Consider the following 144,179-nt stretch of genomic DNA (forward strand, 5'->3'; position numbering starts at 1 on the left):
GTGCCACTAACAAACAATGACAGAGATAGTACAGTATGTCCTTTTACTGTCATTCTTTATTCTGAAGTCCAACTTTGAGTTGTTAAATGCTTCAGTGCTCTTTGTCAAATACTGTACATACGGAACTTTAACTCACTTTTAGACACTGTGTGAAACGGTGAGAATGTTTGACATAGTGACGCCTACAGTATATGGAGAGGCACATAGCTTGCATGTCAACCTCAAGCAGGAAGTCGTGCCATCAGAAGCTATAGCACCACTAGAACTTGGACGGCGCTCATTGTGGACCTCGGCCAAACCTACTGTGTGTGTGTGTGTGTGTGTGTGTGTGTGTGTGTGTGTGTGTGTGTGTGTGTGTGTGTGTGTGTGTGTGTGTGTGTGTGTGTGTGTGTGTGTGTGTGTGTGTGTGTGTGTGTGTGTGTGTGTGTGTGTGTGTGTGTGTGTGTGGGCGTTCGTGTGCGTGTGCGTGTGTGTGTATGCAGCACACCCTTGATCAGGCCCAAGTGAGAACTTCTAGAACCCTGTGTGGATGACTCATTCTTTATTATTCCCCATTACCATGGCAGCGTGCAAACCGGTGTGTGTACCTTTTGCATTGTGCAATCACCTGAGCGTCAGTGTACCTCCGAGATACATATTACTCAAGCGCCAGATTTTCCAAAATAGTGCGACCGCAGCACAAAACACAAACCGCCGACATGCCAAAGCATTGTCTGTCTGCCCGGGGCCATCACATTACAGACACAGCACTAGGGAAATCCGGAACTATACACTGTATCCATTTCAAAGGATCCAAGCCGACTTTGTATCTGCTTTACATTAGATAAAGTTCAGAGAGATACCTGAGTTGACTGTACTCTGTTGAGTCCAATGGAATGCTTAGAGAATACTACACATCTCTCCAAAGAGATGTGTAGTATCTATCAGTGTACATGTTTGCTCTCTCATGCACAAACATGACAAAATCATAAACCAGGGGGCCTAAAAATATTTTTTATACTCCAGATGCATATCTACACTACACGGTAATCAAAGAAACAATATGAGTGAAGCTATTTCACTCAGGTACATTTGAGCTCTCCCCCTCCTTTCTCAGTACCGCCCTCCCCAGTCTGTCAGGTAGCATGCCTGTGTGTGTGGGAGTCTGATCACAACCTGTGATTCTCTGTCAGTCAGTCAGATACAGCCAGTGTGGCGGCGATACCATAGACATTGGTGCCTTTAACTTCCCCCCTCCCCCTTCCGTTTACCCGTGGCCTACTACCCCCTCCATGTGGGGAAATACTGTCTGCTGACGTCACGCACTGAGCTCCCTCATTCACACGCAAGGGCTTCCCTGCAAGAATGAGGGTTGCTAGGCGACGAGGCGCCAGACCGTAACAAACACAGAGCTTCGGTGGGGTGCAGCGTACCTGTCACTGTGGGGGCGCAGGTCTAATCCGATAGCGGTTTACCTAGCTGCTCCTAATTGGCTCATATCAAAGCCATGCACTTTGGAATGCCAACAGACTTTTATATGACTCAAGTGCACTCATCTTAGACCCATTATAATGTCATCTCTTTTATGATATGTGTGGTTGGTAGGTTGAAGTGAGTTTAAACAGCAAGGTAAATATCGCTGTATTCCTTGAAGAAGGTAAAGAAGTGTTTGAACAGAACAATTTAGCAAGTTCCATAATAGTAACTTCCGTCTTTGAATCCTGTGTGCACAATTGTGAAGGGATTTTTAAAAAGATTACAATCATACTGTAATCAAAAGCATTGAGAAATCGTAGTGAAAGTTAAACAAATGTATTCAATTTGAGACTTTATACAAACTTGATTTTCTCTCAACTGGACACAATTCAGAGGAATGTCACTGATATAAGCCACCTGTTCTTGGAAATGGTTGGAAGTGTGTAGGAGGGATTCAGCCTGTGTGTGTGTGTGTATGTGACTGTACGTGTGTTGTGCTTGTGGCCTCTGTCTGTTTTATGTCTCTCTGTTGTACTCTCAGGGGCTGATAGCGTATGTGTGTGTATTTCGGTGTCAGAAAACCAATACGATCATCATCTAACCGTTGCTTTATCTCCTGAGCCTGTCCACTAAGTAGATGTGTCTTTTCAGAAACAGTCATATTTTTCATTACACTAACAACAGGCGGTAGGGCATAAACCCCATTATCCAACAGGCTTTGCATTGATTGGACTAAAGCTGCATTAATTTCCTCATTAGCACCTGAGCTAGGTAGCAGGGCTTAGCGCCAGTTTGCTCTGCAGTGATTGATTTGGTACTAAATGAAATTCCCTCCTGAGTCTATTGGACAGCTGAGGAGGGATTGATTGTTAATGGCTCAACAAGGAGAAAGGACCATTGTCAGGTTTCACAGGCCATTGACAGAAGAAGTATGATGGAATCGCATGAGAACACAGGTAAACATACCATTAGCCAAGGCCTAGTGGGCGTCTGGTTAGCCTGTGTGTGGGCATTAATGCTGTGTTGCAATCAAGAGCTCTTGCTTAAAAGTCTCTCTATCTCTCATAATACACTTTCTGTGGAAACGGGAAAAAAACGGAATTGTTTTCAAAGGGTATTAACTAGAAAGGGGCTGATATGGACATAAATTCCATATTGCGATAAATTGCCTGAATTGATGCGATAATGATAAATCCGGTGTATGTGACAATAAATAATAATAATAATAACGATACGTTGATACGCACATTTTGTATTAGTATTATCCTTTAAACTACTACTACTAGCTTGATGTTTGTAGACATCAATTGTCCCATTAACAATCACCCATATTGGCAAACTTATTTCATTTCAAACTTCTATTTTCATTTCACATTTCTCTAGTAAAGGCTACTTATCGCATTGAATGATGTTAGCAAAATGCCTGTGATGAGTGACCGGTATTGTCGGTGTCGATAGTAATCGTCCCAGCTCTAGTATTAACTTAAGTCTTCAGAGGGCCAGGTGGATGTGCTGTTTTTAACCACATCACACGTTGTAACCAGCTGACGCAACAAGTCATGTGTAGTTTATGCAGTGTCTATAAAGTGTTGTTCAGTGCAAAATCAGGACAGGATGAGGTCACAACCTGCGATCGACCTCTCACTGAAACTGTAGAGCTCATTTTAGGAATGCTCCCTGTTTCAAGTGGTTGTCCTCAATTTTACCGCAAAACCTCAAACATTCAGCTTGTAATTGAGTGCATTTTATGTATTCCAACAAAGAGCCGTGTACAGTTCAGGACTCATTCATATCAATCCATTAAGAATTGTAAATGACTCAACTAGCTAAATAGTTTTTTATGTGAATGTTTTGTTGTTACGTTGCTTTGTTACAGGAGATCCGAGAAAGGGAGAGAGAGGTGTGATGGAGTGAGTGGATGACAGCGCCGCCAGTCTCTCCTTCAGCAGTACTGCAGTTGTACTAAGCTAAAGATTCTATCCTAGTGTGACCAGAAAAGCCAGACACATGAACAGTGTCCAGTCAGACTTCAGTACCTTCATCTATCTGTCTAAACTGGCCTCAAATCTCTCTCCGACAGATTTTTTTTATCTCCGACGATTTCATTATTCTGAATACAACGAATTCCACAAAAGCATCTGAAAATGTTTTTTAGGCTCAGGAACAGCTATTTCAAATTTCCCGTAAACATGTTTACGTTTATAGAGGGACGTTTTTCCTTTCTATGGCTAACAATAAAGTTAAATTGAAAGACGGACATCATACAATCGTATCACTGTCTAGATAGATCTCAATCTGCTGTCTCTTACCAAGCATAGTAATAATGTGATAATTCATGTGCTATATATTTTGCATTCTCTAGTTCCTAGATCCAGAGGAGTGGTGTCAGTCTTCGCCGTTAGTACCCTTCCCTCTCATCTCTAGCCTCAGCATGGGTACCCACATCCTGATTTCACACATTTGATGTGTTCTATAGTTCCCCTTGTGTGTATAGATGAGCAACGCCCGAATATCACTCAAAATGATACTAACGGTGCAGTTTCAGTCCCCTGCTCCTTCCATATCTTATAACCATCAACGTCACTACAGCATTCTCAGATTAGTGTTCAGGCTGCACCGGTTGTCTGTTTGAACCATTGCTGTGACATGAGTAGTTCAGAAGTTATGTCAGTGGTTGCGTGCCAGGAAGTTATTCTGCATAGATAAGGACATAAAGGCATGATTGAAGCCAGAGGTGAGTGTAGCCAGAGGTCCAGTGAGTGAGTCACAGTGACTGGCTGTATTTGGTAAATTGGTGTGGCCACATCTCTCTTTCTCAATGGACCTGTCTGGCTTTCACAGTCTGATCTGGTACATTAAGCCAGATCCCAGCTACTATTAGGATCCCTGGCAGTTGCACAAGAGCAGCTAGAATGTAAACAGAACCATAGTAAATGGTCAACTATTAAGCTTTTTAAATGGACTATGGCTGATCCCAGTTCAGCTGCTGCACTCTGCTAACTGTGACCCAAGTCAAAGCCACCCACACAGAGCGGAGGCTCAACACCAAGGTTAGGGCCACAGGCTAAGAATACAAAGACGCTTACTCCCGGGGGGTTTTACCTTCAGATAAGACTGTTCAAAACTGTGATGTATTTTGAATGGGACCCAAAACAATCTGCGACATTTGTTTCTAAACCCGATAACCACCTGGAGCTATTTGGAGACATAATGACAAGGTCAAATCCATAAATACATTGAAGGGCATTTTAATAAATCATTATATGAGTCAAAGGGGATGGCTGGCATATTGAAGAAGAAAAAAAATGGCCAGGAAGACCAGGGCACACGTCCCAAAATGGCCACAAAGAGGTATAATGCAACATGGTGCGATTCATTTATGCTCGAGTGTATTTTTTAAAGAGCCCAGCAAGTGAGAACTTGTGCCTGTGCATTCTCCTCCTTGCTCATATATAATTCCACATTTACATGGCACATACAGTGGAATGGAAACCGGATGGATGTCTGAATGTCTTTTATTGACCTTTGTATCGCTCCTTTTTTCATTATATTACAGTTTCTGTAAAGCTCTCTCCCCTAACGTATCAAGGCCTAGTCTTTCATTCCTAGTAAATGGAGCATTTGCCTTGCCTGTTGATCTGAGCATAAACACACTCTTCCATCACTCCGTCTAAAAGACACGTTAATTGGATTAATGTCTTTCTCTCTCTCTCTCTTTCTCTCTCTCTTTCTCTCTCTGTCATTATTTCCGTGTGTACAGTATATCTCCCCCTTTCTCGCTCTCTTTCTGTTCTGTTGCAGCGTAATGTATTTGGATCTACATGGGTTCCAAGCAGTTTACTTACTATCACATCATTCAACAAAGTCTCATGAGGAGCCAACTGTACTGAGCACCCTGGTGAAGGCTTTAACGCAGCACCATGTGCATTACTGTTTAACGATAAAGAAACGCCGTCCATTGAACCTCCGTTTTCAAGTTTCCTTTGCAGATCCAGTAGGCCTACATACCACAGGTACCTGGCATACTGGAGGGTGTTGGAGAGCTGCTGAGATGAGATGATAGCACAGCTGCCTGGCGATGTGTCCGTCTGAGCTACACAGGTGATCCGTCTTCCTTTCTCTCTGTCTGACTGACAGGTTAAAGGCTAGATTCAATCCGTATCGCCGAAGTATAGCGGAAGATCTGTGTTACAGTGCATTTCCACATACAACGATGGGGGCGATGAAACAACGGAGCCCCTTTCAATTTGAATGAAATGGGCGGAGGGACCGTTGGGCGATGAGAATATGGCAAGGGAGCAGACTAAAGTTGGGGAAAGCTGAACTTTATGCAAATACTCCCCGGTATCGCAATGCTATTGAACGATCGGAGCTCACCATAGCTTCCAGACCCTACTGGATTGGCTGTTGATACCTAGCACTACCTAGTCTGCTTGCTAGCACTCACATGAGGGCAAAGCTAGCATGGCTATCCAAATGATTGTGGAAATCCCTCATATAGTTTGATTGAAATTTAAAGGCAAAGTTCCCGTGTTCATAGAGACTGCATTCATGGGAAACGCTGCATATGTTGGCTCAATCGGAAATTACCTTTATATTTTAACGCTGATCTTCCACGATACTTCCGCAATATGGATGGAAAACAGTCTAAACATTTTGAAGGGTTGAGCATTATCTAGCCTGAAACATAGCCTGATACTTTGATAAAAGTCAAAGTAACTTTTTTCTGATACTTAAATGTGTGTTAACGAGTAGCATGTAAAAAGGAGTAGCAATTTCAGCTAATAAAAACATGTTTTACAATTTATGTGTTGTATGTCAAACATATTGTACAATGCAACCATATGGTACTCAATGAGTTGTATTTGTTGATTCAAAATAGTCATAAACCCATAACAAGAACCTATTGTTTGAAATTATGCTGACAATGAGCACTAACCTACAGTACCAGTCAAAAGTTTGAACACACCTACTCATTCCAGGCTTTTTCTTTATTTGTACTATTTTCTACATTGTAGAAAAAAGGGAAGCTCAGCAACGAGCTGCCCAGTGACACGAGCCTACCAGATGAGCTAAATTACTTATTTGCTCTCTTCGAGGCAAGTAACACTGAAACAAACATGCATGAGAGCATCAGCTGTTCCGGACGACTGTGTGATCATGCTCTCCGTAGCCGATGTAAGACCTTTAAACAGATCAACACCAGGATTACCAGGATGTGTATTCCGAGCATGTGCTGATCAACTGGCAAGTGTCTTCACTGACATTTTCAACCTGTCCCTGTCTGAGTCTGTAATACCAACATGTTTCAAGCAGACCACCATGTGCCCAAGAACACTAAGGTAACCTGCCTAAATGACTACCGACGCGTAGCACTCACATCTGTAGCCATGAAGCACTTTGAAAGGCTGGTCATGGCTCACATCAACACCATTATCCCAGAAACCCTAGACCCACTCCAATTTGCATACCGCCCCAACAGATCCACAGATGATGCAATCTCTATTGCACTCCACACTGCTCTTTCCCACCTGGACAAAAGGAACACCTATGTGAGAGTAGTGTTCATTGACTACAGCTCAGCGTTCAACACCATAGTGCCCTCAAAGCTCATCACTAAGCTAAGGACCCTGGGACTAAACACCTCCCTCTGCAACTGGATCCTGGACTTCCTGACGGGCCGCCCCCAGGTGGTAAGGGTAGGTAACAACATATCCGCCACGCTGATCCTCATCACCTCAGGGATGCGTGCTCAGTCCCCTCCTGTACTCCTTATTCATTCATGACTGCATCGCCAGGCACAACTCCAACACCATCATCAAGTTTGATGATGACACAACAGTGGTAGGCCTGATCACCAACAACGATGAGACAGCCTATAGGGAGGAGGTCAGAGACCTGGCTGTGTGGTGCCAGGACAACAACCTTTCCCTCAACGTGATCAAGACAAAGGAGATGATTGTGGACTACAGGAAAAGGAGGACTGAGCACGCCCCAACTCTCATTGACGGGGCTGTAGTGGAGCAGGTTGAGAGCTTCAAGTTCCTTGGTGTCCACATCACCAACAAACTATCATGGTCCAAACACACAAAGACAGTCGTGAAGAGGGCACAACAAAGCCTATTCCCCCTCAAGAGACTGAAAATATTTGTCATTCGTCCTCAGATCCTCAAAAGGTTCTACAGCTGCACCATCAAGAGCTTCCTGACTGGTTGCATCACTGCCTGGTATGGCAACTGCTCAGCCTCCGACCGCAAGGAACTACAGAGGGTAGTGCGTACGCCCCAGTACATCAAGCTTCCTGCCATCCAGGACCTGTATACCAGGCGGTGTCAGAGGAAGACCCTAAAAATTGTCAAAGACTCCAGCCACCCTAGTCATAAACTGTTCTCTCTGCTACCACACGGCAAGCGGTACCGGAGCGCCATGTCAAGGTCCAAAAGGCTTCTTAACAGCTTCTACCCTCAAGCCATAAGACTCCTGAACAGCTAATCAAAGGGCTACCCAGAATATTTGCATTGCCCCAACCCCCCTCTTTTACACTGCTGCTACTCTCTCTGTGTATTATTTATGCATAGTCATTTTAACTCTACCTACAGTTCAAGTCGGAAGTTTACATACACTTAAGTTGGAGTCATAAAAACTTGTTTTTCAACCACTTCACAAATGTATTGTTAACTTCTCTAGGGTAGGGGGCAGCATTCGGAATTTTGGATGAAAAGCATGCCCAAATTCAACTGCCAGCTACTCATCCCCAGAAGATAAGATATGCATATTATTAGTAGATTTGGATAGAAAACACTCTGAAGTTTCTAAAACTGTTTGAATCATGTCTGTGAGTATAACAGAACTTATTTAGCAGGCGAAACCCAGAGGACAAACCATTCAGAATTTTATTTTTGACGTCACTCTCTTTTCAATGGAGTTTCATTGGGAATCCAGATTTCTAAGGGACCTTCTTGCAGTTCCTACCGCTTCCAATGGATGTCAACAGTCTTTAGAAATTGGTTGAGGTTATTCCTTTGGGTAATGAAGAAGTACGGCCATCTTGAACGAGGGTCACTCGAAGTGTCCTGTTTGTTAGAGGCGCGTGACCAGAAAGCTAGCTACAGTTTGTTTTAATCCTGTATTGAACACAGATCATCCCGTCTTCAATTTTATCGATTATTTACGTAAAAAAATACCTAAAGTTGTATTACAAAAGTAGTTTGAAATGTTTTGGCAAAGTTTACAGGTAACCTTTGAGATATTTTGTAGTCACGTTTCACAAGTTGGAACCGGTGTTTTTCTGGATCAAAAGCGCCAAATAAATGGACATTTTGGATATATATCGACGGAATTAATCGAACAAAAGGACCATTTGTGATGTTTATGGGACATATTGGAGTGCCAATAACAGAAGCTCGTCAAAGGTAAGGCATTAATTATATTTTTATTTCTGCGTTTTGTGTCGCGCCTGCAGGGTTGAAATATGCTTCTCTCTCTTTGTTTACTATGGTGTTATCCTCAGATAATAGCATTGTTTGCTTTCGCCGAAAAGCCTATTTGAATTCTGACATGTTGGCTGGATTCACAACCAGTGTAGCTTTAATTTGGTATCTTTCATGTGTGATTTAATGAAAGTTTGATTTTTATAGTAATTTATTTGAATTTGGCGCTCTGCATTTTCTCTGGCTTTTGACCAAGTGAGACAGTAGCGTCCCGCCTAAACTCAGATTTTTGGATATAAATATGAACTTTACCGAACAAAACATACATGTATTGTGTAACATGAAGTCCAATGAGTGTCATCTGATGAAGATCATCAAAGGTTAGTGATTCATTTTATCTCTATTTCTGCTTTTTGTTACTCCTCTCTTTGGCTGGAAAAATGGCTGTCTTTTTCTGTGACTTGGCTCTGACCTAACATAATCGTTTGGTGTGCTTTCGTCGTAAAACCTTTTTGAAATCGGACACTGTGGCTAGATTTACAACAAGTGTATCTTTAAAATCGTGTAAAATACTTGTATGTTTGAGGAATTTAAATTATGGGATTTCTGTTGTTTTGAATTTGGCGCCCTGCAGTTTCACTGGCTGTTGACGCTAGCGTCCCACATACCCTAGAGAAGTTAACAAACTATAGTATTGGCAAGTCGGTTAGGACATCTACTTTGTGCATGATGACACAAGTAATTTTTCCAACAATTGTTTACATACAAATTATTTCACTTATAATTCACTGCATCACAATTCCAGTGGGTCAGAAGTTTACATACACTAAGTTGACTGTGCCTTTAAACAGCTTGGAAAATTCCAGAAAATGGTGTCATGGCTTTCGAAGCTTCTGATAGGCTAATTGACATCATTTGAGTCAATTGGAGGTGTACTTGTGGATGTATTTCAAGGCCTACCTTCAAATTCAGTGCCTATTTGCTTGACATTATGGGAAAATCTTAGGAAATGAGCCAAGACCTCAGAAAAACAATTGTAGACCTCCACAAGTCTGGTTCATCCTTGGGAGCAATTACCAAACGCCTGATGGTACCACGTTAATCTGTACAAACAATAGTACACAAGTATAAACACCGTGGGACCACGCAGCCGTCATACCGCTCAGGAAAGAGACGTGTTCTGTCTCCTAGAGATGAACGTACTTTGGTGCGAAAAGTGCAAATCAATCCCAGAACAACAGCAAAGGACCTTGTGAAGATTCTGGAGGAAACAGGTACAAAAGTATCTAGATGCACAGTAAAACGAGTCCTATATCGACATAACCTGAAAGGCCGCTCAGCAAGGAAGAAGCCACTGCTCCAAAACCGCCATAAAATAGCCAGACTACGGTTTGCAACTGCACATGGGGGCAAAGATCGTACTTTTTGGAGAAATGTCCTCTGGTCTGATGAATCAAAAATTGAACTGTTTTGCTATAATGACCATTGTTATGTTTGGAGGAAAAAAGGGGAGGCTTGCAAGCCGAAGAACACCATCCCAACCGTGAAGCACGGGGGTGGCAGCATCATGTTGTAGGGGTACTTTGCTGCCGGAGGGACTGGTGCACTTCCCAAAATAGATGGCATCAAGAGGTAGGAAAAATATGTGGATATATTGAAGCAACATCTCAAGACATCAGTCAGGAAGTTAAAGCTTGGTTGCAAATGGGTCATCCAATGGACAATGACCCCAAGCATACTTCCAAAGTTGTGGCAAAATGGCTTAAGGGCAACAAAGTCAAGGTATTGGAATGGCCATCACAAAGCCCTGACCTCAATCCTATAGAACATTTGTGGGCAGAACTGAAAAAGATTCAGTTAACCCAGCTCTGTCAGGAGGAATGGGCCAAAATTCACCCAACTTATTGTGGGAAGCATGTGGAAGGCTACCTGGAACGTTTGACCCAGGTTAAACAATTTAAAGGCAATGCTACCAAATTCTAATTGAGTGTATGTAAACTTCTGACCCACTGGGAATGTGATGAAAGAAATAAAAGCTGAAATAAATCATTCTCTCTACTATTATTCTGACATTTCACATTCTTAAAATAAAGTGGTGATCCTAACTGACCTAAGACAGGGCATTTTTACTCGGACTAAATGTCAGGAATTGTGGAAAAACTGAGATGAAATGTATTTGGCTAAGGTGTATGTAAACTTCCGACTTCAACTGTACATGTACATATTACCTCAATCACCTCGACTTACTCTGTACCGGTACCCCCTGTATATAGCCTCACTATTGTTATTTTACTGCTGCTGTTTAATTATTTGTTACCTTTATTTTATATTTTTTACTTATCTATATCTATATCTATACTTATCTATACTTTTCTTAAATACGCATTGTTGGTTAAGGGCTTGTAAGTAGGCATTTCACTGTAAGGTCTACACCTGTTGTATTTGGTGCATGTGATGAATTCATTTTGATTTGATTTGGATTTGATTTTAATAGTGAAGACATCAAAACGATGAAATAACACATATGGAATCATGTAGTAACCAAAAAAGTGTTAAACAAATCAAAATACATTTTATATTTGAGATTCTTAAAAGTAGCCACCTTTTGCCTTGATGACAGCTTTGCACACGCTTGGCATTCTCTCAACCAGCTTCATGAGGTAGTCACCTGGAATTCATTTAAATTAACAGGTGTGCCTTGTTAAAAGTTAATTTGTGGAATTTGTGGAATTTCTTTCCTTCTTAATGCGTTTGAGCCAATCAGTTGTGTTGTGACAAGGTAGGGGTGGTATACAGAAGATAGCCCTATTTGGTAAAATACTTATTATAATAAATCAACTACATTTATTAAGTGCAGCAAAGCACATACAGTTTCAGTGTTATTATAGAAGAATGAGACAGAGTGACATTAACGTTGTCATAAAAATAATATAGGCACCCATTATAGTAGTGGCAAAGGAAAACTTTGAATAAAAACTATTCTTCGTCATCTAAATAGGCAACCGCATGATTCATAAAAATACTTATTATGGCAAGAGCAGCTCAAATAAGCAAAGAGAAACGACAGTCCATCATTAATTTAAGACATGAAGGTCAGTCAATGCGGAAAATTTCAAGAACTTTGAAGGTTTCTTCAAGTGCAGTTGCAAAAACCATCAAGCGCTATGATGAAACTGGCTCTCATGAGGACCGCCACAGGTAAGGAAGACCCAGAGTTACCTCCGCTGCAGAGGATAAGTTCATTAGAGTTACCAGCCTTAGAAATTGCAGCCCAAATAAATGCTTCACAGTACAAGTTCGAGTAACAGGCACATCTCAACATCAACTGTTCAGAGGAGACTGCGTGAATCAGGCCTTTATGGTCCAATTGCTGCAAAGAAACCACTACTAAAGGACACCATTAAAAAAAGACTTGCTTGGGCCAAGACACACTGTCTGTGATTTATTTAGAATTCAAGGCAGACTTAACCAGCATGGCTACCACAGCATTCTGCAGCGATACACCATCCCATCTGGTTTGTGCTTAGTGGGACTATCATTTGTTTTTCAACAGGACAATGACCCAACACACCTCCAAGCTGTGTAAGGGCTATTTGACCAAGAAGGAGAGTGATGGAGTGCTGCATCAGATGACCTGGCCTCCACAATCACCTGACCTCAACCCAATTGAGATGGTTTGGAATGAGTTGGACCACAGAGTGAAGGAAAAGCAGCCAACAAGTACTCAGCATATGTGGGAACTCCTTCAAGACTGTTGGAAAAGCATTCCAGGTGAAGCAGGTTGAGAGAATGCCAATAGTGTGCAAAGCTGTCATCAAGGCAAAGGGTGGTTACTTTTGTTTGACACTTTTTTGGTTACTACATGATTCCATATGTGTTATTTCATAGTGTTGATGTCTTCACTCTTATTCTACAATGTAGAAAATACTAAAAATAAAGAAAAACCCTGGAATGAGTAGGTGGGTCCAAACTTTTGACTGGTACTCTATGTCTAATGCAGACACAGCTGAATGCAGGTCTAGGGTCTGGGAATGCCAGCTCTGAAGGCGACTGTCCCATTGTCCCCATCCACATGTGTGTGAGAGCAAAAAAAGGTGTGTTTTGGAGGAATGAATCTATCTGAGTCAGGCAGCCCCACGCTGCCCAGTGTGATCCCTTGTTCCCCACTTTGAATCACTTCCTCCTCCACATTCCAGGGCTTCTTTCCCAAACGCTGCACTCTGTGACTCAGGACGTGACCTCACACAGGCCCAGGCCGGACCTGCAGCATTCACACAGTCACAGACCTCCCCTCAACAGGTCTAAAATAAGCTTCAAGGGCAGACTGGCTGGCCCTGTCCAGGGAAGCCACCCGGCGGTCATCTTCCTCCTATTCAGCTCTCAACACATATGGACAGCTTCAGACACACTGTGTGTGTATGTGTGTGTGTGTGTGTGTGTGTGTGTGTGTGTGTGTGTGTGTGTGTGTGTGTGTGTGTGTGTGTGTGTGTTTGTGTGTGTGTACACTCACAGAGAAAACAGCCTGTCACTTCCTGGTCCATGTGCACACCAGTCAGACCCCTTGTTTGCAGGCTATTCTTAGTTTCTTCCTTGATACACAGCAATACATCGACTGGCAGCGTTTGGTTTATAGGCCATGTTGCTGTGTTTCGTTGTTACATCGTAATAGTGTAAAGGGGGAGAAGACACACAGACGTATGTTGTGTAAATAGCAGATAGATTTGTTTTAGAGAGAGAGCCTCACAGGTCTGCATGCATGCTATTCTCAACCAGTGGTCTGCAGGGAGATATTCCATTCTGGTCTGGACTAGAGCATGAGGCATGCACCCAACACAGCATCTGGACTGACTTACATCACACCTCTCAGAGGAAAAAAAGTTGAGTAACACAAATTGTCTGTGGTGGAAGATATCTAAGAGCTGTTCAAATAGTTGTATGCTTTTTGAAAATGCATCCTTCCTTGGATAGGTGTAAGCAGGGGTGCCACTACATAGAACATAGAGTAGGTAGCTTTCACAGACAGTCATGTCAAGTGATTACTTCAGCAAAGGGTGGTGGAAGGATGCATTTTCAAAGTATTCAAATGTGGCCTAAACATGCTGCAGTAGTTGTGTGGCCTAAACATAATGCAGTAGTTTATTAAAACAAAGGAAATAACCAAGCTCTTTTTGATAAACTACTTTATTGATGCTTGATTTTAAAGATATGGATAACAATACAGGCAAGTCAATATCTCACTTGAAAGCTTTTCCTAATTATAACTGTTTGAAGGGTACCTTGTGTCATAGAATTCAAAAGTAAGCAATGGCTTGGTTGGATGATGAAGTTCTGACTTTTGTATGTCCAACAAAACTATTTTATTTGATTTCATTTTGAAAGATCATTTGGCTGTGAACTGAAAAAACATACAATTTTTAGATACATTTTCAGCATATATCTGTATCCAAATGCTCTGGCCTCATATAAACTTTGTTGTGATTAAAAAGGAATGGACAATAAACACAGACAAACCTCAAATCCAAACACACAACCACTAGGACTGTTGTCCTTTGATTTGAACATAAACAGTTTACAGCAAACAAGACCAAGATGACAAAACTTTGAGGGGGAAAGTGTATCCGAGTGGGATATTTTTTGGCAAAATTCAAGGTTTACAGCTTTTGGCCTAGCTTCTGAGAACTTATTGAAACATCCATGCAGTCAACTGTTAACACTGATATTAACTCGTACGAGTCATCTAAAAGATCTGCTAGCCCTATACACTCACTGGCCAGTTTATGTTTATTAGGTACACCCATCTAGTACCGGGTTGGACCCCCCTTTGCCTCCAGAACAGCCTGAATTCATTGGGGCATTCTACAAGGTGTCGGAAACCTTCCATAGGGATGTTGGTCCATGCTGATACGATGCGTTCACACTATTGTTGTTGCAGATTGGACGGTGGTACATACAGCCCATTCCATCCTTAAGATGCTCTATTGGGTTGAGATCTGGAGACTGCGCAGGCCAATCAAGTAAACTGAACTCGCTGTCATGTTCCAGGAAATGTTTTTCCACTCCTCAATTGTCCAGTGATGGTGATCTGGTGTTTTGCGGGTACTACTTCAATGAACTCTCCAGTTGAGGACTTGTGAGGCGTCTGTTTCTCAAACTAGACACTCTAATGTACTTGTCCTCTTGCTCAGTTGTGCACTGGGGCCTCCCACTCCTCTTTCTATTTTGGTTAGAGCCAGTTTGCGCTGTTCTGTGAGAGGTGCTTCGGAGCACGCAGCACTCAGGGAGAAAGGAATTACCATTACTATATTCAGCCCAAGAGCCGCAAAAGCCATGGACTTTTTTATGGGCCATTACGTCCACACAAAGGGGATTCCGTCGGGAAATTCGAGGCATTATCAAGTGCTTGTCAAATTGTGAATGAGAGACTGATGAAGTGTATACAGTCTGTGCAAAAAACAAAGCAGAGCTCATTCCTTTCGTCATTTGAGTCACACCATATAGCCTTACAATGTATTAAAAATCGAAACATTTAGCCCAATGTTTGTAGAACTAAAGTTACATTAATAACTCTAAATGTAGCATATAGGTGGACCTATTTCTTTGTTAACCGCTCAACCTGAAATAGCTGCGTTTGCGCACTGACTCAAATCGTTTGGAGAAAATATCCTATTTTATTCAGCATTGTACAATTGCATTCTTCATAATATAAAATAATTACACGGAATTCTAAGCAAATCTTGTCTGCTAAATGAACTAGTGTAGCCCACAGCCATATGGCATAGCCAGATGAGGACCTAACATAAGGACAACTCAGAGTATGCTATTCTGTTCTTCTGAAGTAAGACTACATTTTCTTCATATCATGTTTCTTAAGACCTGTCTAAAAGAAATCATGGATTTATTGTGAAAGAGTAGGCTATATTACATGGATTTAATTAATATGTTTCAAAATGTCTGCATCAGTGGCTTGTAGGCTATGTGTAGAAGCCAGGTGATGCTAAATGTGTTTATGTTAATTAACGGTCAATTACCGTGAGACCGGCAGTTATTTGCTTGACAATCACCGGCCGACGAAATGTTGTGACCGCCACAGTCCTAACCATACCATTTTCAAAGTCGCTTACGTCAGTCATTTTTCAATCGAACAGTTACTGAATGTTTCTCTGCCTGCTTTATATAACAAGCCACAGCCACATGACTGAGCGATACAATTTCATGAATAGGGTGAGTGTACATGTATAACCATTTAATAGCTAGCTTAAGTCGCCAAACCCACTGGCTCCAGGTCACCTACAGTTGAAGTCGGAAGTTTACATACACTTTAGCCAACTGCATTTAAACTCAGTTTTTCACAACTCCTGACATTTAATCCTATTAAAAATTCCCTGTCTTAGGTCAGTTAGGATCACCACTTTATTTTAAGAATGTGAAATGTCAGAATAGTAGTAGAGAGAATGATTTATTTCAGATTGTATTTCTTTCATCACATTCCCAGTGGATCAGAGGTTTACATACACTCAATTAGTATTTGGTAGCATTGCCTTACAATTGCTTAACTTGGCTCAAACGTTTCGGGAAGCCTTCCACAAGCTTCCCACAATAGGTTGGGTGAATTTTGGCCCATTCCTCCTGACAGAGCTGGTGTAACTGAGTCAGGTTTGTAGGCCTCCTTGCTTGCACACGCTTTTTCAGTTCTGTCCACAAATGTTCTATAGGATTGAGGTCAGGGCTTTGTGATGGCCAATCCAATACCTTGCCTTTGTTGTCCTTAAGCTATTTTGCCACAACTTTGGAAGTATGCTTGGGGATCATTGTCCATTTGGAAGACCCATTTGCAACCAAGCTTCCTGACTGATGCCTTGAGATTTTGCTTCAATATATCCACATTATTTTCCTACCTCATGATGGCATCTATTTTGTGAAGTGCACCAGTCCCTCCTGCAGCAAAGCACCCCCACAACATGATGCTGCCACCCCCGTGCTTCACGGTTGGGATGGTGTTCTTCGGCTTGCAAGCCTCCCCCTTTTTCCTCCAAACATAACAATGGGCATTATGGCCAAACAGTTCTATTTTTGATTCATCAGACCAGAGGACATTTCTCCAAAAAGTACGATCTTTGTCCCCATGTGCATTTGCAAACCATAGTCTGGCTTTTCTATGGCAGTTTTGGAGCAGTGGCTTCTTCCTTGCTGAGCGGCCTTTCAGGTTACGTCGATATAGGACTTGTTTTACTGTGGATATAGGTACTTTTGTACCTGTTTCCTCCAGCATCTTCACAAGGTCTCCTTTCGGAAAAGCTGACCACAACTCCATTTTGTTGCTTCCAGCCTACAAACAGAAACTAAAACAACAAGCTCCCTCGCTCAGGTCTGTTCAACGCTGGTCCGACCAATCTGATTCCACGCTTCAAGACTGCTTCGATCACGCGGATTGGAATATGTTCCGCATTGCGTCCAACAACAACATTGACGAATATGCTGATTCGGTGAGCGAGTTCATTAGAAAGTGCATTGACGATGTCGTACCCACAGCAACGATTAAAACATTCCCAAACCAGAAACCGTGGATTGACGGCAGCATTCGCGTGAAACTGAATGCGCGAACCACTGCTTTTAACCAGGGCAAGGTGACCGGAAACATGACCGAATACAAACAGTGTAGCTATTCTCTCCGCAAGGCAATCAAACAAGCTAAGTCCCAGTACAGAGACAAAATAGAGTCGCAATTCAACAGCTCAGACACAAGAGGTATGTGGCAGGGTCTACAGTCAATCACGGATTACAAAAAGAAAACCAGCCCCGTCGCGGACCAGGATGTCTTGCTCCCAGACAGGCTAAATAACTTTTTTGCTCGCTTTGAGCACAATACAGTGCCACTGACACGGCCCGCTACCAAAACCTGCGGGCTCTCCTTCACTGCAGCCGAGGTGAGTAAAACATTTAAACGTGTTAACCCTCGCAAGGCTGCAGGCCCAGACGGCATTCCCAGCCGCGTCCTCAGAGCATGCGCAGACCAGCTGGCTGGTGTGTTTACGGACATATTCAATCAATCCTTATCCCAGTCTGCTGTTCCCACATGCTTCAAGAGGGCCACCATTGTTCCTGTTCCCAAGAAAGCTAAGGTAACTGAGCTAAACGACTACCGCCCCGTAGCACTCACTTCCGTCATCATGAAGTGCTTTGAGAGACTAGTCAAGGACCATATCACCTCCACCCTACCGGACACCCTAGACCCACTCCAATTTGCTTACCGACCCAATAGGTCCACAGACGACGCAATCGCAACCACACTGCACACTGCCCTAACCCATCTGGACAAGAGGAATACCTGTGTGAGAATGCTGTTCATTGACTACAGCTCAGCATTTAACACCATAGTACCCTCCAAACTCGTCATCAAGCTCGAGACCCTGGGTCTCGACCCCGCCCTGTGCAACTGGGTCCTGGACTTCCTGACGGGCCGCCCCCAGGTGGTGAGGGTAGGTAACAACATCTCCACCCCGCTGATCCTCAACACTGGGGCCCCACAAGGGTGCGTTCTGAGCCCTCTCCTGTACTCCCTGTTCACCCACGACTGCGTGGCCATGCACGCCTCCAACTCAATCATCAAGTTTGCGGATGACACTACAGTGGTAGGCTTGATTACCAACAACGACGAGACGGCCTACAGGGAGGAGGTGAGGGCCCTCGGAGTGTGGTGTCAGGAAAATAACCTCACACTCAACGTCAACAAAACAAAGGAGATGATTGTGGACTTCAGGAAACAGCAGAGGGAGCACCCCCCTATCCACATCGACGGGTCAGTAGTGGAGAAGGTGGAAAGTTTTAAGTTCCTTGGTGTACACATCACGGACAAACTGAATTGGTCCACCCACCCACACAGACAGCGTTGTGAAGAAGGCGCAGCAGCGCCTCTTCAACCTCAGGAGGCTGAAGAAATTCGGCTTGTCACCAAAAGCACTCACAAACTTCTACAGATGCACAATCGAGAGCATCCTGTCGGGCTGTATCACCGCCTGGTACGGCAACTGCTCCGCCCACAACCGTAAGGCTCTCCAGAGGGTAGTGAGGTCTGCACAACGCATCACCGGGGGCAAACTACCTGCCCTCCAGGACACCTACACCACCCGATGTCACAGGAAGGCCATAAAGATCATCAAGGACAACAACCACCCAAGCCACTGCCTGTTCACCCCGCTATCATCCAGAAGGCGAGGTCAGTACAGGTGCATCAAAGCAGGGACCGAGAGACTGAAAAACAGCTTCTATCTCAAGGCCATCAGACTGTTAAACAGCCACCACTAACATTTAGCGGCCGCTGCCAACATACTGACTCAACTCCAGCCACTTTAATAATGGGAATTGATGGAAATTATGTAAAAATGTACCACTAGCCACTTTAAACAATGCCACTTAATATAATGTTTACATACCCTACATTACTCATCTCATATGTATATACTGTACTCTATATCATCTACTGCATCTTGCCATCTTTATGTAATACATGTATCACTAGCCACTTTAAACTATGCCACTTTGTTTACATACCCTACATTACTCATCTCATATGTATATACTGTACTCTATACCATCTACTGCATCTTGCCTATGCCGTTCTGTACCATCACTCATTCATATATCTTTATGTACATATTCTTTATCCCTTTACACTTGTGTGTATAAGGTAGTAGTTGTGGAATTGTTAGGTTAGATTACTTGTTGGTTATTACTGCATTGTCGGAACTAGAAGCACAAGCATTTCGCTACACTCGCATTAACATCTGCTAACCATGTGTATGTGACAAATAAAATTTGATTTGATTTGAAGGTCCTTTGCTGTTGTTCTGGGATTGATTTGCACTTTTCGCACCAAAGTACGTTAATCTCTAAGAGACAGAACACGTCTCCTTCCTGAGCAATATGACGGCTGCGTGGTCCCATGGTGTTTATACTTGCGTACTATTGTTTGTACAGATGAACGTGGTACCTTCAGGCGTTTGGAAATTGCTCCCAAGGATGAACCAGACTTGTGGAGGTCTACAATTTTTTTTCTGAGGTCTTCGCTGATTTCTTTTGATTTTTCCATGATGTCAAGCAAAGAGGCACTGAGTTTGAAGGTAGGCCTTGAAATACATCCACAGGTACACCTCCAATTGACTCAAATGATGTCAATTAGCCTATCAGAAGCTTCTAAAGCCATGACATCATTTTCTGGAATTTTCCAAGCTGTTTAAAAGGCACAATCATTACATCATCATCTGCACATCTATCACTCCAATGTTAATGCTAAATTGTAATTATTTCGCCTCCATCACCTATTTATTGCCTTACCTCCCTACTCTTCTACATTTGCACACACTGTACATAGATTTTTCTATTGTGTTATTGACTGTACGTTTATGTGTAACTCTGTGTTGTTGTTAATATGTCGCACTGCTTTGCTTTATCTTGGCCGGGTTGTAAATGAGAACTTGTTCTCAACTTTTTTTTAAAACAGTCATGTTAATTCCACTGACCAATGCGAGGATAAGAAACCCAAAAACAAATTAAAGATCAAATTGTCAAATGAAAAAACTGTTTTAAAAGGAATAAACAAATAATTAGCAAATAATACATCCTTAATAAGCATTCAGGATTTTATTCTTAAGAGGGGTAATGGTGGCATAAAGGACCTGTAACTTTGGAGTGATGACAAACATAAGAACTAGTGGCACATATTTTATTACAATTTGTCTATTTTAAGTGCTCACTTTGATCTGCATGAATGTACCAATGCACCCTATCTCATAACAGCCACACAGACTGATGCGACACAAACAATATATATTGAAGAGCTTTTTCAGCCTTGAGTCAGGCTATCACCAAGTAAATGGAACAGAGAAATTAAGAAAGCTGTTTGTCAATTCACATTAACTTCTTATAACACTGTACTGTTTTGTTGGTCACACAACTTAACACCTGAAATTGACCTATGAAATAAAATCTCAAGCATGTAATTTAGATGGAAAAAGGGTAAGTACCTTTTTTCTTTAAAGGAGTGTCAGTCCCACTCACTTATTTCAGTTTTTAGTGGACAGGATAGATAGAGGAAGGACAGAGGGGAAGGACAGAAGAGAAAATAGCAGTGGTACAGATTCAAAGCCATGCTGCAGCAGTATATGTGATCTGGAGACAGCAGCTTAGAACGCTAGACCACAGGGAAGTAAAGTATCAATAACTGTATTTATTATTTGCAACTGACCTACCTTTGAGTAACTCTAGAAATATTATACATTTCACTGCTTTTGGAATACAACTGAAACCAAGTAAAAGCCTAGATTCAGAATTTTCAGAGGAGTATCATTTTTGTATTATGGCACTAAATTTGAACCAAACTTTAAGATGGAAATGAAAACAAAAATAAAGACAGTTGACAACAACGGTCCATGACATAGGACTATAGGTAAATATACATCCTGGAAATATGGGTCCTTCCTTCCTCTGCTGCAGCTTCTACTGGGTTCGGAGCTGGTAATCTGGAGAAAAAAGTAAAATAATTAAACAATTCGTGAACTCATTAGTAAACATCCATTTCGCTGGCAGTCATATACATGAATATTGACTGATCTAGAAACATCGGTTTGGCCATAAAAGCTAAGCGAACACTTACAGAGAAGTCCTTTCCCTACCCTTCCATCTTGACCTCAAAACACACAATTCATTAACGTTTAAATATTACTCCAAGAGCCAAACTAAATAAAATGTGATTCGTCTAGTGGGAGTTGGCTCCACCCATTATAAAACTAACAGAAGAAAGACAATAAGTAGAGAAAACTCTTGTTAAAACCAGCAGAACCAGCTCAAGGATAAGTTTCCTTATTTTAGTTCCCTCAGACCAAAGACTGTGTGTTTGTACGGAGATGTTAAGTTCCTCTGGTGCTATGCTTGGCAGCATGACTCGTAAATAAACATCTTAAATACACATACATTTACAATGGGAAGCACACAGCTGTGTGGAGTCTGGTTTCTTCGCTCAAGCCAAGTTCTGACTGCTTATCTGTTCAGGAATCTGAGTTTTGAGTAGAGGTGAGCATGACATCCGCACTCCCTCTCACACACACAACAGATTGTGTACTTGTTTATGTGTGTATGTACAGTATGTATGTGTGTGTGGACTGTGCGAATTCACTTTTGCGACGAGGGCATGCACGCAGCATGGGCCGGATTTAACAAGATCAGTACCGTCTGTTTGTGGAAACCTCTCCAAAATCACACTCTTTAGCCTAAAGAACACAGCCTCAATTTCTGTAATGATAACAATAATAAAAATTTAAAAAACAAAGTTTGTTATGGAAACAGTGTGGTGTGTGGAACGTTAGACATGGAGTGATGAAACCGCTTGCCCCATAAGCCCAGCGTATCTGGTTTTCATTTGCCTTAAATCATATCTGCTTTAAGAGCAATTAAGTGCAAAGCCTACGGTGGAGCAGTGTTTTTGTGGTTGCTATGGGGAACCAGAGGCACTTGGAACAATGGTGAACTGAGCCCAATAGTATTGTTACGTGACGTGGGTTTGAAACGCACTACTGACATTTGTAAATCCTTTAACGTGACGGTGGTTCGAGAAATGACGTGTCAAATTTGGTAGTTATGAAGTGTCTACACCCAAATGTGCCTGCCACACACACACACACACTTTAAATATCATAACATGTTTACTTCTAGTAAAACGCAACGGTTCGCTTTCTAAATGTGGCTATTCATATTGTTAGTTTGACAATGTTTTCATGTGAATAAAACTAAAAGACTTTTGACCCCTTCAAAACAACTTTAACAGACCTAATAAACTTCTAAATACTACTTCTCTGCAATATGACATTTCTTACAAAATATGAGACTTAACGGAACTCTTGAATCCAGTCTACACATCAGTCTAAATTACCCCGACTCGCCTGGAGAACTATTTCTAATTGTAGCGTGCACATGCCATGGGCTAGACAATGGGTCTGGTGGCTTATCCCCCCCCCCAAGCCTCCTTGAAAATGACTGTCCTCTTAACCATCAAACACATGCCGGTTTCCTATATGGCTTTTGAGTGAGGAGAACATTAAAGGGGTAGAATAAGACAGCTTAAGTCTTCAGGACTACTTTGGCTGTGGTAATTGATAGGCTGTGTTTACAGACCTTTACTACACGCTCATGGGAGGTCTCTAATTTGGTCCCATGCGCCCCTCTCCCCAGAAATGCTCCCCCGTCTTGCGGAGACGAAGCCAACGCGTGGCCTTGCTGACTCAGGCTCCTGGCCATGGCACAGTCACACACAGGGACACGCAGATGAGGTGCCATTGGCTCGCCGTGGTCCACAACAAAGTGCTTGTCGGTGCAGGGGTAAAGCCACAGGTCCTTGGGGGTGGCATTACCCTGTCACACCACTCCTACACTTTCCACCAGTCTTCAACGACAGCCCAGTCTGTGACCTCACCGCCACCAATATGCCAATCAGGACCTACAGCCACATCAAGGCCCCTAGGGCGCTCTGCAAATAGGACAAGGCTTTTCATTCAGCCTGAAGAAACTGTCAGGCTGCCAAAGGCATCAAGGCCTCTAGTTGGGTTAGGGCCAGTGCTTTATTTCTAGAGCTGTACGGTGTCGTGTATCGCTTCCCCATAAAAGAATACTGGTCCTCTTTAAAAGTGATATGAAACGTGGAATTTGAAGTAATTTGTCTTTCATTGTTTGATAACAGTGAGATGTCACCTAGACATAGAATTATTATTATTGACCTTCCCCTTTGAACATGTAAACGTTAATAGAAGAAGTTAATAAAACCACAAAGGGTACCACGCTTAATATTAAGGATGCCTAATTACATTTCAGCTCTTTTAATGAAATCAATCTCATGAAGATTGAATCGTCAGTTAAGGCTCGGGACATCTTTCCGCTAACGTTGCAGCTCTTTTGATCAACAAAATTACATAGGAGGGGGAAAAAATACACAAAATGGTGGTGTGGTGGAAGTCTGCGGTGGGCCCTGGCAAGGAATCAGTCTGGAAACTGTTGACCAGTTTGGTCACCAGAACCCAGAGCTCATCAGGATGATGCAAGCAGGCAATTCAGGTGGCGTTGGCTATTCAGTTGGGGCCTTGGGGGTGAACGTGGAAGTAAAACTTGGCAGTGGCCAGAGCACATGAGGTAGCATACATGAGATATCTTGTTTTCACACCTAGTTTGTAATTGCACCATTGTGATCCGTGTTGTTTAATTGCCCTGACAGCTTCCATAACATGTCAACTTAAATCTGTTTAATTACAGGGTTGATTTTTTAAATTAAAGTTAGGGGCATTAACTCAAATAAACAAAAAGGTGTAGTATTTGTTTAACCCTAAGCGGAACACACCACACATGAACATAACAAATACAGATGTATGGAAATGGGGATCTACACCTTCCCTTTTGGTGAGATACAACAGCGCAGTATGATGGCACCGTTCTTACATTTTTTATATCTGTGTCAACTAAAGAACTCAGTCTATATACAGTACATCTACTGTAAGTATTCAGCGATCCACCCACGTTAAGGTCTAACCTCCCCAGTATGATATCTATCACCCATACTCAAGACAAGTAATTCAACAGACCCACAGGTCCCTGTTTAATTAGATCCTATCAGAAACATTGTGAGAGGGGCGATGGAAAAAGTATGCTTTCAGTTTCAGCAGCCCTGAATTCCCCTACTCACATGTGCATTCCTAAATCATTCCTTGGCTAAATGCACTGGCAATAACCCCGAGACAAAAAGGTAAGATAAACATTTAAGAGCAAGGGCGTGCACATGGAGTCCCTGTGGGCTGCCTACATTCGTCATCCGCTAACCCCAAACTGGATAGGTCACCATCGTTTGGCAAAAGCCTCTCCCCGGCCCGCCCTCCCCTCTAGCAGGTTCTCTCAGTACTCTGGGACCTCAGAGCTCCCCCCTCCTGTTTTTCCCCCCTTTTTTCACTCTTTTTCAAAAGATAGTATCAATGTCAGAGTTGCAGCATCATTCATAACCGCTTCAGCATGTGTTGGCTTTCGCTCTCCTTGCAGACAATGGAGGTGGAACTCATCTATGTCAGAGGGGATTGAGACAAAATGGAGCCGTAGAATTCCCGGGACTCATATTGTCAAATATCATGATACTTTCTGGTGAGACTGGATCACTGGAGATATTGTTTCTTGTCCGTTGAATCTACTTTTATTGTAGTGAAAATATTGACATGAATTCCATCAGGATCAGCGATTCCGATTTGAGCTAAGCTAGACTTCTACTGTATCTTCAAGCCACACAGGCAGACAACAACAAAACCAGGACCTGTAGTCTGGCCTCGCACGGCGCAGACACCAAAGACTGCTCGGAACAAAAGATTCAACCCCCCGATTGACAAAGTATCAAAACAAACTGTCGGCGGAGACGAATGCCTTCCTCTGGTTGATATCGGAGGTAATGAATATGTTGGTTGGCTCTGCTCTGCGGGGGCCGGTGTATAAGTAAGACAGCCATTAGTTGGGGTGTAGTGCAGTACGACAGCTGGCCAGCGGCCGCCAAGAACAACGCTATTTCCTGGATGCTTCCTTCCTGCCAATTAGAGTCGGGAGGGGAGGGGCCCGTCTCAGACCACCTGCACAGATAACCTGATCAGGAAGAGAGGCCTGGAGAGAGACGGACTGTAGACTGTACTGTAGAGCCTTACAACATGGCACACAGTAGAGGGGAGATAATAGAACCACACAGCACTGCATGAAGCACGGGAAAATCCAGTGAAGGAAGTTACAGACCACTTGGTAGCAGTGTCCCCTAGACTTATTCCTAGGCAGGGCAAAACAGTCCCTGAAGCAACATTCAGTGCTGCAATTACTAAAACTATTGAAACCAGTAAAAGCCCAAACATTTTTGTGAGGGGCAACAGAGCAACGTGGGGGGCCCACCCAGAAGCAGAAGAGCCAGAGTACAGGAGCAGAGACACGTGGCAGTTCAGACATGCATAGCTCAACACATAGGATTGATGGCAGATGACAGTGCGTTTCATATGCAGATGTTTGGTGGCTGGGATAACGAGAGATCATTATTACAGTATGGTGGGTTGAGGATCAGTCTTCATTGGGAGGTTTGGTGAGAAGGGTGTGAATGTCTAGTTTTAGCCTTACCTCCATTCTGTGTGATGTATCGAACCCATGGCAGAGCCTGGTAGCCACTCTTTTCAATGATCTTCAGGTAGCGCACCTAAAAACAAGAGTGAGCAAACATCACGAAACCTGTCCATCGTCACACCTAGCACAAACAGTGACTAAAGGGAGGAAGCAGTCAAATTCTATGGAATACATACACTGAATGGACAAAACATTATGAACACCTGCTCTTTCCATGACAGACTGACCAGGTGAAAGTTATAATCCCTTATTGATGTCACTTGTTAAATCCACTTCAAATCGGTGTGATTGAAGGGAAGGAGACGGGTTAAAGAAGGATGTTTACGCCTTGAGACATGGATTGTGTGTGTGTGTGTGTGTGTGTGTGTGTCATTCAGAGGGTGAATGGGCAAAACAAAATATCTAAGTGTCTTTGAACGGAGTATGGTAGTAGGTGCCAGTCGCACCGGTTTGTGTCAAGAACTGCAACGCTGCTGGGTTTTTCACTCTCAACAGTTTCCTGTGTGTATCAAGGATGGTCCACCACCCAAAGGACATCCTGCCAACTTGACACAACTGTGGGAAGCATTGGAGTCAACATGGGCCAGCATCCCTGTGGAACACTTTCAACGCCTTGTAGAGTCCATACCCTGACATAGCCTGCGGCTATGGAACCCTGACCTGTTCACCGGACGTGCTAAAAAAGCCAACTGACATTTACTCCCGAGGTGCTGACTTGCTGCACCCTCGATAACTACTGTGATTATTATTATTTGACCATGCTGGTCATTTATGAACATTTGAACATCTTGGCCATGTTCTGTTATAATCTCCACCCGGCACAGCCAGAAGAGGACTGGCCACCCCTCATAGCCTGGTTCCTCTCTAGGTTTCTTCCTAGGGTTTGGCCTTTCTAGGGAGTTTTTCCTAGCCACCGTGCTTCTACACCTGCATTGCTTGCTGTTTGGGGTTTTAGGCTGGGTGTCTGTACAGCACTTTGAGATATCAGCTGATGTACGAAGGGCTATATAAATACATTTGATTTGATTTTGATTTGATACAAATTGAGGCTGTTCTGAAGGTAAAAGGGGGTGCAACTCAATATTAGGTAGGTGTTCCTAATGTTTTGTACACTCAGTGCATTTCATGTCATTCTGAGCCTGTTTGGAAAACCAGTCAAGTAAAGTACATTGAATATAACAAAATAGGGTTTAACTATACATGATACTGTGTTGTTTTTACAAGGAAGATTATTTTTATATTCACTTAAAATACTAACTTTAACAATGCCAAGTTCCACCCATAAGGTCATACATGCCCTGCAAACAAAGCCAATGTCTGTAGATGATGGGAACTTCTCTCACATTCAAGAGAGAAACGAGCTGGTAGTTAAGAAACTTGTAGATATTAATACAAAATTAGGGAACTGGCACTTCCCAATCCTATGTGAAATGTCATAAATTCTTCACTTGCCCTTCTTGTGAAACTACAACCTATTGAACAAGACCCAGCAAGGGCACACATATTGCATGATATTACATAACTGAATTTACCAAATTGAGCCATGTCACACGAGAAAACTTTGATAGTAAGCAGAACGCATGACAGGGAGTTAACTACTATTGTCATTAAAATCTCATTATTTACACTGAGGCCTATAAAACAAACAGCATAAATTAACATGCTTATCTCTGTGGTGAGCTTATCAGTGGATTGAGCTTCATATTACCCCATCGTAAAACAGTTCCCTATTGTTTCATGGCTGGGCTTTCGTTGAAACGAGGAGAACCTTAAGGCATTCAGAGATCCTAACAGAACAAGAGAGTGGGGGATTAAGCCTTAAATCTTCTCCAGGATAAAACACTTGCAATAACCGCCCAGAGAATTACACTGACAGACAGATTTGACAATGTGTAAATGGCCACAGCACACCGCACCGCAGCCCAGCTCTCTTCACATAAATACTGAGCTTTTTATCAACACCATATGGGAAAGATGATAGTTTTTGCTTTAGGGAGTGAAACACTTTACAACAAGGGTACCATAAATCACAACTGGGCCGTAATGAAGAAACCCATGCTACAACAGGACACCGGCCCTAACAGGCTCCTCAACAAACACCTCTGGGTGTGGGCCGTCTGTCTGGGGGTCCTGATGAATTTGCAACAGGCATGCAGTCGGCCACCCAAAACGCATCCTTCATCTTCCTCTCAGAAAAGGTGTGAACACTGCCGGTACCAGAACACAACCTGCCTCCAAGACACACAAGGTGGTTCTTCTCATAACAGGAAACAAACAGCTTTACAGAGGGTGCTGTTGCGTTCCTCGACAAAAAAAGGCTACAATCCCGCATTCTGGTGCAAAGGAAACCTAGTTGGATACAAACACATCATTTACTCCACAGAGGTAAATCGGTCTGCTGACCTGACATTATCCATATCAGACTAGCGCTGTATTTGGACTGTGAGCTGTACAAATCGCCTCCCATTTAGGTGCACAACGCCTATTTCAAGTGTGATTTAAAATCTAAAAGGGTGTTCGAGGCAGATCATACGGCCAATACACAATGCAGAAAGAATATGTCTATATGCATATAGGAGGAGGACTGTCTGAACAGTCTCAGAGCTGTGTGTGTGTGTGTGTGTGTCTGCAGTCTAGACATTGTGAGAACAGGAGGATCTCAGTGCTGGCAGGTCAAGGCTAACATCAGTTAGGTCTAGTGACTGTCATTGGCAGAACAGGGGTGCTATCAGGTCAATGCAAGTCAACAAGGACCATCAGAATGGCCTGGTGGTTATGTAGCATGGCCTGGTGGTTATGTTACAACCCTCAACTATGCGATCACCTCATATATATCACTAAAGATTATAAATTATGTTTTTGTCCAACACATCCATTACATCTGGCCTACATTTATACATCCATACTTTTATCAGCCAGAATCATGCTAACCTCCTAAGTCTCCTATCTTGCCTAAAAGTGATATGCTAACTGAGCCAATTCAATATTTCATCGTTTCTATGGTTTTGCCAACAAGACCAAGTCCCAGTGAGAAATAGCCTTGATCAAAAGAGATGCAGGAATAGTAGCCACGGGGTGAAACAAGGACAGGGGATTTTTCTCGTCCCAAAGTCTCCAACATTAGTTGACCCGTCTACAACTCTACACTGCCGGTGGTGAAATTGGTAGCTTCTTATTCCTACACTGCCAGTTAGTCACAGACCGTAACAAGGTTGGCCGACGTGATGCTGTAATGAATGCAGCTAAATCGAGGTGTAGCCTACTACTCTGTGTCTAAGTAGTCTGGTGCCTTACAAATTTAGATGTTTGTTGTTCTAAACTACTGTAAGGCCAAAGCAGGCACAAACATTCGCACACATTCGTTCCAAAGTTTGGGGCACAGTCGGACCAAGCTAAGAATGCCATATTTTAAGGACACTCTCTTGAAATAGAGCAGATTTATCTTGGGGATGAATGTGTCCTCAGTGTTGAGGATTTCTCTGAGATGTTAGAGAATGTGAATACCAGACAGTAGCTGTGTAGAACAAGCGGTTTCTCCAGGCAGTCTGGTCGACAATTGACCTTTTCAACAGCCATTTGATTTGATCAGCCTGAGGTAAGAGCTTCATTGAACGTTCAAGCGGAACCAGGCAATGAATCCGTCAACCATGGTCCAACAAACAACTTGTTTTTGAAGTTCTCTTTTGAAATAACTAGGCCCACGGGACAGTTCTACTAACTACTGATAGACGTCTGATAATTTCTGTTTATAACAGGAAGAACAGTTTATTTACATTAAATGAAGATCAAACGATCATGTGCTTACAAAGATGACAGCAGAGGCACATCCATCAAATCGCATGTGAAATTGATACCACACCGGAATTTCTGTGATGACGCCTGTGCCAAATACAGTTATCATCTTCATACACAGTACCAGTTTTTTTTAAAATTTTATTCAGTACATGATACAGACTATGATATATTTACTGTAAATAATGTAGTACATGAGTATTTTGCAGTTGGCCAAGCGTTCTGTTCTGGTGGTTGACTAGGCCTATATGGAGTACATCTCTCTGAGGGGCTGGTGGGCCACGCCACTGTGTCTGAGGGGAGGGGGAACCTGGCTGTAATTATCCCCTGGAGGGGGACAGATGAGCCCTGATGTGGCTTCCCCCCCTACCATCAGCAGGCTATAAAGAAACCCAGTAGCCTATGCCTCTGGAGCAGCCCAAACCGCTCTGGTGGTAAACTTCCCTTTTCTACCTCAGATGGGATATGGCTGGGGGGCTTAATGCACATCTGCCTGTAGGCCTGGCTGGTTGGCGGTGGGGTAAAACACCACTTTGATATACCACGCTGTCTAATCAAGGAGTTGATGATGTGGTTCCTTTTTTCCCCCCTTGGTGCTGTGTGTCGTGTGCGAGAGACCGGGTAGCGTGGAGAGCGTGAGTGTGCAAACACATGGTCACACATGCAGCCAGGCATATGCAGAGGCACGCACCCACAGACACACACACACTGAGCAGTAAGTGGCGTACTCCCTGTAATAAGCCCAGGCTGCATTAATGTTCCCTCAATGCTAGCAGAGATCCTTGGTGGCGTGCGGTGGGCTCCGTTGGAGTGGCCACAGGGGCTCTGCACAGTTCAAGAGGCCCTGGAACACCAGCGTAGCGACCTTGGGGTCAGCCAGGGCCACAAAATAGCTCCCCATCAAAACCCCTAAATAGTAGCTTCTAGTAGCTAAAAGTAGCATCTCTGATGAAGGCTCCATTGATCTCTGGTTGAGTGAGTTATTTTGAGGGGCTTCGGTTTACAAGCAACCCTTTCCTCAAGGTGCCACCACTAGGGTTAAATAAGTGTGGCTGTTACGAGTGCATCTTGTAGTGATGATGAAACCTTTCGAGAGAACATTCTCTGGTAGAACACTACAACAGGAAGACACTGAATGTCTCTGTCGCGCCATTGGATTATGAAATCCCTCATTTTCCATTATTGCCAGAACATCCTCATTTCCAGAGAATTTCAAGCAAAGTGTAATTTAATCCTCTGCCTTTCAATTCTGTGTGGGACGCCATTGCAAAATATTGATATGGGAATGACACCAAAAACGTAGAAAAGCTCTAATTTAGCAGAGCATGTTTGGCTCTAACATTTGGGTATAGAAATATATTGGGCAGATTGTCTAATTTATTAAAACAGTTTGATAGTGAATTTGCATAGAGGGTAAATTGAGATAGAGACCAGGTAACATATCCTGTGGCTCTACTGGCAAGACAAGAGGCCTTGTGAACACGTCATACACTCGTACAAAAAGAAAGGAAACCAGCCCAACGCACACATAAACCTGCTATGGAAGGTGAGGTAACCACTAGACACCAATGCGGCTTTCCAGCAATGTGACCTGATGTCACCACTGTGAGCTAGCATTGCACATTTACAATACGACACAATGGAGGTGTAGATAACAGGCTTGAGTTTCTCCTGCTTTACTGACTCTTAACTCAACTTTAATAACCAATTCCCTGCACCCCCAGAGTGCCTAATTTGTGTTTAGCCCAAATGCATGGCAGGTTAGCGGAGATGTCCCTAGGCAAACTTGAAAATCTAAGCTAGATTGTTACTAATGCTGAAAATGTTCTGCTGGTACAGCTCAAAAACACAGCGCTGCAGCACAATGGTATTGGGATTAAGATTGTTCAGAAGATAATTCATATTCATCCCGAGAATCCTGGGAAAAACTGCAAAAATCTGAAATGTTTGTTTATTCGTTTTGTAGCTATTCTTTCTGGAGTCCACAAAGTGGCCATTTAAAGCGTTTAAAACCAAGACATGGTGAAAACGCCTGGGTTCTCCCAAAATGAGAGGGACGTTGCGACATCTTGTCAGCGCCACTATGTAAAGATTTCAGAACAAATGAAACTGATATTTAGTAATGATTGAGTAACTATCTTTGATCGCCAATGACATTGCAAAACAGGCCATTATCATGTTCCTCAATTCAGTGCATTTCAGCAGTGGGTCATCTCAACGAATAGTGCACTCAGGACGCACCGAGAGTATAGAGTTGTCGAATCATACAAACAAAAGTCAAATGAACAAAGTTGCTAAGCTTGCTAGATAACATCCAACGAATGACAGAATCTCTCCTACATTTGGCAAAATGGAGTTGATGATTATACAGATAGCAGATCAGCTCATGAATAACGAGGAGATGAAGAGTGGAAATGTTTTAAAAAGATTCTTAACAGGGACAAACTCTGTTTAAAAAAATAACATCCATATATACTCTCACACCGTTTGTTGATCACACATTCTCTACCGAAGCTCTCAGATGGGCAGCAAGTAGGAGAAAAGCGGGGGAAATGTTAGAGCTGTATTTTGACATGCATAGGCACAGGACGTGCTTCGATAATACAACCTATGGATCACAGAATAAAGTTAGGATTTTTCACCCGAGACAGAAGTAAGGATTTGGGGTTTGTGGGATTGAAGAATAGCCGAGGCTCTATGACAGGAGAAGATTTCCCCTAAGGCCTCTGAATTTTTACAAGACTGACAGATGTAGTGTATTGTGCATAGGGGCCTATCAAATGTGTGACTGTCTGAAGTCACAACGACAGCTCAAAGAGGCACACATTTTTTCCTAGGCTGTACTGTAGGGGTTTCCTGTAGGGTTTATTAACAGCATTCGGGTCGCGTGTGCAGTCCGGCAGTGCCAATTATGCGTGTGCTTTGAATTTATGGTGACTTTGTGTGAAGTAAATATCCTAGACTCAAGGCTTCCATGCAACAACCTGTTTGGATAATGTGCCATTTTATTTTTTGCTAATCTGCTGCTACACATGTCATGTATTTTGTGGAATTACATCAATGCCACTTTAAGGAACAATGTAATTTCCCGGGTCTTGTCATTTAATTTTTGGGGGGGGTAATGTGAAGAGTGTTCCGGGACAGTCCCAGGATCCCGTTTACCCATGTTAATCCCTACAATGGTGTAATGGGTTGACTTCATAGCTTTGTATTCCTGTATGGAGACGCAAACGGTTTGTTTTAGTGCTGATGTGAGGGTGTGCGTCTCCATAATAAGTTGGCCATGCTCGTTTTTCACCAGGAAACAAAGACCCGAGGCGAGCAAACCCCACACTGAGCCAACCAAAAGGCTTTCCTTTGATTCTCTGGGCTCTGATGTAATTTCCCTGGTGTCAGATCTGGAAGCAGAGGGCTGACAGGGAGAGCTTGACACTCATCCAGAACACTGCCTGACTTAAATAAGGACCTGCACACTGGTACTCTGCCCCTAATTGTTCTCATCTTAACCAGCCACTCCACTACCTATTGACCATTTGGTCTGAGTATTATGGGTAGAAACAACATTTCAATAAAACAGAGCAAAACAAAGTTAGTCTTAAAAGCAGTGAGTTTTTGGTGCTCCCAAGTGGTGCAGCGGTCTAAGGCACTGCATCTCAGTGCTAGAGGTGTCACTACAGACCCTGGTCCGATCCCGGGCTTTATCACAACCGGCCGTGATCGGGAGTTCCATAGGGCGGCGCACAATTGGCCCAGCGTCGTCCGGGTTAACCGTCATTGTAAAATAAGAATGTGTTCCTAACTGACTTGCCTAGTTAAATTAAATAAAAAGTGTGTGGAGCAGTTCATTTTTCGGCAGTTGTCTGATGCTGGCTATACAGTACCTGTGCAGAACTATTTGAATGTGTGTACATCCTTCTGAGTGTAGCTTGTCAACGACACCTTAACTCTGTAGTGTCGAAATGTTACAGAGAGACCCGCCAAACCAACGCTACAGTGATGTTGTTCTCCCTGTGTTGACTGACAGTCTATTGTACGGTCTGTATTAAAAACGACAGCAGTTCTACCTAGAACAGAACCATGCACACACGACACCAGTCTTTGAAGCAGCAAACCAAGCACGATCTCAAGCACACCTCAGGTTCTCAGCGCGAGCAGCCAGACCTCATCCGTGTTACAACAGCGCCATCCTGTGTTAGAATGATTCCCAGTCTCCCAGTAACAGCAACAAGAGACTCCTGGAGGATAGAAGAGGTACTGCAGTGAGGATGCTCACCTGGATGCCAGAGGTAGTGAAGTAGGGGATCTCAAACTTCACACTGATGGGGGGCTTCCCCTCCTTGTCCTCTGCTTCCACACTTGGCAGACCGAAGTGGGCTCTCATCAGATACTCCTTACCCCCCTGGGACAAGACAAAACAGATCAAGAGTTAGGATAATGTGGATTTGTTTTACATAAATGTATCCAGGTCAGTTAAGTGACACATGATATCTTTGGGGTTATGATGTTCAGACACTCAAAAGAACCGCACTTTGAGAACTATGGTCTACGCTAGCATGCAGTCCAGTGTGTTGTTGTGCTCACCGGGAATGACTTGATGGACCAGACAACCTCACTGTTCTCTGGGATCCACTTGACACTGCCCACCGTGGTCTTGAACTTGGGCGAGTCTGCGTCTGTGGGAACTGGAATGTGGATCTCCACGTTGTTGGCTGTGGAGCGCCTCTTGAACTGACTCTTGGCCTTAGACACAAAAAGAGAGGCTAATACATGGCATTCCTGAAGATCATGCTATTTGCATTTATGACAGCTTTGTGGTCAACTATTGATTTGATACCAGAGCATACTGTTAGCTGCTGGGTAACGTTGCAGGGCTGGTGTTTACCTTGATCATGTACTCGATCCTGCTGTGGGAGTGTTTCTCTATCACAGACTCTATCCAGATCAGGGGCTTCACCTGGGGACAATACATTTCATAGGCTTAAAAAACAACTCATCAATACAACGAAAAGGGTCATTTCTGCATTGACACGTCTTTCTTCTACATGCAAAATGGCATGTCATCATCTCATATGCATAAATAAAATAGCAATTCCTTAAAGCTGAAATCTGCATAAAGTGAAAGAGGGTCACTGTCTGCCACAGCGCATTTGTTACCGGTTTTGTTTAGTTGATGAAACGGAGAGTAAAAAAATTGCAATAAATACTCTGCTATTTTATTGCTCGTGCAATGATGTGCAATGCCCGAGGGAAAAAAACAGTGTTAGTTGTTTAAAGTATCTTCTTTACTGCTTTAATATTGCAAAACGGACGTGGCAGTTTCACCAAGTACGGATTCCAGCTTTAACTTGTACACTTCTAATTGCATGCCCATCCCATAAAGGGGGCGGTTACCTGGACAGAGATTAAACCTAGTCTTGGACTAAGAAGCCCTTTCGATGGAGAAGCTTCATGAACAATGTTTCTTTTTTTGTCAAAGACTTCATATCTTTGTAAAACAGATCCATAATGACAAGCCCATCTAATGAAACTGGCCTCTCTCTCTCATACAGTACCCACGTGTGTGTTGAGGCGGTAGGACATGAGCTCAAACTCTCCATCGGGGGGAATGAAGGAGATGGTACGGTCATTCTCAAAGCGGGACAGACGCACACACTGGTGGAACTTTGTGTCCTCCAGCTCCACTGATTTACTCTTCCCTCCTGTGGTGAGCACAGCAACAGAGAGAGTCAGGGCATGAGAGGATTGTACCTGGTACAAGTACAGTTTTCTGAGAGAAATACAAGCTCTGTTAAGAATTTAAATAGATTAGAGGTAAGAGCTGAATCCTAACTTGAAATATGTGCGCACAGCACACAAATCCAACTTACTTGCAAATCATACAATGATGTCGATGGGAAATTCTAAGCAAAAGGCTAAGTCACGCATTAGTGTCTACAATTTGGGATGAGAATACAGACAGAAACAGCTTTGAAATCTGACATGCATTTGTATTTTAACTGAACTGTAACCAATCCAGTGTCACACAGTGCAGAGGAACTCACGGCCAGTGTTCTCAAACAGAACTTTATCATTGAGGCCCAGACGCAGCTCAGGCATCCCTGACAAGAACACACGCATCTTGATGGAGCCCACGATCTCACTGCGCAGCACGTTACCGTTCGCACTGACCTGCACAGAGGAGAGAAAGGGGGAAAAGTGTCAAACTGTTTACAACAATTGCAGAAATGCGTCTAAGTTCAAAATGGTTGATAGTACTTCCATAAAACACTGAATAATTTTGTCATAGAGAAATAATAAACATTGCAAGCCAAGAATGTATTAGAGGGAGGCGAGTGTTAGACTTAGAACACGACGTGACAAGGCGCCGTACCAGAAGATTAACAGACTCGATGACATCCAGGAAGACTTCATTCTTCCTGTACTTGATGCCCTCTGACCTCCAGGACACAGCGTTGGTGACGGTGGCAGGAGGGCGCGGGCCCCCTGTGTCCAGCTTGTGCCCCTCTTGGGTGATGTACCTACAAACAAACAGAGACAGACCTGGTGAGAGGACAGGACAACAATGACAGGAACTGTCTGTCTGCAGGCACACTGGGTGTTTAGGTGAAATGGAAGATAAACTGTATACACAGTACTGTAGGTCACTACTACATTATTAAATCATGTTTAACTTGGAGGAATTTTAAACTGTTTAATGGAAGCTAAACATAGGTTTGTACAGAGAGTTTTGTAGACAGAATAAGGGCTAGGTAGGATACTCACTCTTGAAGGATCTTGCTGTCAGTAGTCTGAGGATAGCCAAAGTCCATCAGCTCATCCATCAACTCATAGATGATGACAAAGTTATCTCTGATACTCTCCTCTTCCAACTCTTTAAAATACTCGGAGAAAACCTGCAGAGACAATAGGCTGAGTCTAGATACAACACATTTTTTTTTACCAGTTAACCACCAGTAATACCTATGGGTTATTGGAAAATAAGACTACTGCACACCACACACCATTATAGAGACTAATTAACTCACCTGGATAATTTTGTAGAGGAAAGAGAAGACCAAGGAGACACAGGCATTTTTCTTAGACGTTGCTACAACTGATGGAACATTTGTTAAGGTGAAAAGTTGATGTGGGGCTTTCAACATAAGTCGACTTGTATCTACCTTAAAAAAAGAGGCCGGTTTGAGAACGAACTACAAGTGGAATTTTCAAGAAGTGAACCTATCCATTGTTTGAACTCTCAGCGAGAGAAGTAGTACTTTGACCTGAGCAGTCAAACCAACCATCACTCTCCCTTTTACCCAGAGCAAAATATGGAAGCGTTTCCCATTTCTATTGAGAAACATATATTGGAAAGGCAAAGGAATACTGAGGCAGTAGTCACTCTAATCCCCTTTGTGAGAGGTTGAGTAAGTGGCAGTAAGGATACGGTACAGATTGTTGTGTTTGATCCACATGAAGCGGACCCCTCCATGGGCCAGGATAGGGGATAAGTTGCCCTCCTCCTCTCTGTCCATGAGGATGGGCATAAAGTGCTCGATCTCTGACATGTCCACATCTCCTCTGTAGTTACGACAGACCAGAACCTGGAGCGGTGAAACAAAATATACAGGAACTTACTTCTCTAGCTATCGCTCCGTCCTACATGGTATGTGCCTCCTGATGACATCATGAACTGGCATCAGTGGCATCATGTTTTCATATCTTCAAGTGTCTTTGATACGGAACACAAAAATCTACATGGGTCTAACGAGACTATGCATTTGAGGCTTCACATAAAGTGTGTTTTCATTCTCAAACAGGCCTTAGGATGGGGGCAAATGTTGGTGATCATGATGACATCCATGGATGGTATGGGCTCTTGTCAGGCTTGTGATACAGTATACTGTTCACAAGGCCACCACAACCATTATCATTATCATGCAGAATTTGGCCACAATACATTACGTGATTCATTGAACCCAATCTGATCCCAATACCAGTCTAGCTGGGTGGGGTAGATGCTAGCTAAGTAACTAGCTACAATGCATATTATTAATGTCCCGTATCAACATCAAAAGCTAGCCATCTCAAATTCACTATTGTATATTTTTCTTAGAATGTAAAGTAGCTAGCTACATATTGTAAATTGGCCATCAAATTATGTGATGCATTAGTAAACATTTTAACGTGAACCATGTTAGATTAAGCTAGCTAACGTTAGCTCTTTAGCTGGCTGAGCTAATCTCAGTTCCTCTTACCTTGCCCTTAAGATCTAACACATACACCGCACTTGCTGACATTTTGCTTTTAGCTCGTCGTAACTTACGAGTTGGTACCGGTGAAAAATATTTATAATATCTAAAACATGCGGCGGTACGATAGCATCCACCTAGGAGTGCTAGGTGTTGCCGGCTAACATCAGAGAGGAAGAAGCGAAGCGAGAGGGTTTACTCCGCCCAAATTTTGTTCACGAAAACAAGACCGCGAAAATGAGGAACTTTTGAATATGAGTGTCGAATTTGGTCATCAAAATAATATAATTGCTAATTTGCTACGTGAGGCTTATTTGATCAAATATAAGTTTCGAGTTCGATTGTTACGAATAAACTAACGCACGCGGTATTTCAACAACAACAACAAAACTACTTTATATCAGAGTTATGCCTGTTGTTGACACGCGTATCTGACCTTATTAGCTAGAATGGTCAAACCTTTTCGCCCCCTCCCGCCTGCCTTCAAACTTTGAAGACATGTATTTCCATTGTTGGAGCGATTACTCGACTATCTTGTCAATATAATAGAAAACCTTTGCTAATATTTACTATTATATTGCTCTACTTCCGGGAAGCAGTCTGTCTATTCCCAACACAAATATTGCCTTCATACATAATTTGCTACATATTTTTTTAGATTACAAGTTATGCTAATTGTAATTAATATATTGAGTGACTACACTGTACGCATGGGGTGTTATAAGAGACCACAGCTCAGCCCTCTACTTTACAATAGAAGGCTCTGCAATTGGGCCTGGAAAATGCCACCTGTCGTTGACCGTTTCAGTCTTGACAGCAATGAACTACACACAACCAATACTAATGTAAAAAATGTAAGGTGAATAAATTTGTGAAATTCCAGACAAGGAAAAGTAACTCAGTTTAATTCAATACACATCACAGCATGTCTAATCTAGTATAATTCTATGTATGGAACCAAAATATAGTCACACAAATTACCAATCAATCAAGTTTATTTTATATAGCCCTTCGTACATCAGCTAATATCTCGAAGTGCTGTACAGACACCCAGCCTAAAACCCCAAACAGCAAGCAATGCAGGTGTAGAAGCACGGTGGCTAGGAAAAACTCCCTAGAAAGGCCAAAACCTAGGAAGAAACCTAGAGAGGAACCAGGCTATGAGGGGTGGCCAGTCCTCTTCTGGCTGTGCCGTGTGGAGATTATAACAGAACTATGCCAAGATGTTCAAAAAATATAAAATTATAATGACTAATATATGATATAAAATGACTAATATACAACAGAAATGACACAGCATGGGTAACAATGGGCAAACATTTTTTTCTTCTAAAGCATATTCTAAAATGAAAATGGTCCAGGATTCCTCTTCATTTGGTCCAGCTGACTTTAGGAATATCGTAATGTTCTGTCAGGGAGTCCAGGTGACGGTTGAAATCCTGCAATACAACAAAAATACCTTTGTTTATTGTAAATGCCAGGAGTTTGTAGAACTCAAATGTCCAAGTGTATTTTCTGAATTACAGTAAATTCATGCAGATGTTTTCAAATAATAAAGGTCTTACCTCAACTCTCCGCTTGTGAGTTTTTTCTGCTTTGTTCAAAATTCTCTCCATTTGCTGAAAGAAACATAAAAAAATAGTGTGTGAATATTGGTATTTTAAACAGGAAGTAGGTATTTTTATCCCATGACTAACATTGTCTCTATTTCAGTGCTAGAACATCAGTAGGACAATACATTTAGGACAATAATTATTACCCTCTTCTCTTGCATCTTGTCAAAAGCCATTTGAGCTGGTGTTCTTTTGTCAATGTATCCACTCTTGGTTTCCTCCTCTTCATTTTTATTTGTATTAATTTGCTGCTCCAAACGATGCTTCTTCTCCTTGTTCTTCTTCTTCTTTCTAAAAGAGTAAAATAATGCCAACAGATGAAGGGTTGTTAGTGAGGAGTTAGCTAGCCTGCTACATAGCTAGCCTAAACCAGCTAGAGCTTTGAGGTAAATACTAGATTAGGCTTATATGTTTGTTTACTTTTATTTAACTAGGCAAGTCAGTTAAGAACAAATTCTTATTTACAATGACGGCCAACCAAAAGGCCTCCTGCAGGGACTGGGGTTGGGATTAAAAATCTATAAATATAGGACAAAACACATCACAACAAGAGAGAAAACACAACACTACATAAAGAGAGACCTAAGACAACAACATAGCAAGGCAGCAACACATGACAACACAGCATGGTAGCAACACAACATGGTAGCAGCACAAAACATGGTACAAACATTATTGGGCACAGACAACAGCCCATAGGGAAAGAAGGTAGAGACCACAATACTTCAAGCAAAGCAGCCACAACTGTCAGTAAGAGTGTCCACTAATTGAGTCTTTGAATGAAGAGATTGAGATAAAACTGTCCAGTTTGAGTGTTTGTTGCAGCTCATTCCAGTCGCTAGCTGCAGCAAACTGAAAAGAGGAGCGACCCAGGGATGTGTGTGCTTTGGGGACATTTAACAGAATGTGACTGGCAGAACGGGTGTTGTATGTCGAGGATGAGGGCTGCAGTAGATATCTCAGATAGGGCGGAGTGAGTCCTAAGAGGGTTTTATAAATAAGCATCAACCAGTGGGTCTTGCAACGGGTATACAGAGATGACTAGTTTACAGAGGAGTATAGAGTGCAGTGATGTGTCCTATAAGGAGCATTGGTAGCAAATCTGATGGCCTAAGAGGGTTTTATAAATAAGCATCAACCAGTGGGTCTTGCAACGGGTATACAGAGATGACTAGTTTACAGAGGAGTATAGAGTGCAGTGATGTGTCCTATAAGGAGCATTGGTGGCAAATCTGATGGCCGAAAGGTAAAGAACATCTAGCCGCTCGAAAGCACCCTTACCTGCCGACCTATAAATTATGTCTCCGTAATCTAGCGTGTGTAGGATGGTCATCTGAATCAGGGTTAGTTTGGCAGCTGGGGTGAAAGAGGAGCGATTACGATAGAGGAAACCAAGTCTAGATTTAATTTTAGCCTGCAGCTTTGATATGTGTTGAGAGAAGGACAGTGTACCATCAAGCCATACTCCCAAGTACTTGTATGAGGTGACTACCTCAAGCTCTAACCCCTCAGAGGTAGTAATCACACCTGTGGGGAGAGGGGCATTCTTCTTACCAAACCACATGACCTTTGTTTTTGAGGTGTTCAGAACAAGGTTAAGGGTAGAGAAAGCTTGTTGGACACTAAGAAAGCTTTGTTGTAGAACATTTAACACAAAATCCAGGGAGGGGCCAGCTGAGTATAAAACTGTATCATCTGCATATAAATGGCCTTGGGGTACTCCCTTTGTGACAGGCAGTGGCTGAGACAGCACATTTTCTGACTTGGAAAAACACTGCACTCTGAGAGAGGTAGTTGGCAAACCAGCCCAAAGACCCCTCAGAGACACCAATACTCCTTAGCCGGCCCACAAGAATGGAATGGTCTACCGTATCAAAAACTATGGCCAGGTCAATAACAATATCAGCACAACATTGCTTAGAATCAAGGGCAATGGTGACATAATTTAGAACCTTTAAGGTTGCAGTGACACATCCATAACCTGAGCGGAAACCAGATTGGATACCAGAGAGAATACTAGACATCAAGAAAGCCAGTCAGTTGATTATTGACAAGTTTTTCCAACACTTTTGATAAACACGGCAAAATAGAAACAGGCCTATAACAGTTAGGATCAGCTTGATCTCCCCCTTTAAATAAAGGACGAACCGTGGCTGCCTTCCAAACAATGGGAACCTCCCCAGAAAGGAGAGACAGATTAAAAAGGTTGGAGATAGGCTTGGCGATGATAGGGGCAGCAACCTTAAAGAAAGGGTCTAAACCATCTGACCCATGACAAATCAGGACAGACCGTTTCACTGAGCAGCCATTACGAACACAGGCTGTAAAACAGTGATCACTAAGGTCATTACAGAAAACACCAGACTGATACCTATCAGGATAATTTGTGAGGATAACATCAAGGACAGTAGCCTTTTCTGGGTGTTTGGAGTCATACCTTGTGGGATTGGTAATAATCTGGCAAAGATTTAGGGAGCCCCATTGCTTTAGGACTTTGTCAGGTGGTTTAAGCATGTCCCAGTTCAGGTCACCTAGCAGGACAAATTCAGACTTAGTGTAAGGGGCCAGGAGTGAGCTTGAGGCAGGTTGGGTAAAGAACGGTGCTGATGGACTGATGGCCGGTGCACTTAAAAGCTACATACATTTGAGAAGGCTAACACTATGTAACTATTTACAGTGAACAAAATATGAATTAGCTGTTGTTACCATGTTTGATATTTAGCTAGATGGTTAGCTTAGCTGGCAAACTTTTGCAAATTGTAAAGTCTACAAAACGCAGTCCACTCTGTGATATATTCTAGTTTTGGAAACAGAAAACTGTATGGAGATGTTTTATCGATGAGAAAATGTACAGTAATGTCGGCCAAAATTCATCTCACTCCTACTTCCGGCCACTGGGCTTCCTCTCATCACCATATTTGGCTGTGAGTGGAAACGCCAACCGGATGCTTCACATTTATAAATCTGGTGAAATATCTGGCTCATTGTTCTAGCTGTATTAGCTGGTTTATAGGGACAGAGAGGTAACTACTTTGCTCCTTTACTCCATTTTAAACATAGTAAGGTGTGGACAATTTTAAGAACACATTGACTTATAAGTAATAATAACATGAAATACATACTTTTTACCGGCGGAAACGACGCCTATTCCTTTCAATTTCAGGGAACCTTTCTGGACGGTGGCGTATTGATCCGACATTTTTGTTGTTGACGTAGATTTCGTTCTTCCTCTCTCGCTGTTACGCAGATGAGTTTCATGAATGGTAGTCTGTTGCCACCTAGTGCAGAGTACCGTACGTTCATCCCAGTAGGTGGCAGTAACGTGATCAGATATGGGGATTTTGAACGTCAAACACATGCGCAGTGGCCTGTTGTGTTAGCTAATCCCCAACGCTTCACGAAAGGATGGCAGGGTACGGTTTATTCTGCTCTACAATGACAATGAAATGCCTTGTGACCAATACACCCGTGTGGTTTTGTATGAGTAACCTGTTGTATAAAACTCCGACATGTGGATACGCAAAGAAAGTTGGTAAGTAACGTTAAATGGTTTCTATAAAATGTATAATCTAATCTAGCTAACGTTAGTTCCATTAGAAAATATAACTGAGTAATGAACAATACACAGGTACAGATAAATAACAGGCACGGTGAGCAAAAGTTATTTATATGATTACAGTATGAGTAGTTAACATAGATGGTTTAGCTGACAACGTCACGAAAACGATGTGCACGCTTCAATGGGGCAGAAGCCGGTGTGATGTTGTGATTCTGGATGGCCAGGTAGTTCAATAGGGTCCAGCTCCAACGTCATCTCCCAGGGTCTCTATGCTCCCACCTACTGATATGTCATCTCTCATGAAAAGTGGGCGTTTCGAAAGGAACCATGTAAGGAGAAGTGGGGGTTTCTTGGAAAATGTATTCGATAATACCCATGTCTTGTTTTCACTGATTTCATGGCAATGCTAATATGGCAGAAATGTGCTAGCTAGTGTAACAACAAGTGTGCTTGTGCTACAACAAGTGTAACAACGTATTTGAGACAGCAAGTGCTTATTGTGCAAATGTAATAATTTTTTTAAACAAACCTTGGAGACGAAACATAGTTTACATGTTGTCAAAGCCTACTTGGACACTGTGTCACCACATTTCCTGTGATAAATAGCCAGATTTTTGACCTGGTTACATGTACATTGAACAACACAGAAGCTTTTCAGCATGTTTCTGTACCAATTTAGGGAAACCCTGCTATAGAGTACCACATAATGAGTCATAATACCCATAAAACCTAGCAGTCAAACAAGAAAATGGTTCCAATCATTTTTGCCATAAGGATATTAGAAACACTTCAAATAAGGGCTGCGTAGGCTTACCCTGGCATGAGGTTTTGATAACCATGTAAATCTCTCTAGGACAAGATGATTTATCAATATATTTGCCTGTATTTACCCCCTAAACATGAAATGCTATTTAGCTGGTAATATGGCTATCATAAAGAACTTCAAATGCCATGATGATCTGGATGAGACTGCCAAATCGAGGCAAAGGTAGTTAATCCAGAGATTCCTATCTAAATTTAGTCATGAAGAAATTGGCTAAATTTCTTGAAATTTACAATTCTTTAAACTGTCTTGTGCAAGTTTTAAATTTACATAATACCTGTTAGCAAATGTGTCAGCTAGAGATGACGTGCAGGAGCTTGCAGGGATTTGTAGTCTTGCATGATGTCTACTTTGATGCTAATTAGCATTTTAGAATCTGAGAGTAAATAGAGCTGAATATATTGATAAAAGTCACCTTTCCAAGAGAGATTTAAATGGTTATCAAAACGTCACACCAGGGTAAGCCCACATTCTTGCAGTTGACATATGACGCCTCCTGGTGGCCATGTTGGAAGACCACCGCATTCATTCTAATGACAATAGCTGAGTGGCTACCCCAAACTGTATGATAATAGTGCCTAAAACTACAGTGAACAAAAATATAAACGCAGTGTTGGTTTCTTGAGCTGAAATGATCCCAGAAATGTTTCATGCGCACAAAAATCGTATTTCTCTAAAATGTTGTGCAGAAATTTGTTTACTTCCCTGTCAGTGAGCATTTCTCCTTTGCCCAGATAATCCATCCACCTGACAGGTGCTGCATATCAAGAAGCTGATTAAACAGCATGATCATTACACAAGTGCATCTTGTGCTGGGGACAATAAAAGGCCACTCTATAATGTGCAGTTTTGTCACACAACACAATGCCACAGATGTCTCAAGTTTTGAGGGAGCGTGCAATTGGCAAGCTGTCTGCAGGAATGTCCACCAGAGCTGTTGCCAGAGAATTTAATGTTAATTTCTCTACCATAAGCCGCCTCCAACGTCGTTTTAGAGAATTTGGAAGTACGTCCAAACGGCCTCACAACCGCAGACCATGTGTAACCACGCCAGCCCAGGACCTCCACATTCGGTTTCTTCACATGTGGCCAGGTCTGAGACGAGCCACCGGAACAGCTGATGAAACTGTGGGTTTTCACCACCGAAGAATTTCTGCATAACTTGTCAGAAACCGTCTCAGGGAAGCTCATCTGCGTGCTTGTCGTCCTCACCAGGGTCTTGACCTGACTGCAGTTTGGCGTCGTAAGTGACTTAAGTGGGCAAATGCTCACCTTCGATGGCCACTGGCACGCTGGAGTGTGCTCTTCATGGATGAATCCCGGTTTCAACTGTACTGGGGAGATGGGGAAAAAATGTAATAGAATTTTATTGGTCACATACACATGGTTAGCAGATGTTAATGCGAGTGTAGCGAACGTCTTGTGCTTTTAGTTCCGACTGCACTAATATCTAACAAGTAATCTAACAGATTCACATCAACTATCTTACAATGTAAAGGGATGAATAGGAAATGTACATATAAATGTACATATAAATATATAGATGAGCAATGGCGTGCTGCATAGGCAAGATGGTATAGAATACAGTAAATACATATGAGATGAGTAATGTAGGATATGTAAACATTATTAAAGTGGTGTTATTTAAAGTGACTAGTGATATCTTATATTAAGTCCATTTATTAAAGTGGCCAGTGATTTGAGTCTGTATGTTGGCAGCAGCCTCTCTATGTTAGTGATGGCTGTTTTTCAGTCTCTCAATCCCAGCTTTGATGCACCTGTACTGACCTCGCCTTCTAGATGATAGAGGGGTGAACAGACAGTGGCTCGGGTGGTTGTTGTCCTTGATGATCTTTATGGCCTTCCTATGACATCGGGTGCTGTAGGTGTCCTGGAGGGCAGGTAGTTTGCCCCCGGTGATGCGTTGTGCAGACCGCACTACCCTCTGGAGAGCCTTGCGGTGATACAGCCAGACAGGAGGCTCTCGATTGTGCATCTGTAAAAGTTTTAGTGTTTTAGATGACAAGCCAAATTTCTTCAGCCTCCTGAGGTTGAAGAGGCGCTGTTGCGCCTTCTTCACCACGCTGTCTGTGTGGGTGGACCATTTCAGTTTGTCCATGATGTGTACACCGAGGAACTTAAAACTTTCCACCTTCTCCACTACTGTCCTGCCAATGTGGATGTTTTGTTGACGTTGAGTGAGAGGTTATTATCCTGACACCAAACTCGGAGGGCCCTCACCTCCCTGTAGGCCGTCTCGTCATTGTTGGTAATCAGGCCTACCACTGTAGTGTCGTCTGCCAACTTGATGATTGAGTTGGAAGCGTGCATGGCCATGCAGTCATGGGTGAACAGGGAGTACAGGAGAGGGCTGAGAACTCACCCTTGTGGGGCCTCAGTTTTGAGGATCAGCGGGGTGGAGATGTTGTTTCCTACCTTCACCACCTGGGGGCGGCCCGTCAAAGTCCAGGACCCAGTTGCACAGGGCGGGGTCGAGACCCAGGGTCTCGAGCTTACTGACGAGTTGTAGTCAATGAACAGTATTCTTACATAGGTATTCCTCTTTTCCAGATGGGATAGGGCAGTGTGCAGTGTGATGGCGATTGCATCGTCAGTGGACCTATTGGGGCGGCAAGCAAATTGGAGTGGGTCTAGGGTATCAGGTAGGGTGAAGGGGATCTGATCCTTGACTAGTCTCTCAAAGCAGAAGATGTGAGTGCAATGGGGCAATAGTCATTTAGTTCAGTTACTTTAGCTTTCTTGGGAACAGGAACAATGGTGGCAATCTTGAAGCATGTGGGGACAACAGACTGGGATAGGGATTGGTTGAATATGTCCGTAAACACACCAGCCAGCTGGTCTGCGCATGCTCTGAGGACACGGCTAGGGATGCCATCTGGGCCGGCAGCCTTGCGAGGGTTAACACGTTTAACTGTTTTGCTCACGTTGGCCACGGAGAAGGAGAGCTCGCATGCTTTGAGCTGTGTCAGTGGCACTGTATTGTCCTCAAAGCGAGCAAAGAAGTTGTTTAATTTGTCTGGGAGCAAGACATCGATATCCGCGACGGGGTTTTTTTGTTTGTTGTGTAATCCGTGATTGACTGTAGACCCTGCCACATACGTCTTGTGTTTGAGCCGTTGAATTGCGACTCTACTTTGTCTCTATACTGACGCTTGTTTGATTGCCTTGCGAAGGGAATAGCTGCACTGTTTGTATTCGGTCTTGTTTTCGGTTGCCTTGCCATGATTAAAAGTGGTGGTTCGCGCTTTTTTTTCTTTCTTTTTTTTGCGCGAATGCTGCCATTAATTCACGGTTTCTGGTTAGGGAAGGTTTTAATAGTCACAGCGGGTATAACATCGCAGATGAACTTGCTAATAAACTCGCTCACCAATTCAGCGTATACATCAATGTTGTTGTCTGAGGCTATCCAGAACATATCCCAGTCCACGTTATCGAAGCGTGGAATCCGATTGGTCAGACCAGCGCTGTATTGACCTGAGCATGGGTGTTTCCTGTTTTGTTTCTGTCTATAGGCTGGGTGTACACAATGGATTAATGGTCAGCGTTGCCGAAGGCAGGGCGTGGGAGGGCTTTGTATGCATCGCGGAAGTTCGAGTAGCAATGATCCAGAATTATGCCAGCTCGTGTTGGGCATTCAATATGCTGATAGAATTTAGGGAGTAATGATCTTAGGTTAGCGTTGTTAAAATCTACTTGGTGGGGGTTATACATGGCTGTGACTATAATCGAAGAAAATTCTCTTGGAAGATAATGCGGTCTGCATTTGATTGTAAGGAATTCTAGGTCAGGTGAACAAAAGGACTTGAGTTCCTGTATGTTGTTGTGATTACACCATGAGTCGTTAATCATAAGGCATACACCCCCGCCCTTCTTCTTACCAGAGAGATGTTTGTGTCTGTCGGCCCGATGCGTGAAGAAACCGGGTGGCTGTACCGACTCTGCCAACATATCCCGAGTGAGCCATGTTTCCCAGAAACAGAGAATTTTACAATGTCTGTCTTTCTGGAAGGCAACTCATGCCCTAATTTTGTCCACCTTGTTATCTAGAGATTGGACATTGGCGATTAATATGCTAGGAAGCGGTGGATGGTGTGCTCGCCTTCTGAGTCTGACCAGTAGGCCGCTCCGTCTACCTCTCCTGCGGCGACCACTTTTGGGTCGGCCTCTGGGATAAGCAATTTGAATGCACATAGATACTGTGACGTGATCCTGAGGCCCATTGTCGTGCCATTCATCCTCCGCCATCACCTTTCAGCATGATAATACACAGCCCCATGTCGCAAGGATCTGTATACAATTCCTGGAAGCTGAAAACTTCCCAGTTCTTCCATGGCCTGCATACTCACTAGACATGTCACCCATTGAGCATTTTTGGGATGCTCTGGATTGGCGTGTACGACGGCGTGTTCCAGTTCCCGCAAATATCCACCAACTTCGCACAGCTATTCAACATGAGTGGGACAACTTTCCACACGCCACTATCAACAGCCTGATCAACTCTATGCAAAGGAGATGTCGCATTGTGGCGGCTTTTTTTAAGGTATCTGTGACCAACATACGCATATCTGTATTCCCAGTCATGTGAAATCCATAGATTAGGACTTAATGAATTTACAGTTGAAGTTGGAAGTTAGCCAAATACATTTGAACTAAGTTTTTCACAATTCCTTACATTTATTCCTAGTAAAAATCCCCTGTTTTAGGTCAGTTAGGATCACCTCTTTATTGTAAGAATGTGAAATGTCAGAATAATAGTAGAGAGTGATTTATTTCAGCTTTTATTTCTTTCATCACATTCCCAGTCTGTCAGAAGTTCACATACACTCAATTAGTATTTGGTAGCATTGCCTTTAAATTGTTTAACTTGGGTCAAACGTTTCGGGTAGTTTTCCACAAGCTTCCTACAAGTTGGGTGAATTTTGACCCAATCCTCCTGACAGAGCTGGTGTAACTGAGTCAGGTTTGTAGGCCTCCTTGGCACACGCTTTTTCAGTTCTGTCCACAAATGTTCTATTGGATTGAGGTCAGGACTTTGTGATGGCCACTCCAATACCTTGACTTTGTTATCCTTAAGCCATTTTGCTACAACTTTGGAAGTATGCTTGGGGTCATTGTCCATTGGATGACCCATTTGCGACCAAGCTTTAACTTCCTGACTGATGTCTTGAGATGTTGCTTCAATATATCCACATCATTTTTCCATCCTCATGATGGCATCTATTTTGTGAAGTGCATCAGTCCCTCCTGCAGCAAAGCACCACCACAACATGATGCTGCCACCCCCGTGCTTCACAGTTGGGATGGTGTTCTTCGGCTTGCAAGCCTCCCCCTTTTTCCTCCAAACATAACAATGGTCATTATGGCCAAACAGTTCTATTTTTGTTTCATCAGACCAGAGGACATTTCTCCAAAAAGTATGATCTTTGTCCCCATGTGCAGTTGCAAACGGTAGTCTGGCTTTTTTATGGCGGTTTTGGAGCAGGGGCTTCTTCCTTGATGAGCGGCCTTTCAGGTTATGTCGATATAGGACTCGTTTTACTGTGGATATAGATACTTTGTACCAGTTTCCTCCAGCATCTTCACACGGTCCTTTTTTTGTTGTTCTGGCATTGATTTGCACTTTTCGCACCAAAGTACGTTCGTCTCTGAGACAGAGCACGTCTCCTTCCTTCCACAGGTACACCTCCAATTGACTCAAATTATGTCAAAAAGCTTCTAAAGCCATGACATCATTTTCTGGAATTATCCAAGCTGTTCAAAGGCACATTACACTTAGTGTATGTAATCTTCTGGCCCACTGGAATTGTGATACAGTGAATTATAAGTGAAATAATTTATCTGTAAACAATGTAGATGTAGCACAAATGTAGCACAAAGTAGATGTCCTAACCAACTTGCCAAAACTATAGTTTGTTAACAAGAAATTTGTGGAGTGGTTGAAAAACAAGTTTTAATGACTCCAACCTAAGTTTATGTAAACTTCACACTTCATCTGTATTTAAATTGACGCATTTCCTTATAGGAACTGTAACTCAGTAAAGTCTTCAAAATTGTTGCATGTTGCGTTTTATATTTTTGTTCAGTGTAGTTAATTCATCACCATGTCATTTTCTGAACGGTATATGGCTACTCTAACAAGGCAGGAAAGACAACAGAAAAATATATGTTTACAGATTCCCTGCAGTCATGAAACACCTTTGGTGACACCAAGGAGATAAGACTCATAAACTGTAAGAAAAGGGAAGAAACAGTTTTTTGCCCGTCAAGATCTGAACCCAGACAACTGTCAGTACAGGTTCTGCTACGGTTATTTCATCAATGGTAAGTCTGCTCGTTTTCAAATTTTGTTTAGCTGTTATGCTAACCAGGTGTTAACAACAACACTAAGTTAGCCAAAATTAGCTAGCTAGATAGCTTGTAGTCTAGCTAAAAGCATGTGTCGAGTGAGTTTCAAGTTTTGGGGAAGCAATTTCTTCACCATATGCACCTTGATAACAAAGGATTGCATGCATTTATTATCGCATTTGCAGAGTAATGTAAGCCTACTATTCCTAATGTGATGAGTAGATTGGCTATATCAGAGATTTTTTTTTCCTTTGTCTGGGAGAAATGTGGCCTTTGATAAACATTTCCTACATTTCTGCTACACTTTATATAACTGGAGACATTAGCCACATCTTTTTTAATACGATGGTAGGCTAGGCCTACTCTGCTGACACCGACAACAGATCATTCCTCGTCTTGAATGTAATCATGTAATCTATGCCTATGAAAAGTAGTCATGGCTAGAAGGGATGCAGCTTTTGTCAAATTGACATCAAAAGTAAAACAATCATTTTAGCTAACCCTTTTCCTTACCTTAACCTAAATATCCTAACCTGCTACTTGAATACTCCTAATCTGTAACAAATAGTCAAATTACGTTAATTTGACAAAAGATGGATACATTCTACCCTTGTAGAATGTACAATATGAGGTCCATATAACCCCCCCCCCAAAAAAACAATGATCATTTGAGAACTTTATTCATAAGAGAAAATGTATGGACATTACAGCATAGGAAAAATGCCTCAATGGGTTAGGACAACCTGCTGTGTTGACTGGTTGTTCCAGCCCAACAACATATTTAATCTTTATGACACTAAAACAACTGAATTAATTAAACACAACCAGACAATTAAGAGCCCTGGTGGTATAGCTGATCTGAAGAAGTGATATTCTAACATCAGGTGTCCTTTATTTGTTTATGTACTGTATGTCGACTGGATTCCCCCTGTGAAGATGAGCAGTGCTGCAGCAACATCAGTTTCTTCTATAACTTCGTCCTTTTCCAGATATGAAAGGAGACATCCCTCAGTTATACATTTATTTTGGAACAACATGTAAAATGCTTATTTATATACTTATTTATGAAATTATAAACATACTGTACTTTAATAATAGGCTATATTGTTGTTTGGGTGAAATTAAAAGTGTTTTGTCATTTCTGCTTTGCCTTGCTTTATTGAATAAAAAGTATTTCTTATAGCCTAACTAGTAAATATATATATAAACACATTTAGCATAAACAATGTAATTGTTGTGGTAGTCTTAGGAAAACCATTTTCATTATACCAGTGGCACTTCCGAAGTGCCACTCGGATCTTCTGGGAGAAAAGTATCTGGCATTGAACATGGTGGTGGATGTTTTAAGCTAAAGATCCCATCTCCTGCTTCTAGACATTTCACCACCTAGATTACAAGGGTTGGATTTGCACAAAACTATTTCATGTCAGCACAATGCATGTAAAACATCTATTATAATGATTAGCCTCATACATTGTCTACTGGTATCGTTTTAAAAATTGAGAACATGTACTCAACAATATGTAAAAAATGTGTGAGTTAGGCTAATGCCATCATACTGTAGGCCAGTGTTTCCCAACTCGGGTCCTCGAGTACCCCCAATGGTACACAGTTTTATTGTAGCCCCGGACAAGCACCCTGATTCAACTTGTCAACTAATCATAAGGCCCTCTGTGTTGAATCAGGTATGTTTGTCTGGGGCTGCAACAAAACTGTATGCTGTTGGAAGTACTCAAGGACTGGAGTTGGGAACCGCTGCTGTAGGCCTATGGCTGCATTGGTGTTGCATGCCGTTATCAGCTGCAAAATGGGTTCACATGGCTGATATCCTGAAAATAGTGACAGTCAAATAAATCTAATTGGAGAGCTTACAACTAGGTAATGTTCATTTGAGAATACAACACAGACAAGATAGATTCCCTTACCCTCTTTACTGACGGATTGTGAGCTGTGATCAATCAACATTAACAATAGTTTATCTTGAATAATAGTTTGAAGTTAACAAGTTTAAACACTTCAAAGAATCAACACTTTCATATAATTTCAAAGTGTACTAGTAAGCTAACTCATATGTAAAGGTTAGACATCTTAGTAAAACAAGTAGGCTATTATTACTAAAGCATAATTTAATCGGGCGGCAGGTAGCCTTGTGGTTAGAGCGTTGGGCCAGTAACTGAAAGGTTGCTAGATCGAATCCCCGGGCTGACAAGGTAAAAATCTGTTGTTCTGCCCCTGAACAAGGCACTGTTCCTAGGTCGTCATTGTAAATAAGAATTTATTCGTAACTGACTTGTTCAGGTCAAAAAAATGTTTTATTTTAATTCTGGTGAAAAGAATGCATTAAATACCAGGGTTGGCAAACCTCGCTCCACTGATCCCTGGTCTACTGGGTGAGCTGACTTCTGTTCCAGCCCAGCAATAGTACACGTACAGTGCCTTTGGAAAGTATTCAGACCCCTTGACTTTTTCCACATTCCACATATTCTAAAATGGATTAAATTATATTTTTTCCTCCTCAACCCCATAATGACAAAGCGAAAACAGGTTTTTTGAAATGTTTTGCAAATGTGTGTGTGTGTATATATAATTAAAAAATATATATGAAATTACATTTACATAAGTATTCAGACCCTTTTCGAGACTCTTTAAAAAGAAAATTATACCCTTTTTCTCTCCAATTTTCGTGGTATCCAATCGCTAGTAATTACTATCTTGTCTCATCGCTGCAACTCCCGTACGGGCTCGGGAGAGACGAAGGTCGAAAGCCACGCGTCCTCCGAAGCACAACCCAACCAAGCCGCACTGCTTCTTAACACAGCGCGCCTCCAACCCAGAAGCCAGCCGCACCAATGTGTCGGAGGAAACACCGTGCACCTGGCCCCCTTGGTTAGCGCGCACTGCGCCCGGTCCGCCACAGGAGTCGCTGGAGCGCGATGAGACAAGGATATCCCTACCGGCCAAACCCTCTCTAACCCGGACGACGCTAGGCCAATTGTGCGTCGCCCCATGGACCTCCCGGTCGCGGCCGGCTGCGACAGAGCCTGGTCGCGAACCCAAAGACTCTGGTGGCGCAGCTAGCACTGCGATGCAGTGCCCTAGACCACTGCGCCACCCGGGAGGCCCTTGAGACTCCAAATTGAGCTCAGATGCATCCTGTTTCCGTTGATCATCCTTGAGATGTTTCCACAACTTGATTGGAGTCCACATGTGCTAAATTCAATTGATTGGACATGATTTGGAAAGGCACACATAGAAGGCTCTTGGGGGAGAAGGGCCTTGGTAAGGAAACTCTTTGGACTGAATGCCAAGCGTCACATCTGGAGGAAAACTGGCACCATCCCTGCGGTGAAGCATGGTGGTGGCAGCATCTTGCTGTGGGGATGTTTTTCAGTGGCAGGGACTAGTCAGGATTGAGGGAAGATGAACGGAGCAAGGTAGAGAGAGATCCTTGATGAAAACCTGCTCCAGAGCGCTCAGGACCTCAGACTGGGGCAAGGTTCACCTTCCAACAGGACAATGACCCTAAGCACACAGCCAAGACAACGCAGGAGTGGCTTCGGGACAAGTCTCTGAATCTCCTTGAGTGGCCCAGCCAGAGCCCAGACTTGAACCTGATCGAACATCTCTGGAGAGACCTGAAAATAACTGTGCAGCGATGCTTCCCATCCAACCTGACAGAGCTTGAGAGGATCTGCAGAGAAGAATGGGAGAAACTCCCCAAATACAGGTGTGCCTAGCTTGTAGCGTCATACCCAAGAAGACTTGAGACTGTAATGGCTGCCAAAGGTGTTCAACAAAGTACTGAGTAAAGGGTCTGAATACTTATGTAAATGTGATATTTCAGTTTTATTTGTAATACATTTGCTAACATTTCTAAAAAACAGTTTTTGCTTTGTCTTTATGGGGTATTGTGTGTAGGTCGATGGTGGGGGGGAAACTATTTTAATACATTTTAAAATAAGAGTATTCAGGTACAGGTGGATCTGTGAAGACCTCTAGTGTGAGGTAGCTATTTACTTGCTAGTAGGAGTCTATATGCCGCTTTATGGTCAGGATGCCCACAGTGATGCACAGTTCCGATCATAACTTCCTGTGCAATCAAAATAGCTCTTTCACCCACACCCACTGAATAATTGCCTGTATCCTCTGTATGCCTTTGCTTGTCCATATTATCTCTGTAAATGGTGAAGTCTATCTCAAGGCACTGCATCTTTACATTACATCTGAATGTTGCCTTGCCACATAACATTCAGAACATTATCAAGTTTCAAGTTGTATTAGTCGTATGTACAGGATACGCATGGTATACATCGTCCAACGAAATGCTTAGTTGAAGGTTTCTCCTCGACAATGCAACAAAAATAAATTAAGAAAATGGAATATAAAGTAAATGAAAGTAGAATAGAATAATACATTTTATAATACAGGAAGGCACAATTTATAGTCCAATATTTACATGTGTATTGGGGAAGGGGAGATGGAGGCAAGTGTATAAATTGAGCAGTATAATAAGAGTCTGGTAGCAGCAGGTGTGTGTGTGCATGTGTGCTAAGGTCCGGAGAATCAGAGCAGGTGGTCAAGTCCAGTTCAAGTGTTCAGCAGTCTGGTTTGTAGATAGAAACTGTTGTTATCAGACCTCATTCTCCGAAACCGTCTGCACGACGGTAAGGGAGATAACAGCTCATGGCTGGGGAGTGTGGGGTCCTGATGATGCTGCGTGCCTTTCTCAGGCACCGTTTCAAGTAGATATCCTGGATGGGTGGGAGCACGTTCCCAGTGATCTACTTGGCCGTCTTCACCACCCACTGGAGGGCCTTGCAATCGTGGACGGAGCAATTCCCGTAACAGACCGTGATGCAACCGGTCAGAACGCTCTCGATGGTGCAGCGGTAGTATTTGGAGAGGACCCGGGGCGGAATGCCAAATTTCTTCAGGCTTATTAGGAAGTAGAGACGCTGTTGCGCCCTCTTGACAAGAGTGATGGTGTTGTTGGTCCATGTCAAGTCCTCAGTGATGTGGACGCAGAGGATCTTAAAATGTATGACTCTACTGCAGTCCTGTTGATGTGGATCGGGGCATGTTCCCTCTGCTTTCTGAAATCAACAATCAACTATTTTGTTTTGCTCACATTGAGGAAGAGGTATTTGTCATGACACCACAATGCCAGTTCACTTACCTCCTCCCTATAGGCTGACTTATTGTTGTTGGTTATCAGGGCTACATCCATGGTGTCGTCAGAAAACTTGATGATGGAGTTGGTGTCGTGCAAAGCCACACAGTCATGAGTAAACAGGGACTACAGCAGAGGAAAGAGGACACCCCTGGGGGGCCCCTGTGTTAAGAGTCAGTGTGGAGGAGGTGTTGTCAATCCTCACAGCCTTTGGTCTGCCTGTCAGGGTGTCCATGTTCCAGTTGGAGAGGGTGGGGTTGAGCTTGGAGAGAACAATAGTGTTGAATGTTGAACTGTATTCAATGAACAGCATTCTCACATACTGTAGGTGTTCCACTTGTCCAGATGTGTTACGGCCATGTAAATAGCGATGGAAATGGTATCTTCCGTGGATCAGTTGGGTCTTTAGCCAATGTTAAATCTATTGCATTAATTAATTTACCAGATTTTTAAGACTTTATATCTATAAATATGGGATCAATTAGATGTATTTAACATAACACTGGGCAAAAATGCAGAAGAGCACAAATCTTGAGTCCAATCTTGTTCATGTTCTCTAACTCATTGTTTCCATGTTTTGTAGAACAGTGATAGCGATGCTGAAGTGTTGAATGAGTCATAACAGGTTTTTATCCCAACTTGTTTTCTCTCTGCCAGCTGCCAAAGGGAAAGGCAAGGGCATCGTGAAAGATGTGCTGAAGGGGCCAGAGGTGTGTAAGGACCCTGTGAAGCTCACCTCTCATGCTGTCGGAGTCAACATTTTTAAGCAAGGAGACAACCCTGCACTTAAACCACACAAGGAATACCCAGAGTGGTAAGTGCTCAAATGTGGTACTACCTTGACAAAGAGAGCTGGAGATCAGTTATGTTTTTGTGGGATATTTTGAGCTATAGCTTTCACTTGAAAAATATAAATATATCCTGTTAATGCTCTACTTCCTGGTAATGCTCTACTTCATGTCCATGAATATCAGCTTTTGTTATAAACATGTAGCGTTGTGTGTTTTTATTAATGAATAATTACAAAAGCTTTATAAACAATTTAAGTGACACCAAGCTTCTGCCTCCCAGGCTGTTCCAGTTACAGCTGGGTCCCCTTAAGGATATCCATGAGCTGAAGCCAGATAGCCGTGAATACTGAAAGGTCCTGAGGAAGGAGCACGTGGCGCTTTAACAGGTTACACATAGGGAAGAAGCTGTAGGACCCGGGGCAGCGATCAGCTGCTCTACAGAACTGTGTTCTCTGGACACCAGACACTATAGCACAGCTGTAACTTGACTGAGTCAATACTCTCAGCCTGTATGTCATCTTTCTGCTGAAAAGGAATAACCCATCACCTCGAGAACTTGGACTTTGTACTGTAAAATAAGGCAAATAGAAAGACCTGGATTTTGAATCCATCTCAACTTTTGCATTTTGATTTCTAATCTCAAATGTTACCATGTGTAGGCTTCTTTGAAAAAGATGACGCATACAGACATGTTATTTTAGAATTATGTGAGGGTATGAGTTTTGATTCACACCTTGCAGATAGCATCTATAATACTCTGTGAACATACAAAATGATGTATCTTTTGTCTCTCCCTGCTGTCTCAGTATGTGTAGCCCATCTATGATGCTGTCTGTTCAAAAAGTGTATGACATTGTTGGCAGTATACAAAGCGTGTGAAAAGTTAGGATTTGGCTTGACACCAATCACATCAGAAGCAAAACGTCATTGACAGAAACAAACTTGAATTGTTGTGTCGTTGTCCTCCGGTGGCTAGCTAGCTAAAATCGTCCCTTTTCATGGATAGAGACAGGGATTTGGAGTTTTGGTTTTACTTAATTCTCCGTGCTGGCCAATTATTATAAGGGAGATTCTGATCCAACCATAAATTCAAACATTGTGCCCCTGGCCTGAGAGGATGGAAGTTCAACATGTAGCTAGATGTAGTTGGCTAATTTTAATTAACTGGCCTGGTGTATCATTGCCCATGAAAGGAAGTTAGGCTAGCGAGCAAGCATTTAAGTCAGGTAGCCTAGGGCAACAACAACTATAAAAGTGTAGGATGGCATTTGCATTTCCCTACAAGTAGGGTGAGTCAACATGTTTTTTCTACTTACACACACACAGAACTCAGTCCCATGGACAGCCACATCATATTTAGCTTAAGTTGATTGGACTAAATAGTTGTTGGTATCTTTTAGTAGTCAGATGAAATGTAGCACATGGGGATGTGTGAAACTTACTCCTCAGCCTGAAGTGTCCACACTTGCGCCAGCTAATAGCTAGCTTTTCGCGTAGCACCGACTGGTAAGACGTTACAGGAGGGTGGTCATGTGTGCTAGCACGGCAGAGGTCCCAAGTTCGCGTTCAGAAAAATGAAGGCCTTGTTTATTCTCGTCACTTGTCAGAGAGAGAACACCTAAATACCTTTTGAGATCTGCTTATTTCGTGCAAGATTTTGTGTATCAATGGTGAATAGAATGACTGTTTTGATTATTCTGTAAGTGATTATTCTACACAGTGGCGTGTTCATGGATGCCAAGGGAAGCCAGGCTTCCCCAAATATTTGACCAATACCAAAATATTAATACAATTATATTTTGTCTCTGTGTTTTCATAATTTGAGTGTCTGAATCTCACTGGAGAAATGATCGGAGTGAGGGAAACAGCGCCCCTCTGTCTCAGTATGTGTAGCCCATTTATCTGTTGCTATCTGGACCTAAAAAGTATAACATGTTGCCCCCGTAGCATTTGATTGAATGATACCAGCAAGCATTTGGACAAAACTTCAGTGTCGGTTTCTGGTCTGCCTGTGTTGATGTCCTGCAGTAGCTAGCTTGCTAAATCCTCCCATTCCTAAACCATGGATGGAGATGGGGATTTGGACTTGTTGTTTTGACTTAATTCTCTGTACAGGCCAATGATTGTGATGGCGATTCTGATCTAACTATAAATGTATATGTTGTGCCACTGGCCTGAGATGATTGAAGTTGAATATGTAGCCTAGCAGGCTCCCATTAACTAGCTAGCAAGAAAGGAGGTTTGCATTGGCATTCAACTAGTCTACAAGTATGGTGAGTCCCAAATTTTTTTTTTGCTTAAGCACGCACACCCACACACACAGACTGAAATCTGTACCATGGACAGCCACATGACATTTAGCAACATTGATTGGACAGAATTTTTTGGGGTATATTTTAAGTTAGTTTTCAGTGTATTAAACTAAGCATGTATAGCCTTGTTCATTTTATGATGTTTAATTTGAAATTGTACTGGAATAGCAGAGGCAGTGCTCCTGTTGTTTTTATGCTGACTTGTGGTAACTGGTTTTAAATCAGTAGTTATTAAGTAAACTGTTGAAAACAGGAACTTGCTTGACCATGCTGCAGGTGAAATAACTGTTACATGCAATATTTGCTTTGTGGACTTCACCACTCTGGTTTTGTGATTAAACAAAGTTGTTTGTGGTTGAATTTATTCTGCCAGTGTGGCTTCCCAGGTAGCACAAAACGTCTGGCCCACATCTGGCCTGATTCCGGCATGCCAGGTCTAAAACTGCTGGCCCGGGTCTGGCAGCCGGATCCTGCCCGAGTCTGAAATGAATGTCGGTACAGACTAGGCCTGAGTCATTCGGGCCAGATCTGGCAGCCTGAACTGAGCCAAAGCTGCCATGTTAGGGCCAGAATCGTCCCAGGAATGGCCCAAATATACTTGATTTTACCCCCCCCCCCACACACACCACTGCAAAATAATATATGAATATTAAAATATGTGGAGAGGTGTGCAAAAATAATCAATGTGACATTAAGGAGACGTTTTTATCCAAAGCGACAGTATGTTGGCATGCATTCATTTTCCGTTCCTGGACCCAGGAATCGAACCCACAATCATGACGTTTCGGGCGCCATTGTTTTTTCCATTGACAGCTATGGTCTTTGTTTATTTTGGCTAAAGACTAACTTTGTAAGTTTAATAGGCTATTGGAATAATTCAACATGCATGGTTGTAGGCTGCATCACTCCTTCAGCCTAGGTAGCAGATTATCAAATGGAAGATATAGGCCTATGTTTTGGGAAAATACAATTATTCTATGTCTTAGGATACAACACAGTGCAATGAGAAATGTATTATTGTTAGTACACAATTATTGTCTAGGCTGTAAACTGCAGTGATGTAGGCTAATATGAATAACCGCTCAAACGTCCTTTTGTGTTTCATGCGGAAATAAAGCCCTGAATATACAACCATTTGGAACAGTTTTGGCTTTATTCTCGACAGTTTACAAGGTCCAGAAAATTTCATTAGGCCACTCATATGGTGTATTTTGTCAGGATGTATCAACGTTTACAGATAGGCTATAGCCTATTTTTTCTATGGTAGGCCTATGACACTGAGATGTGCTGTCTGTCGTAGACAGTGGTGTAAAGTACTTAAGTAAAAGTACTTTAAAAGTGTTAATTAATTAGTTTTTTGGGGTATCTGTACTTTACTATTTATATTTTTGACTACTTTTACTTCACTACATTGCTCATGAAAATAATGTACTTTTTACTCCGTACATTTTCCCTGACACCCAAAAGTACTCGTTACATTTTGAATGCATAGCAGGACAGGACAATGGTCCATTTGCACACTTATCAAGAGAACATCCCTACTGCCTCTTATCTGGTGGCCTCACTAAACACACGTTTCATTTGTAAATTATATCTGAGTGTTGGAGTGTGCCCCTGGCTATCAGTAAATGTAAATAACAAGAAAATGTTGCTGTCTGGTTCGTTTAATATAAGGAATTTGAAATGATTTAATGCTTAAGTATATTTTAGCAATTACATTTACTTTTGATACTTAAGTATATTTAAAACCAAATACTTTTAGACTTACTCAAGTAGTATTTTACTTGGTGACTTTCACTTTTACTTGAGTCATCATCGGTTCCTCTTTTTGTGTTGTCCGTTGTATGTTTCCTTTTACTCAAGTATGACAATTTGCAACTTTTTCCACCACTGGTCGTGGATCATGTATCCCAAGTCATCCCATAATTAACATTGCCACCAGCATATGCCTAAAAATCGCTAATGCCATTATATTAAACCAGGATTGGCCGAATGACTGAAATTAATAGAATTGTGAGTGGGGTTCGGGAAAAAATCTGTAGTAAAATCTAATAAATTTTTTGTAGAGATTATTTAGGGTCATTCTCCATCTAATAGTACAATAGGCCGAATTTTTGCTTGCAAATTCGAGCTGAAATTATTACATTAATTTGTTTTTTTTTGTATTATTCCATCACCTGCCGAATAGAAAATCTCATATGGCCCCCCTGAAAAAGGTAATTGCGTTGTTTGCTCAGCATATCTATCACAGATTGTGATATGGCATTTTTTTCGTGGCTTGCCGTCGCTTGTGATTTTACACATGCACCGCTGCTGCTAGAGACCTTCTGAAAACAATGGCCTTGTTTATTCTCGTCACCTTTTGAGATCTACTTATTTCGTGCAAGATTTTGTGTGTAAATGGTGAATATACATTTTTTTTGTGGATTTAAACTTGTTCCACCACTGTGTGACTGTTGTCTATTTGTTGTCACGGCCTTATTGTATTTCACGGTGGCGTATGAATGAATGGGTTGTAGAGCAAACAACGCAATTATCATAACAGGTTGTAATAGCTTTTTTTATTGGCTTGGCTTTCTCAGTGATTTTACCCATGAACCGCTAGTGTTTCTGCAACGTGATGGAGTTGTCTCTTTTGCTGATAGTTCCAAACTTCTCTCTGATACATATTTCCACTGACGCTGAGTTTTGGTGTGATTCTATTGGCGTAGGGAAGGTGAAAGTAAACTTGAGGGGAACATGGTTGCTTTCATGCAAATACAAGGGACAACACAAAAAGAGGAACCGATGTCAAATGAGAAACAAGACATTGTTCAACCAATTGTGAGAGTTGATTCACACCGAGACAAGATTGGCAAAACGGACTACTGTAGTTCCCGAAATATATGATTATTGATAAAGATTTCTGAACTAGATGAGAGCGGTCGGTTTGACTCTTCTTCCACTGAAAACTATTGAACGACTTCTGATCTCATCGAAAACATCGTCGGAATCGGTAAAGAGGCAGGCGTTTGTAAGTTTTGAGATAAAGATACAGTAGTCTCGTTTACGTGGACGAAGAAATTCATCTCAGGGTATTCCGGAAGCAGCTGAATAGAACGCAGGTAAATGGGTGCGCTTTCAGTCACTCATTTAAGTGAGCGATACATTCGGATAATAGGCGATAGCAGTTGACCGATATTTAGGCCTATTCGTTATGTTGTAATGTGCTTGTTTAATTGTTATAGCTTTTAACTAGGCGACGTACAGTCCAATCATACAAATATTTTTTCACAGGCTTTGTATACTGCCAGTCACTGTAAACATCACCAAGTGAAAGTTGTAACCATAGCATTAAGAATTAGAATACTAGAATGGACATGAACGTTGTTATGATCATATAAAGGTCAGCCATTTTGGTCAAGTTGGTCAACCATGGTTTGCCAGTGCTGTGATTAGATATTGTGTAAAATAATGTATTTGAACAATTTATCTGCACTGTATGTTTGTTAGCAAGCTATAGCAAGCCGGTTTTAGAGGAATGGTTCCATTAATGGGTCAAATGAACTGCTAATATTCCAACATTCCATTCAAACAATGCAATCAATCCAAAGCCTAACGGACTAAACTCCACTTCCGCTATCCATGGCCATACACCTGCCAAAACTAATTGATGACAGGACTTAGACAAGTTGTAAATGCAACAAGTACTCATATTGTATCATATAATAGCACTCACAGCTTTACAAGAAAACGGAGACATTTCAGATCTGTTTACATATATTTTAGAGGCTATTTATAAAGAAAATAGGTATAAACCCTGTATAAACTGTATGTATATTTAAATGACTATTTTATGTTGACAATAATTATATTACACAATTTCTAAAATATTACATGCATTTTATTTTCATGTATAAGTAAAATCAGGATTATGCCTCTACTGCCATTCATTCCAATTAGACTGTTTGGGATTCTTCCCTGACCAATATGGCTGCCATTTTCATCCCATTCTGGAACTTTGAGGATCTATGAAATCCCTTCTAGTAATTTAACAGGATATCTATGGTTGGAACAATGTGTCTTCTGTAGTGTGTTCTGTCATCACAGCCACTCAAGGCGTGACTGGCACGCTTGACTCTGGATGACCACTGTTACAAGTTTATTCCAAAATGTTTTGAGAACTGTGAACTAAGGTCAATAACCATTAGCTGTTTCTTTTCTTTCCTACAAAAAAACAATATTGTTTGAAGACAGACTAGAGATGGGTGACTGGAATCTCAGCATTGGGACTTTGAGTGAAGGAGCTCAGAGCAGGTTAGCTGACATGCTGGATAATGCCAAATGTGGATGGAGACAACTTGCCAAAGTTGTCACTGAGGAACCTCGATTCCGCTGCAGGTGAGACTTTGAAATGAAACACTCAATGTTAATAGCATTGTCTCATAATCATTAGAGCTATGATGTTGATAACTGAGTCCGTACCCCATATTCTTTACAGAATAATTTGTCATCTATACCGAATGATAACACTCAATCTGTAACTTTTTTTAATGGCGATGTTGTGAAGCTGTGGAGTCTTAATGATGGTATAAAGCCATACAGAGAGAATGTCGATGTTTAGCCTGACCTGTTAGTGGTTTGTCACCATTTATTGACAGTGAGAATGAGATGACCAGCTGTTCGCTCCAGGTGCTCAGCCCGACAGGCAGCCCCAGCCGCTACCTCCTAGAGAGGCTGTCTGAGCGCTCCTGCACCCTGGGCTTCCTGCTGCACTGCCTGAAGAAGATGGAGCACCATGAAGCTGCGCAGTACCTCACTGCTAACGGTCAGTCTTAACCTCTGCCTGCCTGTCTCTCTCTGTGAAATATATGATATCTGCTCTATTTTAGCAACACTACAGGTGTCCTCTGTCACCTTACTTGGTACCTCAGTCACTGTGCGTGTGTATATGTGTGTGTGTAGTGATGGAGCGGTTTCAGATCACAGTGCAGCCCCAGGCCCAGCATGCTACAGAGGGAGGCAGGGTTGTGCTGGTCTGTAAGGCTATTGGTCCTGCTGCTATGGGCTACCAGTGGTTCAAAGGCAAAGAAGAGGTCAGTCCATTGCATATTACAGTGATTATACACTGAGTATACAAAACATTAAGAACACCTTCTCTTTCCCTGACAGATTGACCAGATGAACACAGGTGAAAGCTATGATCCCTTATTTATGTCACTTGTTAAATACACTTCAATCAGTGTAGGTGAAGGGAAGGGGACAGGTTAAAGGAGGATTTTTAAGCCTTAAGACAATTGAGACATGGATTGTGTAGGTGTGCCATTCAGACGGTGAATGGGCAATACAAAAGATTTAAGTGCCTTTGAACGAGGTATGGTAGTAGGTGCCAGGCGCACCCGTTTGTGTCAAGAACTGCAACGCTGCAAAGTTATTCACGCTCAACCGTTTCCAGTCTGTATCAAGAATGGTCCGCCACCCAAAGGACATCCAGCCAACTTGTTTAAGGGGTGGGGGGTGCAACTCAATATTGGGAAAGTGTTCCTAATGTTTGGTATACTCACTGTGTGCCCACATACACTGTAAAGTGTATGAGTGAGATAATATATTCTCTCTTTAGGTGCTGGGTGGAAGTGGTCCAGAGCTGCTCCTTTGCCCTTTAAACCCAACCCACCAGGGACACTACATCTGCCGGGTCAACCATGGAGAGAACTTCGTCTTCTCCCAGTGGGCACATGTCCGCATTGTCAGGTCAGCTGGCTCCAGCACAGGTAACTCAATTCAACTATATTTTCATATATAGTTCAATCAGTAGAACTAATGTAGTCAATGCAACGATGGTATTAGAAGATTGTCTTGGCATTTAGGCTCTGCCCTTCCTGAATTCATCACATTGACTTCACCTTGCATTTTTTTTGTGTCATAACCATTAGGCCCCTTGGTTGTGTTTCAGGTGTCAGTAGCAGCTTCTTCCCTCCCTCAGTGAGTGGAGTGCGTATTGTCCGTCAGCCCCGGCCCCAGGTAGTAGCTGAGGGGGACTCCTTGTGTCTGGACTGCTTTGCTGAGGCCAACCCTCCTCCTCAGTACCAGTGGTACCACAATAAACAACTAATGCCAACAGGCAAGATAAGCACCCTGAGGGTCAGTGCCATTTTGGGTCCCCTGAATATATGATTACTTTTTTTTTTTTTTACTCTATGTTTAAAAAGCCTGTATCATAATTATAGGTCCAATTATGTCAGACATCTTGGGACTTGTATGTGTCTGTTCATTTGCTGTATATGATTGTCATGTTTGGAGTTGTTATGTGTTGTGGTTGTCTGCAGATACTGTGTGTGACCACAGCAGATCGAGGAATGTACAGCTGCAGGGTGTTCAACCTGTACCATGAGGTGTGGAGCGACCAGGTCCATGTCAAAATAGGTGAGAGTGGTGCATCTGCAATGATTGTATTGTCTGTTATTTCTGTTCTGTGGTCAGAATTGTACGACGTATTTTGTATGTTTCCTTTTTAGTGTTGGCTTAGTTGTGAGGATTCGTGCAGAAGTGGTTCTATGAATATGTTTTGATTGTCCCAGAAAGCACATGACACAGTGCTTTGACTGACTTCCTTGTTTGTGGTTTTTGTAGACCCTGGTTCCTCCATTGATGCCTCCTGGGGAGAAATAGACGCTGGTACAGACATGATAGTATTTTAACCAACTTCACTGTTTTTCTACTCCGTGTCGCACCAATGTTTTTGGGTGGTAATGTGATTAATTCATAACAATGTTATAAACAATGTTTTACAGCTGCCACACCTAGCCCTGCCAGGCAGATAAGTAAATTATATGGTAAGTGCAGTAAACAACATAGCCATCTAAAAGAAGATGCAGTGTCGAAAAAAAGCTTTATAAACATAAATGACTGTATATGATTGTCCATTTGAATAACATTAATAACAGAATGTTTGTGATATGTACCCTTTTTCCTCATACCTTAATTTCCTCTTGTTTTTCAAAGCCACGGACAAAGTGGCTCTTCTGATGGGCAACATGAACTACCTGCACCACAGGCCTCTGCGAGCGCCCATGGCTGACGTGCACGAGATGACCAACCTGCTGCGTCAGCTGGACTTCAAGGTGGTTTCTCTGCTGGACCTCAACTGGCAGGAGATGCACAGCGCTGTAACTGAGTTCCTACTGCTGCTCGACCGCGGCGTCTATGGTCAGTTTAGTTACTATAAGAAATCATAGTAGTTAAATAGTAATATTATTTGCATTGTCCAGCTGTGTCTAATAGTGCCGATCCCTTTCCCGTTCCTCCTCTCCCGTCATGTTCCAGGGCTTCTGTACTTTGCGGGTCATGGTTATGAGAACTATGGGAACAGTTTCATGGTGCCCATTGATGCCCCGGCTTCTTATACCTCAGAGAACTGCCTGTGGGTGCAGGATGTGCTACAGCGGATGCAGGAGCGAGAGACGAGCCTCAATGTATTTCTATTGGACATGTGTCGCAAAAGGTACAGTTCTCAGCATCAACTATGTGATTGGGCTCTATGATAATGTAATAATGATTTTGCTGTTATGTTGTAAATTAATTAATATCTGTAGTAAACTTGTACTGTTTTAGAAACTTGAACGACGGCGTCCCTCCACAGCCAGGGCAACTGAAAGTGACCGCAAACATAGTGTTTGGTTATGCCACGTGAGTTGCTTCTCTGCCAACTTAAAGTACCTCTTTCACTCATACACGTATCACAGAATGTGTTATATTAAATTAATCTCTGATTATGTCTAGGTGTGTGGATGCAGAGGCCTTTGAGGTGAATAAAGACGACCTGTCCAATGGAATCTTCATCAATTTCCTCAAACAGAGAGTCATGGACGACGAGAAGGTCACTGTCATGCTGGACAGGGTGGCCGAAGGTATGACTAATGAAGTTGAAAAAAAACTAAAACATATTTTGAAGTATTGTGACACTTGATATTGTGAATATCAATCTTTACAAATGACTGTTAACCTGTCTAGCCCCCGGGTTCCGCTAGCGGAACCCCCCCCCACATTCCACTGAAAAGGCAGCGTGCGAAATTCAATTTTTTTTTTTTTTTTAAATATTTAACTTTCACACATTAACAAGTCCAATACAGCAAATGAAAGATAAACATCTTGTGAATCCAGCCAACATGTCCGATTTTTAAAAATGTTTTACAGCGAAAACACCACGTATATTTATGTTAGCTCACCACCAAATACAAAAAAGCACAGACATTTCTTTCACAGCACAGGTAGCTTGCACAAAACCCCCAAATAGAGATAGAATTAGTCACTAACCAAGAAACAACTTCATCAGATGACAGTCTTATAACATGTTATACAATACATTTTTCAGGTATAAATCATAGTTTTACATTGCAGCTACAATCACAAATATCACCAAAGCAGCTAGAATAACTACAGAGAGCAACGTGAAATACCTAAATACTCATCATAAAACATTTATGAAAAATACATGGTGTACAGCAAATGAAAGACAAACATCTTGTGAATCCAGCCAATATTTCAGATTTTTTAAGTGTTTTACAGTGAAAACACAATATAGCATTATATTAGCTTACTACAATAGCCAACCACACAACCGCATTCATTCACCACAATGGTAGCGATCGCAAAAAAACAGCAAAATATATAAATTTATTCACTAACCTTGACAAACTTCATCAGATGACAGTCCTATAACATCATATTACACAATACATATATGTTTTGTTCGAAAATGTGCATATTTAGCGGTACAAATCGTGGTTTTACAATGTGAATACGTAGCCAAACTGCACAAAATTATCCGGATATATTTCTGACACTCACCTAATCTAATCAAAGAACTCATCATAAACTTTACTAAAAAATACATGTTGTACAGCAAATTAAAGATACACTAGTTCTTAATGCAATCGCCGTTATAGAATTCTAAAAATAACTTTAGTACGACATACAGCTTACGTTATAGCGAGACAGCGCCTGCAATGAGGGCGGAAAATAGTACTAAACATTTTCCACAGAAATAACATCATAAATGGTTCCTACTTTTGCTGAGCTTCCATCAGAATGTTGTACAAGGGGTCCTTTGTCCAGAATAAATCGTTGTTTGGTTTTAGAATGTCCTCTTCGCCTGTCGAATTAGCAACCAAAGCTAGCCAAGTGGCGCGAAGTTGTCCATCTTCACCAAATGCAGAGAACGGAAAACGCCAAAACTCCCGATAAACGTTCAATAATCTGATAAAACTATATTGAAAAAACATACTTTACGATGATATTATCACGTATCAAATAAAATCAAAGCCGGAGATATTAGCCGTCTATAACGAAAGCTTTTCAGAAGGCAATCCAGGGTTCCTTCCCGCGCCTTGCTGGACAAAGGAAATTTGGGGTCACGTCATTCCAAGAGCTCTCGTTTGACCTCAGATCAAGCTATACACCCCATTCCACCTCCCACTGCCTATTGACATCTAGTGGAAGGTGTATGAAGTGCATGTATATCCATAGATTTCAAGCAAATGAATAGGAAGGCCCTGGAACAGAGCCTCGATTTCAGATTTTTCACTTCCTGACAGGACGCTTGCTGCAAAATGAGTTCTGTTTTACTCACAGATATAATTCAAACGGTTTTAGAAACTTGAGAGTGTTTTCTATCCAATAGTAATAATAATATGCATATTGTACGAGCAAGAATAGAGTACGAGGCCATTTAAATTGGGCACTATTTTTTCCCAAAGTGAAAATAGCGCCCTCTATCCCAAACTTAATGTAGTTTCTCTGTTTTGTTCATGTATCTGTACAGACATGGGTCGGTGTGAGATCACACGAGGGCGGCAGGCTCTAGAGTTACGCAGTAATCTTTCTGAGCGACGTGCACTCACTGACCGCATCCAGAGCTCCGGCTGCCCAGAGACTACCTCGGCACGCAACCTGCAGTGGGCCATAGCACATGGTGAGACCTTTGGCTTATTCACCATGCATTTTTCAATCAAGGTACATTAGTGGAGTGAACGACTGGGTTTTGAACCAGGTCATATATGTTACATTATCCGTCAGAGCTAAATCCAATGCATTAGCTCTGGGAGCTGATATGCGTTTTCTGGTAGACCTAAGTAAGCACTGCATGACGGCTTCAATAAGCATTAGCTGTCTCTTTCCAGTTCTTCCAAAGAGCCGTAACCTGCAGTTTGACTGTGGCGTGACGGTGCAGCTGGGCTTCGCAGCAGAATTCTCCAACGTCATGATCATCTACACCCGAATATTGGAGAACCCCAAGGAAATTGCGTCCTGCTCGGCCCATCTCACAGACTTCACTGAGGTTAGCTTCTCCATTGTCACAATGTCTTAATATGTTCAATAGACTTCAACTGCAGCACAGTCAGGGTTGGTGACTCTTTATTAAACATTTCACAGTAATAAACTCATCAAAAAAAGAAACGTCCCTTTTCAGGACCCTGTCTTTCAAAGATAATTCGTAAAAATCCAAATAACTTCACAGATCTTCATTGTAAAGGGTTTTAACACTGTTTCCCATGCTTGTTCAATGAACCATAAACAATTAATGAACATGCACCAGTGGAACGGTCGTTAAGACACTAACAGCTTACAGACGGTAGGCAATTAAGGTCACAGTTATGAAAACTTAGGACACTAAAGAGGCCTTTCTACTGACTCTGGAAAAACACCAAAATAAAGATGCCCAGGGTCCCTGCTCATCTGCGTGAACGTGCCTTAGGCATGCTGCAAGGAGGCATGAGGACTGCAGATATGGCCAGGGCAATAAATTGCAATGTCCGTACTGTGAGATGCCTAAGACAGAGCTACAGGGAGACGGGACGGACAGCTGATTGTCCTCGCAGTGGCAGACCATGTGTAACAACACTTGTACAGGATCGATACATCCGAACATCACACCTGCGGGACAGGTACAGGATGGCAACAACAACTGCCCGAGTAACACCAGGAACGTACAATCCCTCCATCAGTGCTCAGACTGTTCGCAATAGGCTGAGAGAGGCTGGACTGAGGGCTTGTAGGCCTGTTGTAAGGCAGGTCCTCACCAGACATCACCGGCAACAACGTCTCCTATGGGCTCAAACCCACCGTCGCTGGACCAGGCAGGTCTGACAAAAAGTGCTCTTCACTGACGAGTCGCGGTTTTGTCTCACCAGGGGTGATGGTCGGATTTGTGTTTATCGTCGAAGGAATGAGCATTACACCAAGATCTGTACTGTGGAGCGGGATCGATTTGGAGGTGGAGAGTCCGTCATGGTCTGGGGCGGTGTGTCACAGCATCATCGGACTGAGCTTGTTGTCATTGCAGGCAATCTCAACGCTGTGCGTTACAGGGAAGACATCCTCCTCCCTCATGTTGTACCCTTTCTGCAGGCTCATCCTGACATGACCCTCCAGCATGACAATGCCACCAGCCATACTGCTCATTCTGCGCATGATTTCCTGCAAGACAGGAATGTCAGTGTTCTGCCATGGCCAGGGAAGAGCCCGGATTTCAATATCATTGAGAACGTCTGGGACCTGTTGGATCGGAGAGTGAGGGTTAGGGCCATTCCCCCCAGAAATGTCCGGGAACTTGCAGGTGCCTTGGTGGAAGAGTGGGGCAACATCTCACAGCAAGCAGCAAGAACTGGCAAATCTGGTGCAGTCCATGAGGAGGAGATGCACTGCAGTACTTATTAATGCAGCTGGGTGGCCACACCAGATACTGACTGTTACTTTTGATTTTGACCCCCCCTTTGTTCAGGGACACATTATTCCATTTATGCTAGTCACATGTCTGTGGAACTTGTTCAGTTTATGTCTCAGTTGTTGAATCTTATGTTCATACAAATATATACGAATACATGTTAAGTTTGCTGAAAATATACGCAGTTGACAGTGAGAGGACCTTTCTTTTTTTGCTGAGTTGATGTTTCTGTCATGTGGACATGCAATCATACTTGTTCCTGTTTCCAATTGTGTTCTGTATGATGGCAGGGTTTGGATATGGATCTGAAGATGAGTAATCAGGAGAACCTCCTAGATGCAGGGAGTTTACTGCCAATGGAGATTCTCCTGCCTGCAGAGCTTCCAGGCCTCTACACCCGCCTGAAGGGACTGCAGAGACTTAAGGTCAGGGTTCATTTTACACATTGACTCTCATGGATGCTCCAAAACAGTGGGACCAGTGTTGGTATTCGAACTCTAAATCAGATATCATTGTTACCAGTTTTGTTTGGGGATACGGGAGTGCCCAGAAACGCTGTAAGAACCTTGCTCAAGGTGATTGTGAATCCCTTCTCTGTGTAGGCCGTTGAGTTATGTGAATATCACCATTTTCTGAGCTTTGACGCATCTGCCTTTGTTTGTTCTCATTACAGAAGGAGTTGACATTCACTGTGTGCCTTCAGTATAAGTATACAAACTTGGATGAGGAGGTCCATGAGAGGCAAACTGTCACTGTGGGCAAACCACTGGTATCCAAACTCAATCTCCACGAACCTCGGCTTCCCCGCTCCTACTCGGCCTCCTCCTCATTCGACCTTCACTCCTTCAGCCATTCCTCCTCCTTCCCAGAGGGCTTTGGGCCAAGCTTCCCTACCTCAGAGACTTCCTCCATTGGCTCAGCCTCCACCACCTGGTCATATTACTCACAGCCAGGAGTGTCTGCCACCCCATCTTCCCCCGGGAAGTTAAATCTACCTGTGGAGGATGACAGTCCAGAGTTGTTTGATTCTGACACCCCTCAGCCTCTCACCACAAGCAAAAGCCTGCCTCATGGTCAAGTAGAGGACCTCACATATCGGTTCAGTAACATGCACAACTTCCATTCATGTTAGTCATGTCAATTTGCAGTGTTGTAAGCCGTGCAACCCATTGTGTTTTGTCTACAGACGTACACATTAACTTATAGTGCAACTTACTTAACAACAAATTGATCCCATGACCTGCATTGTTTATATGTTAAAGAATATGTAGAGAATAATTGATGTAATCTAATTTTTTTAGCTCATGTAATGGTTGTTTGTCTTAATGTTATGAAAATATAGTGCCTTAAAGCATAACCATTTGGGCATGCTGTTAATACATTTCTTTCACATGGTGGATTTAACTTTTTTTTAAACAGACATAAATAACTTATAAAAATGTGTTTGAACATTTTGATTCTGGCCCCTCAAATATTGTACGCAAAAGACAACTCATTTAGGCTGGGATATGTTTATTATCCTGTCAGAGCCTTTATATCCAGGCCTTTGCAGTGTAAGGGATGTCAAATGTTTGGACATGTAAAAAGTGTCTGCAGACGGAAGGAGCCGAGATGTGGAACGTGTGGGGGGAAATCCGTTTGATAGAGACTATATAGCAGAAGAGAATTGCAAAGGAATAAAGTGTTGTAACTGTGGTGATGAGGCAATATCCTTGGAATGCCCAAATATGGTGAAAGAGGTGGAGGTGGCCAAAATCAGGGCAGTTCAGAACGTCTTTTATGCGGAAGGTGCTATAAAGGGTAGAAATAGCAAAAGGTCCGACACAGCAACAAGCAGCGATGCCTGCATGTCACCTGCAGGATCCAGACATTCTTCAAGTAAAGAAAGTGGAGGTTGTGTCATTTATAGCAATGGTGATAAATGGAACTACAGAAGTAAAAATAAGTCAAGAACGATCGACATTGATCCTGCAGCTGAACTCTTTCAAGGATTAAAGGATTTTACATCTGAGGAGTTGCAGTGCCTTCGGAAAGTATTCAGACCCCTTGACTTTTTCCACATTTTCTTACGTTACAACCTTATTCTAAAATGGATAAAATAGTTTTTTCCCTCCATCAATCTACACACAATACCCCATAATGTCAAAGCAAAAACTGGTTAAGAAATGTTTGCTAATTGATCAAAAATAAAAAACATATCACATTTACATAGGTATTCAGACCTTTTACTCAGTACTTTGTTGAAGCACCTTTGGCAGCGATTACAGCCTCGAGTCTTCTTGGGTATGACGCTACAAGCTTGGCACACCTGTATTTGGGGAGTTTCTCCCATTCTTCTCTGCAGATCCTCTCAAGCTCTGTCAGGTTGGATGGGGAGCGTCGCTGCACAGCTATTTTCAGGTCTCCAGAGATGTTCGATCGGGTTCAAGTCCGGGCTCTGGCTGGTCCACTCAAGGACATTCAGAGACTTGTCCCGAAGGAACTCCTGCGTTATTTTGGCAGTATGTCCAGCCAGCCTCACAACCGCAGACCACGTGTTTGACGTCGTGTGTGCATTTTATCGATGGCAATTTGAATGCACAGAGATACTGTGATGAGATCCTGAGGCCCATTGTTGTGCAATTCATCCACCCCCACCACCTCATGTTTCAGCATGATAATGCATGGCCCCATGTCGCAAGGATCTGTGCACAATCACTGGAAGCTGAAAATGTCCCATTTCTTCCATGGCCTGCATACTCACCAGACATGTCACACATTGAGCATGTTAGGGATGCTCTGGGTAGACATGTATGACAGCGTGTTCCAGTTCCCGCCAATATACGGCAACTTCGCACAGCCATTGAAGAGGGGTGGGACAACATTCCACAGGCCACAATCAACAGCCTGATCAACTCTATGTGAAGGAGACTTGTTGTGCTGCATAAGGCAAATAAATGGTGGTCACACTGGTTTTATGATTCACACCACTACTTTTTTTAAAGGTATCTATTCCCAGTCATGTGAAATCAATAGATTAGGCCTAATTTATTTATTTCCATTGACTGATTTCATTATGTGAACTGTAACTCAGTAAAATCGTAGATATTGTTGCGTTCATATTTTTGTTCAGTGTGTTCAGGGAAAATTAACACGAATCCACACAAACTACTCAATATATAAAAAATATTTAAAAAATGTATTTGTAGTTTGTGTGGAGTCATGTATATTTTCGCTTCCCCGTATGGAATTTACTTTTCTCTTGTATATGTTTTGCACCCCCGTTCAGTTGGTGGCAACAATACACCACCAACTTCTGCGTGTAGCGCGACATAAAACTCAAAGAAGCAGAACAAGAGCACGTTTAGGCGTTCACAATTATAAGAACACTGCCCCTTTTCACAAACTGTTTTCAGATGACATATGCGCAGTGGAGTTCCATGTTCATAGTGCGCCATTTTGTGACAGTAGGCCGCTTGTTTCGTGCAAGAGATTAGTTAACCTGTGCTTGCAAACAAAATAACGTTTTCTCAGTGTAATCATGGCTGAAAACTATTCGACGGGAGAAGCAGGGGGCGTTGAGATTCCTGAGGGAGAAATTCGTAAATTGTCGGAGCTGAGAGTCATCGACTTGAAAGCAGAATTAAAAAGACGAAATCTGGACGCCACTGGCATCAAGAGTACGCTGACAGAGAGGCTGAAAAAGGTAACGTTAGCCATGCTAACTAGTAACTAGTTAGATGTGCTCATGCATCATGATAATTCACAAATGAACTGGAACCAGTGTCACGTCATTAGTTAGTTGCATGATATATATAACCACTAGAATTTGCTAGCTAACTAAGTTTTATATATGTCAAATAAATGAAGCTAACGTCAGCTAGCCATGGCCTTGCGTAGCCGAACGGCAAGGCCTTTGTGAGCGGGCGTGATAGCCACATGGTGCGCTTTCCCAAACCTCTCCTCGGGCACCCCGCTCCGTATTCCAGAACTAACTAGTTTAGCATACACGATTCAACAAATGGAAGCCTTAGTGATTAGTTGACCATTTGAATCCGATGTGTTAGTACTAAAATACATCGAGTAGGTTTAATGCTTGTAGGCACTGGAGGAGAGGTTAGGGAAACACTACTCCAAGGCCTGCAAGCTGGCTTGTCAGATGTTTATGTAAGTGATAATGTTCACCAACTAGCACTGTGTTGTAGCTGACCACATAGCCGTGTGTTTGATAATAGTCGAGTTGGCTAAACTGAAACCAGATATAACGTAGTTAGCTAGCCAGGTAACTATAGTATTTCCTTATGTAATTTCTCCACAGGCGATTGAAGAAGAGGGTGGAAACCCAGATGAGATGGTGGTTGTTCTCGATGCAACTCCTAAGGCGGCACTGGCTAAACGGACCTCCAAAGGTATGTTTAGGGAGTGAGAGCAAGGTCGTAATTAAGCAATAATGTCTTGGAGTAAATTGATATTAGGGACTTAAATATTCGTCTTTAACCCCACTTTTCTCCCCAATTTTGATCTTTAATTGCGATCCAATTACGATCTTGTCTGCAGGGAAAAGACAGGAGAATGATGAATCAGAGGACTGCACCATTGAGGAAGATTCGGGTGATGGCCAGGTGAGCATCTACCATCGTTTTTATCTAATGCAATCACTATGCACTCCCTGGATAACAATCTATTAATAAATTCACCTTCCATAATTCCATTCAAGGATGACAACATGCAGGACATGGACATCCTGGATATGAATGTGCTTGATGAGGCTGAGAATGACAACAGTATGCCGGCAGAGGAGGAGTATGACACAGATGAAGTCCTGAACTCTCCGTCGGATGAAGTCAACCCCGAGATCCTGGCTGACGGAGAGGCCACAAACGAAGATGAACACAATGGAATCTCTGGCTCTCTTGAGCTGATGAGTGAAGCCAAACCTGAAGAGGTGAGACAAACTTGCTGCTGTTGTGGCACAGTCATATCTAATGATAACAAAATTCTCACACTTTTTTTCCTATGGAAGCACAGCCTGAATTAGCAGACATTTAAGAGAAGAAAGAGTTCAAGTTTAAATAAAATGCAAATGCATTTCATTATCATTTGTGTTTAGTTGGAAGGAAAATAGACTAAAATCCCATTTGTGCTAGGAGCCATGTTACACAAGATACATTTTCCTTTTATTCCTTTAGGTTCAAGAGAAGGATCTGAAGCCCAAAGACTCAAAGGAAGAAATAGGTACTGTTGAAAAGGGGTTGGAAGTTGATATGAATGCACACTATCTTTTTGCAGTGTTAAATCCGGTATGCAAGTCGTTTTAGATTAACATTCTTGCCTGTGGTTGGTCAGGAAGAGACTGGAAATCCAAAGAAAATTGCTGACTGTGTATTGATGCTTGTTAACTGGAATTTCTAAACACTGATATATGAATCTGTCTGTTTTGGGCACCCTCCTATTATTAAAACAGAACTGGTTAACAATCTGAAGCACAAAGTCAGTAATTAAAGGTTTAGTTGTTGCAGTTAGCACGCAGTGTTTTTAGCTTGCCACGCAAAGACCAAGAAGAGAAGACTGAGGCCCATCATTTGAAACCAACCATTCAAAAGCCTTTTTAGGACTGACTAATATTCTCACTGGAGATGAGACTAATGGACTTGTTATACAAACCAAAAGAATTCTGAATTCGCTGTCACTTACCAGATTATGGACACTCATGAAGTCAGCAATTGCATGAAGATGGACCTTCATGGAGCCTCTGCTGATCTTTTGGCTTTCTTCAGATCAAATCTTTTTCTGCCTAGGGATCAGGTGAACTGAAATGGTCGACTTGAATGAGGAGTTAGGCTGCTTGGTCAGTCTTTGGTTTTTCCAGTCTCTTGTTACGTGTGTATCTGTGTATACGTAGTTCAATGACAGCGGAGGGCCACGTCCTTTTCCAGCCTTGCCAGTTCCACGTTAACCATTGCTGTGTTTCAGAAGTAATTAAACTCTGTGCCATTCTATTCCTGTTAAATCCGTAGAAACTGATAAAGTAGCCGGGTCTTGTTTATCTGAGCCGCTAAATGAAGAGCGCCAGGAGCCACCGACAGAAGATCAAGCCACCATCGGGGACAAGGTCAATGTTGCCGAGGAAGACAATTTGGAGCCTGAACTGTCGACTAGCGACATGGACGTTGCTAAGCTAACTGCGAGTGAAATGAAAGACACTGGCGACACACAAAATGTCCCCGACGAGGCAGATGACGCTGAAAGCGAGAGCGCTCAGGCTGTTAGCGTAAGCGAGCAGGGCGCGGGTGAAACCGAAAGCGCTGTTGATTCGGAAATGGTCTCTAAGGCTGAGGGTGAGGAGAAGACTGAAGAGAATGCTGCAGAATCAACGACAGTGAAAGAGTCCTCTTCTGTTGAGGGTGATGATCAGAAAAAGAGGTTTGTTGTTTTCTGTCTACTAGAACAATGGCTATCTCTGTTGCATTGGGTCCTTTTTGTAGCAAGTTTTGGTGCTCTTCTGGATGTAAAATGGTCTGCATTTGTGTCAAGTTATCATTTTGTCATTTCCCACCCCTACCTCACCTCTTTACCTTCATAAAGTAATGTATTGGAAGTTTCCTTGGCCATGTAAGGCTGCCTTGTAACATTGACACCCACCCAAATCACTGTAGTGTTGTATATGCTGGGGTAATTACTATGTGCACAGGGTAAGTATGATTAATCTGGATGAGCCCCCTCCCCCAGGTCTTCTCACTTCCAGATATTAATTGTGTGTTCTCTTTGTCTTTAGTTCTGATGAGGATAAAGGTAGCAAGCCTGACTCAAAAGATGAAAAGGGTAAGTGTAAACATTGTTCATTCTGTAATTGTGATGTGCCCATTGTAGGAAATTGCAAAAGACTTGCTCACACCTGAATGAGGTGCTGAATCAGCTCTGATGAATGTCTGTACATTTGGCTCATGTTTGTCTGTTCTGAAAGGCCCTGCAGGTAGTGCTCCAGCTAGTAGTGGCAGAAACCTGTGGGTTAGCGGCCTCTCCTCCAACACCAGAGCAACTGATCTAAAGACTCTGTTCAGCAAGCACGGAAAGGTCAGTATCCTGGGGGGGGAAAATAAGTACTTTTTTGGTATATATATTCATGCTAGAATGTAATTGAACAAGATGTAGGTGTGAAATGGTACTGTACTTTTGGACCTTCCCTGCCCATGAATTAAATGTTCTATCCTTCTCCGTATCAACATCAGGTTGTTGGAGCTAAAGTGGTGACTAACGCCCGGAGCCCTGGGGCTCGCTGCTATGGTTTTGTCACCATGTGTTCCACAGAGGAGGCCACCAAGTGTATCAGCCACCTGAACAGGACCGAGCTCCACGGTAGAATGATCTCTGTGGAGAGGGTGAGGGTCATTATCTACCATCTTCTATATCAGTGGCCTCTGCTCTAAACCTGTAGTTTTGTCAAATGTTGGGATGCCTTCATTCAGAGAAGTGAGGATTGACCATGCCAACCTGCATGCATTTTGCGTGCCATGTACGCCATTTGAGGTCAAAATAAGCTGGTTCGAAAAACTCCCCTTAAATAGGCTTCTATTTGGCATATTGTGGTTTTTCACTTAATAGGGATAGGCGTCCCGCTAGCGGGACACCTGGGAACAACATCCGGTGACATCGGAGGGCGCAATTCAAATAAATAATCATAATATTAAACATTCATGAACATACATTGTATTTTATATCATTTTAAAGCATAAATTCTTGTTAATCTAACTGCGTTGTCCGATTTACAATAGGCTTTACAGCGAAAGCATTGAATAAAGACTGACATCTAGTGGAAGCCATAGGAATTGCAATCTGGGAGCCAGAATTACATAGGACCCATAGCTTTCCATTGTAAAAGCCTGGGACCTCAAAAAAACATTCTGGTTGGTATTTCTTTGGATTTTCGCCTGCCATATCAGTTCTGTTATAGTCTCAGACATTATTTTTTTCTATCCAATGCTACCAATTATATGCATATCCTGGCTTCTGGGCCTGAGTAACAGGCAGTTTACTTTGGGCACGTCAGTCAGGTGGAAATTCAGGAAACTAGACCCTATTCCTAACAAGTTTTAACTGTCTAAAGTTGGAGCTGAGCAAATCAGACGATTTGGGCAAGGATAAAATGATCTCTAGCTCGCCGCTCTGGCCTGCCCTGTAGTCTTAATACTAAACTCAGCAAAAAAAGAAACAGACCTTTTTCAGGACCCTGTCTTTCAAAGATAATTTGTAAAAATCCAATTAACTTCACAGCTCTTCATTGTAAAGGGTTTAAACACTGTTTCCCATACTTGTTCTATGAACCATAAACAATTAATGAACATGCACCTGTGGAACGGTCGTTAAGACACTAACAGCTTACAGACGGTAGGCAATTAAGGTCAGTTATGAAAACTTAGGACTCTAGAGGCCTTTCTACTGACTCTGAAAAACACCAAAATGAAGCTGCCCAAGGTCCCTGCTCATCTGCATGAACGTGCCTTGGGCATGCTGCAAGGAGGCATGAGGACTGCAGATATGGCCAGGGCAATAAATTGCAATGTCCGTACTGTGAGATGCCTAAGACGGCGCTACAGGGAGACAGGACGGACAGCTGATTGTCCTCGCAGTGGCAGACCACGTGTAACACCTGCACAGGATCGGTACATCCGAACATCACACCTGCGGGACAGGTACAGGTTGGCAACAACTGCCCGAGTTACACCAGGAATGCACAATCCCTCCATCAGTGCTCAGACTGTACACAGTAGACTGAGAGAGGCTGGACTGAGGGCTTATAGGCCTGTAAGGCAGGTCCTCACCAGACATCACTGGCAACAACGTCGCCTATGGGCACAAACCCACCGTCGCTGGACCAGACAGGACTGGCAAAAAGTGCTCTTCAATGACGAGTCAGTTTTGTCACACCAGGGGTGATGGTCGGATTCTCGTTTATCGTTGAAGGAATGAGCGTTACACCGACTGATTTGGAGGCGGAGGGTCCGTCATGGTCTGGGGCGTTGTCACACCATCAGACTGCACTTGCAGGCAATCTCAACGCTGTGCGTTACACCGAAGACATCCTCCCTCATGTGGTACACTTCCTTTAGGCTCATCCTGACATAACTCTCCAGCATGACAATGCCACTAGCCATACTGCTCATTCTGTGTGTGATTTCCTACAAGACAGGAATGTCAGTGTTCTGCCATGGCCAGCAAAGAGCCTGGATTTCAATCCCGTTGAGCACTTCTGGGACCTGTTGGATCAGAATGGCTAGGGCCATTCCCCTGAAACCAGCTCATATAGGCCTAGTTTCATATTCCAAATAGCCTACATTAAGCTAGACTACTACATTGCATCCAGTAATTGAATTATTCTGAATTTTCTCCACAAATTAAATTTAAGATGATGCAAGTTTGCATTTTCACTAGACTATACACATACAATGATTTGAATAAATAATACCTCAATTTCATTGACCACCTCAATTTCATGTAGTATCAAACACAAGACTTCTGTGTTGGCTACAATGTTTATCATTTAAAACCCTATTCAGACAGGACTAGCATTATTAGAGAACGTTGGTTATGTATTTATAACCCCAGAATGTCCGTTACGCCAGAGGACGATTCAGACAGGATTCTTTTTTCCCAAAATGCTCCCTATAATAATTTTTCTCAATAAATTGACAGTTATGACGGAAGCCTGGAAGTTCTTTTTCTAGGCTTGTCCAGGCGACAACAGGCTACACTAATAACCCAAGTTTCTTTAACCTCTCTGGGATAGGTGGGACATTAGCATCCCACCTGGCCAAAATCCAGTGACAATGCAGAGCGCCAAATTCAAATAAATTACTATAAAAAATTGAACTTTCATGAAATCACACATGCAATACACCAAATTAAAGCTACACTTGGGAATCCAGCCAATATGTTAGATTTCAAAAAGGCTTTACGGCGAAAGCAAACGATGCTATTATCTGAGGATAGCACCCCAGCAAACAAACGCAGACGATCATATTTCAACCCTCCAGGCGCGACACAAAACGCAGAAATAAAGATATAATTCATGCCTTTTGACGAGCTTCTTCTGTTGGCACTCCAATATGTACCATAAACATCACAAATGGTCCTTTTGTTCGATTAATTTTGTCGATATATATCCAAAATGTCCATTTATTTGGCGCGTTTGATCCAGAAAAATACCGGTTCCAACTCGCGCAACACGACTACAACATTTCTCATAAGCTTTGTCCAAACATTTCAAAGTACAAAGTAATACAACTTTATGTATTTTTTAACGGGACATACTGTGTTCAATATCGGAGGAAAACAAAGTGGAGAGTGCTTTTCAGGTCACGCGCTTCTAACAAAGATTACACTTCCCTCTACCCTCATTCTGAACAGTGCTACTTCATTTCTCAAAGGAAAACCTCAACAAATTTCTAAAGACTGTTGACATTAGTGGAAGCGATAGGAAATGCAAGAAAGTCGCTTAGAAATCTGGATTCCCAATGAAAAACCATTGAAAAGAGTGACCCCCCCCAAAAAACAATTCTGATTGGTTTATCCTATGGGTTTCGCCTGCCAAATAAGTTATGTTATACTCGCAGACATGATTCAAACCGTTTTAGAAAACACTCAGGAGTTTCTATCAATCTATTAATAATATGCATATCTTCGCTTCTGAGCCTGAGTAGCAGGCAGTTTACTTTGGACACGCTTTTCATCCGGACGTCAAATACCGCCCCCTATCCCAAAGAAGTTAAACCATCTTTGCTATAGTGTCGTTATAATATTTGAATTGTGGAAGTGTGATCATTAGGATATTTTAGCGATCCACAGTGTTGTGGAAATTCCTACACAGGGACACTCAAAGTCAATCTTAAATTAATCATTGTTTATTGTCAGTGCACTGGAGAGGTTCTATCAAACTTGATGCACCATAGTGAATGTCTGTCAGGAGCTCTAACGGGACAGTCCCGTTTAGTCCTCTTTTATATATGATAGGCAAGCCATATTTGCATGATTTTAGCTTATTCATAATTTATTCATTTAATGTTTGCTTCATTCATGTGACCGACCAATACTTCACGAGCTTCTGGGTTTACTGCCAAATTGCAGACACTGAACGAATCCTCACTATCAATCAGTCACTAGCATGAACACATATTGGTTTATAGACTAGCACCAACATAACATTTTCCATCACAGCTCACATTTTATCAAATCAGTTAATGATTTCTTGCTCAAACCGTGAGCAACGCCTATCAAACTCGAACATTTCTCTCAACACAGGGATGCCGATTCGCAAAGGACTTTTATTATCAGAGGAGGTTATTATAGTTGGAAATGTTACTCTCCTGCCATGGAAAATTTACTGACATGGCAGATTCGGACGTGACTGAAATTTTACTTTTTGTGCTTGTGCACATAATTACATTACCCGACCTCCCCCAGTAAAAGTAATCCCATCTGAATAGGGCTCAAAGTATACATTTAGATGTATTTAATTGTAAAAATGTGTACATTTTCTAGTTAGCTACTGAAAAGCATCCAATTACCAAGTACCCGAAAGTCTAGCATACCATTCCTGCTTAGGCAGTCTTCTGCCAACATCATTATTAGGCAAAAAAAAAGTGCATTTGATGTTGGGAAGTGTGGGATTTGCACGCGTACCAATTTTGGAGCTGGAGATGCTGCTGCCACCCTGAAGTGGTACTCGTAAAAAATCTTCATGGTTGGCAAGTCTGCCATTTTTATAATCCGACCTCTGTTCCAGGCTAAGAACGAGCCTGCTGGGAAGAAGCCTGCTGACAAGAGCGATGCTAAGTCTGACACCGACAGGAGACACTCCTCAGACTCCAAGTAAGCTCTGAGAACATGTCAATGTCATTACACATTAAGCTATGTACTCATTGTATGTCATCAGATACTAGATTCATGTTTTTAATTATTTTCTCTATCCAGGTCCGATGCCAACAAAGATGAAATGGCTGAAGGTGAAGTCGGAAAAGATGGCAAACGTAATGAGAGGACAGTGGTGATGGACAAGTCCAAGGGAGAGCCTGTCATCAGCGTGAAAGCCAAAAGCAAAGACCGGGTAAGCTACCCAAACGCTGACATCTATGCTCCATCTATTGAACTTTCACCTCAAACTTTTGTGGTAAAAATGGTTACGCTACATGAGCTTTTGTCTTGTTCAAAACAGAGCACCAAGAGTCGCGACCGCAAGTCCACAAGCAAAGAGAAGGACATCCTGTCGTTTGACCAGATCAAGGAGCAGCGTGAGCGGGAGAGACGGAGGCAGCGGGAGAGGGAGGTCAGGGAGGTGGACAGACGCAGGCACTCTGGGTGAGGAGTTGCAATAGCTGCACGACATTTCACCTCAAAGCTAAGAATGAAGCCAGCTTGTACACTGTTAGAAAGCTTTGAAAAGAGACTGGTCATTCAAAGTGATTCCACTAAATATCTCCTATGCTTTCTGTTTGGCCCAGGGAGCGCGGCAGTGGCCCAGACCGTAGCAGCGTGGACAACCGCACAGAGCGTGAGCGTATCCGCCTGTTCCGGGAGAAGGAGGAGCGCGAGCGCCTCCTGCGGAAAAGAAACTGGCTGGAGGTGGAGAAGGAGCGGCTGAACTTTGACCGCATGGAGCGCGAGTTCCTGGAGCGCGAGCGTCAGCGTGTGGAGTACGAGCGCCGGCGTGAGCAGGAGAGGATCCAGCGGGAGAGGGATGAGCTCCGCAGGCAGCAGGAGCAGCTGCGCTTCGAGCAGGACCGCCGCCCCCTCAAGAGGCCCTATGCCGACTTGGACAACAGGTACACACTTCATCCACGTCTGCCACCCTTTCACCCCTCTCCACAGCATCATTACCCCTGTTTGAGTTACCAGGTCTCTTATCATAGAATAGATGGCTGGATATGGCCACATAACAACCTCAGCCTTACTATAGATCTTCAGTGTGCAAGACTCATCTAAAGACATGCATGGTTTGAGAATATTTTATTGCGACTGACAAAGACCTGCTGCTTGTAGGAAAGACGACTGGCAGGAGAAGAGGCTGGCTATGGATGACCGCTATGGGGGGCGCTCAGACTTCGGTCGCCAGGAGCGCTACCAAGACATTGACCACAGGGACCGCGGTCGCTACCAGGACGATGCCGTCATTGACAGGTACAGAGTAGACTACAGTTATTTGCAGTGAGCTGACACCAGTTGTCATGACTGTTTATGACCTCTGTTATGTAGGTCTTATGATGGGAGGGCTTCAAGTATTTTACGCCTGTTTCTGCATCACTTTAATTGATGCTTATATTTATACTTAAGTAAAAAGCCGTTTTAATGGCCAACTGAATGGTGGTGAATTTGTAGTTGTATGCCACACGTTTCGGTCAATAATCAATGTTTGTGTTAAGTAATGTTTAATGTAATCTTTCCTGTAGGAGGGACACTTCACGGGCTGTAGTTGCAGACAGGGATAGCACGGTAAGAGACATGGCCTCATGCAATCTACACACAATGCCCCATAATGACAAAGCGAAAACAGGTTTTTTGATTTGTTTTGCAAATTTAATATTAAAAAAATGTGTATGTGTATCGCGCTCGCTCTCTGCTATGAGACTTGAAATTAAGCTCAGGTGCATCCTGTTTCCATTGATCATCCTTGATGTTTCTACAATTTGATTGGAGTCCACCTGTGGTAAATTAAATTGATTGAATGTGATTTGGAATGGCACACACCTGTCTATACAAGGTCCCACATTTGACAGTGCATGTCAGAGCAAAAACCAAGTCGTGAGGTCGAAGGAATTGTCCGTAGCGCTCCGGGACAGGATTGTGTCGAAGCACAGATCTGGGGAAGGGTACCAAATAATTTCTGCGGTACTCAAGGTCCCCAAGAACACAGTGGCCTCCATCTTCCATTTAAGAATGTTTGGAACCGCCAAGACTCTTCTTAGAGCTGTCCGCCCGGCCAAACCTAGCAATCGGGGGAGAAGGTCCTTGGTCAGGGAGGTGACCAAGAACCCGATGGTCACTGACAGTGCTCTAGAGTTCCTCTATGGAGATGGGAGAATCTTCTGGCAGGACAACCATCTCTGCAGCACGCCACCAATCAGGCCTTTACGCTAGAGTGGCCAGACAGAAGCCACTCCTCAGTAAACTCCGCTTGGAGTTTGCCAAAAGGCACCTAAAGACTCTGACCATGAAGAACAAGATTCTCTGGTGTGATGAAACCAAGATTGAACTCTTTTGCCTGAATGCCAAGCATCACTTCTGGAGGAAACCTGGCACCATCCCTACGGTTAAGCATGGTGGTGGCAGCATCATGCTATGGGGATGTTTTTCAACGGCAGGGACTGGGAAACTAGTCAGGATCGAGGGAAAGATGAATGGAGCAAAGTACAGATCTTTGTTGAAAACCTATTCCAGAGCGCTCAGGACGTTTCACTTTCCAACGACAATGACCCTAAGCACACAGCCAAGACAACACCGGAGTGGCTTTGGGACCAGTCTCTGAATATCCTTGAGTGGGCCAGCCAGAGCCTGGACTTGAACTCTTATCAACCATCTCTTGAGAGACATGAAAGTAGCTGTGTAGCAACGTTCCCCATACAACCTGACAACACTTGATAGGCTCTGCAGAGAAGAATGGGGAAAAACTCCCCAAATACAGGTGTGCCAAGATTGTGGTGTCATACCCAAGAAGACTCGAGGCTGTAATTGCTGCCAAAGGTGCTTCAACAAAGTACTGAATAAAGGGTCTGAATACTTAGGTAAATGTGATATTTATGTTTATTTTTTAAAATAATTATTATAATCAATTAGCAAAAATGTCTAAACTGGTTTTTGCTTTGTCATTATGGGGTATTGTGACGATTGTCTCCCCTCAATTTAATACATTTTAGAATAAGGCTGTAATGTAACAAAATGTGGATGAAGTCGAGGTCTGAATACTTTCACAAAGGCACTGTATGCTATTAGGCACCAATATGAGTTGTTGATCATGTCGCACCACTGTTTTACAGCATTTGGTGCCTTGAAAAAAAAAATGTGATGCGATTTGTTTTTAATTGTGCTTCCCTCACCAGCACTTCTCGGACCGTACCGAGAGGCACGGGAGGGACACCTGGACCGCAGCAGGAAGTTATGACAAGCGTACTATTAATCCAAGGTTAGTTTGATTTTAGATGGTTTTGTCAATTTTAATTTACCTCTCACCAGATGGATGCCAAGGTGTGCTTTGAGCTGCTCATCACTGTCTGATTTCTTTCAGGGAGGGCCGTGACTGGGACAGAACCTGGCAAACCGGTCGAGACGGGGGCATCCCAGGCCAAAGTCACATGGGGGCACGGGGAGGAATGGCAAGGTAAGCTCAAATATATGTATGTGTATGGCAATATTGACTATGTTTTTGAGACATCCGCCAATGTAGGATTTGGAAATGTGTGACCAGTAAGTGCGAAATCCTTTAGCAATTCTGGTCCTTATGGTGTCTTGTTTTCTGACCCCCAGTCGTGGAGGAGGCTACATGACAACAGGGACCTCCCAGTCCCTCTCTGGAGCTCTGAATCGTCAGAATCAGATGATGCAGGGTGGCGGGGCCTTCGGTCGCCGCTACTGAGGTCTGAACACCCTTGTTCTCAGTCACATGTTTAGATGTATTGTGAAACTGTCTGCAGCATGTATATTGCTCACAAAAGCTTTGTGAATTCGATGTTGCTTTTATAGACCCTTTGACTTTTCTTCCTCCTTTTAAAATTTAAGATTGCAATTGAATTTAACTGAACATCTGAGTTTTAAATGTCTGATCAGATCATTCATAGTTTTTTCACTCTGAATCACCTTTTTTTTTTCAAATAGAAAATTGATAAATTCCGTTCAATTTGTGTAATTTGAGTGTTTTCTATGTGGTTGAATCTTGGTAAGAAATGCTCAGGAATGCGTCTGCTTAAACTTGGTTGCGGAAAAGTACGAACACAATGGTTATGATTGCATTTCAGGCTTAATTTCAATTACTGTCAAATGTGGCATTGTCTTAGTGGTAATGTACAAAAATCTTTTAAGAATTCGTATGGATAATAGGAAACGATTAACCGCGTTTGATTCAACTGCAGTTGTACAATACCACCACTGGATGGCACCAGATGGCTATTTTTCTGTGAGATGAAAATGCTGCCTAATAAAGTTATTTTTGCAGGCCAAGGGCAAACATTTTTTATTTACTTTCTCATTATCGTTAAGAGCAATGTTTTGCAATCAACTATTAAAACAGGTTTGGTTTGTGGTAGATATAACTCTCCACAAATCAAATAGAATTAGTCCTAAGAGCTCGGGGCTCTTCATGCAAGCAGAAAAATTATAAGTACATTAATCATCTTGCCCTAGTACCTACATACTTGTAGGCTACATGTTTGGAGTGTTACACTTCACTTTTTTTTTGGACCATCTTTATTCATAATGAGCTTAAGAATGTGTTAAAATAACTTGATTAGTTTGGCATGATTGCTGTCTATCTACTACATAGGGCCTAGGCCACACTGATGTAAACAGTTTAATATTTACATTGTGTTTAATCCACTTGATTTTCTCCTAACCTACCAGCAGTTTTCCCCTCTAGCAGCCTACCATAATTTTTGGTGTCTAACTTGCCCAGCTCAGAGATTAAAGATGAATCTTTGGTCCAGTCATAGAATTAGTATACTACAATAGACATGAACCTTAAGGTCAGCCATCTTGGTCAGGGATTTGGGACAGACATGTTGTAAATGCAACAAGTACTGATATTGTATCATAGCGTTCACAGTTTTACAAGATAAACATTTAGACATTTACTGGCCGTTTGCCTATTTTAGAGGCTATTCATATAGAAATTGTATTTATATTGACAGTATTTTGGGTAGACAATTATTACACGCCTAACTTTTATTTTCCTGCATAAGTAAAATCAGGATTTTGGGATTTTTCCCTGACCAATATGGTTGCCATTTTCACCACATTCTGGAATGTTGGCGGTTAAAATTAGCTAGATAACCAACAACTGTAATGACGTATTTGAGAGACGAGTGCTCATTGTGAAAATGTATTTGTTTTCAATAAACGTTGGAGACAATATAGTTTACATGTCAACAAATCTAAGCCAACTCTGTCTGTTTTGCCCGCGATGGTTTTGTTGCTAAACCACCAACCCATCTATGGGTCCAGTACTATCTTCGTGCCCAATTCGCGCCACACACACACGTCACGGGCGTTGACAGACGAATCCGACTTGCTAGCTAACGGCTCCACTGCAAAGTGATTTCACATGGTTTAAACAGTCAACCTATGATTATTTACCAAGCTAGCATTGTAAAATATAGTGAAATACTAGCTAGCTTTTTATTCTTTCGCTAGCTAGCCAGCTATACTGAACAAAAACGTAAACGTAATATGCAAAAATGTAAAAGAATTTACTCAGTTACAGTTCATTTAAGGAAATCAGTCAATTGAAATGAATTCATTAGGCCCTAATCTATGGATTTCACATGACTGGGCAGGGGCTCAGCCATGGTGGGCCTTGGAGAACATAGGCCTACCCACTTGGCAGCTAGGCCCACCAATTGGGCTGACGTGGTTATACGTTGTCTGCGGTTGGTTTGCCGGTTGGACCTACTGACAAATTCTGTAAATCGACATTGGGAGGCAGTTTATGGTAGAGAATTTAACATTCAATTCTCTGGCAACGGCTCTGGTGGATATTCCTGCAGTCAGCATGCCAATTACACTCTACCTCAAAACTGCACATTTTATAGTGGTCTTTGTCCCCAGCACAAGGTGCACCAGTGTCATGATCATGCTGTTTAATCAGCTTCTTGATATGCCATACCTGTCAGGTAGATGGTTTATCTTGGCAAAGGAGAAATGCTCACTTACAGGGATGTTAACAAATTTGTGCACACAATTTGAGAGAGAAGCTTTTTGTGCATTTAAAAAATTTCTGGGATTTTTCTTTTTCAGTTCATGAAAAATGGGACCACCACTTTACATGTTCCGTTTATATTTTTGTTCAGTGTACTTTTGCTTGTTATCAAGCAAAGATACTGCTCATTACATCTGTGTTACAAGTTAATAATGGCTCTCCAGAGTGGAGAACAAGTTATCCGGATAGCTATGGGTCAAATAAACCTAAACATGTTTTGTAAGTAAAATCACTAATTCATATTTGGTAGCCTATATTATTGTAGCCATTTTCGGGGGTGCTCTTTCTGCGTATCATATTACACCAAGTGGCCCAAACCTCTGACATGGTAGTCCTTGCAGAACTAAGAGTAAGACTGCAACATTTCTTCAAAGAAGGTGTCCCTGCGCTTCACACACATCCATCCTGCCAGCCCAGTTAACGATCAGCCAAAACACGACTCCAACACCATTAAGTTTGCTGACGACACAACAGTGGTAGGCCTGATCACCGAAAATGATGAGACAGCCTATAGGGAGGAGGGCAGAGAACGGGCAGTGTGGTGCCAGGACAACAACCTCTCCCTCAATGTGAGCAAGACAAAGGAGCTACAGGAAAATGCAGGCCAAACAGGCCCCCATTAACATCGACAGGGCTCTAGTGGAGCGGGTCGAGAGTTTTAAGTTCCTTGGTGTCCACATCACCAACGAACTATCATGCTCCAAACACACCAAGACAGTCGTGAAGAGGGCCCAACAAAACCTTTTCCCTCTCAGGAGAATGAAAAGATTTGGCATAGGTCCGCAGATCCTCAAAAAGTTCTACAGCTGCACCATCGAGAGCATCCTGACCGGTTGCATCAGCGCCTGGTATGGCAACTGCTCGGCATCTGACCGTATGGTACTACAGAGGGTAGTGCGTACGGCCCAGTACATCACTGGGGCCAAGCTTCCTGCCACCCAGCACCTATATAATATGCGGTGTCAGAGGAAAGACCATAAAATTGTCAGAGACTCCAGTCACCCAAGTCATAGACTGTTCTTTCTGCTACCGCACGGAAAGCGGTACCGGAGTGCCAAGTCCAGGACCAAAAGGCTCCTTAACAGCTTCTACCCTCAAGCCATAAGACTGCTGAACAATTAATCAAATGGCCACCGGACTATTTACATTGACACCTCGCTCCCCTCCATTTGTTTTGTACACTGCTGCTACTCGCTGTTTATTATCTATGCATAGTCACTTCACCCCTACCTACATGTACAAATTACCTCAACTACCTGTACCCCCGCACACTGACTCGGTACCGGTACACCTTTTATATAGCCACGTTAACGTTATTGTTATTTTATTGTGTTACTTTTTATAATTTTTTTACTTTCGTTTATTTGGTAAATATTTTCTGAACTCTTTTTGAACTGCACTGTTGGATAAAGGATCGGGCCCTTTTTAAAATGTTTGCCTAAAATGACATACCCAAATCTAACTACCTGTATCTCAGGCCCTGAAGCAAGTACCATTTGAAAGGAAACACTTTGAAGTTTGTGGAAATGTGAAAGGAATGTAGGAGAATATAACACATTAGATCTGGTAAAAGATAATACAAAGGAAGAACCGTCATATTTGAAATACAAGAGAAAGGCCATAATGTATTATTGCAGCCCAGGTGCAATTTAGGCATTGGCCACTAGATGGCAGCAGTGTGTGCGCAACGTTTTAGACGGATCCAATGAACCATTGCATTTCTGTTCAACATTTGTATCAAGACTGCCGAAATATGCCTAATTTGTTTATTAATAACTTTTTATGTTCAAAACTGTGTACTCCCCTCAAACAATAGCATGGTATTATTTCACTGTAATAGCTACAGTAAATTGGACAGTGCAGTTAGATTAACAAGAATTTAAGCTTTCTGCCAATATTAGATATGTCTATGTCCTGGGAAATGTTCTTGTTACTTACAGCCTCATGCTAATTGCATTAGCCTACATTAGCTCAACCGTCCCGCAGGGGACCCACCAATCCTGAAGAAGTTTTAAGGGCTTGTAAGTAAGCATTTCAGTATTAGGCTCATGTGACAAATAAAGTTTGATTCGATTTACTAAGGTTGTTACTGTTGCTTGCTGGTGGTGTCTACCAGAATCAAATAATCTTGATGCAACACATTGATTCCAAATTGTGTTGTGTTAAATTAATGATCATTCATTAGAAAAATAAAAGCAGTAGGTGACCTCAAATACCTATCATCTGAGTCTTGAAAGTATTTTTTCATGTCCTTACAGTGACAATACCATGCCAGCACCTACATTTTTTTTTTATTTCAAGTACCGAGGATGGCCTTATCCTGTCTGCTGAGTGGAAAGGTAGTCAATGGCTGCAGGAGTTGGCCTAAGAAGCTTATCAGAGGACAATGAGAGATTGGTGAAGGCATGTAAAAAGGGCATGTCAGTCAGGAAGGCAGTTGTGATATTTCAAGTACCGAGGATGACCTTAGCAGTGGCGGTCATGAAAGATGATTGTTAAGCAAATAATTGCTGGACTCACAGTTAATTAATTAACATTAATTGACCGTTAATTAACATAAAAACGTTTATCTCCTGGCTTACACGCATAGCCTGCAAGCCACTGATGCAGACTTTTGGAACATCTACATTTTTTTTTTAAAGTCTAAGAAATCCATTTAATATAGCCTACACCGTCACAAATACATTATTTATTTTAGACAGGTCTAAAGAAACATGATATGTAGGAAATGTAGTCTATTTCAGAAGAACAGAATAGCATACTCTGAGTTGTCCTTATGTTAGGCCCTGATATGGCTATGCCAAATGGCTTTAGGCTACACTAGTTCATTTAGCAGATAAGATCTGTTTAGATTTCTGTGGCATTATTTTGTATTCATTTATAGTATGAAGAATACAATTGAACATAGCTGAATAAAATAGAAAGGATATTTTCTCCAAACGCTTTCCAAGGAAGTGCGCCCACGCGGCTATTCTGTGTTGAGCAGTTAACAAAGATACAGATCCTCCCTATATGCTTAATTTAGAGTTGTTGAAAAAAGTCCTGTAGCATCGGCGTCATCTGAACACTTCTGTACTGAGCGAGTCACTGCTACTTCCTGCTTTAGTTTTTGCTCATAAGCAGGAATCTGGAGGATATAATTAATTGTTTTCCAAATGGAGGACGAGGGAGAGCTTTCTATGCGTCTCTGTTTGTGGAGTAAAGGTGGTCTAGAGTTTTTTTTCTCCTCTGGTTGCACATGTGACATGCTGGTAGAAATGAGGTAAAATGGATTTAAGTTTACCTGCATTAAAGTCCCCGGCCACTAGGAGCGCCGCTTCTGGATGAGCATTTTCTTGTTTGCTTATGGCCTTATACAGCTCATTGAGTGCTGTCTTAGTGCCAGCATCGGTTTGTGGTGGTAAATAGACGGCTACGAATAATATACAGTTGAAGTCGGAAGTTTACATACTCTTAGGTTGGAGTCATTAAAACTTGTTTTTCAACCATTCCGCAAATTTCTTGTTAACAAACTATAGTTTTGGCAAGTCGGTTAGGACATCTACTCTGTGCATGACACAAGTCATTTTTTCAACAATTGTTTACAGACAGATTATTTCACTTATCATTCACTGTATCCAAATTCCAGTGGGTCAGAAGTAGAGGTCGACCGATTAATCGGAATGGCCGATTTCAAGTTTTCATAACAATCGGAAATCTGTATTTTTGGGCGCCGATTTGCCTTTTTTTTTACACCTTTATTTAACTAGGCAAGTCAGTTAAGAACACATTCTTATTTTCAATGACGGCCTAGGGGCAGAACGACAGATTTTTAACCTTGTCAGCTCGGGGGATCCAATCTTGCATTGATTACATTGCACTCCACGAGGAGCCTGCCTGTTAGCGAATGCAGTAAGCTAAGGTAAGTTGCTAGCTAGCATTAAACTTATCTTATAAAAAACAATCAATCAATGACTGTCATTGCTCCAATGTGTATTTAACCATAAACATCGATGCCTTTCTTAAAATCAATACACAGAAGTATATATTTTTAAACCTGCATATTTAGCTAAAAGAAATCCAGGTTAGCAGGCAATATTAACCAGGTGAAATTGTGTCATTTCTCTTGCGTTCATTGCACGCAGAGTCAGGGTATATGCAACAGTTTGGGCCGCCTGGCTCTTTGCGAACTAATTTGCCAGAACTTTACGTAATTATGACAACATTGAAGGTTGTGCAATGTAACAGGAATATTTAGACTCATGGATGCCACCCGTTAGATAAAATACGGAACGGAATAAACGTTTTGTTTTCGAGGTGATAGTTTCCGGATTAGTCAAAGGTATATGGTTTAGAGAGAAATAGTCGACGCGTTATAATTCCTGTAATAACTTGCGGCTGAATTTGAAAGGGGTTCCTTCGTTATTTTACCGTTCATGTCTTCCATAGAGAATTTCTTGATCTACTTCAAATAAGGTCTGTGTTTCGTGCAGGCTTAAACCGCCTCGACGTTTTGATACCCGTGTAAATCTCACTAGGATAAGGTAACGTTTGTCAACATATTTTCATAAATCCACTCTACAATTTTTTTTAATCTTTGATCAATATTGGCTAAATATAAGCAGCAGATATATAAGCAGCAGATATCCTTGTCCTATGGATATCTACACAGTTATAAAATTGGCGCGGTGATGTAAGCCTACACGAAACACAGACTTTATTTTAAGTGAATCTAAAAATATCCTATGGAATAAATGAAGGAACCGCTTTTCAGATTTTGCTAGGTGTCATGGGAATTATGACTCGCACTTTGGTTGTCAATTCTTACCATGCCCATTATTAAAATAGGATTTCCTGCATATAGAAATTAAAGTTTTTGTTTTCAACATTCATCACAGGTAACTTAAACTCTATTTTTATTCAAACAGTTGAGAGTATTTGTCTCCTAAGCAGACTTCAGTATCATTGTCACTTCAGAGCTGTGTGCGTGTGTATTTATGTATTATATTAAGTTAAAATAAAAGTGTTCATTGTTCATTCAATATTGTTGCAATTGTCATTATTACAAAAATGTGTGTGTGTGTATGATAAATATATATATATTTTTTTTAATAAATCGGCCGATTAATCGGTATCGGCTTTTTTTGTCCTCCAATAATCGGTATCGGCATTGAAAAATCATAATCGGTCGACCTCTAGTCAGAAGTTTACATACACTGAGTTGACTGTGCCTTTAAACAGCTTGTAAATTCCAGAAAATGATGTCATGGCTTTAGAAGCTTCTGATAGGCTAATTGACATCATTTGAGACAATTGGAGGTGTACCTGTGGATGTATTTCAAGGCCTACCTTCAAACTAAGCAAGTATAAACACCATGGGACCACACAGCCGTCATACCACTCAGGAAGGACACGCGTTCTGTCTCCTAGAGATGAACGTACTTTGGTGCGAAAAGTGCAAATCAATCCCAGAACAGCAAAGGACCTTGTGAAGATGCTGGAGGAAACAGATACAAAAGTATCTAGATCCATAGTAAAACGAGTCCTATATCGACATAACCTGAAAGGCCGCTCAGCAAGGAAGGAGCCACTGCTACAAAACCGCTATAAAAAGCCAGACTACGGTTTGCAACTGCACATGGGGACAAATATCGTACTTTTTGGAGAAATGTCCTCTGGTCTGATGACACAAAAATATAACTGTTTGGCCATAATGACCATCGTTATGTTTGCAGGAAAAAGGGGAGGCTTGCAAGCCGAAGAACACCATCCCAACTGTGAAGCACGGGGGTGGCAGCATCATGTTGTGGGGGTGCTTTGCTGCAGGAGGGTCTGCTGCACTTCACAAAATAGATGGCATCATGAGGATGGAAATATTATGTGGATATATTGAAGCAACATCTCAAGACATCAGTCAGGAAGTTAAAGCTTGGTTGCAAATGGGTCTTCCAAATGGACAATGACCCAAAGCATACTTCCAAAGTTGTGGCAAAATGGCTTAAGGACAACAAAGTCAAGGTATTGGAGTGGACATCACAAAGCCCTGAATTTGTGGGTAGAACTGAAAAAGCGTGTGCGAGCAAGGAGGTCTACAAACCTGACTCAGTTACACCAGCTCTGTCAGAAGGAATGGGCCAAAATTCACCCTATTTATTGTGGGAAGCTTGTGTAAGGCTACTCGAAACGTTTGACCCAATTTAAACAATTTAAAGGCAATGCTACCAAATACTAATTGAGTGTATGTAAACTTCTGACCCACTGGGAATGTGATGAAAGAAATAAAAGCTGACAGCTGCACCATCGAGAGCATCCTGACCGGTTGCATCACCGCCTGGTATGGCAACTGTTCGGCATCTGACCGTAAGTCGCTACAGAGGGTAGTGCGTACGGCCCAGTACATCACTGAGGCCAAGTTTCCTGCCATCCAGGACCTCTATACTAGGCGGTGTCAGAGGAAGGACCCCAAAAATTGTTAAAGACTCCATCCACTCAAGTCATATACTGTTCTCGCTACCACCGCACGGCAAGCGATACCGGAGCGCCATGTCTAGGTCCAAAAGGCTCCTTAACAGCTTCTACCCCAAGCCATAAGACTGCTGAAGAAATGGCTACCCGGACTATTTGCTGAGGCTGAGTTAGCTACCAAAGCCAGGGAGGCGGGCACTTCACCGGCCGATGGAGAATCAAAGAAATCCCAAATAGATAGATTCCAGATGTCCGTCAGCTAGCCTGCCAATGTGTAAAAAGTTACAAAACTCCCGTAGCCTACTTCACAGAGAACATGCCGAAAAGTTGATAAAGCAAAAAGGAGAACAGACGAGGTACTACAAAATTAGAGCAAGCAGGTATGATTTTCACTTTGTGCCCAGGTGAAGAAAGCACCTGAGCCGGCCGTGCTAATGGTTTCCCACTAGATAACACAGCCACAAACTTAAATACCTCATACCTCAGTACATTGATCTGGTACCCTGTATATAGCTCCATTCTTGTGTATTTTATTTTATTCCTTGTGTTACTATTACATTTTTTTTTTTTAAACCTGCATTGTTGGGAAGGGCTCGTAAGCAAGCATTTCATGGTAAAATCCACACCAGTTGTATTCGGTGCATGTGACAAATAAAATTTGATTTGATTGGTGGATTGTAGCTCACCACCACCAACACTTGGTCTGGAATGTAATTATATACATGCTAGCATGGCTAACCTTAGCCAGCTTGAGCTACACTAGATGACCATAAGTATGAGTTCACCAGTGGCGGTTGGTGCCGTTTAAGATGAGGGAGGATGATCTTTAAAAAAACAAAAAAATGTTTTAAACATGGCCTTATTTCTATTACAGCATATTCGATGACTGTCATTCAGATTACATTCACTCAGCTCAGTGTAACATAGATAGGTTTAGGCTACTACATGATACTCAAATTTTCCCTGTACACATGAGGTTGCTACAACCTAGCCTATGAATTAAAGTTTACAATGTAGGTGTACAGGTCAAGAGAATATTGAGTAATCGAGGTGACAGACACATTCAATACCGCCTTGCACACTCTTGCCTGCATCTAGCTGATATAGGGTGTAATCATTACTCCAACAGTTGCAAATGAGAGTTTCTATTGGATAAATTCAGGTATGTTTACCGCTGTTTCTTTCAATTTGCTTCCGTTTAAGAAACGTTTTTCAACAGAATCGGAGCAATGATTACACCCCTGATCACACGCAAACACAGTTCACGTTCATACCAGACACATACAAACAGCTCGTTGTATATATAATTCCTTCTCTCATTTATCTATGCACTCTCCTCCTCTCACCTTTTCCCTTCACTTGTGGACTTCAGTACAGAACACATCAGCTGTCTGTGACCAGGCGAATAAACCTTTCCAAGCCAAACCTTCATATCATTACTGCTAACTGCTACACACAGCTTACTTCGTTGTCACGTCATAGTCAACATAGGCATAGCTACTAGAACTAAGCCGTTAGTAAACCCGCTACAATCATGCAGAACAGTGTAATCAGACGCAATCAGTTTAGCAGTTGCACCAGCAGGCCCCGGTGGCAATAAATTAATAAAGCCAAAAGCTTCCCTTGACTTGGAAGAGTTCCACTGTTGGATAGCCATAGTCAGCTAGCTAACATAGCATCCCTCTCTGTTGGAGCCGGGTGTTTGAGTAGGCTAAACTAGCTAGCTGAATTTGACAATAGCTAAGCAAGTGAAAGTGAAAAAAGATATACTACGAAATATAGCTAGCGCTCTCTTTCTCCCTCTCTCTCTTGCTTCTCCTTAATTTTGGAAGAAATTTATTTATTCAAAACTTTCAAATTATTGTCTTTCTCTTTTGAGTAACATTTTATGCACTGCAGTGCTAGCTAGCTGTAGCTTATGCTTTCAGTACTAAATTCATCCTCTGATCCATTGATTGGGTGGACAACATGTCAGTTCATGCTGCAAGAGCTCTTCGTAGTATATAATTTGGAGAATGTCCTCCGGAAGTTGTGATAATTACTGTGTAAGTCTATGGAAGGGGGTGACCACCATGAACCTTCTAAGTTTTGTATTGAAGTCAATGTGCCCAGAGGAGAACAGAAGCTAGCTGTCCTCCGGCTACACCATGGTGCTACCCTACAGAGTGCTGCTGAGGCTACTGTAGACCTTCATTGCAAAACAGTGCGTTTTAATTTATTATTTGGTGATGTGAATATATTTAGTATAGTTTTATCTAAAAAGGATACACTTTTTAATGTTTCACTATTTTTATGAAATTCAATGAGGAGGATGGTCCTCAACTTCCTCCTCTTGGGAGCCTCCACTGGTGGACACCTGGTCATCGAACATCTCATTCCAAAATCATGGGCATTAATATGGAGTTGGTCCCACCTTTGCTGCTATAACAGCCTCCACTCTTCTGGGAAGGCTTTCCACTAGATGTTGGAACATTGCTGCGGGGATTTGCTTCCATTCAGCCACAAGAGCATTAGTGAGGTCGGGCACTGATGTTGGACGATTAGGCCTGGCTCGCAGTCGGTGTTCCAATTCATCCCAAAGGGGTTTGATGGGGTTGAGGTCAGGACTCTGTGCAAGCCAGTCAAGTTTTTCCACACTGATCTTGACAAAACATTTCTGTATGGACCTCGCTTTGTGAACAGGGGCATTGTCATGCTGAAACCAGAAAGGCCTTCCCAAACTGTTGCCACAAAGTTGAAAGAACACAATCATCTAGAATGTCTTTGTACGCTGTAGCGTTAAGAGTTCTCTTCACTGGAACTAAGGGACCTGAACTATGAAAAACAGCCCCAGAACATTATTCCTCCTCCACCAAACTTTTCTCCTGGCATCCGCCAAATCCAGATTAATCTGTTGGACTGCCAGATGGTGAAGCGTGATTAATCACTCCAGAGAACGCGCTTCCTCCAGAGTCCAATACACCACTCCAGCCGATGCTTGGTATGGTGCATGGTGATCTTAGGCTTGTGTGCGGCTGCTTGGCCATGGAAACCCATTTCATGAAGCTCCCGACGAACAGTTCTTGTGCTGACGTTGCTTCCAAAGGCAGTTTGGAACTCGGTAGTGAGTGTTGCAACTGAGGACAGACGATTTGTACGCGCTGTGCGTTTCAGCACTCAACGTTCCCATTCTGTGAGCTTGTGTCGCGTATCACTTCGTGGCTGAGCCGTTCTTGGTCCTAGACGTTTCCAATTCACAATAACAGCCCTTACAGTTCGGCGAAGCTCTAGCAGGGCAGAAATTTGACGAACTGATTTGTTGGAAAGGTGGGATCCTATGACAATGCCACGTTAAAAGTGACTGAGCTCTTCAGTAAGGCCATTCTACTGCCAATGTTTGTTTATGGAGATTGCATGGCGGCGTGCTCGATTTTATCAGCAACGGGTGTGGCTGAAAAAGCCAAATCCATTCATTTGAAGGGGTGTCCACATACATTTGTATATATAGAGCATTTTCTGAGCTAACATTCAACTCGGTAGCACAGATTAGATCATCCATGTGACATTGAGAAATAGTGCATTGTGTGTAGTTTAAAAGATATCCAGAAATAAGTTAATAAATATGTAATAGGTAACCAGATAGTGACTACAACTAAGTTACCAAGTCTTTGACCACACTGTCTTGTTATATTGGTGAGTAAAAACACATGCTTCGTACCCTATAATATAGATAGTAATATGAGCGCCTCAAGATGTGAAGACCCTAGTAGATAATTGAGGTGGGTGGAAGCAAAGGGGATTGTAACTGTGACCCACCTTGAAGCCAAAGCCAGGCCAGAGTGTAGCTCTTAATTCACCTGTCTTGACAAAGAGGATTTATGTGGCGGGGTCCAGCTATGAAAGAGATGGGAGACCACGTGGCACCTAGGGTGGAGACAGGGGGAGGTTAATGGGAGGGAAAGGTTGAGGGGGGGATCTGGGAGTAGACTGCTGTCAATATAAGGTCAAGTCAAATGTGAGTGTGTGTGTCTCTGCCTGACTGCCTGTCAGTCAGTTCGTTGCTACTCAAAGCATAGGCTACCTCGGTCAGTATTGCATAGCGATGAACTTATCTCCTACTTCGACTGGAGGACTATTCCTGGCCTCGGCGAAGGGATGCCCGCAGGACCAACAGAGATCATCGCGGCGCGGCCAGCATTTTTCATGTTGCGGGTGGGAGCAGGCGGTCAGACAAATGACTTTGGGATGAAATTATTTTTGTTGTCTCGCAGATAATTTGGAAACGGTCGTCTTTGTTGCATTATTCACACACACTCAGAATTCGCTGCTTCAACTTCAGTATCCTACCCAGGGGCGCAACATTGGTTTTAGAAGTGTGGGGGGGGGGACATAACCTGGTGTGGGGTCTGGGTCTCCTCCAGAAATCTTTTGGGCATCTAAAGCTCATTTCCTCCATTTCTACACAGTCCAAATGACCCATTGGCCCTTCTAGCACTCTCTATTTAGAACAAATAAAATAAGAAAAAATGCACAAGGTCGTCAAGCTAGGCAAGATATCATTATTAAATATGTTTAAATGATTGATAAGACTGAACGAGATCAAAAGTAATTCAGTAATCATTGTGTTGCACCTTTAACCAACAGAGCTCTTTTTACATGCACACAATATAGTTGGGTCGCCCCGTTCTGTCCCTAGGGGTCCACTACTCTGAAGCGCGCCAATCCAACACACTCCACTCAGCTTTAAGATCTCAGTGAAATATTCATGATTGGTTTTGGGTGTGTTAGGCCAAGGCCAAAGTGACAACCCACAGGACAGCAGAGTCCCAGGACTCGGACTGAGCAGCCCAGCAACTAGGGATTGCCTAAATAGGTATTTCCCCTGACGTGGGTATGTTTTCAATACAGACTCCTTTTGTTGTACTGTATTCCATTTAAGGCATCCAGACCTTATGAAAGTTGCAAAGTATACCGTTAATCTTGTAATAAATCAAATCTAGTGATACATAATTTTACATTTCTGCCGTCCATTGTGACAATGTGGAAGGATCATCAACCTTACAATTAATGTCAATGCATTTCTTAGCCGATATAAATGCTTGGTTACACAGTTTCTTCTTATAATAGTCTCCACTATCAACATTTCCAAGCAAACAAAAACAGGGAGAAGGGATAATATGTAGACATGCTGAGGTAAAAGAACATACTCTTTGCCAGAATTCAGCCAGCCTTCACAACACCATAACATATGCAAATATGTCCCCTTTTGTGTTTTACATATCCAGCAGAGGAAATACATTTCTGAGTGCATGTTATTCAGTTTCACTCGCATATAGTACGATCTAAGGATGGTCTTAAAACTGCAGTAGTTTATGTCTGAGATTAAATTAACATGACTTGGCATTCAAACATATCTGTATACATTCATCATCATCAGTAGCTTCTAGTTTTCCTCACATTTTAGTTTCACATGTTTTGTGTCATCGGGAAAAGCCTCCATCAACCCTTGATACAGTTTGGAAATCAACTTTGGAGGTTTGTCAGACTGCCTGCAAATAGTTTCAATCTCTGAAGCATCTTGCTTGTCTAGTGTTTGCACAGAGAGAATAAAGTGTTTTATCTGCAAAAATTCACCTCAGCTTCATCATAGACTGGTTTTCCCTGGCTACCTGACCCTGCTGAGACCCCTTTCACATTCTGATCCTCCTAAAATGAGGCAAAGAATTACCTTGGTGTACATGTATACTTTATATTATCCAAGAATAGAATCAATGGTTCAATAAATTGACCATAATTCCCAGATCCCAGACTGTACCTTTCAGCTTAAACCGCTGTCCTGTACTGTAGGTCTACCCATCACCTCAACATGGAACTTTGTATCATTCACTGATATTGTTATAATATACTGCAAAATTCACCTGAGCTCCATAGACTGGTATTCCCTGGCTGTCTGACCCTGCCTTGATACCTGTCACCATCTGAACCTAATGAGCAGTGTTGTGTACTGACTATGCACCATGACAATTTTGCCTGTAGAGCTGTTTATTAGTGTGAGTGTGAAAAGCAGCTAGGGAATTAGCTCGGGAAACTGACATATTAATAATGTTACATTGCTATACTGACTCTAATAAAAACTCACATGAGACTGGCTGCATCACTTTATATTTTTTTTACTAGGAACAGTGGGTTACAAGCCTTGTTCAAGGGCAGAACGACAGATTATTACCTTGTCAGCTCGGGGATTCGATCTTGCAACCTTTCGGTTACTAGTCCAACACTCTAACGCTTCAAACACACCGACTGTCATTGCGTTTTGATACGCCAGAAGCACATTAATTTACAATGGAACGCTGCGTTTGCCTTGCAGCATTGCGTTATAGTTTTTTAACTTTCGCCCATGCGCACAGTTTAGTTACGTAGAGCTTGGCGCCTTTTATGCTTTGACGTATTATTTTTTTATAGCTAGCTACGGAGTCAGTTTCATTAGCAGTTGACATGATGCAAGCAGATTTCAACAATTAGCTAATTTGCATACCCTTGTAAGAAATGCCTCCAGTCCGAGTGATAAGGGAACCATATAAAAATGGATGCGTGATGAAAACTTCCCTTTTCCTCGACAGACCAGGTCAAGCAGGAATATTAAGGTATTGTTGTTATTATATTGCCTTAGCTAGGTGTGAGCTCTTGAAAACTAACATTAGGTTTATTTTTTAATGTAGCTACAACCATATTAACGTTACTGCTTGGGGTGTTCAATTGCTTATGCTATGCTGTTACTGGTATGTATACACTAGCTGTATATCTGCTAGCTGGATACAGTAAATCAAATCAAATGTATTTATATAGCCCTTCGTACATCAGCTGATATCTCAAAGTGCTGTACAGAAACCCAGCCTAAAACCCCAAACAGCAAGAAATGCAGGTGTAGAAGCATAGCGGCTAGGAAAAACTCCCTAGAAAGGCCAAAACCTAGGAAGAAACCTGGAGAGGAACCAGGCTATGAGGGGTGGCCAGTCCTCTTCTGGCTGTGCCGGGTGGAGATTATAACAGAACATGGCCAAGATGTTCAAATGTTCATAAATGATCAGCATGGTCAAATAATAATAATCACAGTAGTTGTCGAGGGTGCAACAAGTCAGCACCTCAGAAGTAAATGTCAGTTGGCTTTTCATAGCCGATCATTAAGAGTATCTCTACCGCTCCTGCTGTCTCTAGAGAGTTGAAAACAGCAGGTTTTGGACAGTTGGTCCTAGGGCTCAGGTCCTCCGAGAGAGAGAAAGAAAGAAAGAGAGAATTAGAGAGAGCATACTTAAATTCACACAGGACACCGGATAAGACAGGAGAAATTCTCCAGATATAACAGACTGACCCTAGCCCCCCGACACATAAACTACTGCAGCATAAATACTGGAGGCTGAGACAGGAGGGGTCAGGAGACACTGTGGCCCCATCCGATGATACGGACAGGGCCAAACAGGCAGGATATAACCTCACCCAATTTGCCAAAGCACAGCACAACACTAGAGGGATACCTTCAACCACCAACTTACCATCCTGAGACAAGGCCGTGTATAGCCCACAAAGATCTCCGCCACGGCACAACCCAAGGGGGGGCGCCAACCCAGACAGGAAGATCAAGTCAGTGAATCAATCCACTCAAGTGACGCACCCCTCCTAGGGACGGCATGGAAGAGCACCAGTAAGCCAGTGACTCAGCCCCTGTAAGGGTTAGAGGCAGAGAATCCCAATGGAGAGAGGGGAACCGGCCAGGCAGAGACAGCAAGGGCGGTTCGTTGCTCCAGAGCCTTTCTGTTCACCTTCACACTCCTGGGCCAGACTACACTCAATCATATGACCCACTGAAGAGATGAGTCTTCAGTAAAGACTTGAAGGTTGAGACCGAGTCTGCGTCTCTCACATGGGTAGGCAGACCATTCCATAAAAATTGAGCTCTATAGGAGAAAGCCCTGCCTCCAGCTGTTTGCTTAGAAATTCTAGGGACAATTAGGAGGCCTGCGTCTTGTGACCGTAGTGTACGTGTAGGTATGTACGGCAGGACCAAATCGGAAAGATAGGTAGGAGCAAGCCCATGTAATGCTTTGTAGGTTAGCAGTAAAACCTTGAAATCAACCCTTGCCTTAACAGGAAGCCAGTGTAGGGAATCCCTAAACTATGGGCAAATGAACGGTCAATAAAATTCCCAGCTGCGCCTGAATCTACGAACGCCTTATGCTGGGAATGCGGGGGAAACTCAGGATATTTGATAAACACATACATGTGGGCAACAGGGGGCTCTGGGTGAGCCTGATGCCGACTCACCTGGGGTGACACGATAGTGCCCTGCCTGCTGCCTCGACTCCCTGAGTAACCTCCCCAGCACCGACCAGCAATGTGCCCTCTGCGGCCACAGATGAAGCAGGGAATGGCCCCTCCTCCGGTCGCCCTAAGCGCAGCACTTCCCAGCTCCATGGGCGTCGGAGCGGAGGTGCTGGGGGATGGAAATGACAGGCCCCGATCCGGACATCCGCGGGTAGCCAGCAGGTTGTCCAGCCGGATGGACAGGTCCACCAGCTGGTCCAACGTGAGGGTGGTGTCTCGACAGGCCAACTCCCGACGGACGTCCTCGCGCAGACTGCACCGGTAGTGATCGATCAGGGCCCTGTCGTTCCATCCCGCGCTGGCGGCCAGGGTCGGGAAGTCCAAAGCGAAATCCTGCGCGCTCCTTGTCCCCTGCCTCAAGTGGAACAGACGTTCACCCGCTGCTCGACCCTCAGGCAGGTGGTCAAAAACTGCCCGAAAGAGGCGGGTGAACTCTGCTTAATGGTCCAACGCCACGTTTCCTTCACTCCATACGGCGTTGGCCCACTCCAGGGCTTTGCCTGAGAGGTAGGAGACGAGGGTGGACACACTCTCACGTCCCGAAGGAGCCGGGTGGACGGTCGCCAAGTAGAGCTCCAGCTGGAGTAGGAACCCCTGGCATCCGGCAGCCGTCCCATCATACTCCCTCGGGAGCACGAGCCGAATCCCGCTGGGACCGTGTGAAGGAGGGGTGGACAGTGGGGCCTGCTGTAGTGGGGCTGGTGGAGGCGCTGGACGACCTCCTCCTCTCTCCCAACGATCCATCGTTTGCAGTACGCGATCCATGGCGGTGCCCAGACGTTGCAACATGGTCGCGTGCTGCTGGACGCGCACCTCTACGTTCACGCGTGCTCCTGCTGACTCAATTCTTGGTGAGTAATTCTGTAATGAGGTCTGTGTGTAGCTGGTGTAGAGGAGTCAGGCGCAGGACAGCAGATATGAGTAAATAAACGTACTTTACTCAACATATACAAATGCAATACGAAAAAAGAGAGCCCACATAAACGGACCGTACTACATACAAACAATTACTCACAAACAAACATGGGGGAACAGAGGGTTAAATAATGAACAAGTAATTGGGGAATTGAAACCAGGTGTGTAAGACAAAGACAAAACAAATGGAAAATGAAAAGTGGATCGGCGATGGCTAGAAGGCCGGTGACGTCGACCGCCGAACGCCGCCCGAACAAGGCTGGGACCGACTTCGGCGGAAGTCGTGACACTATTCCCATTGTTGTGGTTCAACCATATGTAATTAAAACTAGGCCGCAATCTATCTCATCAAAAAAAGTGTGTGAAAGTCGAGACAAAAAAAAGCTTTTTCTTTGGAAGATATCAAGTGTAAATGTATTTATGGATGGCTGGCTTGTCCCTATGCCAAACACTTATGAGAGAGATTAGTTATGGCTGTTTTTTAGAGAGCTGGTTGATGTTATTGAGCTGATTGATAATGAGAGCTGATTCTCATTTGCAATGGTGACCTGGCCAAGAAAAGCATCAACATACTTTATGTCCGTCCAGTGTGAGGATATGTTAAGGACGTGCAGCTTCCAGTTAAAACACATGCATTTAGTTTCACTGGAATTGAGCAATAGTTGGAGATCACAGAATGTGTGTTGTATGTCATTGAATCTGTGTGATTCTAATAGTATCACTCATTTATAACTTATCAGGGACATACATCAGTGATGCAAGTGATGCATATATTGTATTGTACATGTGGTTCAGTGGAATTGTACATGTTCAGTGGAATAGATGTTTTTTTAAATAAAAATATATTAACATCAATATTACTGGTCAGTTTTTAGTAAGATGCAACATGTTTTTAATGGATTTAATGTATCGAAAGTATCCATCCCAAAAATTCACACTACTTTAAAAGTAACCTGGCTATACCCATGTTGGCATATAAAATAAATATTTGTTGGCTTTCTTTTTTTGCTTGCAGGAAATGTTTTTTCTTCGATAGGTTTCATCACCTCAATTAGAATACTATTACAAACCCGACAGAAATAGCCTATAGGAATGCTTCCAATAACTTCAGGGGAATACTATAGAAAATAATACAGGAACGCTATTTAAATTCATAAGAATACTATGGAGATACTATAGAGATAGATAGATAGATAGATAGAGATACTGCATATTATTTATACTATTGAAATCTTATTGGATATTTTGACGTTATTATAGGTCAAAAATACTATGGAGACTCCTATAATCATTCTATAGTATTTTCATAGCAAAATAATATCATAGCATACTTTAAGCTAACTATAGGGTATTGTAAAAAAAAAAAAAAAAATTACAATTTCTTATTAGAATCTTATAGGAATGCTATAGTGCTTTTTCGTAAGGTTCTGTCGAGGGAGGAGCTATATTTTACATATTGTGTATATGTATTTCTTCTGAACACATTTCCATTCGTTGGCACTGTCAATTCTTGCGAATTTTTTCAAAATACTTACTTTTATGTTCGCTAGCTGGACAGGCAGACGCCAATGAGTACTAAACTGTAAACCAATCAAAACTTGTGTACTATCTATCCATGATACTATCTCTGTTGATCACATCTGCCAGTCACTTTATCTGTATCTAAGGTAGTAGACAGCTGGTGACATCTCTCGAGATATCGTCATCCGACAAACTGCTGTCAGCAGTGGTGTGTATTCATGGATGCCAAGGGAAGCCAGGCTTCCCCAAAAAGTTGACCAAGGAAAAAAGGTCTGTATGGAGGAGTGGGCCAAAATCCCTGCAGCAGTGTGTGCAACCCTGGTCAAGAACTACAGGAAACGTATGATCTCTGTAATTGCAAACAAAGGTTTCTGTACCAAATATTAAGTTCTGCTTTTCTAATGTATCAAATACTTATGTCATGCAATAAAATGCAAATTAATTACTTAAAAATCATACAATGTGATTTTCTGGATTTTTGTTTTAGATTCCGTCTCTCACAGTTGAAGTGTACCTATGATAAAAAATTACAGGCCTCTACATGCTTTGTAAGTAGAAAAACCTGCAAAACCTCGGCAGTGTATCAAATACTTGTTCTCCCCACTGTATATATATATATATACACACACACACATTTGAAAAAATGTCTAAAAACCTGTTTTTCGCTTTGTCGTTATGGGGTATTGTGTGTAGATTGATGATAATATATATATACATATTTTTTATATTCAATTTTAGAATAAGGCTGTAACGTAGGCTATGCATCCCTCCTATGTGCTGCTTCTAATTTGCATCTTTGTTGCAGTGTGAACATGCAGAGAGGTATTTAGCCAACATCTACTTAGGCATATTACAACACTTACGTTTTTTCCGATCACGAGTATCATCCTATCCGACTATCAACTATCAATTTACGGATATGATTACAAATATAAGTATGGCCATGTCGGGACACCCCTAGTAAAGAAGTTATCTTTCTTGTAATAAGGAGATAATGGATTATTTTGTTTTAATTAGTTATGTAGTTATTTTGTAATAATGAGTGACAGAAATATGCAAAGTGCAATGTCTGGCTTTTTTTTTTTTATGTGCAAAAAATGACAAGTGAAATTAATGCCATTGCCTCATCTCTGGTCTGAGTTAAGAAAAACTGCAGACTGGGGTGACTGCCCGTCTCTAATGAAATGTGGCCAACTAGAATCCTCAAGGGTGAAATGTTGCACAGAATGAACCAGTCAATGTTGAAGAAATAAGGTGAAAAGCTGATAGTGTGACAGACAACCTTCGACCTGTACAAGTACTGTACAAATTGTGTTGCATTGACCCCTACATTTATTCCTTACCAAATGGCACATAATTGTTCATATTTCTGACTGGTGAACAATACAGAGAATCCATACGCAAACAGATACTTTACATTGACAACATTTTTCTGACTTATCTATGATCTTAAAAAAATTCAACATATCAACCACAAAATATCTGACAGGTTTAAAAAAAAAAAGTGGAAGGAACACTTCCCAATCCTCACTTCCTTGAGCCCAATATGCTTATTCGCCCTCCTCTGGAGTTGTCTCTTCAGTTCCTCTCTCTATCCATTGTTCTCCGTCTTTGTGGGGTTTCTTTAGGACAGTGGCTATTTTATTTAGGAGGAAGAACGTAAACACCACAGAATCGCATTAGTGGAAACCAAGACTGTTCTCAGGGCAGGCCTGGATATAGCAGGGAACATTTTAGCTCACCCTAACCCTTTTCCTAACCTTAACCTAATTATCCGAACCTGCCATGTTCAGCGTCAGCCCCGGACAACTAGATAAATGTATGTGGGCAATTCCATGCCAGGATGGCCTAAATATATTTATGAGGTTTTGGATCTTCCTGAAATTAATTCCATAGAAAGGTCCTTTGGGGGAAGAATGTTTGGCATACATTTGAAGTCTATATGATTATTGAGAAATTATGTATTAAAGTTGTGAAATTTGTGTCATTTTGGCCTTACTCAGGCCTTCTTTAAGACACTTAAATTATGTGTCTGTAAATGCTACTAGGCCATATTTTTTGTCATCTAAAATGTTACCGTTGTTTTGAAATATGAGTAGTGTTTAGATTAAGCGTTCAATTCATTTACATTAATTTATGGATCATTTAAAATATTACATAATTATCTCAAAAGTATTTTTAGACATATTGTTTGTAACGCTATATTCTTCAAACATGTCAAATTTCCGGAGCTCTCACTTCAAAAGTAGCTGTAACGGCTCTCGTTGGTGGTAGAAAGAGTAGACCAAGGCGCAGCGTGGAAAGTGTTCATGATTTTAATTCCAAAAAACACTCAAACAAAATAGAAAACGAAAACGCACAGTTCTGTCAGGCAACAGTAACTAAACAGAAAACAAGATCCCACAACCTAATGGTGGGAAAAAGGGCTGCCTAAGTATGATCCCCAATCAGAGACAACGAGACAGCTGCCTCTGATTGGGAACCACACTCGGTCAAAAACAAAGAAACAGAAAACATCGAATTTCCCACCCGAGTCACACCCTGACCTAACCAAACATAGAGAATATAATAAGGATCTCTAAGGTCAGGGTGTGACAGTAGCAGAGAGCCCACTGGAAATGTGATTTATTTGTAGAATATCTTTACAACAAGATGTCTAATTAAGAACATCAAAAAGGGTACTTGAGATATTTATGTTAATATTTTTCTTTGTCCATAAATTTGTGTAAAAAGGTGTATTCTTAACCTAAACACACGGTACGTTTTCTGGCTTTTTTGCATCTACAGACATATCATTGGAGAAGGCCTGGGTATGGCCAAAATGTCAAACATTTCACAACTTTAATAATTATTTTTAAGTAATTATTTTGGATACAAATTTTGAAGATATGCCAGACATCCTTGCCCAAAATGACCTGTTTGGGCTATCCTTGCACCATGGAATTGCCCATATATGGCCACTGCCAAGACAAATGGCATGACCTATGCAAGTGTGAAAATATCCTTCAGAATGTGATTTGCACAATGATTGTATATATGAAGGATTTCCCTGTCAGGTTACTATCATTCATCAAACCTTGCTGATGAGAGGTAACTATGGTTCACGTGGTGGCACATGTTGTCCAAATGGGTCAGGGAATGGCAGCCACCTGTATTGAGGAAGTGAGCGATTTGATTAATACTGTAGACTCACCATTTTAACAAAAGTGGAAGGAAATAAAACAACTCCACCCTGACTACTTTAGGTCAAGTGGAAGGAATTTCAGTGCATAGGCCTACTGTATGTAATTTCTCAGACATGTTTTTCCTCCAACATTCTCATGTTATCTTCTTGGATGTTAATCTTATTTTCTTTTATGGTAATATGACATTTCTATTAGGAAGTGTGAGTGATATTGATTATAATATTATTATCATTAGACAAAGCTTCACCCAGCTGCAGATACCCTGGATCCCATACATGCGAGTTAACACAAGGACGTGTTTTGGCTTTCCCCTCTACAAAAAACACCTGCCATTCAATTATTCATTATTTAACAAAACACAAAGATTAAAGTAGTTCAGAAATGTCATTTGTTCTTTGTTTTATATCCGCAGAGGACTATCACAGGCTGTTTCTGATATAAAGTAGCTGATCACGGACAGTTTCTAATCCGAAGTGATAGGCACTGACAAACACCCCACCCAGAAGTCCTTGCCTAGCCTCTTGTTTTGGGGTGCTTGTAGCATGCATGTCCTTGTGTCTGTTGAAGTTTCGGTCTCTTGGCTGCAGTGCTGGAACTGATGGCCCTTTCACAAATACCATGCTTACCTCACAGTACGACATTTCAGGTAAGACCCAAATGCAGACTGTGTTGAAGTAACAATGTTTATTACAGCAACAGGGGCAGGCAAACGACAGGTTATGGCAGGCAGGGGTCGATAATCCAGAGTAGGGGCAAAGGTACAGGACGGCAGTCAGGGTCAAGGGCGGGCTCAGAGTTAGGACAGGCAAGGGTCAAAACCAGGACGGCTAGGGAAAGCGAGACTGGGAAAAAGCAGGAGCTGAGAGAAACCACTGGTTGACTTGAATGAACAAGACAAATTGGCCACAGAGAACACAGGTATAAGTACCCAGGGGATAATGGGGAAGATGGGTGACACCTGGAGGGGGGGTGGAGACAAGCACAAGGACAGGTAAAACAGATCAGGGCGTGACGCAGAGAGTGAGGTGTGTACCTTGTGCACAAGAGAGACTTTCATTCCCTAAAACTTGCAGCAGGGGGCGATGCAATACCACATTTGAATTACCCCACGTTTCCCCCTGAAGGTTGAATCAAGAATTGACTGCATCTGAAGATGTCATGAAGGATAGGACTTTTTCAAACAGGTAATCCTCTGTTAGTGGTGGGAATGTGGGTCTTTTGACACACACATTATGTCTATCAGGCTTTCTCCCCTCTATAACTTCACTATTTGTATAGATCATATCTGCTGGCTGGGAGTAATAACAAGATATACCTTCACCTTTCACAGTCTTTGAAGCATCCTGAAATAGTTCACTATGTCTGGGGTAGCAGTCTGCTGTGCATGGGACATTGGTAGCCAGTCTAGAGTCTAACGTTCCATGATATCATGGTTGCGGCCTGAATGGACTTCAATGGACAGAAATTGGTCAAAATGCTGACCATTGGTTACACTTGAGCTCTCCTGCCGTATGGTTTTGCCTTATATGTCAGTTTTGTATTTCTATGTGTGTTAACTTATATGTATTTTGTGACTAACACAATTGAATACATGATTGTTGTGATTTTCCTACATAGATATGGTATTACATATATGAGACAAAATACACTACATGGCCAATAGTATGTGAACACCTGCTCATCGAACATCTCATTCCAAATTCATGGGCATTAATATGGAGTTGGTCCCCCCTTTGCTGCTATAACAGCCTCCACTCTACTGGGAAGGCTTTACACTAGATTTTGGGACATTTCTGCAGGGACTTGCATCCATTTAGCCACTAGGCCTGGCTCACAGTCGGCATTCCAGTTCATCCCAAAGGTGTTCGATGGACTTAGGGTCAGGGCACTGTGCAGGCCAGTCAAGTTCTTCCACACCGATCTCGACAAACCATTTCTGTATGGACCTCGTTTTGTGTACGTCATGCTGAAACAGGAAAGGGCCTTCCCCAAACTGTTGCCACAAAGTTGGAAGCATAGAATCGTCTAGAATGTCATTGTATGCTGTAGCATTAAGATTTCCCTTCACTGGAACTAAGGAGCTTGAACCATGAAAAACAGCCCCAGACCATTATTCCTCCTCCACCAAACTTAACAATTGGCACCATGCATTGGGACAGGTAGCCTTCTCCTGCCAGATGGTGAAGCATAATTCATCACTCCAGAGAACGCGTTTCCACTGCTCAAGAGTCCAATGGCGGCGAGCTTTACACCACTCCATCTGTCACTTGGCATTGCGCATGGGGATCTTAGGCTTGTGTGCGGCTGCTCGGCCATGGAAACCCACTTCAGCTCCCGACGAACAGTTATTCTGCTGACGTTGCTTCCAGAGGAAGTTTGGAACTTGGCAGTGAGTGTTGTAACCGAGACAATTTTTACGCGCTACGCGTTTCAGCACTCAGCGGCCCCGTTCTGTGAGCTTGTGTGGCCTTCCACTCTGTGGCTGAGCAGTTGTTGCTCCTAGACGTTTCCACTTCACAATAACAGCACTTACAGTTGACCGGGGCAGCTCTGGCAGGGCAGAAATTTTACGAACTGACTTGTTAGAAAGGTGGCATCCTATGACAGTGCCACGTTGAAAGTCACTGAGCTCTTCAGTAAGGCCATTCTGCTGCCAATGTTTGTCTATGGAGATTGCATTGCTATGTGCTCGATTTTATACACCTGTCATCAACGGGTGGCTGAAATAGCCAAATCCAATAATTACAAAGGGTGTCCACATACTTTTGTGTATATAGTGTATATGAATTATATGAGTAATCTATGAATATTGTAAGAAAAGTGCATGTTCTGACAATGTAACCTCTACAAAATAAATGTTTTCCTATTAGGTTTCATATTGTTTTTATAAGTCAACATATACAAACCCATGACAATTACTATTAGAAACATATAGCATATATACAGTACCAGTCAGGGTTTTTTGTTTAACACTTTTTTGGTTACTACATGATTCCATTTGTGTTATTTCATAGTTTTGATGTCTTCACTATTATTCTACAGTGTAAAAAATAGTAAAAATAAAGAATAACCCTTGAATGAGTAGCTGTGTCTAAACTTTTGACTGGTACTGTATACAGTGCATTTGGGAAGTATTCAGACCCCTTGACTTTTCCCACATTTTGTTACGTTATAGCCTTATTCTAAACTGGATTTATAAAAACATACTCATCAATCTACACACAATACCCCACAATGACAAAGCAAAAACAGTTTTTGCAAATTTCATTAAAAAAAAATCTGAAATACCTTATTTACATATGTATTCAGACCCTTTGCTATGAGACTCGAAATTGAGCTCAGGTGCATCCTGTTTCCATTTATCATCCTTGAGATATTTCTACAACTTGATTGGAGACCACCTGTGGTAAATTCAATTGATTGGACATGATTTGGAAAGGCACACCTATCTATATAAGGTCCAGTGCATGTCAGAGCAAAAACCAAGCCATGAGGTCGAAAGAATTGTCCGTAGTGCTCCGAGACAAAATTGTGTCAAAGCACAGACCTTTGGCAGGGTTCTGCATTATTGAAGGTCCCCAAGAACACAGTGGCCTCCATCATTCATGAATGGAAGACGTTTGGAACCACCCAGACTCTTCCTAGAGCTGGCTGCCTGGCCAAATTTAGCAATCGGGGGGAGAAGGGCCTTGGTCAGGGAGGTGACCAAGAACCCGATGGTCACTCTGACAGCGCTTCAGAGTTCATCTGTGGAGATGGGAGAACCTTCCAGAAGGACGACCATCTCTGCAGCACTCCACCAGTCAGGCCTTTATGGTAGAGTGGCCAAACGGAAACCAAAAGGCACATGACAGCCCGCTTGGAGTTTGCCAAAAGGCACCTAAAGGACTCAGACCATGAGAAACAAGATTCTCATGTCTGATGAAACCAAGATTGAACTCTGGTCTGAATGCCAAGCATCACTTCTGGAGGAAACCTGGCACAATCCCTATGGTGAAGCATGGTGATGGCAACATCATGCTGTGAGGATGTTTTTCAACGGCAGGGACAGGATCAAATCAATTGTTGTTTGTCACATGCGCCGAAATGCTTACTTACAAGCCCTGAACCAACAATGCAGTTTTAAGAAAATACCCCCCAAAAATAAGAGATAAGAATAACAAATGCTTAAATAGCAGCAGGAAAATAACAATAATGGGTTATTTACAAGGGGTACCGGTATGAAAATAGTCTGGGTAGCCATTTGATTAGCTGTTCAGGAGTCTTATGGCTTGGGGGTAGAAGCTATTTAGGCTCTCTCTCTCTCTCTCTCTCTCTCTCTCTCTCTCTCTCTCTCTCTCTCTCTCTCTCTCTCTCTCTCTCTCTCTCTCTCTCTCTCTCTCTCTCTCTCTCTCTCTCTCTCTCTCTCTCTCTCTCTCTCTCTCTCTCTCTCTCTCTCTCTCTCTCTCTCTCTCTCTCTCTCTCTCTCTCTCTCTCTCTCTCTCTCTCTCTCTCTCTCTCTCTCTCTCTCTCTCTCTCTCTCTCTCTCTCTCTCTCTCTCTCTCTCTCTCTCTCTCTCTCTCTCTCTCTCTCTCTCTCTCTCTCTCTCTCTCTCTCTCTCCTCTCTCTCTCTCTCTCTTTCATGAGAGCACCTAACAGAGTAAAGCCTTCATATGATAACATTATTGGCATGTTTTTTAATGAGTTGTTGGTACTGATTAGATTGTCAGTGATGCAGAAATGACAAACCAAACACGGGTTCAAATAGCAGCCACTTTCACATGGGCCCAGGTGAGTGATGTTGGTAAAGCTAATTAAATAATGTTGTATGACATTAAATAATCAAAGTGATCTTACTTATTTAACTTAAGACGTAGAAAAAGTCATGACAAAATGCACACTACTGTAAACACACTTCGCCTCCTCTCTCTCTCCATTCTAATTTTTGTTTCTATCATGTGTGTTGTGGCTTTCTTTCTCTTTTGTGCAAAGTACAGTAGACCAGGGCAAGATTATAATGCAGTAATGGAAAACTAAAATCAAACTGAACCTACATAATTAAACTTCTAATATTGTTTCCTACCACTTGTAGGACAACGTCCCTCAAGAAACAGAGGATACTGGGATGCCCACTCATATGGACTTACAGAAGACCAAAGTCGCATCTTGATTCTCTCCTTTGCTTTGAGACACGACGCTACTGGTGTGTTGGTGGAAGACCTGCTGACACTTCTACGGTTACATTCTGCTGGGACAAGTGCAGTTCCAGCAAGCAAGTATATTTTTGAGAAACCACTAGCTGGTATTGTAGATCAACTTGAACGTCATCATTACTACAGAGTATGTACAGAGTACCTTGGCAATTCACAAACTAAAGTAGAAACACTCACATGTGTGTCCTGTTCCTCATCTGTAACAGTGAAAGACAGTTTAGAGGAAGGACATTTCTTTATCAATGTCCCATTGAAGGATCAACTGAAAGATCTTCTTGATAATCAGAGTATGCATGATCTACAGTATGTTTACATGCTGATGACAGTAGTAGATATGTAATACGTGACATAGGGGATGGCACTTTACATCAGACCTTGAAGGCAAACTGTGATGAGGATTTCTTGTCCCTTACATTTAATTGTGATTGTGTACCAGTCGTTCAGTCCTCCAAATTCAGTATTTCGCCAGTACTGTGTTGTGTCAATGAGATACACCCAGAAAGTAAAGATAAGCATGTGCGACTTGTGCGACTTGTGGTTTGGATCCAGAAAGCCAGATATGACCTTTTGTAGAGGAATGTGCCACTCTTTTACAGACTTGCTTTGAGTGGCAGCATCCCAGTGAACAGTCATGGAGACACGTGAAGGTGCACACATTATGTTGTGTTTGTGATGCATTAGCAAGACCATTACTACAGAACTTCAAACTATTTCATGGAGATTATGGTTGTGGACTATGCCTTCACCCTGGGCTGCAACACACAAGGGAATTGGAATGTTTAGATGAGAAACCGAACAACAGAGATTACAAAACCACTGTGAAGTTAGGAGAAATAGCTACGACATAAGGGCAGACTATTGTGCATAAAGGACTCATTTGCCATTTTGTGTTTACCAAAGTTTGATTTGGAATGGTCCCTGACTACATGCACTGTGTGTTACTTGGAGTGTGCAGACAGATCGGCACTTTTTGAATTGATTCCAAGAGCTAAGCACAGCCATGGTACATTTGTACACAAACCCAAAGAATTGACATACACCTTCTGTCTATAAAACTCCCAACGAGTTCCAAGATCAGTAACTGTAAAAACAGCCAGCTCATCTCCTATTCAAGACCCCAAATTATTTTAGTTTTCTTATTGGAATAAGGTCATTTATTAGCCAGTCAGCAGCCTTTATTCACAGGACTTAGGGTAGGACCCCACCAGGCAGGGCCATATTCAGTCAGTAGTTTTCCATCCTGATGACCAACAATTTTTTTCCCTCCTGCTCATTCTACCTCCTGAGGAATTTTTTTTCTTCTGATGTTTGATTGTGTGTGCAGCTAAATGTAAGTGCCTAAATCTTTATGTCTTGTTGTTTGGAGCTAAATAGTGTCTGTTATAAATATGTATCATATGCATACTCCTGCTATCATTAATGTTAGCATTAGTATTGCCATCCAAATGCATTACTATTTAGCATGCTTATTTTCAATTAGCATTTGTTAGCGTTTCTCTGTGGTGCTAGGCTGTTTCATGCGTATTGTGTTTTATAATATGTAGATATTTATACATTATTTGTGCATCTAGCATTTGTTTGGGTCCACATTGACTGTTTAGTTTGTTGACATGTAAATAGGCATATTTTCCCAAATTGTGCTATATACAGAACCACAATTAGTATCAGAGATAGTAGTGTTGTATGTGTGTGCGGATTTTCATTAAAAAGCTTGAACTGGAAACAATTCTGAACGGACACATTGGTGGTTGCTACCGGCCTTAAAACCCAGCACCTAAGTTTTTTATCCTTATTTATTTTTGGTCCTTCAAATTCCTATAAAAAAACATACACCGAGTGTACAAAACATTAAGGACACCTGCTCTTTCCATGACATGGATTGACCAGATGAATGCAGGTGAAAGCTATGATCCCTTATTGATGTCACTTGTGAAATCCACTTCAATCAGTGTAAATTAAGGGGAGGAGATAGGTTAAATAAGGATGTTTAAGCCTTGAGACAATTGAGACATGGATTGTGTATTTGTGCCATTCAGAGGGCAAGGCCAAAAATGTAAGTGCATTTGAACGGGGTATGGTAGTAGGTGCCAGGCGCACCGGTTTGTGTCAAGAACTGCAAAACTGCTGGGTTTTTCACACTCAACAGTTTCCCGTGTGTATCAAGAATGGTCCACCACCCAAAGGACATCCAGCAAACTTGACACAACTGTAGGAAACATTGGAGTCAACATTGGCCAGCATCCCTGTGGAAAGCTTTCGACACATTGTAGAGTCCATGTCCTGACGAATTGAGGCTCTTCTGACTGCAAAATGGGGGGGTGCAACTCAATATTAGGAAGGTATTCCTAATGTTTGGTATACTCAGTGTATATTTTCATGGTCCTTAGGATCCGCAGTAACTGCCACAGCCCAAGGATGCCAGTCACCAGAGAAGATCCTCCACAAGTTGTGGTTTGTCCCAGCCGCCAGACTCACCCCCCACATTGTCTAATCGCCAAGGCACACACAACAACACACAAACAACACACCACTCCAACGAGTGAGACCAAGAGGAGGCTGTGGAAGCAATTATTTCCTCACATAACCAGACAAGCACCAGCTACCTTTCTGCGCAAGATGAGAGAAGTACCCTCTGTTCTTCCAGAACACTCGCAATGTGCCTGCAGCTAATTGGAGAGGAATGTGAGAAGTTGAGACATGAGATAATAGAGCTATCGGACGAGCTAACTTCATCTGCTTCAATGAGTATCCAGCAGTTCAAGTCAACACCCGGGCTGACCCGCATCTTCATCGGTTGCCATCTCACTGGCCCCCCACAGCAGGTGTATCTCGACTAGAGATCATTAAGATCAACGCCAGCTTGAGCGGTCACAGCTGGTAACAACCAAAGAGGACACACTTTGGTCACAAACGTGATAAGATAGATCAGCTCAATGGGGAACTCAGGATCAGAGAGCTCCTCAACCCAGACCAGTCATCATCATCATCACCTACTCCATTAAACCCTCTCCATTGCACTATCGAGACAGGTCGTCTTCTCATTGCAGTACTCGTAGCCCTACAGTGCCACTTAGAGGGCCGTCTTCACGTGATCGCTATCAGCCTTGATTGTTACCGTCAGCCCTCACCTGATCGCTGCTGCCGCCGGCACTCACCTGTCCGCTACCACACAATTTCTCCGTTCAGCCGGGAGCGCACCTACTGTGAACCAACTCCTACCATCCCTAACTTTGTCAATGAAGATCCACAGGACTTTGCAAGGCTGAAGGTTGCCCTCAACAATGTGCTTCCTGTAGATGCAACAGAGCGCTTCAAGTATCAGGTACTGGTGGACCACCTGAATTTGGAAGAGGCTTTGCTCATTGCAGACTCCTACAGCAACAGCAGGAACCCATACTGTACATCTAGAGTGGTGAAATCAAGGCATTTGCTCTGAGGCTGAGTGCCTTGGTTGGCATGCTGGAACAGCTAGGGAGCAATGGATGAACATAACTGAGGTGTGGCTCAATACTTCTCCCGCCTCTTAGCTAAGCTGCCACACGACCTAAGAGCCAGCTTCAAGAGATGTTTGAACCCGATCAAGACACCCATTCCAACCCTTCTGGCATGCAGTTCAGCAGCGACCAAGCCAGGGACCACCCTGGCTCACGCCAAGATCAGCGTAAAGACAAGTCTTCTCCCAAGACCACCACCATCTTCCACGGAGGTGAGCAGAGAAAGGTCATGGGAGAGGCCAAGGAAATATTGCCCATTCTGCAATACCATAAAGCACTAAATGAAAGTGCTCGAACTCCCAGCTCCTTTCCAAAGAACAGATTGAATCCTGGATCAAGATAAATCACAGATGTTGGAAGTTGTTGGAAGCATCAAGTGTACTCTCAAGGCTATGTGCAAGATGTGTGAGAAGAAACATCTTCAAATTCTCCATGATGTCAATGCTAGCACTACCGCTACCAAAAACGCTAGCACGAGTGCTACAAAGACAGGGTACAAAGGTACGCCACTCCCCTCTTGTGGAAGAAGAACATTTCTCCCTTAGAAGCTCCGAAGGAGGCAGTACTGGCTCATCTGCGAGGGACAGAGAAGCATCTGTCAAAAGATCCAGAGAATGCAGCAGTGTACGACACAGAGGTTGACAACTTGGTGGAGTGCGGCCACGTCAAGAAGGTACCCCCACCAGCAGTCAAAAAGTGCCAAGGTTGGTACATTCCCATCAGTGGGAAGAACAGAGTCGTATTCAACTGTTCTTTCAACTACAGAGGCAAGAGCTTGAATGAGATGAGTCTTTCAGCGCATCCGGTAACACTGATGTGGCTGTCAGAAGCAACATCAAAGGTATGTTCCATCAAGTCCGCCTGCTACCCGAAGACCAGCCTCCTCTCCGGTTTCTGTGGCGAGACCTGTACTACGATGATCATCTTGATGTCTACGAGTGGCAGTGGCTTCCCTTTGGGAGGACATGTAGTCCCTACTGCGCCACATTCACCCTTCAGAAGTATGTGTTCGACCACAGCAAGCCCGTAGAAGATGTGCACTTCTCTCTAGAACATTATTTCTATGTAAAAAACTGTCTACCAAGCCTCCCCTCTGCGGGTAGCCAAGAATCTGGTGGACAAGCTGAAGCACCTCCTTGCTGAGGGCGGATTCGACCTACGCCAGTGGGCCAGCAACCTTCCAGGTGTCATCAGACACCTACCTCAAGAATCCAGGTCAGACAGCAGTGAGCTCTAGTTCACCCAGGATGGCGTGGAACCCCAAGAGCTTACCCTTGGACTATGATGGTAATGTCTGTCTGACACTCTTGGCTACAAGCAAGGTCAAATAAAGAAAGCTGAGCCCACCATACACAACATATATCAGATCCTTGCCAGCCAGTAGAATCCACTCGGCTTCATCGTCCCATACACCACAAGGGCCAAGGTCATGGTCCAGAGGCTTTGAGACAAGAAAAGAGGGTGGGATGACCCAGACCTACCTGAAGATCTTCTCCAAGCGTTGCTTACTTGGGAGAACAAACTTCCACAGCTGCCTCAGGTCACACTGCCATGGTGTTACGTCAGCACCGACATGGACCTCCCAACCAGCACAAGAAGTGTCCATGTCTTCAGTGATGCCTCAGAGTGTGCGTAAGGTGCCGTCTTATACCTCCGCATTGAAGACACCAACTAACGGATCCAAGTGGCATTCCTTGCAGCAAGATCAAGAGTGGCTCTGAAACGACAACAGTCGATGCCAAGACTCGAGCTCTACGCTTCACTCACCGGTGCCCAGCTGGCCGTGGTCCTCAGAAGAGGACTCACCCTGGAGATCCATGACTTCATATACTGGTGGGATTCTACAACCGTCTTAACTTGGCTCCAGTCAGACTCCTGCAGGTACAAAGTATTTGTTGGAACAAGAGTCACAGACATACAGGAGCTCACGGATCCCCAATCCTGTTGTTACGTGGACACGGAGAGAAATCCAGCTGACGATATCACACGTGGGAAGACACTGTCTCAGCCAGTCCCTCCGGGCAGCCGTCTGGTGACTGTGGCCCCTGAGTACGACAACGACACTGGACTGATCCATGTTAGAAGTCGCCTTCGGAGATGTGATCAGCTGGGCCCTGTCATCCTTCATCCAGTGGTCCTGGACACAGCTTATCCAGTCACAAGGCTACTGATAAAAAAAATTGACGAGCAGCTGTGGCATCCGGGCCAAGAGAGGGTGTTTGCGGTTGTATGTAAAGGGTTCTGGATTCTGAGGGGGAAGGGCAGGTATCCGCCGTTTCCAGCTTGCTTGCGCCAAATGCAGGAAGTGGCGAAGCCAGCCTACAAGCCCACATTCTTTTCTACAGGTGTGGACTGCTTTGGACCGTATGTTATCAAGAATCAAAAAGAAATTAAAAGAGATGGTGCATCATCTTTAAGTGCATGACCACCCAGGTTGTACATGTGGATCTACTGATGAACATGGATACCGATTTGTTCCTGACGGCATTGAGACGAATCATCGCTTGCAGAGGAAAGCCTTTTAAGATCTTGTCCGATTGAGGAACACATGTAGCGAGAGCTATAGCAGTGGTGTTGTGTGTGTCTGTGTGCGCGTGTGTGTGTGTGTGTGGATCTTCATTAATACCCTTGAACTGGAAATACTGCTTCCTCGTGTTCTGGACAGAAACTCTGTGGTGGTTGCCACCGATCTAAAAACCCAGCACCTACATTTTTTATCCTTATTTTTATTGGTCCTTCGCCAAAGCGTAGTACACTGGGGTCCTTTGTGAGCCCACCCAGCCTTTATGTTTGAGGATACGGATACCTCCTGAAACAAGTGAAATGCAGTAATGTGCAAACAAGGGGTGTTTTCCGTGCTTTTCCTCGTAGACCGACACCTCCCTAACCAATGCAACAGCAGAAGTTAAATAGTTTGTTAATAAAATGAGAACTGTATAGCATCATGTCAAGACGTTTGCAAAGTTCACTGAGGTGACTGCCCTTGGGTCACCAAACGTAAGAGTTATATTGGATAGTGATCGAGCTCCCCTAAACATGATGAGAGAGGTTCCCATAAACTCTGTGGCGAGGTGATACAAGAGAGTTGCTGTGATGGAGAAATAGTTCATGGTCAGACCTATAGCAAGACATAACACAAAAACAACTCAGTAGTTATTTTGAAGGATGGGAGTATTCTTAGAATCTCCCACTTTCTTAACATGGGTGATCAGTGTTTGTATACCATAGGAAAGTATGGCCATTGCATGGTGCAGAAGTTGGCCAGAGGATCTCTGATCAGAACACTGACCTACATGTCAACCATCTACTTCCCATCAGACTTTCACAAAGCCATACACACTAATCAGGTAGTCAGACCATGCATGCATATTCAGTGTCCACAGTCCAGCTCCATTGCATATTATTGTAATTGAAAGGAATGTGAACCAAATGTGAAGAATGCCATGTTTGTATCATCACAATCAAATTCTATGTATAAATACAAAGGTTGGTTTGCTTGTAGTTTTGTAGACTTTTCATTGGGGTACAGAAAAACAATCTACAGTAGAAATAAATAAAGGTGACTACAATGGAGGAAAACAACTGATAATACTATATAGGCCTCAATCCACACCAAAACAATGTTCTATATTGGAAGTTCACTTTATTGGAGATGATGACCTAGGAGTAACCCAAAGTTACGTATAAGTAACCCAACTTATTTCTCTACATGTCCGCAATATTGTAAAAATCATAACAATCAGACAGTCCCCATTCTCCAAATCTTTCCATATATTGTACATGGTATGACACTGATGGGATAGTTTAGAATATTGTGCAGTAGTATATACTGATTGCCGGACACGGTGAACACAATTGCAGACATTTCTCTTCTGATGAAGACAATGTGTTAATATTCTGTGAGCAAAACACAGTGAATTTTGTATTTACTCATGATATTTGTATTCAATGTTTTGCAAAAGGTAGTCTATGCATGTCATGGAGTGGACCTTCCTCGCACCCAAAGATGAAATTTGAACTTTCTACAGAACACAATAAATGAAATGATTCATGAAATTAGCCTCTGTACTTGTTATGATCCAAGTGCTTTGAAATGTGTATTTCCCATGTATGTGAGACCTTACATGTCTCTCAATGATTTATATACAACACATGCAACATTTCTGTTTGGCTAAAGCTTGCCCATCCATATAAGTCAGATATTACAAGGATCTACTATGAGTCTTGTATGTGTATTTGATGCCATATGTATTACTTACATTACTTCTGGTAGAACATATACAAATCTTGTAATATTCTTATATATCGTTCCATATGGATAAATTAATATTTGGGTATGTCTAAAGATTAATGTGGTTCGATAATTCCCATAAACCCAGGGACAACAAAGGAATACAGCTAGGGCATAGTTATCCCTAATTACTCGCAATCCTTTGGCTGAGTCTGAATACCGCTCACTTGTAGGGTCAGCTTGGATGTCACATGTAATGTTGGTTTAATTTAGTGTCACTGGCAACCGAAAAGGCTAGTAAAAGTTGGTTTGAAGTAGTGCTGAACAATTCATCAAATTCACATCCTAATCGCAATATTGACATGTGCAATATCCATATCGCAAGAGATCATATCGCATGCAATATTTTTGAAATGCCACTCAGGCGCGTGTAACTTCCGTTTTTAGAATTGACCCTGTTTGTCGTCTCTCTCCCTCTCTCCTCTTGCGCCTGCTTCCTACACACAAATCCCTTCCCTGTCACAGTTACTCCTCGCTGTCAGATTCGCTATACTGTTAGGGCAGATGTGTTCAACAGATTGCTCCAATCAAGAATGATGATTCTTTGCTTCTTAATATAAATAATTATATTTCTATGATTCCATCCGTTAACCCAAATGTTTTAATCTATATCGCATGTAAAATCACAATCACAATATTTGGTATTAAAAAAACGCCGGTATGGTGCAGCCCTAGTTTGAACAATTTATTCCCATGTTTAAAACATATTGCCCCTGTGGGACGAGAGCTAAAGGCTGTGTGTGCAGGGAGCAGAAAGAAAAGACTCAGAACCGGACTAGATGGGTACATTTACAACTTTAGAGATCTCATTAAATATTGAGATCACATCCTATTGCATGGGGAGCGATAGTGTTTCAACCCACCCCAATGTCCTAAAGTAACCTTGTGTGAAGTGGGGCTCCATGTGGGCTGGATTTTGTGTGTGATGTCATATTTCAGATCAGGCTGTCCAACCCTGGCCAATCAGTTTAAGGCAGGAGGTTTGGGGGAGGCAGTCATAGAGTAGAAGAGCAGCTGGCGAGATCAGTTACAGCCCTGAAGAGCAAAATATTAACCTAAATGAGAGTGGCTGAAGCTCAGACCACCTCTACTTATGACAGCTGTGTTTCTCTGGAGGTAAACCAGATAAGACAAGAAGTTGAATTAGGTTTTACATCTCCATTTCAGTCTAAGACCCATTACATTGTCTGGCCTATATTGTGATCTGTCATGATTAGTTCCTCTCAGTGTCCCTGGAGGCGAAAGAAACACACACCTGTTTAGGCGAGGTGCTGGCTAGCGGAGTAGAACACTTGAAAAAGAAAAGGAGAGCCGCACACTCTAGGAGCTCAGGCGCAATAATTTAATAACCAACGTTTCGACAGACAAGCTGTCTTCATCAGGGTATAATGACAAACACTGCAGGTCACTTGTTTATATAGTGTCAAAGGACACACACAGGTGTCTGTAATCATGACCGTGTGTCTTGATATCATTGGTTAATTTACAGATAAATAGAACATACAAAAAAGATGAATGGATAACATACGATCATAGATACAATTTGGCTACATAGGCCTACAAACATTTACAATGAATAGCAAAATCACAAGAATGGCTTCAGATCAAAGTCTATGTTGAGACCGAGGTCACCCCCTCTCCGATATAACGTAGGTACGAAATCGAATGGTTCACTTCCTAAAAGTGTGCCACAACTGGGTACGTTGAGTTTTTGCACCTAATGGTGCTACGATGCTCAGAGATTCATCCTTTAATTCGCGCTTTGTTTTACCCACATCATTTTTACCACAAGGACAAGTTATAAGATAAATAACTGCCTTAGTGAAGCACGTGATAACACCTTTGATTGGAATCTGTTTCCCTGTTTGGGTGTGTCCCTGGCATTAAAACAGTTACAGTTCATCAGTTGTTCTTCATCTACTACAAATTACAAATTAATTGTTCGAAGGCACATTGACAGTTTTTTCACCTTGTCGACTCTAACCCCTAGGCAGTGGCATGTATTCATGGATGGCTTCCCTCAAAATTTACCAATAAAAAAAAAACATTTCTTAAATGTCCTTAAATTCGCAAGAGGCTAAATGTAATCTCACTGGAGAAAGCATCCGAGCGAGCAAAACAGCGCCCCTCTGTCTCAGTATGTGTAGTCCATCTATCTGATGCTGTCTGGTCAAAAAGAGTATGACGTTATTGCCGCCCGTAGCATTGAGTGCAAGGGAAGCTAGAGAGCATTTGGCCTCCCTTGAAAGCCAAACAGCGCTGAGTTAAACTAAGTGAGGTCAGTTGTGAATGGTCCTGTGCCACCCAAAATAAAGTGTCAAGGGAATCCAGTTTGGATTTAACTTCACACCAATCACATCACATCAAAAAAATGAATTGTTGCATCTTGTTGTGTCGTTGTCCTCCGGTGGCTAGCTATCTAGCTAAAATTGGCCCTTTCCTAAATTATCCATGAATGGAGATAGGGATTTGGACTTGTGGTTTTACCTAATTCTCTGTACTGGCCAATGATTATAACGGCGATTCTGATCCAACCATAAATTCAGACATTGTGCCCCTGGCCTGAGAGGATGGAAGTTCAACATGTAGCTGGCTAATTTTAACTAACTGGCCTGGCGTATCGTTGCCCATGAAAGGAAGTTAGGCTAGCGAGCAAGCATTTTAGTCAGGTAGCCTAGCACAACAAAACTAAAAGCGTGTACTGTATGACAGTCATAGACCGTTTGAGCAACATGAAAAAGTAGGGTGGCATTGGAGTTTCTCTACAAGTAGGGTAAGTCAACATGTTTTTCTACAATGTTTTCTACTCGCACGCACGCACGCACGCACGCACGCACGCACGCACGCACGCACGCACGCACGCACACACACACGCACACACACACACACACACACACACACACACACACACACACACACACACACACACACACACACACACACACACACACACACACACACACACACACACACACACACACACACACAGAGAGAAATCAGTACCATGGACAGTCACATCATATTTACCTTACATCGATTGGACATAATAGTTTGTGGTATCTTTTAGTTGTCGCTGTATTAGACTAAGCAGGGGTGATTAGATATTGTTGAAATGTTGAAGTTGAAATGGTGCTGGAATAGTGGAGGAAGCTCCTGTTTTCTTTGCGACTTGCGGTAACGCCGTGGTTCTAAATCAATAGCTGTTTAGTAGTCCGAAAATGTTGGAAATATTAACTTGCTTGACCATGCTGTTGTTCATGTGACTGTTTGTTACATGCAATATGTTTTGTGGACTTCACCGGACAAATGTTGCGCTCCGGTTTTGAACTGAAACAAAGCTGTGGTTGAATTTATTCAATTCTTATTGTCTCTGCCTTAGGCCTATATTTCACAGTGTCAAGGCATATGAACTAACAGGTTATAGAGCAAACAACGCAATTATCACAACACAGGTTGTAGTATGGCTTTTTTTCCTGGCTTGGCTTCCACGGTGATTTTACAAGGCTACCTGCCACCTTATATAGTAACCTGGCTTTGACACTGGCTTTATATAGGAACCTGGCTTTGACATGGGCTTTATATAGGAACCTGGCTTTGACATGGGCTTTATATAGGAACCTGGCTTTGACATGGGCTTTATATAGGAACCTGGCTTTGACATGGGCTTTATATAGGAACCTGGCTTTGACATGTGCTTTATATAGGAACCTGGCTTTGACATGGGCTTTATATAGGAACCTGGCTTTGACATGTGCTTTATATAGGAACCTGGCTTTGACATGTGCTTTATATAGGAACCTGGCTTTGACATGGGCTTTATATACGAACCTGGCTTTGACATGGGCTTTATATAGGAACCTGGCTTTGACATGGGCTTTATATAGGAACCTGGCTTTGACACTGGCTTTATATAGGAACCTGGCTTTATATAAGAACCTGGCTTTGACACTGGATTTGACACTCAATGCGGAGACTGAGAGTGCACCATAGTTCAGTCAAGTCAATGGGTTGCCTTGTTCCGTTAGGGATGGGAATGTCTCTATTGCAGTTTCCCAAACTTAAAACGTCCACATTTGTTCCTTGAATGAGTATATTTGCAAGTAAAAGGAGGTCATTGAAAACACTACAGTACAGGTTTTTACTTCCCTTTTATTAGTCTGATGAGAATATTTTGATTTGTGTTCTACATTGCTCCCCAAAATATATAAATGGTCTATTATAAAACGTTCTCCAAGTAGATTGGATGTTGGGTGTATCCTCTTTTCCTTTTGGGGGGAAGTATTAATGAAGTCATGTCACAAAGAGCATGACACTATGATCAGACACTTCATATCTCTGTCTCACACACTGTGTCCAATAGGAGTTTCCAGCATATCATGATCTAATACAACTAAATAAAGATAACTTCTCACCCTAATTCATGTTAGTGTGACCATGTCAACCACAATTTACTTCCACAATTTACTTCATGACCTCTGTCATTACCACCATGAAACTCTAACACCATTGTAATGAAACTGCTGTTTCCTATTTCACATTAATCTTCGCTCATTTTATTTCAAAGGACTCCCTAACTTAAACATAAACCCCAGCATAACAACAAGTCTGAATATGCCTTGGGCTGTGTGTGTTCCTTTCCAATGGTACACTACATGACCAAAAGTATGTGGACGCATGCTGATTTTGGAACATCTCATTCCAAAATCATGGGCATTAATATGGAGTTTGTCCCCCCTTTGCTGCTATATCAACCTCTACTTGTCTGGGAAGGCTTTCCACTAGATGTTTGAACATTGCTACGGGGACTTGCTTCCATTCAGCCACAAGAGCATTAGTTAGGTCGGGCACTGATGTTGGGTGATTAGGCCTGGCTCGCAGTCTGCGTTCCAATTCCTCTCAAAGCTGTTGGATGGGGTTGAGGTCAGGGCTCTGTGCAGGCCAGTCAAGTTCTTCCACACTGATCTCGGCAAACCATTTGTGTATGGACCTCACTTCGTGCACGGGGGCATTGTCATTCTGAAACAGGAAAGTGCCTTCCCCAAGCTAGTCATCTTGATTACTTTCTTATGTCATTCTCTCTGGCACCAAAAGTAAAACAAGTGTTGAAAGGGGACAGAATGCGATCGAACCATCACATAATTGGCATATCCAGTTGAAGTCGGAAGTTTACATACACCTTAGCCAAATACATTTAAACTCAGTTTTTCACAATTCCTGACATTTAATCTTAGTAAAAATTCCCTGTCTTAGGTCAGTTAGGATCACCACTTTATTTTAAGAATGTGAAATGTCAGAATAATAGTAGAGAGAAGGATTTATTTCAGCTTTGATTTATTTCATCACATTCCCAATGGGTCAGAAGTTTACATACACTCAATTAGTATTTGGTAGCATTGTCTTAAAATTGTTTAACTTGGGTCAAACGTTTCAGGTAGCCTTTCACAACCTTCCCATGATAAGTTGGGTGAATTTTGTCCCATTCCTCCTGACAGAGCTGGTGTAACTGAGTCAGGTTTGTAGGCCTCCTTGCTCGCACACGCTTTTTCAGTTCTGCCCACAAATTTTCTATAGGATGAGGTCAGGGCTTTGTGATGGCCACTCCAATACCTTGACTTTGTTGTCCTTAAGCCATTTTGCCACAACTTTGGAAGTATGTTTGGGGTCATTGTCCATTTGGAAGACCCATTTGCGACCAAGTTTTAACTTCCTGACTGATGTCTTGAGATCTTGCTTCAATATATCCACATAATTTTCCTACCTCATGATGCCATCTATTTTGTGAAGTGCAGCAGTCTCTCCTGCAGCAAAGCACCCCCACAACATGATGCTGCCAACCCCGTGCTTCACGGTTGGGATGGTGTTCTTCGGCTTCCAAGCCTCCCCCCTTTTCCTGCAAACATAACGATGGTCATTATGGCCAAACAGTTCTATTTTTGTTTCATCAGACCAGAGGACATGTCTCCAAAAAGTAGGATTTTTGTCCCCATGTGCAGTTGCAAACCGTAGTCTGGCTTTTTTATGGCGGTTTTGGAGCAGTGGCTTCTTCCTTGCTGAGCAGCCTTTCAGGTTATGTCGATATAGGACTCATTTTACTGTGGATATAGATACTTTTGTACCTGTTTCCTCCAGCATCTTCACAAGGTCCTTTGCTGTTGTTCTGGAATTGATTTGCACTTTTCGCACCAAAGTACCTTCATCTCTAGGAGACAGAACGCATCTCCTACCTGAGCGGTATGACGGCTGCGTGGTCCCATGATGTTTATACTTGCGTACTATTGTTTGTACAGATGAACGTGGTACCTTCAGGCGTTTGGAAATTGCTGATTTATTTTGATTTTCCCATGATGTCAAGCAAAGAGACACTGAGTTTGAAGGTAGGCCTTGAAATACATCCACAGGTACACCTCCAATTGACTCAAATTATATCAATTAGCCTATCAGAAGCTACCTAAAGCTATTACATCATTTTCTAGAATTTTCCAAGCTGTTTAAAGGCACAGTCAACTTAGTGTATGTAAACTTCTGACCCACTGGAATAGTGATACAGTGAATGATAAGTGAAATAATCTGTCTGTAAACAATTGTTGTAAAAATTACTTGTGTAAATCACAGAGTAGATGTTCTAACCAACTTGCCAAAACTATGTTTGTTAACAAGAAATTTGTGGAGTGGTTGAAAAACGAGTTTTAATGACTCCAACCTAAGTGTATGTAAACTTCTGACTTCAACTGTATATGTATATGGGTATGTGTATGTGTATGTGTATGTATGTACTGTATATAGATATATATATTTACCCCAAAAATATATGGGAGGTTGGAAATGATGCAGACAATTACATTGATGGAAGCAACTATCTATCCGCAATATTAAAGCTGATCCACCCCCTAAAAAATGTAATAAAAAGGGCCTACCCCAAACTGTTGCCACAAAGTTGGAAGCACAGAATCGTCTAGAATATCATTGTATGCTATAGCGTTAAGATTTCCCTTCACTGGAACTAAGGGACCTAACCCAAACCATGAAAAACAGCCCCAGACCATTATTCCTCCTGCAACAAACTTTACAGTTGGCACAATGCATTCGGGCAGGTAGCGTTCTCCTGGCATCCGCCAAACCCAGATTTGTCCTTCGGACTGCCAGATAGTGAAGAGTGATTCATCACTCCGTTTAGATTTCAGGTAGAATTTCCCTGTACATTTACAGCATTATACTGGCATCACAGATGCCAGCTTAATACTGTAGTGATGCTGTAATATGTAATATGCTGTAATATGTTTTACAGTGCTATTTTCCTTACTGTAAAGACATTTTACAGCATCCTTGCTGTAATTTTTTACAGTAAGGAAAACAGTATTGTAACGCAACATTACAGTATTAAGCTGGCAACTCTGGTGCCAGGATAATACTGTAAATCTACAGTGAAATTCTACCTGATATCTAAATGTAAGAAAAACAATACATTTGTACATAGAATATGTTTATTCAAATTGGTAACAACATTAAAAACGAATTAACAACATAATTGAAAATAGAAGTAACAAGACGTTAACATATGTGTAACCAAATAAGAGAATCATTACAACACTAATGTAAAAACTATATTGTGTGCCTGTGTGTGTGGGTTGTGGGGGAGAGAGATAAAGAGATAGAGGTGAGACAAGAATTAAAATTGGGATTGGGTACAATTCTAGATCTTCAGATTCAGAGCTCTGAGCTCCAACATGCAGGGCTAAGTGAAATAAAACAATACAAATAATAATAAAAAAATCAATAACAATATATACATACTGGATGTCCTGGCATGAGCAGCTATCTAGTCACATTCCACAGTGAGACAGACATGATGAATACACCCAAATACTGCCTTCTGATGTTGCTTATCTACTCTGGGGGACCCAATGCGGGTAGAATTACTTTTATTTAGTCCTGTGTGATACTTGACACCGTTGTTAGCTTAGTGTTGAGGTTTGACTCGTCACGCGATGCAGGGGGATCTTGCACCGTTGTTCCCATTCATTGGCCTCCCATTAGCTTGGAACTGTCAGTTAAGACAGGAGATCTGCCTAAGCTTGTCCTCTGTGGAATCCTTTGACCAACAAACACATAGGCCTTCCCCACTGGGCACAGACCTCAATTCAACATCTATTCCACATTAGTTCAACTTAATTTCATTGAAATGACACGGATACAACAGTGATTAAACCAGTGTGTGCCCAGTGGGACATTGATGCGAAGGCCTTCATGCGATGTTGAAGCTGTGTTTTGCTTGATTTTGCTCTCTGAAAACAGATCCAGTACAGCGGATCTCTTCCATCTATATTCTGAAGAATTTGAAGGTATGACATTTCAGGGACTCGTGGCATCATAATCCAACATACTGTAGCCTGCCTCCCTTCAAAAATACAATCTGCCTGCCTTTCTCTATCTCTATCCCCACTACATCTCTCACTAACTCCCACCTGTCTGTCTCTTACCAGATGAGAGGGGTTCCTCCTGCCACGGCTCTGTCATCCAGGGCCAGTTTGAGGGTTCCATCCTTACAGCCAATGGGGCGTATCATGTAGAGCCCATCCACAGATACACCAGCCAGCCCTCACAACACCACTCAATCATCTACCATGAGGACGACATAGGTAAGAGGATTGTTGAACATCTAATGAGTGTTCTTCTTAAATGTATATCAATTGCTATATTGCTCCCTCAAAATGATATGGTCTATTACAAACGATTCTCAAAATATATCTGCCATTGTGTCACATGGGTATGTATACACCCTTCCTCATTTTTGGAATGAGGAAATTAATATAAAGCTATAATCAGACCATGACCTCATCTACCAAAGGTCAAGCTGACATATTGTATGACATCATGGTCAGATGAAATGGACTAACGCTCAATGCCATGGCCTGACACCTCCTTACCAGACCAGAGCAGAACATGGCATTGATGAAAACAGAGAGGATCATGCATGAGGGCCAGACTAATGGCTGTCTATTGTTCCCTATCTCTCCTTTTATCCTAACCCAGTTTTAAACCAGCAGGCTGTGGGCTGGGGTTACCGTGGGTCACTGATCCAGTCATGCACTGTGCTGTTCAGAGCAGACAGGGGGTAACGGGTTAACAGAGTCCTCTTATGCTCTGGGGTGTGGGAAGAGGTGGAGACTCACTCAGAGCTCCAGCCAAAGAAAATAAAAACCTAAGATGATGCAGTGTCAGGTGACTTTCCTCCCAAGCCTGGGAACCCTTTGAGCTGGGTAGGCCTCTGAGAGGGCCTTACTAGAGAGGTTTGGCCAGATGGCACTCATTGGAAAGAGCCGTCATCCTATTTAACGTGTGCTTGTGTGTGTTTCAGTGTAAGATGAATTCCAGGAAAGAGGTTAGCTTCCTAAAACTATATTACGCACACAAAGCACAACCCACTGGTTTCTCAAGCTTTTTGTATCCCCCCAATAAACAACTGTAGCAAAACTGTCATCTTTTGCTACACATGCACATACACATAGGTTTGTTTGTATATAGGCCTTTAGGAACAGCCCTCCAGGCAGACAGACTGTCTGTTTAACATCTTACTAACATTACTTTTATCAACAGACTGTCTGACTAATTATTAGGACTTTTTATTTATTTAGCCAACTCGGCAAGTCAGTTAAGAACAAACTCTTATTTACAATGACAGCCTACCCCAGCCAAACCCTAACCCAGACGACACTGGGCCAATTGTGCACAGCCCTATGGGACACCCAATCACGGCCAGTTGTGATACAGCCTGGAATCAAACCTGGGTTTGTAGTGACACATCTAGCACTGAGATGCAGTGCCTTAGACTGCTGCACCACTCAGGAAGTCATGGTACATGAGGTGTGTGTCACATAAATTTACTCCATGAAGACCGAGCTCATAACAATGTTATGAAGGCACCATGGAAGAAGTTTTACCACCCGTGGGGTTATAAAGCATTGAGGTTATCTCCAATGGCTTTGATAAGAGTTGTCTTTTGAAGTGTGTGTGTATGTGCGCGTGCGTCTCCTCCAGGGAGGAGATAGAGCGGTGGGGGCAGGCTAGTACTGACAGGTCCCCATGCTGTGTAGAGTCCTGGCAGACAACCCACATTTAAACAATATCAGCGAGAGGAGTGTCCGACTGTGTCTGTGTGTGAGCTCTCCATGGTAAACCCTGGTCACGTGACCTCTCTTTTGAAGTCATACCACCTTGGTGTGAGAGAAGGATCACTATTGAGCATTTGTCATGCTTGCTGGGGCTCTGTCATTCAGCCTGCCAGCTCTCCTTCCGCTCTGGGTATCATTAGTTAAGAGGCTCACTCATGAAAACATACTTAGACATCCCCGCCAACACCCTGCAAGCAAGCAGATTGACAAAGTCTCTAGTTCTGCTTGTAGGTGAAGAACAAAACAAAAACAACAGTGAAGCATATGTATTCCAGATGTGTGAAATCATTTTTGCTTAAAGATCGATTCAAAAGATGGGCAGCCCTCACACAGTGCTTTCACACATTGTTCATATTGCAGTCCTGTGTAGCTCAGTTGGTAGAGCATGGAGCTTGCAACACCAGGGTTGTGGGTTCAACTCCCATGGGGGACTAGTATGAACAAAATAAAAAAAGTATGAGAAATGTATGAAGTCACTCTGGATAAGAGTGTCTCCTAAATGACTAAAATGTGTGTTGTAAAGGAACAGCTGTTGCATTTCATCCATCATCGAAGACTGATTTCAGTCCTTTCATGGAGGTTTTTGCGGAAAGAATCCGTGTTGGGAAATACCCCCCATGACCACACTTGCAACACCCCCACAAGATCTTCTCCTGGCCCGGGTTAGTGACATGACTTTAAGCCCACCATGGATGACGTCTAAGGGTGGCTACTTTTAGCAAATTACTCTGATACTTTAACATAACCTTTAAATTAGCACATGTGGCCAAGTTCTCCTATAGGATTTAACATTAACTCTAAAAAATATATCTGGTGACTGGGGGTTCTGATGTACTCTGTGGCTGAGTATGGCAGCGTCTCAGTGGACGTTTTATGGAATACACTTTTAGTCCTGAATTGGTTTGATCTTCAGGTAAACCGAACAGGAAATCCACCTATGGTTTTTATGATGGATGTAGCACTTTTCAAACGTGCACGTTACAATAGGCTGTGTAATAGGCTGTTTAAACTATGTATGGGATATTTCTCTACTGCAGTGAGACAGATTGAGTTTAGTTATTTAAGTTGGCAAAGAACTATGCCTTTTTTTAAGAGTTTGGCTGCACGTTCCAGAAACTTCTAGAGCGTTTGCTTATTTTTGTCTCCCCACGCATGCATAGTTGAGAGAGAGCCGAACTCTTCATCTCTGAGGCTCAGGGTCAATGGGTCAACGCCCGGCATTTAACCCCCTCCCCCTCTCCCCAGTCCAACATCCCCACCCATGCCATCTATAGAGCCAACAACTCTCATTGGTCATAGGTGCCTCAGCAGAATGGTGTGACCCAATCACAAGTGTTTGATGGAGCGACAGGTCGCCCAGGCGGCAGCCTGGCAGTAGTATTTTCTCAGTCCTCCACGGTTCAACAATCAGGTCTTCCTCTGTCAGCCCTCCAATCTGGGTCGCCAATTATTAACATGGCAGAAATCCAGGAAATCACATGTTAAAGTGATTATTGTTATGTCATACAGATGCACAGTGCCTTCGGAAAGTATTCAGAACTCTTGACTTTTTCCACATTTTTTTTTTTTTAATAACAAACAGAATACCTTATTTACATAATTGTTCAGACCCTTTGCTATGAGACTCGAAATTGAGCTCAGGTGCATCCTGTTTCCATTGATCATCCTTGAGATGTTTCTACAACTTGATTGGTGTCCACCTGTGGTAAATTCAATTGATTAGACATGATCTGGAAAGGCACACACCTGTCTATATAAGGTCCCACAATTGACAGTGCATGTCAGAGCAAAAACCAAGCCATGAGGTGGAAGGAATTGTCCGTAGAGCTCCGAGACAGGATTGTGTCGAGGCACAGATCTGGGAAAGGGTACCAAAACATTTCTGCAGCATTGAAGGTCCCCAAGAACACAGTGGTCTCCATGATTTTTTAATGGAGAAAGTTTGGAACCACCAAGGCTCTTCCTAGAGCTGCCCACCCGGCCAAACTGAGATTGAATCCTACTACACCGGCTCTTACGCTCGTCAGATGTGGCAGGGCTTGCAAACTATTGCGGACTACAAAGGGAAACCCAGCCGCGAGCTGCCCAGTGACGCGAGCCTACCAGACGAGTGAAATACCTTTCATGCTCGCTTCGAGGAAAGCAACACTGAAGCATGCATGAGAGCACCAGCTGTTCCGGAAAACTGTGTGATCACGCTCTCTATAACCGATGTGAGTAAGACCTTTAAACACGTCAACATTCACAAGGCCGCGAGGCCAGACTGATTACCAGGACGTGTACTCAGATCATGCGCGGACCAACTGGCAAGTGTCTTCACTGACATTTACAACCTCTTCCTGACCGAGTCTGTAATACCTACAGTGAGGGAAAAAAGTATTTGATCCCCTGCTGATTTTGTACGTTTGCCCACTGACAAAGAAATTATCAGTCTATAATTTTAATGGTAGGTTTATTTGAACAGTGAGAGACAGAATAACAACAAAAATATCCAGAAAAATGCATGTCAAAAATTTTATAAATTGATTTGCATTTTAATGAGGGAAATAAGTATTTGACCCCTTCTCAATCAAAAAGATTTCTGGCTCCCAGGTGTCTTTCATACAGGTAACGAACGGAGATTAGGAGCACACTCTTAAAGGGAGTGCTCCTAATCTCAGTTTCTTACCTGTATAAAAGATACCTGTCCACAGAAGCAATCAATCAATCAGATTCCAAACTCTCCACCATGGCCAAGACCAAAGAGCTCTCCAAGGATGTCAGGGACAAGATTGTAGACCTACACAAGGCTGGAATGGGCTACAAGACCATCGCCAAGCAGCTTGGTGAGAAGGTGACAACAGTTTCTGTGATTATTCGCAAATGGAAGAAACACAAAAGAACTGTCAATCTCCCTCAGCCTGGGGCTCCATGCAAGATCTCACCTCGTGGAGTTGCAATGATCATGAGAACGGTGAGGAATCAGCCCAGAACTACACAGGAGGATCTTGTCAATGATCTCAAGGCAGCTGGGACCATAGTCATCAAGAAAACAATTGGTAACACACTATGCCGTGAAGGACTGAAATCCTGCAGCGCCCGCAAGGTCCCCCTGCTCAAGAAAGCACATATACATGCCCGTCTGAAGTTTGCCAATGAACATCTGAATGATTCAGAGGACAACTGGGTGAACGTGTTGTGGTCAGATGAGACCAAAATGGAGTTCTTTGGCATCAACCCAACTTGCCGTGTTTGGAGGAGGAGGAATGCTGCCTATGACCCCAAGAAACCATCCCCACCGTCAAACATGGAGGTGGAAACATTATGCTTTGGGGGTGTTTTTCTGCTAAAGGGACAGGACAACTTCACCGCATCAAAGGGACGATGTACGGGGCCATGTACCGTCAAATCTTGGGTGAAAACCTCCTTCCCTCAGCCAGGGTATTGAAAATGGGTCGTGGATGGGTATTCCAGCATGACAATGACCCAAAACACACGGCCAAGGCAACAAAGGAGTGGCTCAAGAAGAAGCACATTAAGGTCCTGGAGTGGCCTAGCCAGTCTCCAGACCTTAATCCCATAGAAAATCTGTGGAGGGAGCTGAAGGTTCGAGTTGCCAAACGTCAGCCTCGAAACCTTAATGACTTGAAGAAGATCTGCAAAGAGGAGTGGGACAAAATCCCTCCTGAGATGTGTGCAAACCTGGTGGCCAACTACAAGAAACGTCTGACCTCTGTGATTGCCAACAAGGGTTTTGCCACCAAGTACTAAGTCATGTTTTGCAGAGGGGTCAAATACTTATTTCCCTCATTAAAATGCAAATCAATTCATAACATTTTTGACATGCGTTTTTCTGGATTTCTTTGTTGATATTCTGTCTCTCACTGTTCAAATAAACCTACCATTAAAATTATAGACTGATCATTTCTTTGTCAGTGGGCAAACGTACAAAATCAGCAGGGGATCAAATACTTTTTTCCCTCACTGTACATGTTTCAAAGCAAACCACCATAGTCCCTGTGCCCAAGAAAGCAAAGGTAACTTGCCTAAATGTCTACCGCACCGTAGCACTCACGTCTGTAGCCACCTGGACAAAAGGAACACCTATGTGTCTACAGCTCACCGTTCAAAACCATAGTGCCCACAAAGCTCATCACTAAGCCAAGGACCCTGGGACTAAACACCTCTCTCTGCAACTGGATCCTGGACTTCCTGATGGGCCGCCCCCAGGTGGTAAGGGTAGGCAACAACACATTTGACCCACTGATCCTCAACACGGTGGCCCCTCAGAGGTGCGTGCTTAGTCCCCTCCTGTACTCCCTGTTCACCCACGACTGCATGGCCAAGCACAACTCCAACACCATCATTAAGTTTGCCGATGACACAACAGTGGTAGGCCTGATCACCGACAACGATGAGACAGCCTATAGGGAGGAGGTCAGAGACCTGGCAGTGTGGTGCCAGGATAACAACCTCTCCCTCAACGTGAGCAAGACAAAGGAGCTGATCGTGGACTACAGGAAAAGGAGGGATGAACATGCCCCCATTCACATCAACAGGCTGTAGTGGAGCGGGTCGAGAGTTTCAAGTTCCTTGGTGTTCACATCACCAACAAACTATCATGTATCATGGTCCAAACACATCAAGACAATTGTGAAGAGGGCACGACAACACCTTTTCCCCCTCAGGAGACTGAAAATATTTGGCATGGGTCCCCAGATGGTATGGTAACTGCTCGGCATCTGACCGTAAATCGCTACAGAGGGTAGTGTGTACAGCCCAGTACATCACTGGGGTCAAGCTTCCTGCCATCCAGGACCTATATACTAGGCGGTGTCAGAGGAAGGTCCAAAAACATTGTCAAAGACCCAAGCAATAAGACTGTTGAACAATTAATCAAATGGCCACTTGGACTATTTACATTGACAACCCCCCCTTCTTTGTTTTTACACTGCTGCTACTAGCTGCATATTATCAATGCATAGTCACTTTACCCCTACCTTGATTTGATTTGACACTATGTTGATGTTTCCTTTATTTTGGCAGTTACCTGTATGCATCAATTTATGGAAACAAAACGTCGCCCTTGACAGCATGGCTACTCAATTATTTTAAAAAGTTCTGAGGGTTCATGGTCCCTGAGTTCTAATTCAAATTCAGACAAATGATTGAGGTTCAGGGAAACCACACATGGTAATACTAAAGGCTACACAGTCCATTTATGGTGATTGGATAAATACGTGTTTTCTACTCTGAGATAGGCCTACAACTACAACTTAAATATTTATCATTATTTTATGCACTGGCAAGTTATAGAATGGAATGAGTTACACAAAACAAAAAAGTTGAGTTGGTTGTGTTGTAGAGTGTTGAACATTTTATATGTAAAATACTGTGAGCAAAAGAAAACAGAAACTTACTTATCTATTAGGATGTATCTTTTGGGACTTAAAGCAATTAAAGTTGCCCTTTGCACCTTTGTAGTTGATAATAGTAAGTATTAGCCTCATGAGACATGGAGTAGATTACAGATCTCTGTATACAACTTGGAGATTTTCCATGTCATCCAGTCTGTTGTGGACATGAAGTTATCAGGAAACACAACTGTTCTTATCTACCAAGCCAGTTATTAGTAATTTAGGTCCTTATTGATAAAAAAGTAGCTGTGCAACTCGTATTTCAACACTACAAACACATGTTCACTGCTTCCTGCCAGAGAGGAAATGCTGTTTGATGTTTCAGGTGTCCACACGCGCCAACACATACAGTGAGTCATTAACCTTCTCCGGCCATGGCTTATATTTCAGCAATCCAGCCTCCATTAACCTAGACTAGTGGGTGTGCCGGTCATCAGTGTGTTGATTTTACACAACACCGTATTAGGGCCAATACTGGTGGATTATCCACAATCATGTGACCACCTCCTACGCTTAAATGGAGGAGTAGAACATAGTACAAGGCCCCTTACCTTTGGCCTACTGCAATGACTGTTTGATAGGAATTCAGATTGCTGCAGTTGTTAGAAAGAGTCTTTGCTTTTACGGGAAAACATCAGTGTACAATCAAGATAAATATTACGAATTGAGTTGCTAGTTGCAAATTAGAAAGTCAATGTGTTTGATGCTTATTTATAAACCCCTCTTAGGCCTCACTCCCCCCTATCTGAGATATCTACTGCAGCCCTCATCCTCCACATACAACACCCGTTCTGCCAGTCACATTCTATTAAAGGTCCTTCTTGACCTTTGTGCTGTTGTCTGTGCCCAATAATGTTTGTACCATGTTTTGTGCTGCTACCATGTTGTGTTGCTGCCATGTTGTTGTTATTTTGTGTTGCTACCATGCTGTGTTGTCATGTGTTGCTGCCATGCTATGTTGTTGTCTTAGGTCTCTCTTTATGTCCTGTTGTGTTGTCTCTCTTGTTGTGATGTGTGTTTTGTCCTATATTTATTTTGTATTTTTTTTTAAAATTGTTTTTAATCCCAGGCCCCAGTCCCCGCAGGAGGCCTTTTGCCTTCTGGTAGGCCATCATTGTAAATAATAATTTGTTCTTAACTGACTTGCCTAGTTAAATAAAGGTTAAATTTAGATAAATAAAAAATACATTTGTATTTGATACCCTGAAGAACCGTGATGAATTAAGGCAGAAACATGCATTTTTTGTGAAAACTTCAAGAGGCTGTATATGTGTTGCACATTTGGGTTAAGATGTACATCTCTTTAAATGTTTAACTGTGTAGTTGTGCATGTGTTCATGTGTTCATGTGTGCATGTGTTCATGTGTTCATGTGTGCATGTGTTCATGTGTTCATGTGTGCATGTGTTCATACAGTAAAATATATATTTTTAAATATATATATATTTTTTTTTTACCAAATTAGTGCACAAGGCTTTTACTACTGTATTTTACCTGTATGAGCAGAGAAAAATACTCGTCAGCAGAGCAGGGATAAAAATCCACACAGATTCTCCTCCCAATGGAAGCAGCCATGACGGGTTCTGTGGTGCAGAGCGTCTGCAGCGGCTTGCCCAAAGCCTCAGACCTAATAAAGTAGGCCAGACATCACCTCACACACACATACACAAACACATACACACACACACACACACAAACACACGCACACACACACACACACACACACACACACACACACACACACACACACACACACACACACACACACACACACACACACACACACACACACACACACACACACACACACACACACACACACACACACACACAAACACACGCACACACACACAGTGTTTGATACTAGTATTGGCACCATTATGGCGTAGTGTTTGACAGAACTCATGATAAAATGACAGGTAAGATAAAAGATAAGAGAAAAGAGTGCCCACATAAACTCAGCAAAAAAAAAGAAACGTCCTCTCACTGTCAACAGCGTTTATTTTCAACAAACTTAACATGTGTAAATATATCCATGAACATAACAAGATTCAACAACTGAGACATAAACTGAACAAGTTCCACAGATATGTGACTAACAGAAATTTAATAATGTGTCCCTGAATGAACAGTATGGCTGGTGGCATTGTCATGCTGGAGGGTCATGTCAGGATGAACCTGCAGGAAGGGTACCACATGAGGGAGGAGGATGTCTTCCCTGTAACGCACAGCGTTGAGATTGCCTGCAATGACAACAAGCTCAGTCCGATGATGCTGTGACACACCGCCCCAGACTATAAAGGACCCTCCACCTCCAAATCGATCCCACTCCAGAGTACAGGCCTTGGTTTAACGTTCATTCCTTCGACGATAAACACGAATCCGACCATCACCCCTGGTGAGACAAACCCGCGACTCGTCAGTGAAGAGCACTTTTTGCCAGTCCTGTCTGGTCCAGCGACGGTGGGTTTGTGCCCATAGGCAATGTTGTTGCCGGTGATGTCTGGTGAGGACCTGCCTACAACAGGCCTACAGGCACAAACCCGTCATCCTGTCCCTGTCCCTTATCCCTGATTTTTATGAATTATCTTTGAAAGACAGGGTCCTGAAAAAGGGACGTTTCTTTTTTTGCTGAGTTTAGTATTGATTTGATTGTTTCTCCTCTGTAGATGATCTGCAGATACAGTAGCTATTGCAGGTCATATTATGTTTAGAGCTATAAGCTACCCTGTAAATTGATTAAATAAACAGCAGGTATGACTTTGCGTGTCAGCTCCATGAATAATCTATTATAGGCAGGCCATTGTCTCGAAGGCATGAGGCTAGTTTAGTTATGGTCCCTATATCTTGATCAACAATGGGTACAGGGAGATTTGAACATATACAGAACATCATGTAAAGTTATTTATAGCCACATGCTTGGAAACATACATAATTTCCTTTATTTTAAGATTAGCTATAAAATGGATTGAGCAGATGTTGTTCCATGAGGAATTTTCCATCCTGCCGAACCCGTTCTCTCCCCTCAAACACGTTCCCACGGGTGACTGGCCCTCTGTCTATGTGGCAGACGTATTGCCTTTTTTTTTTTACCGGACAATGTGATTTTAACAACAAACCTTAGCGTTGCCCAAAAGGGTAATAACCATACATTTGTGGTGGTGTGAGAATGCACAAGGCCGTAAAGCTAAATAGCTCATGTTCTTGTTGAAAGGTTATGACTAAACTCACCTAAACTGACCTAAGACAGGGAATTATTACTAGGATTAAATGTCAGGAATTGTGAAAAACGGAGTTTAAATGTATTTGGCTAAGGTGTATGTAAACTTCCGACTTCAACTGTATATGGCGCAGCAGCCTCTAAGGTGCAGGGTTGAGTAACTGGGTGGTAACCGGCTAGTGATGGCTATTTAACAGTTGGATGGCCTTGAGATCGAAGCTGTTTTTCAGTCTCTCGGTTTCAGCTTTGATACACCTGTAATGACCTCGCCTTCTGGATGGTAGCGTGGGTGAACAGGCCGTGGCTCGGGTGGTTGATGTCCTTGATGATCTGCTTGGCCTTCCTGTGACATCGGTTGCTGTACTGTAGGTGTCCTGGAGGGTTGGCAGTGTGCCCCCGGTGTTGCGTTGGGAAGATCGCACCACCCTCTGGAGAGCCCTGCGATTGCGGGCTATGCAGTTGCCGTACCAGGCGTTGATGCAGCCTGAAATGATGCAGCCTGGATGCTCTCAATTGTGCATCTGTAAAAATTTGTGAGGGTCTTAGTGGCTAAGCTGAATTTCTTCAGCCTCCTGAGGTTGAAGAGGCACTGTTGCGCCTTCTTCAACACACTGTCTTTGTGGGTGGACCATTTCAGATTGTCAGTGATGTGTACGCCGAGGAACTTGAAGCTTTTCACCTTCTCCACTGCGGTCCCGTCGATGTGGATAGAGGCGTGCTCCCTCTGCTGTTTCCTGAAGTCCACGATCAGCTCTTTTGTTTTGTTGATGTTGATGGAGAGGTTATTTTCCTAGCACCGGTCCTCCAGGGCCCTCACCTCCTCCCTGTAGGCTGTCTCATCATTTTTGGTAATCAGGCCTACTACTGTTGTGTCGTCTGCAAACTTGATGATTGAGTTGGAGGCGTGCTTGGCCACGCAGTAACGGGTGAACAGGGTGTACAGGAAGGGGCTGAGCACGCACCCTTATGGGCCGGTGAGTTGAGGATCAGCGAAGTGGAGGTGTTGTTTCCTACCTTCACCACCTGGGGGTGGCCCATCAGGAAGTCCAGGACCCAGTTGCAAAGGGCGGGGTTCAGACCCAGGTCCCAAGCTTAATGATGAGCTTGGAGGGTACTATGGTGTTGAAGGCTGAGCTATAGTCAATGAACAGCATTCTTACATAGGTATTCCTCTTGTCCAGATAGGATCCATGTCTATGTATGGGGGTTTGAAGTGTCTGTCCTTTCAGCCCAGTGTCCAAATACTTTCCAAAGTTTTTACTCCAAATTTCCATTTATGGAATGGAGAGAGAATTAATTTCATTTTTGGACTGATAAGCAACCTCCGCCCTTTCCGTCTGCCATTTGTGAGTTGGTTCAATGGGAAGGGAGTCTGCCACATCTGACCTGTTCTGTGTTTCATGATCCAGAGAACGTGCAGTACATTTGAAACCCTAGCATGCTAGATGCCGTCATTATGTAGTATTAGTACGCCAGAGATAAGGCATCAGGATTTCCCTGTCTCTCAGTAACCCCATCCGTTCTATTTACCTTTGTTCTCAGAAGTTGTGTCCAGAACTGGAGTTACTACTCGATATCGGATACATCTGGACAAAAGCTCACTGACTTGTTTTGGGTCCTTTGCATTTGGGTTAACCATTGTCCAACATATTTAGGCCTTCCCTGCCGTCTATCGATATCGGAACTCCTTTTCGGGAATTATAGTTTTTTTCCCGAATTTGATGAAAACCTTTGATAACTTTAGAGCTTTTGGATCTCGACTGTCTGTCAAACAAGTTATTTAAAGCTTTGCTACATAAACCAGACATCAAAGCAATCCTAATAGTGTTTGATGTTATTCAGGATTAGTTAGATTGAATAAAAGATAAATGTCAAAAGTTCAATGCTGCTATTCAGTCAGATGACTGGAGACATGTTGGAATTCCATTTGGTATGTTCAGTATGAGTTAATTAATTTAGCTTTTGATGTTGAACGTTCAGGTGTTAAAGACACCCCACCTTTTCTGTGCCAACTGCCAAGCCCTCTCTTCTCCTGACCACACAGCTGCTGTGGCACCACACTGGCAGGGATTAGGAGAGAGCTTCAGGGCACATGGTGCCATATGTGTCAAGGCAGTGTGCCAGGTGTAAGCGCTAGCTGCCCCATAAGTTAACCCAATGCTAAGGGCATATCAACACAGGTTCTAGTGCTATTTGGCTGCCTTCCCCTCCACAGGCCCTCAGCTACAGTCTGTGCCAGCTACACCCTTCAGAATGTAGTAACACCACTGCCATGCTGGGGCTGCCAAGATGGCTGCAGCCAAGTCCTTGTTCCAGGATAGATTCCCCTGGGTGTTTGTGTGACTGTGAGCCCCCATGCATATGACACAGTCCCAGTCCCTGCAGCCCCAGAGACCTGTAGTGAACTCTGGCGTAACTGGCGGACTGACTGGGTCAAAGGCTCACCGCCCCGCCCACCAAACAGCCTGCCTGTCCACCCGCCGTCTGCCTGACTGGCTGGGATGCTGTGCAATAAATGTCCGTATGGCAGTGATTTAAGTGTCTGTGTGGAAACGTCCCATAATGGAACAATGGTAAACAGTGGGTCAGAACATACTGTATGATGGTCTGGATTAGAGATTGTCACACATTGATCTGGGAGTCTGGTGACATAACTTCATCTTAAAAAAGAAAAGGAAAAGCGTCACACTCTAAGAGCGCCGATGCAATCTTTTATTTCCTCAGCTGCGACAGCCAAGCTGTCTTCATTGGGATATACTGACATACAGCACAGGTCACCAGTTTATATAGGGTTTCAAAGGACTCGTGCAGGTGTTTGTAATTATGGCCGGCTGTGGCATGATTTCATTGGTCGATTTACAAATATCAATAGTACATATAAAAAAGCATGAATAAATAACATACGATCATAGATACAATTAGGCTACATCATATAGGCCTACAAAAACAATATTAGTTACAATGGATAGCAAAAATACAATAATCACAGGAATGGCTTCAGATCAAACACTGAGAGCGAAGGGAGCGAGGGGCTTTAAATTAAAGATTCGGGCAGCCTCTCGTTTTAACAAAGAATTGTGAAGGCCATGACGTATTCGATGCCAATATAGTGAAGGGACGAAATAGGGTGGTTCGCATCCGAAAAGTGGGCAACAACTGCGTACTCACGTTTTTGCACCTAATTGTGCTACGGTGCTCAGAGATTCTTACTTTTAGTTCTCGCTTCATTTTGCCCACATAATTTTTACCACACGGACAAGTTATTAGATAAATAACTGCCTTAGTGGAGCACTTGATAACACCTTTCATTGGGATCTGTTTCTCTGTTTGGGGGGTTTTGAAGGATCAACATTTGTAAGTGCCATTGCATTGAGCGCAGCCATTACACTTGTGGGTATCTATCTGGTGGTGGCGCAAGGAGACTTTGTGGGGGGGTATTTTGTTGTGGTAAATCAGAGGTTACCAATTGATCTCTGAGATTTCTACCCCGGGAGAATAGGACCAAGGGAGGGTGCGAAAACACATTACCGATACTGTCATCGGATTTTAGAATGTGCTATTATTTGTGGACGATTCCCTTAATTTGTTCAGAGCATTTTGAATAGCGCGTAGTGAGAACTCAATAATTATTATTTTTGTCTCGATTTTGTTTTA

The 144,179-nt window shown here is 42.6% G+C and overlaps 5 protein-coding genes across 7 annotated transcripts; 3 read left to right on the plus strand and 2 right to left on the minus strand.

Moving 5' to 3' along the window:
• Positions 1-20,503: 20,503 nt before the first annotated feature.
• Positions 20,504-38,293, minus strand: LOC139540913 (AP-1 complex subunit mu-1). The gene is made up of 12 exons (XM_071344983.1): positions 38,081-38,293; positions 37,270-37,426; positions 36,869-36,936; positions 36,606-36,736; positions 36,214-36,361; positions 35,885-36,011; positions 35,400-35,542; positions 34,726-34,797; positions 34,425-34,583; positions 34,117-34,242; positions 26,049-26,124; positions 20,504-21,400 (listed from the first exon to the last, which is right to left on the minus strand). The coding sequence occupies exons 1-12, from the start codon at positions 38,120-38,122 to the stop codon at positions 21,378-21,380; spliced, it is 1,272 nt and encodes a 423-aa protein (XP_071201084.1). The 5' UTR covers positions 38,123-38,293; the 3' UTR covers positions 20,504-21,377.
• A 670-nt stretch (positions 38,294-38,963) lies between these two features.
• Positions 38,964-42,989, minus strand: fam32a (family with sequence similarity 32 member A). 2 transcript variants are annotated; one of them, XM_071344989.1, is made up of 5 exons: positions 42,810-42,978; positions 42,125-42,218; positions 39,834-39,978; positions 39,640-39,693; positions 38,964-39,513 (listed from the first exon to the last, which is right to left on the minus strand). In XM_071344989.1, exons 2-5 carry the CDS (start codon positions 42,199-42,201, stop codon positions 39,445-39,447), a joined length of 345 nt encoding a protein of 114 aa, XP_071201090.1. In that variant the 5' UTR covers positions 42,202-42,218; positions 42,810-42,978; the 3' UTR covers positions 38,964-39,444. The 2 variants fall into 2 exon arrangements, with proteins under 2 accessions (XP_071201090.1, XP_071201089.1); XM_071344988.1 differs by lacking the exon at positions 42,125-42,218 and having other exon boundaries at positions 42,810-42,989.
• Positions 42,990-43,005: 16 nt separating this feature from the next.
• LOC139540917 (large ribosomal subunit protein mL54-like) lies at positions 43,006-59,842 on the plus strand. The gene is made up of 3 exons (XM_071344990.1): positions 43,006-43,219; positions 56,263-56,419; positions 56,677-59,842. The coding sequence occupies exons 1-3, from the start codon at positions 43,093-43,095 to the stop codon at positions 56,744-56,746; spliced, it is 354 nt and encodes a 117-aa protein (XP_071201091.1). The 5' UTR covers positions 43,006-43,092; the 3' UTR covers positions 56,747-59,842.
• Positions 59,843-61,323: 1,481 nt separating this feature from the next.
• On the plus strand, positions 61,324-72,616 carry malt2 (MALT paracaspase 2). 2 transcript variants are annotated; one of them, XM_071344986.1, is made up of 17 exons: positions 61,324-61,812; positions 62,945-63,088; positions 63,349-63,515; positions 63,653-63,783; positions 64,308-64,458; positions 64,641-64,828; positions 65,014-65,110; positions 65,318-65,362; positions 65,479-65,520; positions 65,690-65,893; positions 66,011-66,188; positions 66,299-66,373; positions 66,467-66,594; positions 68,508-68,657; positions 68,866-69,023; positions 70,700-70,834; positions 71,083-72,616. In XM_071344986.1, exons 2-17 carry the CDS (start codon positions 62,952-62,954, stop codon positions 71,539-71,541), a joined length of 2,445 nt encoding a protein of 814 aa, XP_071201087.1. In that variant the 5' UTR covers positions 61,324-61,812; positions 62,945-62,951; the 3' UTR covers positions 71,542-72,616. The 2 variants fall into 2 exon arrangements, with proteins under 2 accessions (XP_071201087.1, XP_071201086.1); XM_071344985.1 differs by having other exon boundaries at positions 61,325-61,812; positions 62,941-63,088.
• Positions 72,617-73,738: 1,122 nt separating this feature from the next.
• On the plus strand, positions 73,739-86,588 carry LOC139540914 (scaffold attachment factor B2-like). The gene is made up of 18 exons (XM_071344984.1): positions 73,739-74,094; positions 74,707-74,797; positions 74,946-75,010; positions 75,106-75,333; positions 75,578-75,623; positions 76,406-76,811; positions 77,164-77,210; positions 77,353-77,462; positions 77,618-77,767; positions 82,168-82,253; positions 82,356-82,488; positions 82,597-82,739; positions 82,883-83,203; positions 83,421-83,558; positions 83,828-83,870; positions 85,475-85,557; positions 85,660-85,752; positions 85,899-86,588. Exons 1-18 carry the CDS (start codon positions 73,930-73,932, stop codon positions 86,005-86,007), a joined length of 2,457 nt encoding a protein of 818 aa, XP_071201085.1. The 5' UTR covers positions 73,739-73,929; the 3' UTR covers positions 86,008-86,588.
• Positions 86,589-144,179: the final 57,591 nt, after the last annotated feature.

Source organism: Salvelinus alpinus, chromosome 16, assembly GCF_045679555.1.
Source record: "Salvelinus alpinus chromosome 16, SLU_Salpinus.1, whole genome shotgun sequence".
NCBI classification, from domain to species: Eukaryota; Metazoa; Chordata; class Actinopteri; order Salmoniformes; family Salmonidae; genus Salvelinus; species Salvelinus alpinus.

Bases quoted from the DNA above. Each gene is read 5' to 3' on its own strand.
- LOC139540913 (XM_071344983.1), bottom strand. From the start codon at position 38,122: ATGTCAGCAAGTGCGGTGTATGTGTTAGATCTTAAGGGCAAG. The intron at 37,427-38,080 runs GTAAGAGGAACT...TCACCGCTCCAG, and splicing joins TGTTAGATCTTAAGGGCAAG to GTTCTGGTCTGTCGTAACTA. The intron at 34,584-34,725 runs GTAAACACCAGC...TTTGTGTCTAAG, and splicing joins GGATCGAGTACATGATCAAG to GCCAAGAGTCAGTTCAAGAG.
- fam32a (XM_071344988.1), bottom strand. From the start codon at position 42,886: ATGTCGGATCAATACGCCACCGTCCAGAAAGGTTCCCTGAAATTGAAA. The intron at 39,979-42,809 runs GTATGTATTTCA...TTACTCTTTTAG, and splicing joins GTCGTTTCCGCCGGTAAAAA to AAAGAAGAAGAAGAACAAGG. The intron at 39,694-39,833 runs GTAATAATTATT...TGTTTCTTTCAG, and splicing joins ACAAGATGCAAGAGAAGAGG to CAAATGGAGAGAATTTTGAA.
- LOC139540917 (XM_071344990.1), top strand. From the start codon at position 43,093: ATGGCAGGGTACGGTTTATTCTGCTCTACAATGACAATGAAATGCCTT. The intron at 43,220-56,262 runs GTAAGTAACGTT...TCTCTCTGCCAG, and splicing joins TGGATACGCAAAGAAAGTTG to CTGCCAAAGGGAAAGGCAAG. The intron at 56,420-56,676 runs GTAAGTGCTCAA...TCTGCCTCCCAG, and splicing joins CACAAGGAATACCCAGAGTG to GCTGTTCCAGTTACAGCTGG.
- malt2 (XM_071344986.1), top strand. From the start codon at position 62,952: ATGGGTGACTGGAATCTCAGCATTGGGACTTTGAGTGAAGGAGCTCAG. The intron at 63,089-63,348 runs GTGAGACTTTGA...ATTTATTGACAG, and splicing joins GAACCTCGATTCCGCTGCAG to TGAGAATGAGATGACCAGCT. The intron at 63,784-64,307 runs GTCAGTCCATTG...TTCTCTCTTTAG, and splicing joins GGTTCAAAGGCAAAGAAGAG to GTGCTGGGTGGAAGTGGTCC.
- LOC139540914 (XM_071344984.1), top strand. From the start codon at position 73,930: ATGGCTGAAAACTATTCGACGGGAGAAGCAGGGGGCGTTGAGATTCCT. The intron at 82,254-82,355 runs GTAAGCTCTGAG...TTCTCTATCCAG, and splicing joins AGACACTCCTCAGACTCCAA to GTCCGATGCCAACAAAGATG. The intron at 85,558-85,659 runs GTTAGTTTGATT...GATTTCTTTCAG, and splicing joins AAGCGTACTATTAATCCAAG to GGAGGGCCGTGACTGGGACA.